The 125,345-nt window shown below is 55.4% G+C and overlaps 23 protein-coding genes across 23 annotated transcripts; 13 read left to right on the top strand and 10 right to left on the bottom strand.

The window, feature by feature from the left end:
* Nucleotides 1-8: 8 nt before the first annotated feature.
* On the top strand, nucleotides 9-918 carry BXZ73DRAFT_100317 (uncharacterized protein; the record flags this gene model as incomplete). The annotated part of the gene is made up of 7 exons (XM_048014546.1): nucleotides 9-172; nucleotides 230-259; nucleotides 308-370; nucleotides 434-484; nucleotides 531-626; nucleotides 685-780; nucleotides 879-918. 7 exons carry the CDS (start codon nucleotides 9-11, stop codon nucleotides 916-918), a joined length of 540 nt encoding a protein of 179 aa, XP_047878859.1.
* Nucleotides 919-7,132: 6,214 nt separating this feature from the next.
* BXZ73DRAFT_100320 (uncharacterized protein) lies at nucleotides 7,133-8,118 on the top strand (the record flags this gene model as incomplete). Its single annotated transcript, XM_048014547.1, has 4 exons — nucleotides 7,133-7,544; nucleotides 7,599-7,619; nucleotides 7,671-7,802; nucleotides 7,859-8,118. 4 exons carry the CDS (start codon nucleotides 7,133-7,135, stop codon nucleotides 8,116-8,118), a joined length of 825 nt encoding a protein of 274 aa, XP_047878860.1.
* A 30,648-nt stretch (nucleotides 8,119-38,766) lies between these two features.
* BXZ73DRAFT_100327 (uncharacterized protein) lies at nucleotides 38,767-39,180 on the bottom strand (the record flags this gene model as incomplete). Its single annotated transcript, XM_048014548.1, has 1 exon — nucleotides 38,767-39,180. One exon carries the CDS (start codon nucleotides 39,178-39,180, stop codon nucleotides 38,767-38,769), a length of 414 nt encoding a protein of 137 aa, XP_047878861.1.
* Nucleotides 39,181-40,794: 1,614 nt separating this feature from the next.
* BXZ73DRAFT_100328 (uncharacterized protein) lies at nucleotides 40,795-41,699 on the bottom strand (the record flags this gene model as incomplete). Its single annotated transcript, XM_048014549.1, has 3 exons — nucleotides 40,795-40,837; nucleotides 41,042-41,481; nucleotides 41,541-41,699. The coding sequence occupies 3 exons, from the start codon at nucleotides 41,697-41,699 to the stop codon at nucleotides 40,795-40,797; spliced, it is 642 nt and encodes a 213-aa protein (XP_047878862.1).
* An 11,269-nt stretch (nucleotides 41,700-52,968) lies between these two features.
* Nucleotides 52,969-54,391, bottom strand: BXZ73DRAFT_76686 (uncharacterized protein; the record flags this gene model as incomplete). The annotated part of the gene is made up of 2 exons (XM_048022494.1): nucleotides 52,969-53,944; nucleotides 53,997-54,391. 2 exons carry the CDS (start codon nucleotides 54,389-54,391, stop codon nucleotides 52,969-52,971), a joined length of 1,371 nt encoding a protein of 456 aa, XP_047878863.1.
* Nucleotides 54,392-54,853: 462 nt separating this feature from the next.
* Nucleotides 54,854-57,758, bottom strand: BXZ73DRAFT_45302 (uncharacterized protein; the record flags this gene model as incomplete). Its single annotated transcript, XM_048019489.1, has 6 exons — nucleotides 54,854-55,020; nucleotides 55,073-55,100; nucleotides 55,154-55,562; nucleotides 55,614-56,144; nucleotides 56,196-57,382; nucleotides 57,447-57,758. 6 exons carry the CDS (start codon nucleotides 57,756-57,758, stop codon nucleotides 54,854-54,856), a joined length of 2,634 nt encoding a protein of 877 aa, XP_047878864.1.
* A 372-nt stretch (nucleotides 57,759-58,130) lies between these two features.
* On the bottom strand, nucleotides 58,131-60,303 carry BXZ73DRAFT_100332 (uncharacterized protein; the record flags this gene model as incomplete). Its single annotated transcript, XM_048014550.1, has 8 exons — nucleotides 58,131-58,289; nucleotides 58,351-58,503; nucleotides 58,559-59,035; nucleotides 59,090-59,223; nucleotides 59,273-59,519; nucleotides 59,580-59,846; nucleotides 59,901-59,969; nucleotides 60,037-60,303. 8 exons carry the CDS (start codon nucleotides 60,301-60,303, stop codon nucleotides 58,131-58,133), a joined length of 1,773 nt encoding a protein of 590 aa, XP_047878865.1.
* Nucleotides 60,304-60,675: 372 nt separating this feature from the next.
* BXZ73DRAFT_45387 (uncharacterized protein) lies at nucleotides 60,676-64,063 on the bottom strand (the record flags this gene model as incomplete). The annotated part of the gene is made up of 13 exons (XM_048019504.1): nucleotides 60,676-61,392; nucleotides 61,446-61,574; nucleotides 61,631-61,836; nucleotides 61,892-62,134; nucleotides 62,191-62,281; nucleotides 62,331-62,422; nucleotides 62,540-62,642; nucleotides 62,698-62,959; nucleotides 63,015-63,247; nucleotides 63,377-63,686; nucleotides 63,739-63,766; nucleotides 63,824-63,900; nucleotides 63,948-64,063. The coding sequence occupies 13 exons, from the start codon at nucleotides 64,061-64,063 to the stop codon at nucleotides 60,676-60,678; spliced, it is 2,607 nt and encodes an 868-aa protein (XP_047878866.1).
* Nucleotides 64,064-64,840: 777 nt separating this feature from the next.
* BXZ73DRAFT_45190 (programmed cell death protein 2) lies at nucleotides 64,841-66,468 on the top strand (the record flags this gene model as incomplete). Its single annotated transcript, XM_048019465.1, has 5 exons — nucleotides 64,841-64,999; nucleotides 65,088-65,254; nucleotides 65,309-65,462; nucleotides 65,516-65,985; nucleotides 66,042-66,468. The coding sequence occupies 5 exons, from the start codon at nucleotides 64,841-64,843 to the stop codon at nucleotides 66,466-66,468; spliced, it is 1,377 nt and encodes a 458-aa protein (XP_047878867.1).
* Nucleotides 66,469-66,794: 326 nt separating this feature from the next.
* On the top strand, nucleotides 66,795-68,121 carry BXZ73DRAFT_89359 (uncharacterized protein; the record flags this gene model as incomplete). The annotated part of the gene is made up of 3 exons (XM_048025244.1): nucleotides 66,795-67,805; nucleotides 67,856-68,020; nucleotides 68,071-68,121. 3 exons carry the CDS (start codon nucleotides 66,795-66,797, stop codon nucleotides 68,119-68,121), a joined length of 1,227 nt encoding a protein of 408 aa, XP_047878868.1.
* Nucleotides 68,122-68,408: 287 nt separating this feature from the next.
* On the top strand, nucleotides 68,409-69,516 carry BXZ73DRAFT_89360 (uncharacterized protein; the record flags this gene model as incomplete). The annotated part of the gene is made up of 8 exons (XM_048025246.1): nucleotides 68,409-68,503; nucleotides 68,555-68,593; nucleotides 68,651-68,744; nucleotides 68,801-68,934; nucleotides 68,995-69,108; nucleotides 69,159-69,233; nucleotides 69,287-69,363; nucleotides 69,419-69,516. 8 exons carry the CDS (start codon nucleotides 68,409-68,411, stop codon nucleotides 69,514-69,516), a joined length of 726 nt encoding a protein of 241 aa, XP_047878869.1.
* A 656-nt stretch (nucleotides 69,517-70,172) lies between these two features.
* BXZ73DRAFT_89361 (clathrin heavy chain) lies at nucleotides 70,173-76,273 on the top strand (the record flags this gene model as incomplete). Its single annotated transcript, XM_048025247.1, has 21 exons — nucleotides 70,173-70,256; nucleotides 70,339-70,504; nucleotides 70,556-71,004; nucleotides 71,067-71,549; nucleotides 71,603-72,082; nucleotides 72,133-72,363; nucleotides 72,418-72,489; nucleotides 72,545-73,291; nucleotides 73,344-73,928; nucleotides 73,961-74,024; nucleotides 74,074-74,449; nucleotides 74,498-74,549; nucleotides 74,605-74,640; nucleotides 74,693-74,791; nucleotides 74,841-74,895; nucleotides 74,950-75,068; nucleotides 75,124-75,218; nucleotides 75,272-75,434; nucleotides 75,489-75,944; nucleotides 75,999-76,190; nucleotides 76,247-76,273. 21 exons carry the CDS (start codon nucleotides 70,173-70,175, stop codon nucleotides 76,271-76,273), a joined length of 5,031 nt encoding a protein of 1,676 aa, XP_047878870.1.
* Nucleotides 76,274-76,657: 384 nt separating this feature from the next.
* BXZ73DRAFT_89362 (ras family-domain-containing protein) lies at nucleotides 76,658-77,829 on the bottom strand (the record flags this gene model as incomplete). Its single annotated transcript, XM_048025248.1, has 9 exons — nucleotides 76,658-76,788; nucleotides 76,855-76,980; nucleotides 77,104-77,158; nucleotides 77,205-77,243; nucleotides 77,305-77,375; nucleotides 77,435-77,517; nucleotides 77,576-77,627; nucleotides 77,676-77,715; nucleotides 77,776-77,829. 9 exons carry the CDS (start codon nucleotides 77,827-77,829, stop codon nucleotides 76,658-76,660), a joined length of 651 nt encoding a protein of 216 aa, XP_047878871.1.
* Nucleotides 77,830-78,529: 700 nt separating this feature from the next.
* On the bottom strand, nucleotides 78,530-81,235 carry BXZ73DRAFT_45296 (uncharacterized protein; the record flags this gene model as incomplete). The annotated part of the gene is made up of 2 exons (XM_048019486.1): nucleotides 78,530-79,279; nucleotides 79,322-81,235. The coding sequence occupies 2 exons, from the start codon at nucleotides 81,233-81,235 to the stop codon at nucleotides 78,530-78,532; spliced, it is 2,664 nt and encodes an 887-aa protein (XP_047878872.1).
* Nucleotides 81,236-81,806: 571 nt separating this feature from the next.
* BXZ73DRAFT_100338 (TRAUB-domain-containing protein) lies at nucleotides 81,807-83,512 on the top strand (the record flags this gene model as incomplete). Its single annotated transcript, XM_048014551.1, has 7 exons — nucleotides 81,807-81,816; nucleotides 81,866-81,916; nucleotides 81,974-82,070; nucleotides 82,130-82,466; nucleotides 82,531-82,605; nucleotides 82,672-82,779; nucleotides 82,835-83,512. 7 exons carry the CDS (start codon nucleotides 81,807-81,809, stop codon nucleotides 83,510-83,512), a joined length of 1,356 nt encoding a protein of 451 aa, XP_047878873.1.
* Nucleotides 83,513-83,612: 100 nt separating this feature from the next.
* BXZ73DRAFT_100339 (8 kDa subunit-domain-containing protein) lies at nucleotides 83,613-84,168 on the top strand (the record flags this gene model as incomplete). Its single annotated transcript, XM_048014552.1, has 4 exons — nucleotides 83,613-83,693; nucleotides 83,755-83,846; nucleotides 83,912-84,006; nucleotides 84,125-84,168. The coding sequence occupies 4 exons, from the start codon at nucleotides 83,613-83,615 to the stop codon at nucleotides 84,166-84,168; spliced, it is 312 nt and encodes a 103-aa protein (XP_047878874.1).
* Nucleotides 84,169-85,793: 1,625 nt separating this feature from the next.
* Nucleotides 85,794-89,433, top strand: BXZ73DRAFT_45273 (uncharacterized protein; the record flags this gene model as incomplete). Its single annotated transcript, XM_048019479.1, has 16 exons — nucleotides 85,794-85,867; nucleotides 85,949-85,960; nucleotides 86,008-86,072; nucleotides 86,136-86,163; nucleotides 86,252-86,485; nucleotides 86,549-86,603; nucleotides 86,667-86,678; nucleotides 86,735-86,937; nucleotides 87,026-87,284; nucleotides 87,406-87,496; nucleotides 87,623-87,714; nucleotides 87,778-87,880; nucleotides 87,936-88,178; nucleotides 88,257-88,462; nucleotides 88,516-88,644; nucleotides 88,699-89,433. The coding sequence occupies 16 exons, from the start codon at nucleotides 85,794-85,796 to the stop codon at nucleotides 89,431-89,433; spliced, it is 2,541 nt and encodes an 846-aa protein (XP_047878875.1).
* Nucleotides 89,434-90,046: 613 nt separating this feature from the next.
* Nucleotides 90,047-93,275, top strand: BXZ73DRAFT_45215 (cation efflux protein; the record flags this gene model as incomplete). The annotated part of the gene is made up of 14 exons (XM_048019468.1): nucleotides 90,047-90,114; nucleotides 90,172-90,358; nucleotides 90,410-90,495; nucleotides 90,552-90,612; nucleotides 90,661-90,912; nucleotides 90,962-91,205; nucleotides 91,259-91,465; nucleotides 91,521-91,614; nucleotides 91,668-91,760; nucleotides 91,810-91,912; nucleotides 91,965-92,043; nucleotides 92,092-92,699; nucleotides 92,755-92,955; nucleotides 93,009-93,275. The coding sequence occupies 14 exons, from the start codon at nucleotides 90,047-90,049 to the stop codon at nucleotides 93,273-93,275; spliced, it is 2,550 nt and encodes an 849-aa protein (XP_047878876.1).
* A 305-nt stretch (nucleotides 93,276-93,580) lies between these two features.
* On the bottom strand, nucleotides 93,581-94,866 carry BXZ73DRAFT_45236 (Rcd1-domain-containing protein; the record flags this gene model as incomplete). Its single annotated transcript, XM_048019471.1, has 6 exons — nucleotides 93,581-93,640; nucleotides 93,692-93,761; nucleotides 93,819-94,108; nucleotides 94,165-94,271; nucleotides 94,334-94,489; nucleotides 94,551-94,866. The coding sequence occupies 6 exons, from the start codon at nucleotides 94,864-94,866 to the stop codon at nucleotides 93,581-93,583; spliced, it is 999 nt and encodes a 332-aa protein (XP_047878877.1).
* A 1,349-nt stretch (nucleotides 94,867-96,215) lies between these two features.
* Nucleotides 96,216-99,609, bottom strand: BXZ73DRAFT_76694 (L-serine ammonia-lyase; the record flags this gene model as incomplete). Its single annotated transcript, XM_048022495.1, has 19 exons — nucleotides 96,216-96,254; nucleotides 96,307-96,315; nucleotides 96,376-96,512; nucleotides 96,582-96,600; nucleotides 96,658-96,716; nucleotides 96,769-96,810; nucleotides 96,868-96,912; nucleotides 96,971-97,043; nucleotides 97,208-97,354; nucleotides 97,433-97,649; nucleotides 97,708-97,835; nucleotides 97,955-98,026; nucleotides 98,111-98,149; nucleotides 98,192-98,426; nucleotides 98,496-98,718; nucleotides 98,942-98,964; nucleotides 99,021-99,043; nucleotides 99,093-99,181; nucleotides 99,273-99,609. The coding sequence occupies 19 exons, from the start codon at nucleotides 99,607-99,609 to the stop codon at nucleotides 96,216-96,218; spliced, it is 1,956 nt and encodes a 651-aa protein (XP_047878878.1).
* Nucleotides 99,610-100,050: 441 nt separating this feature from the next.
* On the top strand, nucleotides 100,051-101,491 carry BXZ73DRAFT_45314 (SET domain-containing protein; the record flags this gene model as incomplete). Its single annotated transcript, XM_048019491.1, has 4 exons — nucleotides 100,051-100,311; nucleotides 100,354-100,917; nucleotides 100,999-101,194; nucleotides 101,262-101,491. Coding segments are annotated over 4 exons (1,251 nt in total), but the record flags the coding sequence as incomplete, so codon positions are not given.
* Nucleotides 101,492-102,674: 1,183 nt separating this feature from the next.
* BXZ73DRAFT_45356 (uncharacterized protein) lies at nucleotides 102,675-107,971 on the top strand (the record flags this gene model as incomplete). The annotated part of the gene is made up of 9 exons (XM_048019502.1): nucleotides 102,675-103,296; nucleotides 103,354-103,868; nucleotides 103,917-105,002; nucleotides 105,309-105,530; nucleotides 105,649-106,582; nucleotides 106,635-106,859; nucleotides 106,923-107,060; nucleotides 107,130-107,522; nucleotides 107,589-107,971. The coding sequence occupies 9 exons, from the start codon at nucleotides 102,675-102,677 to the stop codon at nucleotides 107,969-107,971; spliced, it is 4,518 nt and encodes a 1,505-aa protein (XP_047878880.1).
* Nucleotides 107,972-118,252: 10,281 nt separating this feature from the next.
* On the top strand, nucleotides 118,253-119,242 carry BXZ73DRAFT_45275 (uncharacterized protein; the record flags this gene model as incomplete). The annotated part of the gene is made up of 2 exons (XM_048019480.1): nucleotides 118,253-118,306; nucleotides 118,355-119,242. The coding sequence occupies 2 exons, from the start codon at nucleotides 118,253-118,255 to the stop codon at nucleotides 119,240-119,242; spliced, it is 942 nt and encodes a 313-aa protein (XP_047878881.1).
* Nucleotides 119,243-125,345: the final 6,103 nt, after the last annotated feature.

Consider the following 125,345-nt stretch of genomic DNA (forward strand, 5'->3'; position numbering starts at 1 on the left):
CGCTTATTATGCCCTCTAGCTCGACTCCAACCAAGAAGAGAAACGTCAAGGTGCAAGCTGACAGCCTGGTTGACACTGCCTCCCGTGCTAGTGGTAGTCTTGTATCTGCTTTCAAGGCGGCAGGCAAGCGCTCCAAGTCTTCTGAAGATGAAGGCAGTGATGACGCTCTCAAGTACGCATCTTCTCCCTGTTCTTTGGTACACACTTCTGACATATTTCTATATTCCAGAACGTCTCCCACAAAAAAGGCCCGCTTCTCGTAAGCTTCTCATTTATAGTGCTCAGATCTCTGCTAACATCTGTGTAGAATCAAGTACAAGTCTGCGTCAACCCAGACCACAGACCTGTCGGAAGTGAAAGTTGAACGCCTGTGAGTTACTTTATCTAGCTTACTCCCTAGTGGTGCTCTCACTGACATTGCACTGCTTATCAGGGTGTTGCCTAAGCCTCTCGACATGCAGAAGCTCAAGGACAAGGCCTCAAAGTGAGTCATTTTTAGTTGTAGTAACTTCTACTCACACTTCTTACAGATCGGTACCGCACGAGCTTTGGGGTGTTCAGCAGTCAATCGACAGGAGCACCACGATCGCCAACATTCGCCATGGGCTGCCTGACTTTGAGAATGAGTGAGTCATGTTTTTTTAATTCTAATTAGGACTCTCTTTGCTGACTTTTCTGTTGTAGCGGCAAGACGTACATGGTGAACTACATTCACCCACTGCACGTGAGCCCCACTAGTAGGCTTCTGACCTCGAAGCACTACCCCACGGTGCATCCAACGTATGTGACGCGGGAGCGGGCCGCGAACGCCAATCGGAGGAGAGGGAGGGGTGGATGGGTAGAGATGGAGGTTGGGTGACCTCGATGTAGTGGTGCAGAGGCGTTGCCGGCACTAGGCGCAAAGCAGACGCAAACTAGAGTCACACGAGGGATGTCTAGCCCACAAAGACCAAGTTAACATAGCTCTACATACATACAGGCAATCGAGATACTCACCTAGCCCACAAAGACCAAGAGGTCGAGATGAGGGCTAGGACACGAAGTGCAAGTGCTAAGAGAGTCCGCGATACGGGCGCTTAAGCGCGGGAACAACCTTCCAATATAGTAACAGGCAGAGAAAAGGTGAGGAAAAGGCGAAAAATAATACATAGGGACATCCAGAGTCCGTTCCACGACATTACCCCCCTCCTAAAACCCATCCGTCCCGGATGGACATGATCCTCCCCTCCTGCCAGTCTTCCTTCTCCGTTTCTGCATGCTCAGGGTGCTCAACCCTCCTCCATGGCAGAGCGGCGAATAGAGTTGCAGATATCTTGCGAGGCGCGTTGGGATTGCGCTCGTAGAACTCTGCGACCTTCTCTGGGGCATTGGCGACATTCGCCGCTGGTTCCCACGAGTCATCCCCCTCTCCGTATCCCTTCCACCGCACCTGGAACTGAAGCCGGCGGTTGAAGAACCGACTGTCCAGAATCCTCTCCACCTCGTACTCCTCCTCTCCGTCCACTTCCACTGGCTCTGGCGGTGGTGCTCGTCGCCCGTTCACCTCGTTTCCTCCATACTTGGACACCGATCCACATGTACAACCGGGTGGATCTTGAGCGTGGGTGGGAGTTCGAGACGATAGGCTAGGTCACCCACGCGTTCGACCACCTTGTAGGGTCCCAGCTGCCGGACACCGAGCTTGCGCGTTGCCTGGTGCACACTGATGTCTTTTGCGCTAAGCCAGACCTTGTCTCCGACTTCAAACGCCTTCCGATCACGAGGGTGTTCCTCTGCGAAGTGGACCTTCATCTTCGCCTTGCCTGCGCGCAGCACTGATTCAATGTCCTTCTGTGCTTGGCGCATGCCCTCTAGACGATCCTCGAGATGAGGGAAGCGAGTCTCTGTTCCCACTGGTACCGTGAAGTCTGGCTTGTACCCGTACATGACCTCGAAGGGAGTGTGGTTGTGTGCAGAGTGGATTCGGCTGTTCAGCGCGAACTCGGCTGTTGGCAGATAGCGTACCCAGTCGTCTTGCCGTTTGCGTACGAACAGGCGCAAGTGCTGCTCCACTTCCTGGTTCGTTCGCTCGGTCTGTCCGTTAGACTGAGGGTGGTACGCGGTGGTGAGCGCATGTTCAATGCCGAGCTTGCCGTAGAGTTCGTGCATCACGCGAGCGGCGAACTGGGGACCACGGTCCGACACAATCTTCCGAGGGACACCATGTAGGCGGAAGATCTCGCGGTAGTGCAGGTCTGCAATGCCGGCAGCGTCGACGCTGTCGCGTGTGGGGAGGACGTGACACTGTTTGCTATAGTGGTCGACGTACACCGCGATGGCGTTGAACCCTTCGCACTCTGGGAGCCCAGTGACCAGGTCTACTCCCACCACCTTCCAGGGGGCCTCAGGGACGTCGTGCGGATGCAGGGTGGAGCGTGGATGTGGAGCTGGCTTGTAGCGCTGACAGCGCTCGCAGCCTGCAACGTACTTGGCCACGAAGAGCGCCATCCCAGGCCACCAGTAGTGTCGGCTGACGAGCTCAAGGGTGCTGCTGCGTCCAGGGTGTCCAGCTGTGACTGAGTCGTGGCATCGCCGAAGAACCTCTCGTCTGAGCTCTGGGTCGGCCGGCACGTATAGGCGACCTTCGTGATACACCAGGCCCCCGTGCTCTTCCCACTCGGCTACTCCACTTGCCATCCTGCGAGGCGGCGCTGCAAGCCCGCTTCTAACCTCCACTTCGCGCTTGGTGCACTCACGGATGCGTTGCTCGAGCAGATCGGTGTCGCTGCAGATGGTTGCAGCTAGCTGAGCGAACCGTTCTGGCTTGAGTACGACCTGCTCCTGGTTGTCCTCTGCGTCCGTGACCTGATGAGTGGGGAGACGCGAGAGAGGATCTGCCTGCGTGTTCGTCTTCCCAGGCTTGTGGGTGAGGACGAAGTCGAAGCGTGCCAACCAGATTGACCATCGCGCTTGCCGCCGTGAGAGATGCTGAGCAGTGCGCCAGTACTCGAGGTTCCGATGATCCGTGATGATCTCAAAGGGATCTGGAAGGCCCTCAAGGTAGTGGCGCCAGTCCTCCAGTGCTCTGATGATCCCCAAGAGCTCTCGGTCGTAGATCTCGTAGTTGCGCTCTGCATCCGACATGGACTCTGAGCGGAACGCGATCGGGTGCCATAGGCCGTCGGGGAGCTTCTGGAGCAGAACACCACCCGTTGCGAATCCAGAAGCGTCCACCTCGAGTCTGGTGGGTCGATCTGGTGCCCATGTAGCGAGAACCGGTTCGCTGATGAAGGCGTCCTTGAGCGCGCGGAATGCCTGACGCTGCGCGAACTCCCATGTCCACGCGACGTCCTTCTTCGTCAAGTCGTTCAAGGGACGAGCCAGCCTAGCAAAGTCCTTGATGAAGCGACGATAGAAGTTGGCAAACCCGAGGAAACCGCGCAGATCTCGCAGGTTACGAGGATCTGGCCAGTCGCGCACGGCTTTCACCTTCACCGGGTCCATGCTGACTGAGCCCTGACGGATCACCAGCCCCAGGTACTCCACCTCCTCCCGCTCGAACTCGCACTTCTCAGGGCGCAGGTAGAGGTCGTGCTCCTCCAACCGCTGAAGTACTTCATGAACCAGTCGACGGTGTTCCTCTAGGGTGTCCGTGAAGATGAGGATGTCGTCCAGGTACACCGCTACCTTGCCCTGCGCAATGAGATCCGCGAAGATCGAATTCATCAGCGCTTGGAAGGTGGCCGGCGAATTGGTGAGCCCGAAGAACATAACCTTGGGTTCGAACAACCCTCGGTTAGTGACGAAGGCAGCCTTCCATTCATCACCCTCCTTGATCCGGACGTTGTGGTACCCCCAGCGCACGTCGAACTTGGTGAAGTACTTCGCTTCTCGCAGCCGGTTCACAATGTCTGAGGCGAGAGGAAGCGGATAGCGGTTCTTGACAGTGACGTCGTTCAGCTTCCGGTAGTCCTGTACTAACCGGAGCTTCCCGTCCTTCTTCTTGACAAAGAAGACTGGAGACGCCATGGGGGACTTAGAAGGTGTGATGTATCCCTTGCGCATGTTGTCCTCCAGGAACCGATCCAGCTCATCCTGCTCGTTCAGAGGCATAGGGAAAACCTTGGAGCGGATCGACTCAGGCGCATCAGGCTTGAGGTCGATCGCGTGGTCGTAAGGTTTCGACTCAGGGAGACGCTCTGATTCGACCTCGGAGAACACCTTAGCGTGGCGTCGATACTCCTCCGGGACCATCTCCTCAAACGTCTTCTGAGGTTTCCCCTTGTTGGCAGCCTCTGCCAGCTGCGTCGAATAGGTGTAGCCTGCCGCACACCACACCTCCTCCCTCGCATCTTCCAACACTCCTGCCTTCTGCCACTTCCGTCGCTGTGCCCGGTTCGCGTTGATACGCTCGAACGCAGGCCGTTCCTCCTCCTCCTCGTCCGTCTCAATCCGCATTTCTCCCTTCTCCCAGTCTATCTCCGGATTCACCGTACGTAACCAAGGCAAGCCAAGAATCATGTCCTCTGGTCCCAGATCTGTAACTAAGAAATCGAGACGCTCGCTATAAGTACCCATACCTAACGTAAGCCTTGTAAAATGCGTAATACTGCCTGCTTTGTTCTTTGTACCGTCGATATTGTGCACTGTGATCTCCTTGAACAACGGGTGCACCGAAATACCATGCCTATCTATGAACCTTTTACTAACAAAAAGCGAAGTCGCGCCAGAGTCAATCATTGCTGCGGTCTTAACACTCTTATCGTTTCCTTTTACTATCACGCTAGTGCGAAAGTGCGAACCAGATCGATTTGCTTCAGGTATCGTACAGCTATCTACGGTATCGTATGCGCTAGGTACAGGTTCAGGGAACGAAGAAGAAGAGACCTTTGGTGGGGGCGCCGCTGCCGCAGCTCTTAAGCGGGCCCGTTCGGAAAAGACTTCTGGAGCAGTTCAAGCTCGCCACGGAGGATCTTCTGCTGCTCCGTCATCTGCTGCATCTGCTCGAGGATTGCGTTGATCCCCTGCACATTGGAGTTCGCCGTTGAGGTCGACGCGACCGGGCTGTCCTCGGTGGTAGCTGCAACGCGCTGCTGACCGCCCAAGCGTGGCCTGCCCAGTGCCTTGCTCTGGCAAACGCTCTCGCGATGGCCACGGCCTCCGCACCAGCGACAAGTCTCGTTCGAGTGGTTGCCGTCCTTCTTCTGGTGGTCGGTCGCACCACAGCCCCAGCACCTGCCGTTCATCGACCGCCTGAACTCGCTCAGCTTGGCAGCGTCGATGTCCATCGCGTCGGGGTCACGGGAGGCGCGCATGGTCGAGGGAGTTGCCACAGATGCGAACTGCCCAGTGGCGGTACGAGGGACAGTCGGGGTCGCCACAGACTTGCCCTGTTCGCGCGCACGCTCAGCCTTGCGCGTGCGAATGCGCATGTCGAGGTCCGTAGCGACCTGAACAAGGTCGGGGAGCGCAGAAGTGTTGCGAGCAGTATGCACCAACTCGTCCTTGATCTCTGAGGAGAGGTGCTCGTAGAACCTGTCGCGGAGGTCGGTCTGGCTGTAGCCGGTCCTGTCCGCGAGCTCATTGAACCGCGCGTAGTACTCGACGACGGAGAGGCTACGCTGGTGCAGAGCCTGCAGGGCTGCCTTCGCGTCGACTGCCTCGTCGGCCGTCTCGAATCGCGTTTTGAACGCCGCTCTGAAGGTCGTCCAGTCGTTGTTGAACACCGCCAGCCCGTTACCAATTGTTTCCAGGTAGGGGGTGGCCCAGATCGCAGCATCGTCGGTGAGGAGAGTGAGAGCCGACTTGATCCACTTCGCGTCGTCGCGATCAAAGCCGCCCGTGGCGTTGGCAGTGTTCAGATGGCCGCCCATCTGCATCGCGTAGACTTGGAAGGATGCTACGAAGCGGCGTGCATCCGAACTGGTCTTGCCGTTGTATGGCTGGGGCTTGTTCGCGACCTTGGTCGCGTCCTTCGTGGCTTGGGTGTTGACGTTCGAAGCCACCGTCGCATTCGTCATAGCTTGGGGGAGGGTGGTGGACAGGTTCTGGAACGCGGTTGCCAGATCTGTCACCGCCTGCGTAAGGTTGGCCTGTCCGGCAACCAACTGCTGCTGGTTCGCGGTGAGGGCCTGCATGAGGGCCTGAAACTGTTGGACGTCCATGACGAGTGGTGTGATAGGAGTGTGGGTCTCGTCGTATCTAGCTCTGCGGGTCGTGTAGGTAACAGGGGTACGGATGTGAGGACACGGTTGGTTGTCGCACTCTCGCCAGAGGAGGTCGTTTCGCTCGTTGCGGACGATGTGGACGTGCCGGTTGTCTTCAGTGTCAACCGCGTGCTGATGACCTGCGCAAGCCACCGTGCTCTAGGAACCAGGGTACGCTCCGGGGAAATGAACACCTATTGAGGCTTCCGGGCAGCCAATCAGTCGGGATGACCAACTGCGCGGATAGAGTCGTCGGCCGGGAGCGGGGTAGTGTTCTCAGAGTGTGATACTCGAGCTCAACAGACCCAGGGAGACTGCGATACGCTCAGAGCCTTATAACTCCGGCAGGTATGCAGGGTAGGGGAAGAGCGGGGCGAGTGGCACAGGGTGGGGACGATGCTTGCACGAGTGGGGGCGATCCGATGCTTTGATGCCAGCACTCACTGGTTAGATCTCGACCTAATGACGCGGGAGCGGGCCGCGAACGCCAATCGGAGGAGAGGGAGGGGTGGATGGGTAGAGGTGGAGGTTGGATGACCTCGATGTAGTGGTGCAGAGGCGTTGCCGGCACTAGGCGCAAAGCAGACGCAAACTAGAGTCACACGAGGGATGTCTAGCCCACAAAGACCAAGTTAACATAGCTCTACATACATACAGGCAATCGAGATACTCACCTAGCCCACAAAGACCAAGAGGTCGAGATGAGGGCTAGGACACGAAGTGCAAGTGCTAAGAGAGTCCGCGATACGGGCGCTTAAGCGCGGGAACAACCTTCCAATATAGTAACAGGCAGAGAAAAGGTGAGGAAAAGGCGAAAAATAATACATAGGGCACATCCAGAGTCCGTTCCACGACAGTATGTATAATTCAATCAAATCCTGCAGATTTATACTCATCAGGTGTTCACTAGGATCTTTTACAAGACGTTGGCCAACACTGGCAACGGCATGAAGGTCTTCAATATTGGATGTGCTGACCCTAAGTTCTTCAAGAAGGTCTCCAAGTTCAAGGCTAACTCGTACTATCTGTGTTTCGACAACCTGGCTCTTGGCAACAACATAGCTATTGGCTATGCTGTTGGCATGGTGATCAGAGCGCACACGGAGAACAACGGGGAGTTCCAGTTTGGTGCCACGTCGTTATACGGCAAAGGCATTCACCTTGAGCTGCTTGGCAAGGCTGATAATGCTCGACTGGGTCCTTTTGTTCTTCGTGCAATGGACTACCAGGAAGCAACGATCGCCACTGGTGAAACTGCGCTCTTGAAGAATGATGAGCTTGTTAGCCAGGGTTGCTTCTGGGCACACTCTGCGTTGCACAACCCTGAACGTGCAAGTACCATGACACCTCGGCCTAAAAGTGAGTTGCTTGCTCTATTTGCTCTGCGATACTGAGTCGGTGCTTTTGTCACAGGGTCAATCTCTGGTCCTGTCCGTGAGTGCATATTTTTGTCTGCACTGATGCAGTGACTAATTTAGAGTGCAGCGAAGAGCATCCACCTCAGCTCAGATGAGGACGACGAGGAAGTGGGTTCCTCTAGTCGCTCTGTGCGGCAGTCTGATCCCATCAAGGATCTGAGTGACACGGTGAAGTCGTATCACTCGCCCGATGCCACCTGTAAGTTCTCCATTACACACATTGAAGCGCTTCAAGTGCTTACTCTGTGCTTTCAGACCCAGTTTGGGACGCCACTGCGCACTTCCAGAAGGAAGACAGAGTCGAGAGCTATCTCCTCAACCAGCCTCAGTTGCTCCCTCGCTGCCTTCCTGGTGAGGGTGGTGAACCACTCCAGCCTCACGATCTGGCTGTCGTCTACTTCACCTGCAACTCTTACTCTAGTAAGAGTGGCAGTGACGACAAGCCTTCAATTGGCTTCAACCTCTGCGGTGCAGTGAAGATCGCCTCTCATGTGTCGGTTGAGGAGAGCACCTAGTGCGCTGGTTGTCTTTTGCAGATCGTCATCTCCCTGTGCATGTGCATCATGCTGATACCAGACTTGTGTCGTCTTTGTTCTTGTCTTATACAGATTGTTGTCTCCCTGTGCATGTATGTCGTGCTACACTCATACCCACTACCACTATGCATCTCTTGCTCTCTCCTACCTTGTTTTTCTGGTATCTTGTGGACATCCCTATGTACATATCATGAACCATACTCTCCTGCACTGCCCTCTGCTCACTGATATCTGGACTCTTTTACGATCATCTAATTCTTTCTTTACTTACACACTAATGCTTTGTACTACCACCACGCTCATTACGACCAACTCGATATACACTCTTGCAATCTGATTCATAATTTGTTGCTGAACTTCTGGGTGTGATAATCAAGTGCGCTTCACCGAGTCTTGCTTTCGACTAAGATAAGAACTTGGCGCCTTCCACATGGTCACATGACCATGGGAGTTTGATGGTGGTTGAAGTTGAACTTTGGCTAGGCAGCCTCTGGGCGCCTCTCACTTCTGAACTCGAACCACAATGTTCTCCTACTCTGCACTCAAACCCACCTTACTATTCAGCCTTTTATGGCTGATTCAGTGTGCTTGGCACACCTCTGCACAAGTTAACTCTGCCTCTCTCTCCCAGATCCATTCCAATCTATGTTGTAAGTGCACTTCTCTCCTCTGTTATGGCACAACCTTACTGATACATCTATAGATGATCACTCTCTATATAGCTTAGACTACACTGAGCAGGTTACTCTGGGCACCTTGATTGAAAGCCCCAGGTCCCTTGTGGATGAGGTTTGGACGAGCACCTCTGTTTTAAGCTCTGTCTGTCTGTGCCTTCAGTCAAACATCGAGGTTATCTACCCCTCACCTGTCTGGCATTATTCTGGGTCTATGTATGGCTATATGCAGCCTAGTGTATCACTATACTTGACCTGGAACTCTCCACGGTCTCAAGTGAGGCTTATTAGACTTTTGTTTGTGCGGACTTGCATGCTTAAGCATGACTTCTGGGCTGCTATCAAGAGCAAATATTACTCTATTCAGATAGCAGTTGAAACATCTTCTAAGCCCATTAGCACTCTGATATTGTCACAATTTGGTGGTGCTGTTATTCCCTCTAAGAATACCAGAGGGAAGTGGTGGACAGCAAGTGAACTCCGAAGGTATCCAGTTCAAGGTGAAATAGCAATGAATATGAACTACCGCTATCATAAATGTGTGTTTTCCAATGAGATAGTGAAGACGGAGTGTGCCATATTGGTAAAAATACCATTATCACACTTGATTACCAGACTACAGAAACCTGACCTAGTGCGTTGGCTAAAATACATGCAATAGGTTTCTCTGCTACAATCAGACAGACCAAAGACCATTGGTTAAGTATTCTAATGAACCATATTTGTATTTCATGCCCTGAATATGTAGTGGTGTTTGTGCCCACTGAGCCAGTGCAGACAAATAGTAAAAAACAGAAGACTAAGCGTGCTAAAGCCCTTCTACCTTTGAATGAGCCCCTAGTTTCCAAGTCTGTAAAGCACCAGTTTCCACCTAGTCCACCTGATACTCAGTTATTAGGTGAGATCATCACTGGATTTGCCTCAGACATTCAGCTTAGAAACTTCCAAGAGGGTGCTTGTGCAGTCTGTGGTTTATTGACATACAAGTCAGCACTTCAACCACTCAGCAAGCTTACATGTGATCTCAATATTCTTATTCCAGAAAGGCCAGTTACACGGGTAGAACGCACTTCCCTTTCTGATCCTATCTGTGATGTCCCAGGAAAGGTGCTCCTGCCAAGCTGTGATAATGTCTGCAAATCTTGCGCATCCGATCTACTCTCTGGAAAGCTACCACCAAACAGTCTGGCAAATGGGCTTTGGATAGGTGAGGTACCACATGTTCTTAAAGACTTGAGCTGGACAGAAAAACTCTTGATTGCACGAGTAAAGCACAATATGTGTATAGTAAAAGTCCAGATTTCAGGAATGTCTAAGATGAAGGCAAATGTGGTCAGCCACTCTCTCCCTATGCCTAAAATATATTCTGTGCTGCCTCCACCTAGAGACGAGCTTGATGAAGTGCTTGCATTTATATTTCTGGGTCCTGATGTGCCCACAGCAAAGGAATACAAACGCACACCTATGCTTGTTAGGCAAAAGAAAGTCAGTGCTGCACTCGAGTGGCTTAAGCTCAACCATTCTGACTATGCAGATCTGACCATTTCATACAAAAATCTGGCAGAGTATCCTGAAGATGAGCCTCCAGTGATTGTGAACTATACTCAGACTAAGAGTATGTCTAATATTGATCCAGAGGCAGCTGCAGTCACTGGAATAGAGGAAGAGGAAGGTGTAGATGATGGAAAGTGTCCATTTGTAGTGCATGGATTGACTGGTGAACGTCTTGAACATCTGGGGAAGATCAGACCATATGAAATCAAGGCAAGAGCTGTAGAACACTTCAAATCTGGTGGAAAGGTGCTTGGAATTGGTCAGGAAAAAAATCCAGAAAGCATCTATAACAATCCTCAGCTCTACCCACAAATGTTTCCGTGGCTCTTCCCATATGGCTATGGTGGGCTAAAAAATGTGAAAGGCACTATTAATGTGTCTGAGGAGAAGCGGAAGCAGCAGTTGCTGATGTACCATGATAAACACTTCCAACTTGAGCCATTGTTTCCCTTGGTTGCTTTAAACCATGAGCAAATCAAGCAGTCTACCAGTGCAGGCTATCTTCTTGCTGATAAGAAGCGTTTTGATGAGATTGCACACAGACTGCTGAATATCAGCACAGAAACTGTGACTGAGCTTGCTAATGGGCTGTCTAAGGGAAGTTTTAAACCAGAGACTGAGGAGGAAAAGGCCTGCTTCAGGCTACTCAGTGATTTGGACCATGTGAACTACAAGGTGAAAGGATCTATTACTAGTAAAAAGTATATGCGCAATGAGATCTGGGCAATGGTATCTTATCTTGGTGCACCCTCCTGGTTCATCACATTTGCTCCCACTGATGTCAAACACCCTCTGGCACTATATTTTGCAGACACTGATCAGAAATATATACCAGAGTTCAGACCAAGGGATCAGCGTCTCAATCTGATTGCAAACAATCCAGTTGCAGGTGCCCGCTTCTTCAATGTCATGGTTGACCTGTTCCTGAAACACGTTCTTGGAGTGGGCACTAGTAAACCCGGTTTATATGGAGACACAGCTGGGTACTACGGAACTGTTGAACAGCAGGGCCGTTTGACTCTGCACTTGCATATGCTGCTGTGGATTAAATGTGCACTCACTCCACAAGAGATTAGAGATCGCATTTTAGACCCCACCTCAGACTTTCAGCAGGCTATGGTGCAATATCTAGAGGGCTGCTACAAGGGCGAGTTTTTGAATGGTACTATGGAGACTGTAGACAAGCGTGTGACAGAGATTGCCCAGGCAAATCCTAATCGCGTACCACTCACAGAGACACTACCAGAAGTTCCACCTCCCAGTTGCTCAGAGAAACATGAAACAGACTCAAAATGCACAGCATGCAAGGCTCAAAAAGATTGGTGGGTCAAATATGAGGCAGAGGTGGATGAAATATTATATTTCTCCAATGTGCACAAATGTAGAGACAGAATCACTGGGAAAAAGAAAGCAAACAAGAACCAGCGATCAGAAAATGAGCGACCTAAGCCAGCTTCAACTGAGAAGTCAGAGTTTGATAACCAAGGCTGTCGTGACCCAGTAACCAAGGTGTGCAAGGCCCGCTTCCCTCGAGAGACACATGAGGCTACTGGAGTTGATCCCGAGTCTGGTGCACTAGTTATGAAAAAGGGTGAGCCCATGTTGAACACATTCACACCGGCTCTATCATATCTTTTGCGGTGCAACCACGATGTCACCAGCTTGCTCTCTGGCACTGCCATCAAGTCTGTGATTGCATATGTGGCTGATTATATTACAAAAACACCGCTAAAAACACATGTGATGTTTCGCTCCGTTGAGGAGGTTTTCTCACGTAATACCGAGCTTCTAGGCAGCCAGAAAACCAATCGAGAAAAGGCCCGTGGAATGATCACTAAGATTGTGAATGCACTCACTGCTGCTTCAGAAATTGGGGGACCTATGGCTGCAATGTATTTGTTGAAGCATCCAGACCACTATACAAACCACAAGTTCAGAATATGCTACTGGAGGGGATATGTTTTTGAGGTGATGAAGGCCTGGGAAGACTCTGATGCTATTGACCGTGAGGGAAAGTCAAAAGTGATGCTAGGCATGAAGAAATCTGCCTTGAAGTCAGAAATTGTAGCAGTGTCTCCTGTTTTGGACTACATTTGGCGACCTGAAGAGTATGAGTCTGTGTGTTTGTACGACTGGATTAGGCTGTCAGATAAGCAGCGTCTTCCACGGCCTAAGAAGAAACACAACCAGGTTGAGGATGACATAGATCCTAGCCAGTACTTTACTGACAATGATCGTGAGTTTGAGGATGATTATAATGTAGACCCAGGATTAAAAGAAGAAGAATCAGAGTCAGACAGTGAGGAAGAGAAGCCAGCTCAGATTGGAGCCACACAGCTATAGCAAAAGAGGAGGAAGAGTCTGGATCTGAAGATGAGCTAGCAGGGCCAAGCAAAAAAGAGGAGGAGGAGGAGGAGGAGGAGTCTGATGATGAGCTGCTGCTCACCACTAAATCAAATATGAAACTAGAGAAGGAAATCCAGGCTACTATCCCACAAAAGCACTTCAAGTTCCATGCAAACCACCCACACCATTCTACCCATCATGCTAGACTGATGTCTGAAAATGAAGCCTTTGTTCCCAACTTTGTAGGTGGGTCTCTTCCCCGAAAAGATTCTGGTAGCTGTGAGCAGTATTGCATGACCATGCTTACTTTGTTTAAGCCATGGCGAACTGGAAAGGACCTCCGCCCATCTATTACTACTCTGTGGGATCAATCATTTGAGGCGCACAAGTTCACTGAACGGGATCAACGGACTATGAAGTATTTTCACATCAGGTACGAATGCAATGATGCTCGGGATGACTTTTCTGCTCAGCGGAAGATGCTAGAGAAGAGTGCTAAGCTCTCAGGAATGTACAGCCCAGCAGACTTGGATGAGATGGACACTAGATACTATATTGACATGGATAACTGCCAATCCAGTCTACAGAGGCTGAATACCTTGCATATGGCGATGTAGATTATAAGAAAAGCATCTGGGAAGCACGAGACAGAAAGTTTGCAGAGGCAGAAGAGATGCTGCAGTCATCAGGGTGGGCCCTTCCAAGCCAAATAAGCTCTGAAAATAAACCTTCAACACAGCAACTCAAGTTCAATGAAGATACTTCTGGGCCAGAGTGGAAAAAGCTACTTACAGACAGACGTCAGGCATTGATTGAAGCCAGGGACACACAGGCTGATCAACACAAAAAAGAAGTTGCTGCTGTCTGGCCACCCCCTAACCATGAAGTCAATGAAGTGAAGGTAGTTGGGAAAAAGTATTTCTTGAACAAGAAGTTCCAGGCAGACAATGAAATGACGCAGCAGCTCATTGATGGCACTGTCACAGAGTTCAGTTTGAATCAGGATCAAGAGCGTGCATTCAGAATTGTCGCTAACCATGCAGTCGAACCTAGTGGAGAGCATCTCAAAATGTATCTAGGTGGAATGGCTGGCACAGGAAAGTCCCAAGTGATCAAAGCACTCATTCACTTCTTTGGAAAGCGTGAGGAGGGCTACAGATTCATGTGTATTGCACCTACTGGGGCTGCAGCTGCTCTAATTGGTGGATCTACATATCATTCAATTTTGGGAATAGTTCGAGGAATGGGTTCAAATGGATCAGACCAGGTGGCTAGTTTGGCTCAGGTCCGGGCACGCATTCAGCATGTGGAATACATGTTTTTGGATGAAGTGAGCATGGTGAACTGCATGGATCTCTATTCCATATGCGCTAAAATGTGTGCTTCTCTAAAAAATGATGGCACTCCATTTGGGGGTATTAATATGATTCTTGCTGGTGATTTTGCCCAGCTGCCTCCTGCAGTAGGTGGTGCACCCTTATTTTCAGGTGAAGTTGGACGTGTTATCCATCACACACACTCTCATACCCAGCAACAAATGTCCATTGGGAAAGCATTGTGGCACCAATTCACTACCACAGTAATATTGAGGGAAAATATGCGCCAGAAGTCACAGAGCCCAGAGGATGCAAAGCTTTGTGTTGCCTTGGAAAATCTCAGGTACTATGCCTGTACACAATCTGATTATAAGCTGTTGCAGTCTAGAGTTGCTAGCTGTGCAACAGGCAGACCCTCTCTCAATGATCCAAACTTCAAGTATATCTCCATTATCACCCGATATAATGCTGTGAGGGATGGTATTAATGAAAAGTCTGTGGCTCAGTTTGCAAAGGATCATGGGCAGGAACTAGTCAACTTTTATTCTATGGACAGACTAGGATATAATATGAGTGAAGACATGCCAAAGCATACCCGGAAAAAGGCAACCAATCTGCCTCTACTGAACTTCGAGATCTCTTGTGGAGTTTGGATCCAAAAATGACTGCACATATGCCAGGAAAGCTGTCTTTGTGTGTTGGAATGCCAGTGATGATTAAAAACAATGAGGCCACAGAGTGCAGAGTAACCAATGGTGCTGAAGCAGAGATTGTAGGCTGGAAAGCCAAAGACATTGATGAAGACAAGCAAGCACTGATAGCGCTCTTTGTCAAGCTCAGCTGTCCCCCAAAACCTATTCAGCTACCTGGACTGCCTGTGAATGTAATCCCTATCACTCCAAATGAGCGAAAGATAGTCTGTGCCATGCCAAACAGGACAACACTTGGGATCTATCGCTCTCAGGTCTCTATTCTAGCCAACTTTGTTAAATCCTGGGCTTCTGGCGACTTCTGGAGATCCCCACACACTCTAGAGGCTGTGGTGAGAAGCTGTATCGAATAGGGGACCAGGGATATACAAAGACGAACCTAGAGGCTGTGGTGAGAAGCTAAGGAAAGAGCCCACCCAGCCTCTGGTGAAAAATGTATAGCAAACCCTAGTCTAGGAGCAGGGATCTGTGTAGAGCAGCTGCCTAAAGTGGCTGCTGCAGTGACACAACGTAAAGTAATGAATATCTCGAGAACTCCTGGACATATGAAAACGAACCTTGGAGGGTATGTGCGGATAGTATGCATGTTCGTGTGTGTAGCGTATGAGACGATATCACAGAATAGAAAATGACGAATCATGCGTGGAATTACCAACTTCAACACCCCGTAATTGCACGCATCTGCAACACTCTGAAGCGCAAATGCGCCCAGCTCACTCTAAGCCCATCATGCGACGGAACTGCTCCACCTTCGGCGCAGCCAACGCCTTGGTGAGCAGGTCTGCAGGCATCTCGCCTGTCCGCAGATGCGACGGTGCAATGACGCCATCATTGACCTTGTCGCGCAGCCAGAAGAAGCGCAAGTCGAGATGCTTCATGCGGCCGTGGTGCTCCGGGTTCTTCGCGACAGAGAGCGCAGACTGGTTGTCGATGAACAGAGGTGAAGCGGCGTCCAATGGCATGCGCATCTCCTCGTGCATGTTGCACACCCAGCAGATCTCCTTGCCCGCATCCACAGTGGACACGAACTCGGCCTCTGTGGTCGACAGCGTGACGAGGGGCTGCAGGTTGCTGCTCCAGGAGATCATGCCAGAGCTTAGGACCACGAGATACGCTCCAGTCAACCTTCTAGTGTCCATGTTGTCGCTGTAGTCCGCGTCGGTGTACATCGTGAAGTGGGAGCTCGCAGAAGCGTCAGGACGGTAGTAGCGAACTTAAGATTGACAGTGTCACGCAAGTAGCGAAGGTACTTGACTGCCTGACATGTCCTCGAGCGCAGCGTGAGCGAGGAGTCGCAACGCAGCGAAACGCGGTGTGGGGGCGTAGGTTTCGTCGTACTCGAACCCAGAACGCTGAGAGAAGCCCTTTGCGACGAGCTGCGCCTTGTAGCATTCAATGGAGCCGTCAGCGTTGCGCTTGACACGGAAGACCCACTTGCAGTCGATGGCGCGCTTGCCCTTGGGCAACTGTGCGAGGTTCCAGGTGCCATTGACGTGGTGAGCCTCGATATCCTCGCACATGGCGTCCACCCATTGCGCTGCGTCAGGACGCGACATTGCATTGGTGTAGGTCGTCCGATCGGATGCATGGGCGGAAGCGCAGAACTCCTCGGTGGTCTCCTCTTTCTCAGGCTGCTCGAACACATATGTGACTGTGTAGTCGTTCTAGAAGTCGTACTCGTCTTCGTCCGGGTCGGGGACCGCAGGGGATGGTTCGTACGCATCCCACAAGCCGGGTGTAGGCTCACGCGATGGATGCGGCAAAGGAGACGATGAAGGACTGGAGTAGGAGATGGAGAGGAGGTAGGTATAGGGGTTGCGTGTTCGCTGCGAGGGACAATCCAGTGTGGCTGAGGTGAGCTTGTGCTAGTGGGAGCACGTTTGTGCTGCGCAGAGCCAGGCGCGACAGACGCGATAGGCGGTGCCGAGTCCTCTCACGGCGCAGGGCCAGCGGGCGGAGCGTCGTGCAAATCGACCTCGATCTCAGGCTCTTGCGCATCCTGTGGTGGATCAACAGCAGGCTCCGGAGGAGGCGGCACAACACCCCCCTGATGTGGCAAAGGTGCACAGGCTCAGGCGCGTCGTTGAAGTCGTCGAGCAGCAGCAGAGGAGCGACAGGAGGGGCAGGGAGGGTGGGTCGAGTGGACGACTGTTTGAGGCCAGGGAAGTATCGCTCGTCGAACTCGGCGCGCTCGCTGATGGTGACGCGCTTGCTGAGTGGATCGTAGAATTTCCAGCCCTTGATGCCCTGTGGATAGCCAATGAAGACGCATTTCTCCATGTGAGGAGATAGACCATTGCGTTTGTCCTTCTGGACGTGCACATACGCAGTGCAGCCCCAAACGCGCAGGTGCGATACGTCCGGCTTGCGTCCATGCCACAGCTCGTACGGCGTCGCGTCTGGACACGCAGAGGTGAACGAACGGTTGAGCACGTGAACGAGGGAGAGGACGGCTTCGCCCCAGAACGTCTGGGGCAGCCCAGACTCGGACAGCATCGTGGTGACGCCGTCAGCGAGCAGGCGGTTCGTGCGCTCAGCGACCCCATTCTGTTGAGGCCTGTTGCGCGTCGAGTGCTGTCGCTCGATGCCCCGATCGATGCAGAACGCATTGAAGTCGTTGGACATGTATTCGCCACCTTTGTCGTCGCGCAAACAGCGTCTCGAACCACGCGACGTAGGCTTTGAACGCAGCGAACGTCTCGTCCTTGCGCTTGAGCAGGCGATAGCGCGAGTTGTCGTCAACGAAGATGAGCCAGTACTTGTAGCCCTGGTGCGTCTGCTTGGGCATCGGTCCCTTCAGATTGGTGTGAATGAGGGCACCACACTGCAATGTGTGCGAGGACGACGGAGGGAACAGATTAGCGTGCATCTTGCCGGCGAGACAGGGTTCGCACAGTGGCTCAGGGTGCGCTGACGACTTCAGGGTGAGGCCAGTGGCCAGATCTTGCGCGTGGAGCTTGCGCACGCCGTCGATGTGCGAGTGTGCGAAGCGGCGATGCCACAGCTGCTCGTCGAGAGGCAGAGTGGATGCGATCGCAGCGCATTCAGCTGGTGCGAGAGGGAGGGGCACAGTGGTGCCGGCGAGGTAGGCGATGTTGCTGTCCGCGATAGGGGCAGAGAAGAGCGTCGAGCCGTTGAGAGTGAAGTCCATCCGCGTCGAGCCAATCGTGACGGTGAAACCGCGGCGTCTGGTGAGGAATAGGACAGAGAGGAGGTTGTTTCGTAACGCAGGGACATGTAGGACTCTTGTAAACTCAACATCTCGCGCATCGCGCCCTCCCAGCACCGGCCTGAACACTACCGACCCAACGCCCGACGAGTAGACGACTTGATTGTCCGGTAGGCGGATCGCGACGCGCAGAGGCTCGTAGTTGCGCACCCAGTGGCGATGAGGCGTCATATGAGACGTGGCCCCAGAATCTGTTGAATCCTGGGCCTCTGGCGACTTCTGGAGATCCCAAAAGCACTTTAGAGGCTGTGGTGAAAAGCTGTATCGAATAGGGGACCAGGGATATACAAAGACGAACCTAGAGGCTGTGGTGAGAAGCTAAGGAAAGAGCCCACCCAGCCTCTGGTGAAAAATGTATAGCAAACCCTAGTCTAGGAGCAGGGATCTGCGTAGACGCCTGAGCACCTGCCTAAAGCGGCTGCTGCAGTGCCACAACGTAAACTAGTGAATATCTTGATAACTAATTTGTGTATGACCACTGAACTTGGAGGGTATGTGCGTATAGTATAATCACCATGTGTATGTTGTATCAGAGTGTTTGACTTATTAGATCACAAGCGACACTGTGTGGAATTACCCACTTCAGCAAAGAAAGCAAGAATTACTGATCGACAGCGGTGGCGCCTGCGTTTGCACAGCGCAACCTCACCACACAATGAGCTCATGTACTTGCAGCGAGTGCGCTACTTGTGTTCCTCCTATGGCTGCAGAGCACACAGTGTGCACATGTTAGCACCAGTACTTTTGGCATGCCAATATTTTAATCTCCATACTGTTTGTGTTCTTACAGAACCAGACCACTGGGGACCTGAGGTGATGGAAACATATAGGGGGGCTCAAAGACATGAGCCACACTGTGAAGTTGGCTGAGCATTACCTCAAAGTACCTCTATCTTTTTTTCACCCTTGCAACCCTCCTCACTGATCAAATTCTCCTGAGTGCCTTATCTATAATCCCACCCTCAGTTACACCTGCTTCTGATGAACATTCACATCATGGGCTGACACTCCCCAACTGAGGCAATCACCCACCAATTCAAAACAACTCCAGTACCATAGACACACCCAAAGGTGTGTATTTTCTCTTTCTTTTTTGGTGTGATGCTGACAACACTGTTAGACTTACCATCAGTGATCATGACATCTCTCTGGCGTTCAGATGTCCCTTGGTGAAAACAGGGCCAACGCTGCAACAATAGCCCTCAATAACACCATGATGACATGCCTCAGGGTTGGTGTTATTGAGTTCTTTCAACAAGAAAATGAAGTGCTCCAGAATAGACCATGTCTAGGAGCCCATAACCACCAACAATGCCCACAAACCTCCTCCTCCTCCTCCTTCTTCTTCACAACAATGCCCATACTGGGATAACAGGTAGATATCTATCATCTATCACCAGATTGTATCTAGAAGTCCCTCCCTGTCGACATCTCGAATGGTGAATAGTGAAGATGAAGATCCTGGAGTCACCGGCCCCAATGAAAACCCCCAAACCACTCGAGGAAGGCCAACATTCAGCAACTCAAACATGGATCATGCTTACTATTGAAGTGAGAGAAGGGGGGGTCGCATTGGGGTATGGTCAGTTTCGGCTGGTAAATCATAAGGTTATGAGGTGTCATTAGCACGAAGATATACATCTAGTGCAGGGTCATGTTTGACTTGGTAGGAGTGGGCCATTACTGACAGAAAAAAATTCATGAGATATGGAATATAATGAGAGATCTTAATAAGCTATATTAAACCTTGTGTCCACTACTATCACCGCCGACAGACAAGAAAAGAATATACAGCAAGAGTGCAGACATTGTGGAAGCAAGGACTAAAACGCTTCCTATGCATATCAAAGCCCATATAGTTACAACACCATGTGTCATACCTGCCCTTCTGAATATAGCCAAGATTTGTGCTATATTTAATTTTACAGAGGTAGAATACACACCATTGTTCTACACTGCTAGACCACCTGAAGGGGGAACTATAGAAGACACAGAAGTTTCAGTCATATAGGCCTTCTACATAGCTTTTTGATGCATATAAAATCACCCCTAACAGATAAGAACTAAGGTCACAGGAGCTATTTAAAGTTAGTAGGCACCAGTAATAATATCTATACTGTGCCTTATTTGACGCATATAAAGTATAGCTGTGAGTATATTAGTAACGCACTCTATAGTTTCTGCTCTGCTGATTTTAGACAATTGATTGGATTTTACAAAGTCTGAATACCCATTATTAACACCTGACCTGCATGGCACAGCCACATGTAGAAAAAGCTGTGTCATCAGAGATTGAACCTAAGGCTCCTGGGTTTCCTACCCAGGTGCTAAGGAAGCTGGACTTGGTAGGAGTGGGCCATTATTGGCAGCAAACAATTAATGAGATATGAAAAACAATGAGAAGCTATAAGAAACCTTGATAAACCATCCTATGTTCATCACAATGAAAACATTTATAACCCACTATGTTGTAGCTGCCCATCTGATTAGGTGAGACATTAGGTTATGTATTTGAATTGACAGAAGCAAACCACTTGTAGGGAAACTAGGGTCAACGAAGGGGTTGTAGGCATATAGGCCTTCAGCACAACTTTCCAATGTGTATACAATTATCAAAAACAGATAAGAACTGATATTGTAGGACCCTTCTACAGTTAGTAGGCCCCAGTGATCATATATATACACTGGGCCTTATCTAACCCATCTAAATCCAAGCCATAAGTAGATTAGTAATACACTTTATAGTGCCTTCTTACATAAATATGATTGGGAATTTAGGCAATGTATTGGATTTTACAAAACCTGAATACCCAGATGTGCATAGCACACTCACATGCAGCACTAGCAAGGAGGCTTCTGGGTTTCTTACCCATCTACTAAGGAAGCTGGACTAGCTAAGCCAGACTGAGTTTGAAATGCACTTTCAGCCACTATAGCTGCGGTGTCATAGGCAGAAGGGGGCAATTAGTGACAGATAGTGACCGTATACAGTAGAGAGGCATGGAAGAGCCTGCTGATAAAGGCTGGGGGGAACATTCAAGTAGTACTTAGTTGCATAGCAACCCTTTACCAGAACATTTCATATGAACCACACCAGAGACAACTGAACTGCACCATTGGCTATTATAGTAGTTGTAGTTGTTTACAACTATCCTTACATGTTTTTTGTAGGACTACCATTGTCAATACCCAACATACTAAATCAAAACTGTCACTTTGCAGTGATTGTCTCCCATTATTGCTACTAACTATGTTCTATGTTAACTGTAGTTGCCCACTAGTATCAAAGTTAGCTGCTTGGACAGTACTCACTACATTGTTCAAATTTACTAGACTGGCTTTGCTCACTACTCTGTTCAAAGTTGCCACCATTTTCAAAGCCACTGGTCTATTCAAAGTTACTAGTACAACATACTTACTGCCCTTCAAATTGACTAGTCCAGGCTTATTGACCACTAACTAGTACCCCTTTTATAGCTACTAACCCCTACAAAGTTGCTACCACATTCACAGCCAGTACTCTGGCCTCACTTACTGCTCTATTTAAACATACTAGTCCAGTCTAAGTTACAAGTTGGGCTTTATTTGCTCGCTTATTCGAAGTTGTTACTATGTTCAAACCTACTCATCTGGCTTTACTCACTAGTTCATTCAAACCTTCAAGTCCAGCTTTACTTACTAGGCCTTTAAATGTTCCTACTCCGGATTTTTATTCATCACCTTAATCAAAGTTACTAGTCCAGCTTTACTTACTAAGCTGTTATTGCCGGTCCAGCCTTATTTACTGATCTGTTGATAGTTACTACTAAGTTACTAGTCCAGGCTTAGTTACTAATGTGTTTAAAGTCACTAGTCCGGGTTGACTTACTACCATGTTCAATGTTACCAGCCTGGCCTTACTCACTCCGCTAGGTAGTTCTTACTGTCCCCTCCCTAATGCTATTGAAACCCTATCCAGTCAGTTACTACTACCCTATTGCCCACTTATTAGTTGTTGGAAAAGTTGCTACAATAATATTGCCTTACTCACTGCCCCTATTAAAACTTATTGACCCACCTCACTTACTGTCCCATTCAAAGTTGCTACAGCATTAAAATTTGATAGTATAGCCTTACTTACTAGTATTACTAGTCTGGCTTTACTTACTGCCCTTCAAACTTACTAGTTCAGGCTTACTTGATGCTGTTTTTGAAGCTATTACTCGTCAGTTACCACCCCGTTCAAAGTTACCAGTCATGCCTTACTTACCACATTTTTCAGAGGCACTAGTCTGGGTTTTTACTTACTAGTCCATTCAAAGTCCTAGTCCGGAGTTTTATTTGACACCTTATTCCAAGCTACTAGTCCAGCATTACTTACAGTGGTAAGTACTGTTTAGGTGGACAACTACAGCCTTAGACCACAGCAGTAGTAGGTAACAATAACCACTATTAAGTAATGGCTGCTCTAGTAAAGTGGTAAACATGGTGGTGAGTACTACTGAACTACTAAGCTTTGACAACCTAAACCAGTAACTTTTTGTGTAATAATCAGTCCAAATAGCATAGTAAGCATCTAAATACCTCTCAAGTGTTCAATAGTTGCTAGTGCATTCAAAGGTGGCTAGTGGCTAGTCATATGTATACTTTAGAGCAGGTTGGATCAGTCTGGCTAGTAGATCCTGTCTAGAGTAGTAAGGCTGGATTAGTAGGTTCGAATAGGGCAGTGAGTAAGGCCAGTAATGACCTACTTCTACCAAGCAAAGTTGCACTTTTACCTTTGAATAGACCAGCAAGTAAGGCCAAATTAGTAGATTTCAACATGTCACATTGGACGACTGGACTAGTAACTTCAAACAGAACAATATGTAAGACCAGATTAGTGACTTTGAACGCCGTAGCAACTTAGAATAGGGCAGTAAGTAAGGCCGGACTAGCAAAAATAGTAACTACTGCCCAGGCAAGCAACTTTGATACTAGTGGGTAACTATAGCTATTATAGAACATAAACAGCATCAGTAGCAGGCAACAATAAGTACTATGGAGTGCCTATCTTAGTCCAGCATACAAGACATTGACATAGTAAGCAACTCTGGTCTAGAGGTAATAGTAGTACTATAGAGCACAGGTACACTCACTATAGAGCATAGATAATAACACTAGTAGGTAACTAGAACTACTATACAGCATAGGTACTATCAATAGTAGATAATAACATTGGCCTCAGAGTGTACAGACCGAGACTCACAGGCCAGAGGTGGCAGTGCAAACCCAGTGGCTATTGGAACCCTAGAGAGCAACCCTAACCCTGGAGCAGGGTGATGGCAGTAAGTAAAAATGCTATGCGTGGGAGGTGGCTGTGCTAATCAGAGGTAAGCAGAATCCGAAAAATACTCCCACAACTAGCATTTTAAGGGTGTTGCGCGTCGCAGCCAGAGCCCACCCCATAAAGAACAATTCATTCATACCTCATTAATCGTAATTGACCTGATTTACTAGTAGGCAGGCATAGGTGCAATGGGCAGGGGCAGGGCACTACAGCCACTGGGTGTCAAATAACTTGCAGAAGCCTCACTTTTCTGAAAGCAGCCCTTCAAAAATTGAATCAATTCCGATACATCTTGAGTATATTCATAGTAGTAGTTCACATAGAGTCTGACTGAAGCCCCCAAAGAGTGCCCATCTCAGTCTAGTTGAATAGGTGTGGACACTAACAGGTACTACAAAGTATAGAATGGAGTGAAGCGCTAAGCCCAGGTGGCAGTGCAAACCCAGTGCTAGTGGAACCCTACAGGGGGACCCTAACCCGGAGCTAGGGTGATGGGAGTAAGTAGCAAACCTATGTGTGGGAAGTGGCTGTGCTAGTGAAGAGTAATAGGAGTCTGAAATTTTATTCCCACGGGTCGCACTAAGGGTGTCACACGTTGCAGCCAAAGCCCACCCCGTAAAGAACGATTCATTCGTACCTCATTAATTGTAATTGTGCAGATGTTTTGTGCCAGAACGTGGTGATGGTGATGATGGTGAGTCGTTTGGTGGTGCTGGTTCAAAGGACGCCTCTGTGTAAGCATAAGGCTGGAACCAGTCAGTTTCAATGGTTGCCTGTGGTGAAGTGGGTGAAATCAGAGTGGGTGGCAAGGATATTAAAGCGTGTGAGGTAGAAGAGGAAGAGCAGGTTGCAAGGCTGAGGACCTGCGAACATGGTCACAGAGCTCAGATGTGTAGGTCACTTGGCTGTTGTAGTTTTCATATGCTACCACAGTAGGCACATACAGAATCTCCACCTTGTTGAGTTGCTGAAGCAGTTTGCCCTCGTTACCAGCATCAGTGTAGAATGGACACCAGCAGTCCTTGAGCCAGACAAATTTTTGGGTGTGCCACTCCAAAGTGATGAAGCCTTAGGTACCACAACCAATCATGCCATCTGGTGCAAAGTAAGCAAATCCCACAAGATAAAACTTGCTATTCACGATGAGAAGGTACAGGTGACCCTTGGCCAGTGAGGCCTTGAACCGTTCACAGATGTAAGTGAAGGTTCGAAGGTTGAAGTTGAAGTTGTTCCATATAATAGATAGTGATTCCTTGTTGGGATGGGCATCTGTGTCATCAGACTGGGTGTACATGTCTTCATACTAGGAATGCACGTTGTCAAACTGGGTGTTTATATCATTAGACATGGGGCCCTCCACCCAAGGGGGTCTCAGAGTTATTAGCGCCCAAAGAGGGTTAAATAGATAGTCCCCCTGGTTGGCTGACTGGGAAGAGACTTGGATGTCAGGTGCTTAGCATACATTGAGAGATTACTAGAACATTTGTTCACAATGATGGCGCTCCTCAGTCACTGACACTTTGTGTGTTCTTGTGCTGCACCTTGTGCCAGATTGTGCCGACCCCAGCGAGCACGTAGCAACGGCACACGCCTTGGCAGCGCCGCAGTTGCAGTAGCCACCCTGGAGCGCACATGCTAGTGCATGTTGAACTTGAGGTCACACGTGGGTAGGTGAGCACTGCGTTCCTGCCAGGAGAGCAGATGAGCGGGGGCTGGAGGGTTACGAGAATACAAGGGGAGGAGGGAGAAAGAAAGGAAGTAAAACTGTTGCGGACACACTTGACGTCCGTCGAGGCCAAGGTGGCGAGGTTGCCAATGGGCACCTAGGTGGCCATGAGGTGGAGGGCAGCGAATTGGGCCTCACAGACCACGAGCAGTGGTGGTCGGAAAGAGGAAGGGAGGGAAGGGGTGAGCGTGCTTGCAGGAACAAGGAAGGAAGAATAGGCGGATGTACAGGGATCTTGGTTGAGTACGGGGCGTCGAGCTTGAGGTCTGTTGGTGGCATCTGAATTTGTGTTAGAGACAACAGGTCTGGGGGAAGCAGGTGAGCGAGGGCATTGCATGGGGATTGTGGACTAGGAGATGTACGAGAGATAGGGTCCCAGTTGCTCTCCGCACTGCAATGTCGACATTGACGGCCCTCTTCTTGCTGTTCCCCCATGACGAGCTCGAGTCAGTGCACCTGACACTCCCAATGCTCCCCATCTTCTGCAGCCCATGCGGCGGGCCCATCAGCGCTGAGACATCCATCCCATGGTACGCGGTGTGTGCTGCCGTGCATGGAGTCTGGGGCAGAAAGGAGCTTGTCCAGTGCTAGCACATGCAGCAAAGTGGACTCACCAAAATCAGGTCGAACAGTGCACTTATAAGCTTCCCCAATGAGCTCCATGCACACCGTGCAGACCACATTGAGGGTGGGTCCTAGTTGCTGGTGGTCAGATGCACAGACATTGTCCTGGTCTAATACAAAGGCCTGCCAGATGATGTCAACGCCGAAGATGCTCTTGAGGCTTCGCCTGTATACAGCACAGTGTGGAGGAATAACAGTGCAGAATGGCACACAGAGGGGATGTTGATGAAGAGTGAAGAGCAGAAGTGAACTTAGAAGGCCATGAGGAAGCTGAGACTGGGTCTGCACTTTTGAGATGACATCATTGCAGTACCAAATATAGTTAGCCATCTGGCTTACGTAGGGAGATAGTCCCCACCCTACCCTCGCATCAGTCATATATCGACCCCGTTCACATGGTACAATCCTGAGACCCCCTTGCCTCCACCTTGTTGTAACCTCTGCCCTCAGATCGCCACATTTGCCTCTAGAACAGAAGGGTAGCTGAGTTGTAGGAGTGGACTTGATGTCTCTGAGAGAGAGTTAGAGATATTTGGGATACTCAGTCCTGTCAGGGCGTGGGGACGTCAAATTCCTAGAGTCGAGGTCAGGTTGTGTGGGGGATAGATTGGCTAGATAGTGCATGCAATTCCAGCCATATGAGTTTAGGTAGAGTCAGATAGCTTCAGGATTGTATCCAGCTTGGTGATCATTCATCTGTGAAAGGAAAAAGAGGACCCTGAGGAGCCCCTTCATGTTGTCTAAAGTTGTCACGTAGTCTATCAGTTGCGTTACCACAGCACCAGACCAGTCCCAGTGTAGTAGATGGTATTCGGGGCCGTTGACGAAAAGCATGTAAAGTAACCGTTGGTGTTGGTACTTGAAAACAAGGTTTGCATAAGAAAGGAGCTGACCCCATACAGTTTGTCTACTGGCCACGCCAGACTCAAGAGCGATGGCCTCATCGTTGAAGGGGTCATATGCGACACCAGTGCCCTCCCCTCACTTGAACTCGAGTGTGAACCTTTGAAAGGCCCAGTTAGGATCCTTGGACTTGAACTGGTCCCTATCGGATTCTAGGGCGAAATACCCATCACATTTGGATCTGGTTAACTCGCCCAGTTCTGGCTTATTTTCTGAGAGCCTGAAGACATTTCTAGAGCAGAGGGTATGTGCGACATTCATATCCTTCTGGAGATTGACAACGGCAAATGAGTACTAGGGCTCACAGATGGTGAATACAGAGACTCACCTAGGCCTTAGTCACATCCTTCTCCTTGTATTGTAGCTTTTCAAAGACTTCCAAAAACGGAACATCACATGAGTGTTAAGAGGTGTTTTTGTGATATAATCAGCCACATATGCAATCACAGACTTGATGGCAGTGCCTGAGAGCAAGCTGGTAACATCATGGTTGCACCTTAAAACATATGATAGAGCAGGTGTAAATGTGTTCAACATGGGCTCACCCTTTTTCATGACTGGTGCACCAGACTCGGGATCAACTCCAGTAGCCTCATGTGTCTCTCGAGGGAAGCAGGCCTTGCACACTTTGGTTACTGGGTCACGGCAGCCTCGGTTATCAAACTCTGACTTCTCAGTTGAAGCTGGCTTAGGTGGCTCATTTTCTGATAGCTGGTTCTAGTTTGCTTTCTTTTTCCCAGTGATTCTGTCTCTACATTTGCGCACATTGGAGAAATATAATATTTCATCCACCTCTGCCTCGTATTTGATCCACCAATCTTTTTGAGCCTTGCATGTGGTGCATTTTGAGTCTGTTTCATGTTTCCCTGAGCAACTGGGAGGTGGAACTTCTGGTAGTGTCTCTATGAGTGGCACTCGAGTAGGATTTGCCTAGGCAATCTCTGTCACACGCTTGTCTACAGTCTCCAGAGTACTATTCAAAAACTCGCCCTTGTAGCAGCCCTCTAGATACTGCACCATAGCCTGCTGAAAGTCTGAGGTGGGGTCTAAAATGCGATCTCTAATCTCTTGTGGAGTGAGTGCACATTTAATCCACAGCAGCATATGCAAGTGCAGAGTCAAACGGCCCTGCTGTTCAACAGTTCCGTAGTACCCAGCTGTGTCACCATATAAACCGGGTTTACTAGTGCCCACACCAAGAACGTGTTTCAGGAACAGGTCAACCATGACATTGAAGAAGCAGGCACCTGCAACTGGGTTGTCTGCAATCAGATTGAGACGTTGATCCCTTGGTCTGAACTCTGGCATATATTTCTGATCAGTGTCTGCAAAATCCCGTGCCAGAGGGTGTTTGACATCTGTGGGAGCAAATGTGATGAACCAGGAGGGTGCACCTAGATAAGATACCATTGCCCAGATCTCATTGCACATATACTTCTTACTAGTAATAGATCCTTTCACCTTGTAGTTCACAGGCCTTTTCCTTCTCAGTCTCTGGTTTAAAACTTCCCTTAGACAGCCTATTTGCAAGCTCAGTCACAGTTTCTGTGCTGATATTCAGCAGTCTGTGTGCAATCTCATCAAAACGCTTCTTATCAGCAAGAAGATAGCCTGCACTGGTAGACTGCTTGATTTGCTCATGGTTCAAAGCAACCAAGGGAAACAATGGCTCAAGTTGGAAGTGTTTATCATGGTACATCAGCAACTGCTGCTTCCGCTTCTCTTCAGATACACAAATAGCACCTTTCACATTTTTCAGCCCACCATAGCCATACGGAAACAGCAACGGAAACATTTGTGGATAGAGCTGAGGATTGTTATAGATGCTCTCTGGATTTTTTTCCTGACCAATTCCAAGCACCTTTCCACCAGATTTGAAGTGTTCTACAGCTCTTGCCTTGATTTCATATGGTCTGATCTTCCCCAGATGTTCAAGACGCTCACCAGTCAATCCATGCACTACAAATGGGCACTTTCCATCATCTACACCCTCTTCTTCCTCTATTCCAGTCACTGCAGCTGCCTCTGGATCAATATTAGACATACTCTTAGTCTGAGTATAGTTCACAATCACTGGAGGCTCATCTTCAGGATACTCTGCCAGATTTTTGTACAAAATGGTCAGATCTGCATAGTCAGAATGGTTGAGCTTAAGCCACTCAAGTGCAGCACTGACTTTCTTTTGTCTAACAAGCATAGGTGTGCATTTGTATTCCTTTGCTGTGGGCACAAGCACTTCATCAAGCTCATCTCTAGGTGGAGGCAGTACAGAATATATTTTAGGCATGGGGAGAGAGTGACTGACCACATTTGCCTTCATCTTAGACATTTCTGAAATCTGGACTTTTACTATACACATATTGTGCTTTGCTCGTGTGAAGTTTTCCTGTCCAGCTCAAGTCTTTCAGAGCATCTGGTACCTCACCTATCCAAAGCCCATTTGCCAGACTGTTTGGAGGTAGCTTTCCAGAAAGTAAATCAGTAGCACATGACTGGCAGACAGCATCACAGCTTGGCAGGAGCACCTTTCCTGGGACATCACAGATAGGATCTGCAATAGAAGTGCGCTCTACCCGTGTAACTGGCCTTTCTGGAATGAGAATGTTTAGATCACATGTAAGCTTGCTGAGTGGTTGAAGTACTGACTTGTATGTTAATAAACCACAGAATGCACAAGCACTCTCTTAGAAGTTTCTAAGCTGAATGTCTGAGGCAAATCCAGTGATGATCTCACCTAACAACTGAGTATCAGGTGGACTAGGTGGAAACTGGTGCTTTACAGACTTGAAAACTAGAGGTTCATTCAAAGGTAGAAGGGCTTAGCACACTTAGTCTTCTGTTTTTTACTATTTGTCTGCACTGGCTTGGTGGGCACAAACACCACTACATATTCAGGGCATGAAATACAAATGTGGTTCATTAGAATACTTAACAAATGGTCTTTGGTCTGTCTGATTGTAGCAGAGAAACCTATTGCATGTATTTTAGCCAACTACACTAGGTCAGGTTTCTGTAGTCTGGTAACTAAGTGTGATAAAGGAATTTTTACAATTACAGCACACTCTGTATTCACTATGGGTGGAGACACTACACATTTATGATAGTGGTAGTTCATATTTATTGCTATTTCACCTTGAACTGGATACCTTCGGAGTTCACTTGCTGTCCACCACTTCCCTCTGGTATTCTTGTAGGGAATAACAGCACCACCAAGTTGCAACAATATCAGAGTACTAATTGGCTTAGAAGATGTTTGAACTGATATCTGAATAGAGTAATATTTGCTCTTAATAGCAGCCCAGAAGTCATGTTTAAGCATGCAAGTCCGCATAAACAAAAGTCTGATAAGCCTCACTTGAGACCGTGGAGAGTTCCAGGTCAAGTATTGTGATGCACTAGGCTGCATATAGCCATACATAGACTCAGAATAATGCCAGACAGGAGAGGGGTAGATAACCTCAATGTTTGACTGAAGGCACAGACAGACAGAGCTTAAAACAGAGGTGCTCGTCCAAACCTCATCCACAAGGGACCTGGGGCATTCAATCAAGGTGCCCAGAGTAACCTGCTCAGTGTAGTCTAAGCTATATAGAGGGTGATCATCTATAGATGTATCAGTAAGGTTGGGCTGTAACAGAGGATAGAAGTGCACTTACAACATAGATTGGAATGGGTTTGGGAGAGAGAGGTAGAGTTAACTTGTGCAGAGGTGTGCCAAGCACCTTGAATCAGCCATAAAAGGCTGAATAGTAAGGCGGGTTTGAGTGCAGAGTAGGAGAACATTGTGGTTCGAGTTCAGAAGTGAGAGGTGCCCAGAAGTGTGTAAGTAAAGGAAGAATTAGACGATTGTAAAAGAGTCCAGATATCAATGAGTGGAAGGCAGAGCAGGAGAGTATGGTTCATGATATGTACATAGAGATGTCCACAAGATACCAGAGAAACAACACAGGAGAGGGTGAGAGGTGCGTAGTGGTAGTAGGTATAAGTGTAGCATGACATACATGCACAGGGAGACGACAACCTGTATAAGACAAGAACAAAGACGACACAAGTCTGGTATCAGCATGATGCATATGCACTGGGAGATGACGATCTGCAAAAGACAACCAGTGCACTAGGTGCTCTCCTTGACTGACACATGAGAGGCGATTTTCACAGCACCACAGAAGTTGAAGCCAATTGAAGGCTTCTCGTCACTGCCACTCTTACTAGAGTTACAATTAATGAGGTACAAATGAATCATTTTTATGGGGTGGGCTCTGGCTGCAACGTGCAACACCCTTAACTCAACACCATGGGAATTTGCTTCAGACTCCGATTACTTTTGACTAGCACTGCCACTGATGGGACTACAACTTTTACTTACTGCCATCACCCAAGCTCTGGGTTAGGGTTGTTGAACATTGGATATTGAACATAGGTACATACAGATAGTTCTATGTACACATGGACATTGTGAGATAGTTCCTATAGTTCTACATGTCTATTCACTGCCTTGTAGTCCCTTCTCTCTTCCATTACGTTCTTATATGCTTCTCTCTTTGTTCCCTTGTTCTACTTTCGGACTCTCTTTTGTCTTGAGCGCACAGCCCATACAGCCTCGTATCCATCTTCTGTCCGGTCTGTTCTTTGCGCCATCTATGTCCTCCATCATTCACTTACATATGCAGCTCCTGAGATAGATATAAGGAGGACTCTGGCTCGCACTGCTCTTCAGTTGTTCTATCACTGACTAAGGAGTAAGTACCTACACTCTTATGCGCTCCTTACACATATGCTTACTCTATCTGTAGTCGCTCCTCTTCGTGTGTGCTACAGGTACTTATGCTCTCAATATAGTTGTTCTATCACTGGCTGAGGATCACTCCTCTTCGTGTGTGCTTACAGTCAGTGTCTGCCTTACTCAGAGTTCATCAGGTTATGAGCCTTGCGCTCTAGCTTGCTTACGTTGAGCAATGTGTGCTTCACCTTTTACCAACGATTCAAGCTCTCCCCATCAACTACTCGTGGACGGTTTCGGTCGGACATAGCTTTGGGTTTTACCCTCACAGTCCTCTTCCTCTGTCTTCACCTCTACCCTCCACAAGGCCTTCCGACAGGCTTTCGTAGTGAGGTTGCCCCAACGGGTGCTCATTCTCCACGAGTAGGGGATATCGTTCTCAACATCACGCTTCTCTGTACTTTCAACCAACTTCGCCATGGCATCGGATCACTCTGACGACTCCTCCGCTGAGTCTGTATACGACGAGAACACTCCTGCAAGTGATCTCCCTTGCTACCACAACTTTCACACTTTCGACACACGAGATCAGGAAGATTGTCATTGGGACAAAGAAGATAAAGAGCTTTACTCCTGCAGTGTACAACCTTGTCCTAACTGCTATCAGGACATCAACACGCCAGGAAACTTTGGTCTTAGACCCACTCGTCTGCGCACACCAGGACAACTTGTTGCTCCTGACTATCTGCAGCATCCTTCGCATCTTTTTTCGCTCCCTGCACTTCCTGCGTCAACTTCGGTCACTGCGCCAGGCTCTCCACTTATCTCGGCCGTAGCAACCAGACCTCCTCCCTCTCCTATCTCCTCACACCACTCTTTGCTCAAAGTCGAGCAAGTCCTTGAAGCAGACATCACTCCAGAAGCTCTGCTCTATGGTTCCTACGTCTACGGTCCCCTCAACTTTTATCCCATCATTGTTCATACTCCCTCTCCACCTTCACCCACACTCGTCCCTCTAGATGATACCCTCGAGATCCTCTACACGCTACCACTCATGGACACTGTCCCTGTTGCAAAGGGTTCGGTGCTCAAGGGTCATGATAGGTACAAACAGTGGGCGCATGACATGGAAGGGATGTTCCTCATGCTCTCTTGCTGGGAGATTGCTGCCACTCCTTTACTCAACCCTCAACCTGCCGCCGCAGATCCACTCACGCTTCTAGCCTGGAAGCAGCGTGAATCCAAGGCACGAGGCCTGATCGTCAAACAGGTCTCAATTGAGGTCAAGGAGGCGCATCTCAGTGGCAAGACCACCATGAACGCAATGTGGGAGGCTCTCAAAGCGGCTTACAACAAGTCAGACACTGCATTGAGCTTCACCCTCTTCGAGGACCTCATTAACCAGGACCGTTTTGATGAGAACAAGGACCTCGCCGATCAAATCTCCACCTACAATGCCAAATTCAATCACATCAACTCTGCCATCATGAAGTACGGTGATGGTCAATGCACCTTCATGTGCATGGGCAAGCTTCTAGTCTCCTATCGCACCATTGTCATGACCATCCTCACGACATATGAGTCTAGTAAGATCACTGTCGACAACGTCATCTCACAGGTTCACTTTGAGCAGACCTTGTGCAAGACATCAATTGGCAACAGTGAGGAGTCCGTGAGCAAGGTCACCAAGACCAAGCCCAAGCCCCGTGGTCCCTGTGCTCACTGCAAAGGAAAGAACCACAATGAATCTCACTGCTGGCAGAAGCATCCTGAGCTCAAGCCACAGAGAAAGCGTCAAGGCAATGGCAAAGGCAAAGGCAGAGATATTGGTGGTGGTGGAAATTCCAGACATTCGCGTAATGTTTCAGCTCAGACTGTCAATGTACTTGTAGCGTCGGACACCTCGTCCGCGTCAAATGAGATCTCTGCTGCTTGGTACAACACAGGTAACACCACTAAGCGTGATTCTCACTTCCCAGTCTGGTGCATGGATTCGGGTGCTTCGCATCATGTATCAGCATACAAACATGATTTCTCCTCGTACACTCAATATTGTGAGCCTAAAGTCTTCCATACGGCTTAGGAAGAAGATGCTGGTATCGTTCGTGCACTCGGTGAAGGAACGGTTATTGCACAAGACGATCTCAATGGCAACCACGTCAAAGTTGAGTTTAAGAACATCATGTACATCCCCAACACGGGTACTCGTCTCTTCTCAACTGGTGCCATTGAGAATGCCAGAAATCTCATCATTCAGGGGAATGGGAAAATGGTCATTTTCGATCCTCGCGTCCCAGATGCATCCTTCTCACACGCTGGCTTGACTTTCCCTGGTGCTATGCGTCTTGAGGCTCTGTTTAATCCTATGAACAACCTCTATCAGCTGCCCACGGATATAATTAATGGCAAAGTTGTCCAACCTGTCCAACCCTCAGAACCTCAACCCGCAGCTCAGTCGTCGTCATCTACCGTCGACTGGGAACTCATCCACAACCGCTGGGGTCACTGTTCTAAGGAAGTGATCAAAAAGCTCTCTAAGGCAGTCAAAGGTGTTGACGACCCTCTACTGTTTGTGATAGTTGCACCAAAGGCAAAATGACGCGCAAACCACACCCTCTATTACCGAAGCATGCAGAAGCTCCAGGCGACATGATCCACACTGATCTAGTCGGCCCACTGCCCACTTCTATCGGTGGATATACGTACTTTGTAACATACCTTGATGACTTCTCTGGTGCTGGTTGTATCTACTACCTTAAGGCGAAATTGGAACAGACGAAAGCTTTCCGAGAGTACTACGCCTGGGTATCGACATAGACTGGTCGCAAAATCAAGAAGGTACAATCCAATTGAGGGGGTGAATATACCGCAACAGGGTTCCAAGAACTTCTTTGCGAACTTGGGATTGAGCACGACATGACCATGCCAGGAACACCACAGCAAAATGGTCATGCCGAACGCTGGAACCGAACCATCATGGACAAGGCCCTGTGTATGCTTCACTTTGCAGGTCTGTCTCACGGTTTTGGCAATGTGTGGTCGACACTGCAGTGCATATCTACAACCGTCAGCCAATGTGTCGTCTAAAATGGATGTGCCCGATCACGGCATGGAATGGAGTCATCCCAGACTGTTCCCACTTCCGCGTTTTTTGGCTGCAAAGCAGTCGTACATGTGCAAAGGGACAAACACGACAACAAACTCGAGCCTAAGGCACTCGAAGTTGTGTTTGTTGGTTACAAGGGTTCCAAGGGTTATCGTTTCTGGAACCGCTCTACCCGATCCATCATGGTCTCTAGTGATGTGGACTTTGATGAGAATGTCTTCCCTACACGTGAAAACCTCACCGGCCGTCGTTGTGTAACCTCCGATGATTCACCATTTCTGGACATCCCTGAGGGAGAGCCTGACAATGAACCAGTCAAGCTCATACCTCCTCCTCCAACCCCTCCTCCAGAACCTGCTATGGTCCCACACCCTCCTCAAGCTCCACCCAATGCTGAGCCTGAACCAAAGCACGAAGCTCCACCTCTGCCTCCTGTCGTACCAGGTGCACCGCCACGTGCTTCTAACCACTGTCGTAATTGTCATCCTACTGTCGAAGAAGTTCCTGACATTGATGCTGGTCCCCCACCACAACCTCCTCCACACCCTCAGCATCATGGTGCTGGACAGAATCCGCGTCATAACAGGGACAACTTCTATGGTGACGAAGCGCCTGCACGTGTCGACGCCAGGACACGATGAGACAGACAGCTACGTACAGCTGAAAAGTGCGAGTACTTTGATCTGCTCAATACCATCATTAACCAGGCTGCGCGCAAGAAAGGCATCCCTCAGTCCTATCGCGAAGCGCACAACTCTCTTATGAGTGATGAGTGGTTCAAGGCTGAAGCTTCGGAGTACAATTCGTTGATGGAAAATCGAACCTGGGTGCTCGTACCTTGCCCCAAGGGTCGTAACGTCATCGGATGTTGTTGGGTGTACAAGCACAATGGTTGAGTCAAGGCTCGTCTCGTAGCTAAGGGCTATACGCAGAACTGGGGAGAAGATTACTTCGAGATTTTTTCACCTGTATCAAGGAACAAGTCGACCTGCTTCGCATTTGCGCACGCCGTGCTCAAAGACTGGGATATCGACGCCATGGATGTCAAAACTGCATTCCTCAATGGCGATCTCGATGAGGAGACCTATATGGAGCAGCCGGAAGGATGGGTTGAAGCTGGCAAAAAGGACTACGTCTGTCTGCTCAAGAAGGCCATCTATGGTCTGAAGCAAGCCTCTCGCCAGTGGAACCTCAAAATCCACAACTCGCCCTTCAAATTGGGATTTTTCTGCATGTACTCAGATGCCGGAGTCTACGTTTATCGTCGACAAGGGGGTGTTCCAGGCGAAGTCACACTGATTGTTCTGTATGTCGACGATCTACTCATTATGGGCAATTCATGCACGCGCATCAACTTTGTCAAGGACTCACTCAGCAAGCAGTACAAGATGACTGATCTAGGACCAGTGCAACAATTCCTCGGTACTCGCATTCATTGTGATCACGTCAAACACATCCTCGACATCGACCAGGAAGAGTACATCGACGCCGTCCTCGAAAGTTCAACATGTCTGACTGCAATGCTGTATCCACTCCTCTCTCCACTGGTTGCGTCCCAGTCGCTCGACAGGATGAAGCACCTGCAACTCTTCGTCAGGAGTATCAGAGCCTCATTGGCAGCCTTCTTTACGCCATGCTCGGTACTCGTCCAGACATCTCCTATGCCGTCACGTGTCTCTCCAAGTACAATGCCAATCCGTCTGAAGATCACATGCGTTACGCCCGCTACATCCTTCGCTATCTCTGTGGTACCTCACACTATCGTCTTTGTTACGATGGAAAGGATGGCGCCAGCATGATTGCGTACTCAGACTTGGACTGGGGTGAAGACCGCGATGATAAGAAGTCGACAACCGGCTTCGTTTTCCTGATAGCAGGAGGTGCACTCTCCTGGGTCTCTCGCCAACAACGCACAGTATCCCTCTCTTCCACTGAAGGGGAATACATGTCAGCGTCAGACGCTTACCGTCAGATGAGGTGGCTTCGCACTTTTGGCTGTGAAGTTGGTGACGATATGTCGAGTCCTACGCCGCTCTGTATGAACAACCAGGGATCGATTTTCCTCTCTGAAAACCCTGCTGTTAACCGTCGCATGAAGCACATCGACATCCGCTACCACTTCATTCGCGAATACATCAAGGAAGGCGAAGTTACTCTCTTTCACGTTCCTTCTGTGGAGCAGCTTGCGGACTCGCTGACGAAGTCAGTTCCTCTTTCAATACTCAAGTACTTCTGCAAGCACGTTGGTTTAGTTTCATCTGCGTCTTGAACGAAGGGGTGTGTTGAACATTGGATATTGAACATAGGTACATACAGACAGTTCTATGTACACATGGATATTGTGAGATAGTTCCCATACAGATGGAAAGTTCATAATGCATACGGTTTGTCAAGACTTTTGGGTATGCACTATGAACTCGTATGCACAACAAGAGTACGTATATTAGCGCGCGATCACGTAAGGTACTACAGGCGTTAAAATTATGACAAGGCGCTAGTCGACTTCCAGCACGCCCGCAGTGTGGGTTGGCGCATACTCTGCGTAGCTTTGTACTGGAGAGCCCCGTGGAGACGACGAAGGTCCCACTGTAGAGAAATGAGACAGTGGGAATCTGGAATCGGAATGTCCATACAGATGTTCTCCAGCTTCTCAACAAGCTCGAAGGCTTCGTGGGCAGAGACCTAGGGACGAGTTGGCTCCTCATCGTTGGACTCGACGTCTATCAGAGTGGGCGGTTCCATCCCAACCATGCGACGAGCCTCACTGATGATCTCCATGTCTCCCCCTGGAAATGGGAACCCAGACTCGCCAATGATGCACTCGGACTGGGGGTTGATGACGTCGTCGATAGTTGGCAAGTGCCGGATGTGACGACGTCGATGAAGCTCGGACAAGATGTCAGCTAGCACACCTTCTGAATGGGTGAGCTTGAGAAGCGGTGTGCAAGACCTTGTTGATGGAGGACCAGAGTTGATAGAGGCTGATGACGATGCTGCGAGGCTGACTGCTTGGGAGGCGAAACACTTTGACTCATGCTCTGTAATGGCTGTGAGTGCAACGGCGATGTCGCCCTCTGCGCAGTCGATAGCATGGAATACATCCCGCCAGTCATCAAACTTGTACAGTGCTTCTCCAACGATCTTGCGGAGAGTGTCTTCGACCTGGGAAAAGGTGATTGACTCCGTGCTTACATAAGCTCTGATTGCGGCCCAAGCCCCACAATGATGAGTCGGAGTCTGGGATGCTGTTGACATGGCTGAAGCTGCCACATCAGCTGAAGGAGTGACTGGGGGCTGGGCACTGTGGGAGATGTAAGTTACACAGGCAGCGGGAAGCAAAACAGTGTCGGAAGATGAACCCTTCAGTCCGAATGGTGTGCTCCCAGCATGCGGCAATGGTTTGAGCGGTGACTTTACTCCATGCTTCTTTTGCAAGTGTCATGACCTCTAGCTGGTTGACCTTGAAGAGGTCTTGGACCGTATTGGGGTTGGCGTCGTCGAGTTCGACGGCTCGAAGGCAAAGTTTGCGCCTGTAGTGTGCTTTGAAACATCATATGATGCCGCCATCCAGAGGTTGTACAAACGACGTCATATTGGGCTCAAGGAACCCGACTTTGATGTTTGTAGGGTTGTATGAGACGTAATGGCCAGAGAAATTGTCAAGCAGGAAGATGACGTGCCGACGCTGGCGTTGGAAATGTAGATCTTGTCTTTTTAGCCACCTGTGTGATGTCAGAGATGCAACGTCAGGTTAACAGGCAGTGTACTGGAAGACGGCTCACATACCCTTCAAAGAGCACTGCGGTCATCCATGCCTTCGTGTTGTTATCATAGTCAAAGCCACGCCTTTCGAGCGAGATCCCACTGCAGCACTGAGGCATCTTGGGCTTCCCGATGAAGAATGGCTCCAGCTTTTTGCTACCATCGGCATTGACAGCGAATGCGATGGTGAGCCGTTTCTTGTTGTACTTCTTGCCTGGCATCGCCTTCGTTGCCATGCCCCTCTCGGGAGATTGCTGTCATGCCACAATGTTGAACAAGTGCACTTTCAAGCCGCAGAAACAAATGGCTTGCTCACCTTCCATACAATCCCATCTCGTCCATGTTGAAGTGGTCTCGTTTAGCGTAAGGTGCAAGAACTGCAACAAGGCGTCCACCCTCTTTCTTCACAGCCTCCAAATTGACAGATCTGGCCTCTCTATGGCGTCGCTGTTCACCAAGACCGTGACTAACCCACCGCTTCAACAATCCCGAACTGCAGGTGCCACAAAGAGTGCTAAAGAAGTGCTCACCGTTTACAGAACCCTTGTATCCAACCATCTCTTGTCAACCACTCCTGCAAAGGGATACCCATCAGCTCCTCAAGCTGGCCCCGCTTCGTGAGCAGCATCTGGGAGCTAACAAGCTCCCCTCATTCGTCTTCCATGTGTCGGACCCAAAGGTACAGTGCTTTATCGACGTCGGGACGCATGACAATAAGCTCGCGTTTTGATGAGAGACCATTTGGAATGCTGTTCGCGATTTTGAGGTGCTTCTCCTGCCATTCCAGGGTGAGATGATGTGAGAGTGAGGCCTGGTCGAAGAGGAGAGGGTTTGGAAGGCCGGCAAAGTGTTGAACAGTGTTGATCTGCTTGCGTGTGTGCTCATCATGCCAGGAAATGACCCCGAGCCAGTTGTTCTGTGTGAGGTTTTGATGGCCAGACGTCCGTGTCTGAGCTGACGTTTTGGGCGCATTTTCAGTCTTCTTTGGTTTCGTCCGTGGGTACGGTTTTGGCACGTTGCGTGGTTTTCGTTTCTTGAGCTCAGAGTCGGCAGGGCTAGACATGGCGGACACGAGACAGTGTGGAGAGTAGAGCCCAGCACAACGTTTTCATAACTGGATAGAGAGTGTTCATTGTTCTGAGTGAGGGTGCAAAGCGCTGGCACTATGCACACTCCATAGGTCACACATGGCGGTGTCTGCCTGTTGGTCTGCAGCTCCGACCATCCTGGATAATATGCAAAATCTACACATGGGCATATGCATTATGCACTACTAGCATCTATGCATAAATGGCGGGTGACATATGCGGTTTGAGACCCGATGTATGCATAATCAGCATTTATGCATAAGGAACTTATGCATTATGAACTTTCCATCTGTAGTTCCACATGTCTATTCACTGCCTTGTAGTCCCTTCTCTCTTCTATTACGTTCTTATATGCTTCTCTCTTTTTCCCTTGTTCTACTTTCGGACTCTCTTTTGTCTTGAGCGCACAGCCCATACAGCCTCGTATCCATCTTCTGTCCGGTCTGTTCTCTGCGCCATCTATGTCCTCCATCATTCACTTACGTATGTAGCTCCTGAGATAGATATAAGGAGGACTCTGGCTCGCACTGCTCTTCAGTTGTTCTATCACTGACTGAGGAGTAAGTACCTACACTCTTATGCGCTCCTTACACATATGCTTACTCTATCTGTAGTCGCTCCTCTTCGTGTGTGCTACAGGTACTTATGCTCTCAATATAGTTGTTCTATCACTAACTGAGGATCATTCCTCTTCATGTGTGCTTACAGTCGGTCCCTGCCTTACTCAGAGTTCATCAAGGGTCCCCCTGTAGGGTTCCACTAGCGCTGGGTTTGCACTGCCACCTGGGCTCAGCGCTTCACTCCTTTCTACACTTTGTAGTGCCTGTTAGTGTCTACACCTATTCAACTAGACTGAGATGGGCGCTCCTTAGGGGCTCCAGTCAGAGTCTATGTGGACTACTACTATAAATATACTCAAGATTTATCGGAATTGATTCAATTTTTGAAGGGCTACTTTCAGAAAAGTGAGGCTTCCACAAGTTATTAGAGTGAACCTAGTCCACATAGTAGCCAGTGTAGATGTGAACAGAGCGCTCATATCAATGCAGTGCTAAAAGGACTACAAGGTCTATGACATATGGTTCATATGTTGTAACTGTTTGTATGAGCTCAGATGATGTCGGTTTTGGATGCTCTTGAGTGTGTTTGATGCGCATTGATGAGAGGGATCTAATAGTTTATGTCACGTGATTCTGTAAGCAGATACGATGGAATGGTTTGAGTAACACTGCTGCAGCACTATATGTACTTTATACGGCTGATTATAGGCTTGTTTCTGAGCCAATTACTATATATGTAGGTGTATTAGAACACCTCTTTGAAGGGCTACAAGACAGTATATGTTATGTTATGTATTGTGCATTGCAGCTGCTATACTGAAGCAACTACTGCTTAGCATTGTTGACTGGGTTATAGCACTGGGACTGGGAATACGCTTACATAACATATACCATCCGAAAGCCACTTCAAAGACGTACTTGGCATAGTTTAAATCATAAGAAACAGACAAGGAATGAGGTGTGTGAGAAAACTGTTACATAAGCGCAAGCAGCGCACTCCCATCCCTGCTGCCACTTAGGCTCAATCATCTAGCCGATCGGTGCCCGCTGCAAGCGTCGGTTTACCGACGGGCTGGTCAAACTGGTCAGCCTTTTTGGGGGGCGTCCCAAAAAGGACCGTGGGTGCGTTGGACTTAGCGAAATTTCGCGTTCGACACTGGGAGAATGCATGGGCTGCACCCTCCGTCCGTCCTGCGTACCACCACAATCCTCAACCATTGTGGTTCCAGCCTCCAGCGGCGTATTTCCTGCCTCCTCAACAGCTGCATCAACTAACATGGAGGAGGGAGGCTCTTGGCTGCCAGGCGAGAGAATGGGTGGTGCGGGACGCCGTGGTAAGTCGCCTTCATCATCACTCGGCTCGTCACTGTGCGAGATCATGGACAGGCCATCGCATTCATCAATATCGGCCTCTGAGCAGTCTGTCTCGGTCCCGGATGCCACTGAGGCTTCCGAGACCGGGGTGGAGGGCACGTAGTCTGAGTCGGATGAGTCTTCATCTTGGTCTTCAGTACCTGGTATGGCGGAGATACAGCCCAGGCTCTTGCTGCTTCCGGCAACAGTTGGGTAACTGCTGGTGATGCCTAGTGCTGAGAGAATGGCGATGACTTGTCGTTGGACATCTGTGGTGTACAAGTACAGCCCGATGATGTGCTCAATCAGGCTGTTGTTCTGACTACGTTCGCCTAGCAGGTCACATAGTGCGGTTCCAATGCGCTGCAAGTCAGATGAGCTCGAGCCTTGGGGCATGGATTATGTGGTATGAACAATCACACCGTGTCCTTACATCGCTGACAATGTGTCTTCTCATCCGGCAGGTCTTCGTCCGACGCGTCCTCGGCTGTGACACGCGAAGATAGCGTCTCTTCCACCGAGACTTTCTTCGCAGCAGCCTCGGCTGCTCCCTTCTTGCGCCATATCTCCAGGGCTTGCATGGTGCGCTACTCTAACATGCCCCAGTGCTGTCACGACCACCCTCCCGATTGATTTTACCATCCCATCTGCCTCCACCACCATCACCACGTCCACTCCAGCATCCGCAAAGGCTGCCTAGCACGCCCTTGTACCACCCACCATACGCGCCCAGCGCACCCTCATACCTGCCCGGCACTCTCTCGTACCCACCTACCACTCTTGGCTCATACCTGCCACCTACCACACCTAGGCATTCGACTACCACGCCCTTGTACTATCCACCTACCACGCCGGCTCGCTTCCAGAGCGCAACACCGACGGTCTCACATCGTGATCTCAGCACGCCGATGAACCCTTGCGGACTCACGATCTCAAGCCTCTTGCTGCTGGGGCCACAGCCACCCAAGTCGCTGTATGGGCCTTCACAGCGCACCCCGTTCTTCAACCAGATGGGGCCTGCAGCGATGCCCTCGTGCCAACCCCCCGTGAGATCTCAGCGACGCACTGAGCTGTCCTCACAGCGGACGGACATGGGTCCACCTTCGACACCATTGGCGCCCCATCAGTCGTCAATTTGGCCGTCACAAGCACCTGAAGCCACGTTCAGGCTCATACGCTATGACCCCAACGGTCCTCCGGCACGCAAGGCCGGAAACGAGGCGCTTGCAATCCAACTGCACCAGCTATAAGCACGCTCGTCGCAGCCTCATCAACTTCCGTCTTCAGATTTTGTGCCTGACGACCCTCATTTCACTCACTACTAGTTGCATTAGAGTCCCGCATATCCCCTTACATGTACTACATAGTTTTAGACCACAACGAGCCCGCTGATGGGACGGGACGGAGGGCACAGGCCGCGTATTCTCCCAGTGTTGAATGCGAAATTTCGCTAAGTCCAACGCACCCACGGTCCTTTTTGGGACACCACCCAAAAGGGCTGCCCAGTTGGACCAGCCCGTCGGTGAACCGACGCTTGTGGCAGGCACCGACTCATCCACCCTTCACCTCTGTAGCCTGGCTTTTGGCCAAAGTCAGTGCTTATGAGTGGAAGGATGCCCCCCCACAGTCCCTGTGCTCCTGCACCATGCCTACTTGGTGCACCAATTTAGAGCAGTGGTTTTGAGCCTGAGATGCCTGCAACATTGCCATTTTGGATGGCTGGGTTGTTGGAGCACAGACCGAGTTCTGTGTGAGATGGATTCAGCATTTTCTTCAACTCTCTGGTAAGTGTGCCTTTGTTGATCTGCTCATTCCCATGGTACTTTGATGTTGCTGTACCTTGTTCCATGCCCCATTACCTCCAGAACACTGCCAGATTGTTCCCAGGGGCGTGCTCTTTCTGTAGACCCCCTATTCATCCCCCACTTCGCATTTTTGGCCCCTTTGCACATACTGATAGTGTGGGTTGGCACAGCGCTCACAGCATCTATTTCAGAGGCGCCCATGGCACTGCTACATTCATAAGGCCTGCATGCCATCCATCCCCTTCCCATGGTTGGATCTGCTTCATTTTTGGTAGGTAGACACTAGTAGCACTGCCCACATGATCTATGTACTTTGTTTTATCATTTTGTATGCTTTGAGCCCATAACAGCATGTTTAGAGCCTGGGACTGGCCATCTAGCCCATCCACTACCAGCTACTGCAAGCCACACCCAGCCACCTAAAATTGTCATCCACAAGCCCTGGCTACAATCTACCCTCTTTTAGTGGGGCTGTGCTGCCCAATCTTTGTCAGCAGCCCTTCTCATGCCTCTTCACCATATATGGACACTGTTTGGCACTGTTTGCCCCCTCCTGCCTCTGCCACAGCTGCCACAGTGGCTGAAAGTGCAGCTAGGTGCCTATTTTGAACGCTTTTTCAAACTCAGCTCAACTCAGCTAGAGCTGCTGCTGGGTGGTGGACCTCACAGCCTTGGGTTCAATCCCTGCCAGTGCCGCCTTTTTTTCTGCATGTGGCTGTGCTATTTAGGCCTGGTTGTAACAAGAGGTATTCAGGCTTTGTAAAATCCAATCAATTGCCTAAATTCCTGATTATATTCATGAAAGCAGCTACTATAGAGTGTGTTACTAATATGCTTACAGCTTGGCTTTAAACACATTAGATGAGAGACAGTGTAGATATAATCACTGGTGCCTACTAACTTTAGAGAGCTCATGTGACCTCAGTTGTTGTCTGTTTGGGGTGATTGTATATGCATTAGAAAGCTATGTAGAAGGCCTATATAACTGCCACTTCTTTGTCTTCTGTTGTTTCCCCTTTAGGTGGTCTAGCACTGTAGAATGATAGTGTGTATTCTGCCTCTATAAAATCAAATACAGCACATAAAATCTTGACTATATCCAGAAGGGCAGCTATAACACAGGGTGTTGTAATTGTATTGGCTTTTATATGCATAGTAAGCAATTCAGTACCAGCTTCCACAATGTTTTCACAACTGCTATATATTCTGTTCTTGGTGATAAGGTTTAATATAGCTTATTAAGGTCTCTCATATCTTCTCATTATATCCCATATCTCATTAATCGTTTTCTGCCAGTAATGGCCCACTCCTACCAAGTGAGGAATAGAAGTTCTGGTATGAACAGAGTGATATGGTAAGAAATGGGACCAGATATACTTTTCTCTAGGGCATTCTGTATTCCTCTTCCTCTAGAACAATCTAGAAAGTTCTGGGAACACTCTAGGATAAACACATGACTAGTCGGGTTGACTAAGAAACATGGCTAGAAAATCCTGGGGCAGTGTAGAATATTCTGGAGAGTTCTGGCAATATCTAGAGAATAGATGAGTCATCCTCTGATTCAGAATGACTCACCAAAGAAACAATCCAGAGAGTTCCATAGGCACTGTATACACTGGTAGAATGTAAGACTGGGGTCATGCACAAACAGCAATCAGCTGTGGAAGGTGTCTGTGGATTTGTCATTTGGGTTAAATACTCGCCTGAGCGCTCTGAGGGAGGATAACAGAGCAGAATTAACATGATTATCACATTTGAACACCCTTGACGTTCCATGCCCAAAACCTGACAGGGCCGCAAGTGCATCAACGCAGGTTGGTGGTCGCTTCAGTTGGGATTTGGGGGAAGAGTGAATGAGAGGAATGCGTGTTGAGGCTACCAGCCCATGCGATCCTAACAACATGTCAGGTTCTTCGGGTGATGTGTTAGACTGGAAGGTCTCTGTGAGAAGGTGTCACGCACAGTCCTCTGTCTCGTGCACCTGCTTGTTCAATGCTGGTTTCGATACATGCAAAGCTAACTGCAATATAACAGGCGGTGCAGGAATGGGGGGGGCGGGGGGGTGATTCTAACATCAGCTTTATGCACACTGCAGATGAAAGTCCCGTTTAGCGCTTGTTTTTCTCTTCTTAAGGTGTTCTCCCAGGTTCTGTCTAGAAATCTGAGGTCTTTTCGTAGATGGGGCTATGATAGGAGTTCAAAGGGTGTGTTATATGGCACTTATGCTTGCTGCCAGCTCACTCTGAGTGTATCAGAGACTCGCCTCCTCCCAAATCGAAAAATGTGCTTTCTGAGAATCATGCGGATATCATATATCCATAACTTCTAGAAAAACTTCCAGGTGTTCTATGGACACAACATTCTCTGATAGATTTGCAATGAGTAGCGCCTTCAATTCTCTGCGAACTCACACCTAAGCATGCATACCATGTTGGGTGTCTATTACATGAGATAGCTGTTTGTGCATAACCCCAGTCTTACTAGAACATTATTTGTACTTAGTCATCCTCCAGCACAGCCCTTTCTGAAACAGCATAAATACTGGCCAGAAAACTGAGCTGAGAGGCATCTTCTCTTACTCAATCATCTTCTACTTGAATATGCCACAGCTTGCTTGTATTTGGGAAGATCCCAGGGCCTGTGCTTTTACCAAGAGGGTATTTTGTAAGCCTTGGCAGCTGAGTATCTGCATTGTTCACTCTGAGGTAGACTGATCATTTGCATTTATTCAGTGCTAGAAATTGAGACAGGGTCTTGATTAGCTAGCAAACAGATTGTGTGAGGGGACAACAGACTTTCTGAGGAATCAGGTGATTGTGCAGGTGCTGAGGCAGGTGTTCCATGCCACGCTGCTCACGCCGTATCGAACGACAAAAGAACACGGCCCAGACCTGCCCAGACCACCACCTGACCTCATAGAAGGTCAAGAAGAACACGAGGTGGAAGCCATCCTCAAGCACCAACTGCGGGGAAGCAGATCGAAGCCGAAGCTCTATTATCTTGTCGCATGGAAGGGCTGGGAACCAGCAGAAAACTCATAGGAACCAGAACACCACCTGACTAATGCACCAGACATTCTCCATACATATAAGAAGAAGCATTGACTATGAACCAACCCCCATCCCCCACTCACCACACCTGACTCGCTCGCACAAACTCGCACCACCGCAATCATGCCTCGCACTCGTAACCCCAACTCCAACCCATGCTCTACTCGCTCACGGGCGACCTCCACTACCCCCTCCTCCGGCTCAACCACTGGACGTACCGTTCCGCGGTTTATCACCGATAGACCCCTCATCTCATACCAACATCTCCCCGTCACGTTCCTCCGCAATGACGCCCCAGCCCCGTTCGGCCTCCGAATCGGATGGGTGATCGCGCACCCTGATCTTCACGACCAAGTACGAATCCGGACCGAACACATCCCGGGGTCCACCTACTGCATTGAAACCTACCGAACCTTCGCCGACGCCTTCCAGACTCACCAAGAGGCCAATACGTTCGTACACCGGGCGGCCGGACCAGCACGAGTCAAGGAGAACGCGCAACGAGCTGCATGTGCCACTATGCATCTCCTCATCTGAGGAGCTGAGCTCGCAGTCTGCCAACTTGCCACTTACCAAGTTGGACGCGCCCTCGCCGATCTTCTCCCCCGTCGCAAGCAGCACACAGACTATACGCGACACGGACAAGCATCACCCACCCCCGCCGAAGCCGAACGTAACAGAGCCACATGGGAAGAAGAGGAATACCGGACGCGCACCGTCGCAGGAGGGTGGATGGGCATGGAGAGCTCGGCCGTGGAATGGGGGTCACCCGTGGAAGAAGAAGACAACAACGAAGAACCTGCCACCCCCACGCCAGGTCTCACCTTGTCCGACATGATCGCCGCCTCGGACCTCGCGGATCCCAGACCCCACCTCCTCGCCCTCCCACCCCGACGCCATCCACACCATCCCCGGACACACGAGCAGTCCACCACTACGCAGACGATGAAGTACACTACGAACTCGCCGTCCCAGTCCAGGCCCCACCCCCGTACGACGACGACGACGACATGGGCAACGACGCGGATTCAGAAGGGGGAGAAGCCTCCTCCAGCGACCATGAGGATGAGAGCAACGCCCCGCGCATGGAACTCCTATGCGCCTACAACCCCGTGGCCCGACCGTTCCGCCTCGAGGGAGCTACCAGCCGCTACGCCCTCCGCGGGTACCTATCCGCCAACCACTTCATCGGGGTGTACACCCTCGACTGGCCAGTACATTACTCGCCCGAGAACATCGAGTTGAGGATTGCCGCCACTGGCTCCAGGAATTCGCCTCAGCCTCGAACTCCATGTCCTCAACATCGTGGCGCAATGGTGCAACGCCCACTGCGAAGAAGTCGTCGACGACCATGTAATCGACGTGGGACACTGGCGACGATTCCTCACATACTACAGCCAGTACCGACGTGCGGGTATCCCCCTACATGGCGAACCCGAAATGTCGCTCGAAGGGATGGTCCACGAAGTGATCGTCAACCTGATCGTGCGACTACGCCAGATCGGGTACCGTCCTCGTGAAGACCCCGACCTCGACGCCAACGACATCTTCGGTAACTAAGGGTTGGGACAACCCTCACGAGAGGGGGAGCTGATGTTATGGACACCGTGCGTACGCCTACTTCCCCCCTCGTCATCTCCGTCACGGACTATGCCTCGTGCCCTCAGGGGCTACTGTAACACCACCCCTATCCTTTGCCTCATGCTGCTGTGCAGCCTCGTTTCAGACATGCACGTGCCTCATGGTAACCTCGCGGCACGACACCCCCTCACACACCGTTACCATGACTCGTACTGACTCATACGGACTTGTTGTACATGTACCGCTACCTCACCCCTCGCACACCGTGGCCTCATGGCCTTTGTACTTATAAGAGGGACGACGCAGCATAGCGCTCCCCATCTTTCGACCTCCTGTATAGCTACGTCCCCTCAGGCCTAGTGCCAATTGACTCTCTTGCTTGCCTTCTACCTCGCTCGCTCGCCGGTCCACTCGATAGTGCACCGTGCTCACTTGCGTCGGCATCAAGAGACTTCTCACGGACATAACCACTCGGCGTCTAGGCCTCGTTCCCGACGGAACTTGGACTTCGACGTAACACTTATCAGAGGATATTGGGGGGGTGGCTATTGGGGGATCAAAAGTGCTGTGGCTGAAGGGTAAACAGCAATCTAATCCAGAACCAGATGGTGGTTCTCCGATCGGACTTCAATCCCACTCATTGGAAGGCTATCCACACGTTATAAAACAAGAACCAGGGAATTCCATCCACAATTCCCAATTCTAGCCAATGTCCCCATCGGCCAAAACAGGGGTACATCCATATCTCCACCAATACTGCTCTGATCAGCATGATCTTGGGTTCTCTAGAAAGCTGTTTTATGCCCCTTTTGATTGATACATAGTGCCTGATGATATTCCTGCCCTGTGCTGCACCCCAGGCTGGCCATTTACAGGTAAATACTAGCTATTGCCCCCCATTCCAGCTGCCCAGACCAGCCCAAATACACCATTCCAGCTATAGTCACCTTCAGCTACCTATTTACCCCAATTCCAGCCCATTATACCAGCCAAAATGCCCACCCGTAGCACTACCTGCACCAGGCTATTTATAGCTAGGTAGGTCCCAGTGGGTCCCTGGCATTGGTTATTACAGCGTAGAGGAGATTCTGTCATTACAAACATCACTTTTAACAGCCCAAAAGGGCTCTGTAATAACTCCACATCACTTTTAACAGCCTAGAGGAGTTTCTGTCATTAAGAACGTCACTTTTAACAGTGCAGCAGAGGTTCTGTCATTAAGAATTCTGTTTTTAACAGTCCAGGGGAGGCTCTGTCATTAGATATTTCGCTTTTGACAGCCCAGAGTGTGTGCTGTCATTAGATATATGCCTATAACAACCCAGAGGGTGTTCTGTCATTAGAGAGTTCGCTTTTAACAACCCAAAGGGTGTCCTGTCATTAGATATGTTGGTTATAACAGCATAGAAGAAGTGCTGTGATTAGATATTTCACTTTTGACAGCCAGGGGATGCAGCTGTAATAATAACAGACACATACATAGTATTACAGGCCTTTGCAGGCCTGTTATTGTTATTGCTTCACCAGGGTTTTCTACAATGAAAACGTGGTGGGCCTCAGCATAATGGACTTCCCAGGTACCTGGGGGATTGTATTACATCTGTGGTGACCACAGGTGCATTTCGTCTGCATCACCCACCTCTCCCGCATCCACGTCGCCTACCTCGCCTACGTCAACACCGCACACGCTTGCATCGTCCACGTCCGAGTCGCCCACATCGCTCGGCCGCATCCGCGTCGTCCCCGCACCCATATTACCGCATTGCTGATCTCACCCACATCCGTGTCGTCCACCTCCCGTATCGCCCACTTCGCCGCACCACCCACCTTGTCCGCTTGTCGCCTGCCTGCTCATCCGTGTCACCACCTTGCCTGCATCGTCATTGCGTCACCTGCGCCGTCTTATCCCGCGCCGCCCGCATGGCCCATGTCAATGGTCGCTTGCTATAGGAGCTTGTTGGAGCAAACAAGGGTGTGGTAATAGACACACCTTTGTTGGCGGTGTAGTTAGACTACGTTAGTTACCAATATATTTCGTCCTTCCTGCACCTCTATATGTGAATCAGTCTGCTGAGTGATGTTAAGCTTCTCACCTGGTTGCAATTGCTGTCCTCGATAGCAAGTGTTTAGTATCAAATTGCAGGAGTTAGAGTGCTAGTATCACACACCTTCAACATCTCCTAATGGGTGTAAATATGCGACCCATTAGACACATTAGTAAGATGTGAGGCCTAATGTGTTTGCTGTTAGGTGTGCTGGTTCTCATGTGGTCTAAATATCGGGTGATTAGACACATTAGACCACATTAGAGCTTAAAGTCTGGTGATTAGATGTGTTAGAGCATAGTAGGACTAATTAGCAATTTGTGTTTTTCCTGATGTCACAAGGGCATCCAAAAGTTCGAAATTTCGGGGGTAGTCACACCTCACATAGTCACACCTCACAAGGGCGAAGTTCGAAAGCATCTCACCTGTACCTCACATCAATCAGGCCGGCTTAGCCCGTGGCACCGGGGGGGGTGGCCCGGGTCAAGTAGACCTGAAACCGTGCTCCCCCGCACGTTTGAAGATTTCGTCCAATAAACCCGAGCTATTTCCCAACAGGGAAGTGCTCGGACGCCCTCCCTCCCAAGTCCCCCAGCCCATCACATGTCCCCATCCTCCAGATCTCCCATCAGTCCGCGTTATCTCTCCCGCCCCCGCCCGCGTTATCTCCCGCGCCCACGCCCACATTATCTCCCGCGTCGGCGCCGCGCGCCTCCCTGCCCCGCCACCTGTGCTCGCTGTGCCCGACAGTGAGCTTGCTGTCCCTGCACCTTGCCTCCCCCTCCTCTCCGTTTCCCTCCGTTCTTTTTGTAATCTACTTGTATTCACAATGCGCACCTAATGGTACACAATTCAATGGCTACACTTGCCTGGGTGTGCCTGCACTGAGCCCTCAAACCTCCCAAAATGCGTGCAATACAGGAACATATACAAGCACTCAACTGACCGGCCAATCTCTGCATCAGATAGTCGTAGATGAGAGCTGCTCTATTATAAAATCGCAGGTGGATAGCTAGAGGGGTGCAGGTATGATGTCACATGTTATTTCAGAATGACATACCCCACAGTGATATGGTATATACATATATCGTCCTATGTACACCCATAATCGTACATAGAGATCATTCAGAGTGTATTGCAAGAAGAAGCAAGTGAATAGACGATGTTGTGGTGAAGATATGACATATGCTCAGAAGGGGGAGTTGGCTTGAAAATGCGGCCTTCATATGTTTTTGTGCAGACCTCTGATCACTTCGAATCTTGTTGCATTACGTTTAAGTGTATGTGGAGAGCTCAGATCGTCGGTTTGGTGCTTATCGGTGAAGGATTGGATACAGGCCATGGTATGTCATTATTCTATGACATAGAGTATAGCGATATGACATGTGCTCCGATTATTATTCTGAAAAGCGGAATAGAACGGGGTGTTTTTCTGCTAAACGATGCAGAAGGAATCTCGAGAAACGATTGAGTAGTCGCCGAGATATGCCATATGAGCTTGAAGTGTGCAAAGTGGTGTAGGTTGTTCAAGGGTGTCCTTTGCGCAACCTGCCATTCTAGACCCATATGGCATATCTCGGCGACTACTCAATCGTTTCTCGAGATTCCTTCTGCATCGTTTAGCAGAAAAACACCCCGTTCTATTCCGCTTTTCAGAATAATAATCGGAGCACATGTCATATCGCTATACTCTATGTCATAGAATAATGACATACCATGGCCTGTATCCAATCCTTCACCGATAAGCACCAAACCGACGATCTGAGCTCTCCACATACACTTAAACGTAATGCAACAAGATTCGAAGTGATCAGAGGTCTGCACAAAAACATATGAAGGCCGCATTTTCAAGCCAACTCCCCCTTCTGAGCATATGTCATATCTTCACCACAACATCGTCTATTCACTTGCTTCTTCTTGCAATACACTCTGAATGATCTCTATGTACGATTATGGGTGTACATAGGACGATATATGTATATACCATATCACTGTGGGGTATGTCATTCTGAAATAACATGTGACATCATACCTGCACCCCTCTAGCTATCCACCTGCGATTTTATAATAGAGCAGCTCTCATCTACGACTATCTGATGCAGAGATTGGCCGGTCAGTTGAGTGCTTGTATATGTTCCTGTATTGCACGCATTTTGGGAGGTTTGAGGGCTCAGTGCAGGCACACCCAGGAAGTGTAGCTATTGTATTGTGTGTCATTAGGTGCGCATTTTGAATACAAGCGATTACAAAAAGAACGGAGGGGAACGGAGGGGAGGGGGAGGCAGGGCGCAGGGACAGCGAGCTCGCTGTCAGGCACAGCGAGCACGGGCACAGGCGGGGAAGGCGCCGGTGGGAGCGCGGCGCTCGGAGATGTCGGGGCAGCGGGGGACACACGTGATGATGGGAGCAGACAGACGTGGGCTCGGCCTAGCTCGGGGCTTGCCGGGCGGGGACTTGTAGAGAGGGGAGGGGACTTGTGTATATGGGGGAAGCGGGCTGTTTCCTTGCAAGGGAATTGGCCGCGATATTCGTAGCGTATCTAGTAGTGGTGGGCATATGGACATTACAGCGATACTATCTATGGTAGGGGGGTGGGATTATCCGGGATCACTGATCTATCAAAACGTGAGGTACAGGTGGACTTGGGAGGGAGGGCGTCCGAGCACTTCCCTGTTGGGAAACAGCTCGGGTTTATTGGACGAATTATTCAAACGTGCGGGGGAGCACGGTTTCAGGTCTACTTGACCCGGGCCACCCCCCCCGGTGCCACGGGCTAAGCCGGCCTGATTGATGTGAGGTACAGGTGAAGCATCTCGTGGGCGCTTGCTAGCACCCACTCGGTTTGGGTGTAAAAGTGCCCAAAACTTGATGATGGGTTCGAAATTTCTGGGCTGTCACGGACAGCCCAGTCAAAGTTCGAATCCACCTGACCAAACTTGCTGTCACGCTCCAAACGGCGGTTCGATCAATTCGAAATGGTACAGTATGCCCTCAATATTAGTTGTTCTATCACTGACTGAGGATCACTCCTCTTTGTGTGCTTACAGTCGGTCCCTGCCTTACTCAGAGTTCATCAGAAGGCACAACAAGCCCAAATGAGACAAATGCCTCATTAAGATGAATATATTATAATAGGTAAGATCACCCAAGTGTGCAACCCACATGTATGGCTGCTCAAGCCCAACTCATATACACTTGTTTCACCTGATCCTTGACTGTGTGTTGTGTCAGACAGCACAGATGAGCAAAAAGGGGCTTGCTTGCTCTAACACACATCCTGCTCGGATATGGTATGACCATTTATACCAGTACAGATGTGACAAAACAAGTATCCGCTCACAAATCCAGATAAGAATGCTAAGGAGAGGCTCAAACAGTAACCCCTGGGACTGAGACCTCCTGTCCTTCCATCACGCCGTCAACAGCTTTATCGTTTGTGGGGAGTACAACATGGGCACGAGACTCCGAAGTGGGGCTGATCGGACCCGTAGACTCGTCGAGCGACGATGTGTCCGATCCGTTGGACAACGGCTCTTGAGGCACGTGTTCCTCTGACGGACGCGTCGAGCCACTGGACGACACGCTGGTCGTGCGTCCGCCGAAGAACCCACCGAACTTACGCGGCATCGGCTGACTCGGCGAGGGTATCGCACCGATGTCTGCCGGAGGGAGCGGGGCGACGGGAGTCGAGGACGGCGTGTTTGGCTTGCTCGCCCCCGCCTCCGCGGTCGTCGTCCACAACTTGAACCCCCAGCGCGAAGCGGTACTGGGCTGCTTCGAGTGCGATGGGGAGGACGCAGAGGGCGCGACCACGGCAGCGCTCTTGACAGTGGAGGGAACACCGACGTTGTTGTCGGATATGAACGTGCGGAGGGCGCGCACACAGAGCTCCGATGCTTCGTGGGCCTCTTGGGACTCGGTGAGATCGCGCTTGAGGTTGTCCAGTTGTTGCTGCAACGTACGGCACTGTTTTCGCAACGACTCGACCTCGAAGGGGCTTGCTGACGGCTCGGGCTGTGGGGAGGGACCGCGACCAAACAGCAGCGACATGCGCTTGTTTGGCCGCTCAACCGGAGTTGCTTCCGGGTCTTCGGGTATGAGGGGAGAGCGAGGAGAAGGCGGGGGCCATGTTGAGGGTTCACCAAGGAGGCTGGCATCGGACACAGACGATATCCGACGGTGTGCGCGCCCTGCGGCAGAGCCGGTGAGGGGTGCGAAGGAGGCTCGTTTGGACGACGGGGGGCCGTTAAAGGTGAGGTGTGGAGGGGGCGACCTAGAGAGGTCGAGAGACAGGTTGGACACCTGGCTCATCCTCTTCTCCGTCTGAAGTCTCATGAGAGCGCGTCTGGAGGCATCGTCAGAGAAGACGCAGAGGTCAGAAACACGGGAGAACGCACCGGCTTTCCTCTACTTTTGACCGCAACATCGCTATCGTCTCCTCATCATCCTTATGCTGGGCAGTCGCACTCTCCAGGTCGTTCTCCATTTGCAAGCATTTGTCGGCGACATGGTCGAGGGTCTCCCGCATGCCCTGCTCTCTTGTCTGGGCTTCGGTGAGCTTCTCCATGAGGACATCGCGCTCTCTGGAGGTGCCAGCCAAGGACTCGCGGAGCTGGGTGACGATAGAGGCGAGGACGTTGACATCGAGGGACTGGGGCCGGAGGGGATTAGGCGAGCTGGGGAGAGATTCTGCCTCGAGCTGCCGTTCGAGTTCGAGGCTGAAGTCTATGGAGGTGGGGCGGTTCGAGTCGTTGAGGAGTATCTGGGGCGAGTCGGGGAAGGAGTCTGACATGGCGGAAGGTGAGAGAGCGGAAAAGAGTAGTCGTGAATGGTCGTTAAGAGGCTCGGCGGGGGTGTAGGCGTGAATGGTGGCGGGCACAGGACGGCTGCGGGCGGTGGGACGCGGCGAGAGGGAGGGGGCTCAGAGGAGCATCGCAGTGCGGTTGAAACACCGGACGGGCTCTCGAGCCCCACTCGTCTAACCGGGTTGCCCTCGCCCTGGTTGCACGTCTCGCTCCCACCCCGGCTCCCGTTTTCCCTCAGCCGAGCGATTCCCTGATGGCCATCCGCAGCAACGCCACGCGTAGGCTTGGTGGCCAACAAGCAGAACTCAATAAACCGATTGTACTCTACCACATACATATCCAAACCACTTTCGTTTGTTCCTTTATCCGTGTTCCAACATATCTGCTCAGCAGTATCGTACACTCGACCCCTTCCACGGCGTCCGTCGGCCATTGTCCATCGTCTAACCTCACTGGTGCGTCAACGGATCGACGCAGACCACCCCGTCGCGCTCGCTCCAGGGGTATCCCCACATGTGCAGCCACTCGCGCACGCCCGTCGCGAGCCTCATCCGAGATGCACCCCGAGCAGGATCTTGAGTCCCCGTGTGCTTTTCTTCGCCGACAACGATGTAACCTGTGTATCTCTGTCAGCCCCATCCGTTTCCGCGATAAAGCCCGGTACTCACTGAGACCATAAAATAGCTCTCTCTCCAGCTGCAGATGCCATGTCAGCCATTTGCAATCGCCCGAAAATGCGTCTCTCGTACCGCAAGCAGGAACTCCTCCAGCACCTCCGTGGCCTCCGCGGCATGCAAGCCATGCAGGTCGAGGAGAACTTCGGTGCGTTCTTCCGGAGTCATCTTAGTATCGCCGCTGGACGATTGACTGGCAATGCCGAGACAGACCCCGAGGCCCGCTCCGTAGATGCGTCCACGAGCCGTCCGATCGCCTGGGTCATCCGACCAGCTCGCATCCCGGCCCCGCACAGCTTGCTCCGCCAGTCTAGCACGCTCTCTAACGAGCTTGCCTGCGGCTTCGACCATCTCCGCCGCCATTTTCGCGTTCAAGTCGTGACCTTCCCTGCTGAAACGCTTTGCAGCCGCTCCATCGCCACGTCGCCAAGCATCTGCGGCGCGAGACAGGCATGCGTTGCGGGCAGCACCGAGACGCAGAGCCCTACATCTGGTCAGCGAAGCATATTGACAGAGAGCGGGGCATCGCGCTCACCTCTGACGATAGGCCATGTACAGGTTGTTCACAGACTCGCCGGTCGGGAGCGTCGGCAGCAGCGTAGGAGAATGGAGTTTGAGTCGTGGAGACGGTTTGGGCGCGACAATGGCTGTGTTGGGATGCAACGGCTCTGCCGAAGCACCCATCGCTTCTCTGCGAGCGGCAAGAGTAGCCGGGTCCTTGGGAGTTTGAAGTTGCGGGTTCGGTGGAGCCTTCTTGACAGCCGCTGCAAACCTGGTGCGGCTTGGATCGTAACTGGAAGCATCTCCTCGGCCATATCCGTAGCCGCCGCGCCTGTTATCGTTCTGCTGCCCTGCCGCGGTCGAGTGGCCAAGAGTTGGAAATTCTTCGAGGGAGGTACTTTGAGCTTGCTCTTGAGAGCCGTTATGAATATCGACTCTAGCCATGGCATGACCCAAGCCATTGACATCTATCTCCTGAGGAAGGTGATGCAAGAATTCGCAGTTCTCACCCTTGGCACAAGTGCCCCGAAGCCAGAAGCGACACAGCGCTCTTTCGAGATCATGGCTACTCAATGGGTCAGGAGTGGACTATGAGGGGAAAGCGAGGGATGCCGACCTGAACCTGCAATCCGCGCGCAGACACTCGCCGGCAAGGAAGTACCTGCAAACGCGATTGCCGCCTTGAGCTGGACGCCCATTGACAAATCGACCTCCGTTGCGACCCTGGGGACCGTTGAACGACGCTCTCCCTCCGCGCACTCCGTTTCCATCGCGTTGGACAAGTGTAACCCGATTGCCGACGGACTGCATGCGGGGCTGCGACGGATTGGGGTGACTGGCCATGGAACGGTCCACAAGCCAAGACATCGCGCGTTCAAAATCGTAACCGTTGGCGGCCAGGGCTTCTTCCAGTTCCGATGGTGCGAGCGTTGCACCAAAGACAGAGCTGAGTACGTCAAACGGCGTCATACCGTCCGTAAGCATCGCCGTAAACTCGGGGTCGACATCCTCTTGCTGGTTCTGGCGAGGGGCTTCCTGCGAGCGGGCATTGTGGTCCATGCTCCCGAAGACTTGAGGGAAGAGAGAGTCGTCTGCTGATAGAGACGACCCCGCAATAGGAGAGTTGCCCCACATCATGTCCTCGGAACTACTAGGATGGAAAGACCGAGGGAGGTCCCGAGTCGCGAACGGGTCAAATGGATCGTCGTCTTCGTCATCAATGCGCATGGACGAACGAAGCGAGGAGTTCGGGGTAGCGGAGCGTTGAAGGAGAGAAATATCCGGCGTGAGAGGGGCGGCGATCGCCAACTTGGAGGTTGGGCGAGAGGGAGGAGCCCAGAGGTCCGGAGACGGGGTGTCGCCACGCAAGGCAGCGAACGAGCTAGGGTTCGACGACGCGGCAGAGAGGGGCCGGGGTATGGGCCGGAACTCGTGGGCCTTTGCATTGAGGAGTCGAGGAGAAGAAAGTGGAGAAGACGGAAGACTGACGGCGAATTGAGCGTGCGTCATGATGGGAGACACGCCAGGGGACTCGCTGCGGGCAGTAATGTATGAAGAAGATTGTCCCAAGGTACCAAGAGGCGAAGTAAGGGGCGTGTGTGGCCTGCGGAAAATCATGGCGAGCGGAGAGCTTGGGGCCGAGTTGGGTGTATCGGGGCGATTGGGAATAAGCCGGGCAGAATGGGTGGAAGCGCGAGAGGAAGGGCGGGAAATCGGGCGGCGAGTGGGAGTCAAGAAAAGAAAGGGGACGTTGTCTATGTCATCTCTATGTTTGTGCATGAGGTCGAGTACGTGCTGCTCAAGCTGGGGGGGGGGGGGGGTGACGTGAGTGAAAAGAGGAAGGCGAAGAGAGGGGACTGGAACTAACATCTTCGTCGCCGATGGGGCCGAACATGTCCTTGAGAAGGACCTTGAGCTCATCCTCACACTCGCCATCGAGGAGGCCGACGACGCGTCCGATGAGGGACGAGCTAAGAAACGAATCCGGGTCGTTGTCTGGGAACGCATCAGGCTTGTAGAGACGGGCGATGGCGGCAAGCTGGGCGCGGGTGTGCGGGAAACGGGGCGGAAGGGCATGGTCGTGGTCGTGGTGGATGGCAGTGACCGAGTCGGAGAGGGAGCTGAGGCTGGAGGCGGGGCGGAGGAACGCGATCGAGTGGGGGCCCAGGGTAGCGGCCATGGTGATCTGACACGGCGGGGGCAGGCCCGGGACTAGCACGCGGAGAGAGGAGCGGCAAGCGAGGGCGCAACGGCGGACGCAAGGATCATCGAGTGCGCTGGTGGTGTGAAGCCGTGGGCGGAGCCAGCGAGGAGGACGGGGACGGAGACGATGCGGGGAGAGCGACGGCTCGCTCGATGGTCGCTAGCTCGCTGCTGAATACAGCCCCGCACGGCTGCATGGGCGCCCGTCGCCGGGGGCCCGACATGCCTTTTCCCTCCTAGCCCCGCATGCTCCCTCGCTCGCCAAGCAGCCTAACCGCTCACCCACATCCAGTGGCATCAAAACCTCCAATCCACTGCCTGGCTACATACATACACACATGCTGTCCGTCTACTCTCCAGCTCGCCTCCCATTCAACGTCGCCATCGAGTCCCGTCGCAAGTGCAGACCACCGTTCGGGGCAGGCACCCCGTCCCCGTCCGGCGCCCGGTTCGGGTGGTCAGGGATCTCGGAGATCTCTGCCTTGGCCTCCTCCCATGCTTCCAGGTTCTGCCATCCGTCGTCAGCCATCCGTACCGGTCGGGCTTATTCCACCGCAGCTGCTGCTCACCTTCTGGCACCAGTCCCGGTGGCTCCGAGCCATACTAATAGCCATCTCTCGCAGATCCGCCACCTTCTGCCGCTGGAACCGATCCAGGTCCGCTTGGATCGTCGAGCTCGCATATTTGAGGTCCTGTGCAGACAGGTGCAGCGCGTCCTCAAGCTGTCGCGAGAGACACGTTCACTTCGGTTGTCACGGGCCCCTTCGCATCACTCACCTGCGAAATCGTCTCCCTCGTCTTCGTGATTGAATTCCGGCGAGCCGTCTCCGGGTCCACGTCCATCATCCCGTGTAGCGTGTAGCTCAGTGCACTCAAGAATCCCATCCCTGGTGCTCTCCGCCGCACTGGGTTTGGTCCAGGGTGAGGAGGTAGGTACGCCGACGCCGACTCGTCTTGCCGCCTAGCCTCGTTCTCGTTGACCTCATTTCCCTCTTGTGGGGCGTTTCCCTCAGCTGGAGGCGTCGTCCGTGATGTGCTCGACCGTCCCGAGTTGAGAGCCTCCTCCAACCGTCGCGCCTCCCGTTCATTCTTGTCCAGTTCTTCGAGCTGCTCTCGCCGAGCCTCCAGTGCTTCCTGAGTCATTTCGTTCTGAACGTGTTTCTGGTGCCGGTACTGCAACAACTTCTTGATAATAGACGCAAACTGCGCGTATTCGTGCAGTGGTTCTGCCCAGTTCTGCTCGAACTCCTGTAACTGTGAAGGGATCGCGTCAGAGCAGCACAACATCTCGTCTACGACGGAACAAACCAGCTTCATTGTCGAAAGGTGGTTCGCGTCGATCGCCTGTCCAGTCTTCTCGATCGCGGTCGAAAGCTGGCCGGTCTCGTTCAAGCTAAAGCCGTTTAGTGTAGCACCGAGCTCCGTATGGTCTTGAGCAAGGTCTATAAACATGTCAGCAAAGAACATCTTCAGAATACCGTCAACACTGACCGGACCAGCGCTTCATCGTCCGTCTCGTCACCTTCTCCATTGGCCCGCTCATGTGCACCGCAAACTTGTTTGTGAATCCCTCCGACTCCAGGAACCTCTGATCGGGTCTTCGCAAAGGATGGGCTGCCGAAGGGTTAGAGAGTGCAGCATACGCGGGAGCGGCATTCTGGTCAGTGGGGTTGTGCGAAGGTGCCTTCAGGATGTTCTTCGGTAGCAGGGAGATTGGCGGCGAGTTGAGCACTTCCGTCTAGAGCAATGAATTTGAACTCAGCGACGGATCATATTGAACTAGGACTGAGATGCGTACCCATGAAACTTCACCATCAAGGAACCTGTGGAAGACATGCTCGTTGGAGAGGATAGGGTGGCGAGCGATGCGGTTGAGGAACGTCTGGAGCATGCGCTTCCTCCTGGAAATCATGGCCGCGTCCTCCTTCGCCTTGGCTTGTTTCACAGCATAATCCCCGATCGTCTGCTTGGAGGGTATGGGAGGGATGATGAGCGTGGGGTAAAGCTTGACGAGGTTGGTGCGCAGAGACTCGAATTCCGAGTATCTATGGTGCGATTCCGCATTCTACTTGAATCTCAGCCTTATGCGCACACACTGAATGAATCCCACTGTACTCACGCCGGCACGTATGACGTAGGTGATGTACGGCGAAGTTGAGTTGACTGAGGTCTTGAGCGCATCAGGAATCTGTTTCCCGGTGCGGCAGAGCGGTTGTTGAGTATAGGAATGAATACCAGAAGGATTTGGGACGTACCAGAATCTCAACGTCCTCGCCAGAATGCAGCCAATGATCTCGTCCGCAGCAGAAGTCACTCTTGTATGCTTGGGGCTGCCTGTGCGTCCCAGCCGAGGGGAACGTACCGCGCCCCGTGGGCGAAGTTGGAGGTGACGGCGTGCGCACTATTGGCTCCACGAAGGGGGGAGATGGGACGGTGGGGATGTCGACCCGGGAGGAGGAACCGTCGGACTGGAGCCGCTCGGGTTCACTTTCGAACGGGTTCTCGTCCTCGAAGACCTCCATGGTGGCATAAGATGCGGTTCGCGACTCGAGAGGGTGTATGTGAGGACAGCCAAAGGAGACGGGAAGGGATGCTCAGGCTGGGCAGTGACAGAAGGCAGGAAGGAGCCGCAGTAAGCGAGCCGCGACCACCACCGTACCTGGGCGCCTCCTCGGACGTCCCTTCATAATAATATCCGACAAAGCCCGCGGAGTGCGCGACTCCCTAGAACGCGAGAAAAAGCAGTGTCATTACAGTAGACAGCGTATATCATGACAGGTATGTCCTGGGTGCAAAACAGACAAAGCGACGAAGACGACCAGACCACTGACATACATACTCCATACAAATACAATGCAACACCGGTTGTACCAAAGTGTACACTCTACATTAACTCACTGCATCCCCATCTGTGCAACAAAGTCCTGCCAAGCTGCTTGCATGTTCGTCTCGGGAGAATATGATCTGCCTCCGGCAGAGTATTCGCCGCTGTCCATAGGAACCGGCGATGGGATGAACATTTCTGTTTGCGGGCCTCCGCTGCCGACATGTCCGTAGTCGAAGACAGGGAAATACTGCGGGAACATGGGATTCAGACCTTCCACTTGAAGACCAGGCAGCTGTGGTGGGTGCTGTGATGCCTGCTGGTATGCATCCGGCCCTGGGAACTGCGCCGACATAGGCTGCAAGGAATGCAAGTTCTGAGGCTGTTGCGGCTGATAGTGCGTGGGGGAGACTGGTCCACCGTTCATCCGTGCTGGCTGTGACGGCCCTGCTTGATTGGACATCGCTCCAGAGGGTACATTCGGCGGTGAGGGGACGAAGGTTCGAAGGTATTGCAGCACGTAGGGGTGAACCTGTTGCTCTTCCGGTTGCTTCAGCGGCAGAGGCACGATGGGGTTCAGCGACGTCGGGGAGCGATCCGTGATTTGGGGAGACATGGACTTTTCCTTCTGCTCAACCAGTCGTGTCCGCCCTCCGAGAATGTTCAGCTCGTCGTTATCGTCAGCAGGAGTCGTGGGCTCGGAGACCGCGCCGACTCGAGACGGGGGAGTATTCCTGTATTGCGCCAAGCTTGCGTGCGCCCTTTCACGCAGATTGAGCATGATGTGCTGCAGCAGTTGTGAGAATTGGGTAGCACAGGTGACCGAGCATAGTAACGTACCAAGACCTTCTCCGCATGGAAGGACTTTGCGGTCTTCGAAAAGAGATCGCATGCTGAATCGAGCTGAACCAAAGCTGAAGGCGCCAGACTCATGGAAGGACAACGAGTGACGATGGAGCCCAGGATGATCTAGGAGCGCACATGGCATCAGCCAGCAAACACAAACATGATATCGTGAGACCTACCGAACAAGAGAACAAGTGCGTCCACAAAAACCACATACGCTCCGTGAGCTCCTTCAACTGCGAGTGTATGTTGCGAACCAAGGCAACTAACGAGCCGGCGCTACGGTAGGCAGCAATAAACGAGCCACCGTAAGGACTGCCAAGTGGATCTTTAGGATGATCGCTGATAGCGCGGGCAAAGAACCCCCGGTGCATGTAGAGTAAGTCTGGAGGACACGACGAGTCAACAAGGGTGGGGTTGTGCGCTGAGAAGCTACTCACTGGACTCTCGAATCGCCAGGACCAAGTGACGCTGCAAGATCAAGGGAACACTCTCATAGAAATTCCCGACTCTAGACTCCGAGTTGCCGAAGCCGGCAATCTGCAGAGAAGCCGGGACAGGGAACCCTCGCAACTTGCGATCGAGCTGTAAAACAGTGCTGTACGTCGGCGTTTTTGCCCCGAATGCCTGGTCGTACACAACATTCATGCATTCCGAAGTAAACCGATGCTTCCACCAGTGGACTGACAGATGATAGCGATTAAGCCAGGAGTTGTGAATACCGAAACGTATAACTTACACGTTTCTTCGCTGCAAGGATCATCCTGGTGCGGCTTCTTACAGTCGACGTGCGTGAGGGTAAATGACGGGGGTCGGCCTAGAGTGTAGGACTAGCCACGAATTCAACTACAAGGAAAGTTTTATGGGAAGATGCCATACCTGGAGGAGATCGTACGAATATAGCTCCCAGAAGCTTTCCCGTCGCCGTTGGATTTCAGCCTGGTCGACCTTCCATTTACCTGCGTCACGGTCTGGCAGGGCCGTCAATCAACAAAATTCCCTTGAAGCGCTATAAATCACTCACGAAGCCCCATCTAGCAACACAAATCCTGTGTTCAGTGGGACGAAATTAGCGTGTAGGAAATCACTCACGCTAACACCCAGTTTGACCGCCAGACCCATAAACGCCCACCTCGAGCCGACACCTGAACCATGACGTTCGCTCAAGAACAGGTAGAATGCCATCAAGTACTGAGCAAATAGAAGTTACAAACCAAACTATGTTCCAACACAAGCATTTACGCACGAGGGTCTGAACCGCAGCCAGTGTTGGCTCTTCAAAGATTGGACTTTGGAACAATGCAGCCCGAGCCAGCTGGTGGTACTTCTCAGCCTCGATGTTGTATGCCGGGCGAGTGATGTCCATTAAACTGCCGATGGCGAGGACCATAAACATGAGGGCCAGTTGATGTGACATGAGTGGATCGTCCATCGATGGGGTGGTGTTGGGATTGTAGAACTGATTGAAAGCGGCCTCGTTAAACTGAGCCATCGAAACCGGATTGTACCTAAGCAAATGGATGAGATCAGACCCGAGATGCGACACAGTTACAAGGTGCGTACATCCACGCTGCATGCTGAAAATAGTTGTTGCGAAGTTCGTTTGCCTCGTCCATAGGGGGAAGATACCAGAATAGACTCCGAAGGCGTTCGATCTTCATAGTTTCCGCATCCACAGTGAGAGGAAGACTGGGAGCGACAGGGAAAAGACCGCTGAGAGCAAGGACTTCTGCAGATAGCAGCTTGCGCAGGTTGATCAGGCGTTGGTCCCTATCATCATCCTTATTGTCTTCGTTCTAGTTGGCGTAATGGATGATGAGTTACAACGCGCAGCAAGGGCGGGAGATACTGACTGTCAAATAGTACTATGAAAAGGGGGGCCATCAGACAGAGGTCTGGCGAATGTGTCCGGAGAGGAGACGTACCCACGAGCTGGTCGCTTGGCCGAAGTAATTGGTGCGGCCAGTGTCGCTGATAGACAAGGAGCCGAAGGAATCGACAACGTCAGCCCCAGGCTCTTCTGGGGAGCCATTTTGAATGCCGGTGCTGATGAGGTTTTCTCGCTGGATGGGGGCTTTGATGCGGAGGAGCTCTTCGGAGAGAAGAGGATGAGAGTCGGTGGAGTGGAGGGTATGGGAGGCGCGAAGAGCGTCTTCCAGCTCGCGGACACGGTTTGCGAGCTGGTTTATTTTCTCGTGGAGATCTTGGGTGGAGGCAAGGACGAATCTAGGTGCGCTGAGTGAGAAGTGAAGTAAGAGGGTGGACGGATGAGAGGGGGCAGACTGACCGATTGCCCTTGCCGGTGGTAAGGGAGCCTAGGGGACGAGGAAAAGGATAAAGCAAGCTCTGACCGAGAGGGAGAGAGGGCGTACCGTCGGGGCAGATAGCAGCGCACCCTCGCTTGACGCAGGAGCCACAGGGGATGCAGCGATCGCAGCGCAGCTTAAGCCTGAAGCAGGGGTGAGGGCGGATCGCAAGAGGCCGGGAAGGACGGACCTGCGGCACTCTGCGCAGGAGAGGCGGGTCGCGCCGCGCTTGCGCTTCTTCTCGCCGCCGGCGGGGTCGCGGGGCGAGGAGTCGGGGGCGAGGAGGGAGAGGTCCTGGGAGGACATGGAGGCGGGAGGAAAGGAAGGCGCGGGTGGCGGATGTACGAAGGCGTATAAGAGCCCCATCCGAAGCTCGTCTGGCTGTCAGCCGCCGCCAGGGCTCCCCGCGGCTGGTGCCCGCCTCCTCTGCCCGCCCGCGCCCTGCGCACCTCCGGGCCCTCTTCGCTCGAGCACACGCACATACGCCGCGCCCGCGGACGAGCGTCGCCCCAGCCGCGCTCGCGCCCTTCGCTGCAGATAACCGAAGCGCCCGTGCTCGATCGCACCCATCGCGCGGGCGCCCACATCGTTGCCCCCTGCGCAGAAGCGCGCGTCGTCGCCCAGGCAGACACGGTCGTCTGTGCGAGCAGCGTACTGGTAAGTGTGCTGCTCTGCCATCATCGCGCACGCCGTCATCTCCGTCCGCCGACTGTCTGGAGTGCGCCCGTTGAGAGCCGGCCCCAGTGGCACCGGCCTTGTCCACACCGCCGTCCCCCGCCCCGAATTCCCGGCGCCGGCTCCCGGCCCGCCCAGGCGCCCTCCTCTCCAATTTTTCACCCTGAGCAGCCCCGTTCTCTTTCTCCCACCCAACATCCACTCGCTCCCCCCCCCTTGCTGGTGAGTGCATACTTCCTATCGCCTCCTTTTTCGGGATGAACTCTTAGATGACGAGTCCGAAGTGTTGCGAACGAGCTTCTCCGCCGCGACAGTCCTTGACGACACCTTCTCAATACCATTCATGCTTTTCTGACTCTCTTTCCGTACCCGCTCCTCCAGTCGCTCATTCGTTTCTTTCCAGCATCCATGCCTCCACCTGCTACTGTCGATGACTCCTGGTCGGACTCGGACGATGGGCTCGATGCCGACGTCGAGACCGCCGTCCAACTCGGCGTTCCTGACGGGCCCCTCGAGTCGACGGCCGATATCGTAGACCCCGCTGTATCGCGAATAGGTGGTCATCCCGTACGATGCCCCTTCGCTCCTCCATGTACCACCCCCGTATTGATGAATCGTCAATCCATCCATCCCGTCGCGCCCTCTGCCCGCACAGGCCTTCCTGTCTGCCCCGCCCCCCATCGATCTCAGCCACTGCAAGGTGTGCTCCGCTCCGATGCCACTCGCCATCCAAATCTGGTGCCCGCTCGAGGACAGCCCCCACGACCGCGTCCTCTTCGTCTGGGCCTGTCCGGACGGCCCCTGCCAACGTAAGGAGGGAAGGTGAGTGATTCGCCCGCGATGCGCGGAGAAATCCCCATTGATCGCTACGATCAGCGTCCGAGCCTGGCGCGAGCTCAGGTTCAACGCGACGTACGCAGCCAAGCTCGAGAAAAAAGCGGCGCGGCAGAAGGAAGTGGAAGCCCAAAAGGCAAAAGTCGCCGCCGAGGTCAGCGCGAACCACGCGACGCCCAAGACCAACCCCTTCGCAGTCAGTCTCCCACGACAGCGCCGGCGGACACCAGCTCACGTCTCGTCGTTCAGCTCGGGGCCAGTTCTGCTCCGAATCCCTTCGGACTTGGTTCCGCCGTCTTCGGCAGCCCTGCTCCTGAAGAAGACTCCGATGCGCCCGGGACAACCTCCGCATCCGCTGATGCGTCGAGTGATGATGTAAGGGACGACAGCGAGGACGACGACGAAGATTCAAGCGACAGTGATAGCGACGACGACAGGCTCGCTGCCACCCTCCAGGCAGCTTCTCTGGACGATTCTCCGTGGAAGACCGCGCCAGCGTTTCCGCCGCTCTACCTCTCAACAACTTCAGAGTACCTCCCTCCGCCACCCAAAACCAAACAGATCGCAGACGCGATGCTTGACACCAACGGAGACGCTGATTCCAAAAGCAAAGGCGCGAGCGCGTGGGCCCCGGAAGGTTACGAGAACTCCATGGACGTCGACCAAGCGTTTGAACGGTTCAGCAAACGCGTTTCCTATGAAGGCGAACAGTGTCTACGGTATGTTTACCTTGGTGTTCACGTTCAGCCTCCAACACATGCTCACATCTTCCCAGGTACGAACTGGGTGGAACCCCATTGCCGTATGCGAGCGACAAGGTATTCAATGCACTCTTCCCTGTGCCCCCTTCGCCCCCGTTGCCTGTTACGAAACCGGGTTTCATGATCACCACCGCTCGAAAACGGATGTATGTCCCCGAAACACTGCCGGTGTGCACAAGCTGCAAATCGCGCCGGGTATTCGAGTGTCAGTTGATGCCAAATCTGATCAACACGCTCAAGCTGCCTTCAAAGGGGGTTCAAAAGCCCCAGTCTAGCGAGGAACGCCGTGCGGAGGTCCTCAGGGCGCTCAAGGGTGGGGGAGAGGGAAGTGGGATGGAGTGGGGAACGTGTATGATTTTCTCTTGCCAGAAGGATTGCACTGATGTCAAGGGCGCGGATACGTGGCGAGAGGAGCATGTACTTGTGCAGTGGGAGGAATGAGCCCGTTGAGGCAGTAGGCAATCTGTCGTTGTATCACCACCAGCCATCGTATGCGAAATCAGTTGTGTCAGCTGCGAGTTGCGGCAAGCGGCGACCAGGGGTTCACAGTCCGAAGTACGACAACATACATGAATAACATAGGTTACCATTGTGCAAGCCGGCGTTTGGAGCGGAAAGAGGACAATAGAGATGACGTTGTATGCTAAACAAGTTGCGCGCTGAACCGCGAGATGGCAACAGCACCGCCATCTCGACGTCCGAGCTCTCCTCCGCTACTCTCCCCTGTCGTCCATCTTGAACACTACGCTCACCATTCACACCCAGCCATGTCTGCGAAAAAACTCAGGTCCAAACTCGACATCAAGTTCATGCTTCCTCTTGGGCGGGGGAACGCAGCTTCACGCACCCCTCCGCCTGGCATCTCCGCAGACTTCAGCGAGAAGATGTTCCGCCAAAAGCCCCAGGAACCGCTGCCTCCTCCTCCTCCTCCTCCTCCCAAGGACATATCCACGCGCCATTACTCCCTCTACAACCCTACCGGCAGCAACTGGGATGACGTCCGGTACGCAGTCATGGCGTCCCCGATCTCCGAAGACTCGCCCTCCCCAGGCCTCGACGACAGCACCAACGTCTTCATGCGCCGCCAAGCCACCGCGCCCCCTTCCTCTCTCCCTCCCACTCCCACCCCAGCCAAGGCGGCCCACACCCGCTCTGCGACGTCCCGCATCCCCGTGGCATCCACCCGGGTCGGCACGTACTCCCGGCGCACGGTCTCTAGCCCGGAAGAGAACGATCTCCGCCGGCGCGAGGCCCAACGGCGCAAGGAGCTCGAGGAGAAGGAGGCCATGCGAGAGGAGGCCGAGCGCCAGGCCCGGCTGAAGCGCGAGAAGGAGCAGATGCTGCAGCAGGCGGCGCGCGAGGACGAGGCGCGCAAGGTTGCGCTCGAGCAGGAGCTGCGCAGGGCGGCGGAGGAGCGGCGGAAGCGTGAAGCGATCGAGAAGGAGGCGGAGGCTCTGACGGCGATGGTTGCGGCAGAGAGGAAGCGGCAGGAGCGGGAGAAGCGGAAGCAGGAGACACAGAAGCTGCAGCGCATGCGCCAGGACCTGGAGGAGCAGCGGCTCGCGGAGCAGCGGGAGCGGATGGGCTGGCGCGAACGGATCGCGAAGGAGCGGAGCGCCTTGGCTTCTCGTCTGGAGAAGCAGAAGACCAAGAACAGTCGCGGTCTTACTGTTCTCTTGACTGGCTGGTTCACCGTTCAAAGCGAAGACCTGCTCTCCTACAAACGGCGATATTTCCAACTGCGCGAAGACGCTCTGATCCTGTACAAAGACGCGGAGGTGAGCGATAACTCAGAGCTCGTACACCGGTTGTTGACGAAGGAATCCAGGACGATTCAAAGGCGTTGGAGACGATTCAACTGTCTCGCATACGTCGTATCCGAGAAGCGCAAGACGGGTTTGAGGATTTGCAGGCGATTCCCTACTCGTTCGCGCTCGAAATTCAAGGCCACCATGACGCGTGGAGCATGTTCACAGATTCGAACGAGGACAAGGTGAGTAGCCCTTTGGGGTGTCGCTGGTGGCTCGCTCATTTGTTATGCAGGAGAATGTGCTCGCGCTTCTGAGTAGCCGCCTTGCCTCGCGCTCGCGATGAGAGTACTCGCATGCGTTCAGTCCCGTGTATTCAGTCCCGATGCCTGGTGTTATGTGTATGTAATTATGTAGCCCATACCCTCTATTACGGATACCTTGTAGACTGTATGCCATATTTTCTATCACCGGAGATTCTCTAGAGACCACTGGTATGCGAAGCCATCGTCCAACAACTCGTGTGAATGCGGCCGTGCCAAGCGCTTTGGTCGCTTGAGTAGTGAACCCGTCTTACGCTTGACCTCCATTCTACTCTCTCAACTACACATTTCTTGACTGTCTTTCAACCAAATGGCGGGCTGGCTATCAATCGTTGCTTCCGTTGGTATGGCCGTCGGGCCGCCGCTGGTATATGCGGACCAAGCGTACTCGATTGTCAAGAAACAGTGCGCAACTCCACGCTTATTCCCGCTGCTTCGTCGGCTGAGCATGCCCAGAGACTCTACAGGCTTCTCGCGTGATGTATGCGCAATACTGTGAGATAAACCCGCTTGCCCACGTCACAAGTTGATTTACGGGTATGGTCACACAAGTCTCCTGGCCAACATTACACGCTGTTTCTTCTGGCTGGGAAGCCGCTTCGAGATGGCATTGCTTGTACAGTCTCTGTTGATGATATTGGCTCAAGTAAGTCCATTCACATCGTCATGAACATATTCCCAACACGCGGTGGTGCACTCCAGCTCGTCCTCCTGTATATCTGTATCCGCTTCCGCCCCAAACTGAGCCCCGAGAATTTGGGGGTGTCAATCCGCCCACTCTCTTTCTGGCAATGGTCGAACTACACCCAATATCTCGAATTTCTGGTCGCGTTCGTGTAAGTCGAGTTCCTTCCATTCAGCGCGTACTCGACCACGAACTGACTCGCTCTGTACAGTCTCTGTCAAGCTATTCTTTTCCTCATACTGGGCCGGTCCTCGACATATGTCTCAGCCCTTGGATTCGTGGCTCTGGGGCTCGAGAGCACACTGCCAATTCCTCAACTTATCAGGTCAGGGTTTTACCAGCCACTAAACATTGTAATGCTGAATCTTGATACAGTAACTACAAGCAACGTTCGTTGTATGGCTTCCGTATGTCCACATTGGTTGGCTGGTTTGGAGGAGATGCTTTCAAGTGAGTGCAGCAGCCAAGACCCTGATCTGACTGGACCGACGGGCCTCGTTCAGGACGGTGTACTTTTTCCTCCAGGAGTTACCGCTGCAGTTCAAAGTATGCGCTATATTCCAGCTTTCGATCGACTGTGGTATGTGTATCTCTCCCCTCGACTGTATTCATCATTGCTGACGCCTCTTGCGCAGCGATTGTAATCCAGCGATTGATGTACGGGAACGCGCCGCCGCCGACGGTGCTCATGGACGATGACGACGTTGAGCAGGCGTTGGCTCTGGAGGAGTAGGAACGAGGGTCCTGGGCGTGTAGCAGTGTTATTCATTGGTATATAGAGCAGCTAATTGATCATGGAAGTGCGCACATAGTAGGAGAACGGCGGGCCGGGTGTCCGAGAAGAACGCTCTACACGCATCTTATATAGCAAAGATTTAGGCTCCAGCACTAGACTGGGTGCCAAGCAGCGGGGTTTTAATGGGTACACGGAGGACAGTCAGAAGACCCTCCGATTAAAAGAGTCCCACCCTCAGTGCGTAATAGCATTTTTTCGTGTGTATACAGTAAGGGCACTGAGGGCGGAGCTTCCTACTAGCCCTTCCTGAGTGAGCCACCTAAAAAGCAAGCCGGTTGTTTCGTTACAATCTGGACTGGCCTGAAACGCCTGCAGGGGCGAAACATCGGTTTACGGTAGTCGCCCCACCAAAAACGTGTGCGCACATGTAGGCACACCGGGTAGACCCAACGGCCCAGACGGACGAGCGCGCGTGAGGCGGGGGAGCACAGCCAAAAGAGGAAAGCACACACGTCAACTGGCTCAGCCTCCCTCAGCCCGTCTTTCCTCTCATCTTCATCCCCCCATCCCCTCCTTCCCAACGCCCACCGCCCTGCTGCAGGACAGATCTGCGACGGGTACGACACCTCCCTTTCACGACCTAAGCTCCCGCCATGGATATCTCCAAGCCCATCGCGTTCTGCGAACACCTCCAGCTCTCTGCTATTGGTATCCAACCCGCGTCCATTTCCTTCCAGGTCCGTGTCGCACTTTCCATTCCTGTCCCCCTTCTCTCGCACCCGTGGACACGCGTCGCTTACACCCTCACGCATTCTACAGACCCTCACACTCGAGTCCGACCACTTCATCTGTGTACGCGAAAAGGTCAACGAGGCCAACCAGGTTGTTATAGTCGACCTTGCGGACGCCAACAATGTCCTCCGGAGACCTATCACGGCCGATACGGCCATTATGCATCCTCATCAGAAGATCCTCGCCTTGAGGGGTGAGTACACGGTCTCTCTAGATGCTCCCCTTGCTAAGCTCGAGCGTCTAGCCGGTCGCACATTACAGGTCTTCAACATTGAGACGAAGCAGAAGGTCAAGTCTCATGTCAGCAACGAGGACATTGTCTTCTGGAAGTGGATATCGGACTCGACTCTTGGTCTCGTCACCGAGACTTCGGTACACCACTGGTCCATCACCGACCCGACCTCTGCTCCCCAGAAGATCTTCGACCGTCATCCTACCCTCGTCGGCTCTCAAATAATCAACTACCGCACCACCTCGGACGAGAAATGGCTTGTTCTCGTTGGTATATCTGGCAACACTACCAACCCGGCTGCGTTCAAGGTCAAGGGTAACATCCAGCTCTACAGTCGGGAACGTGGAGTTAGCCAGCCCATCGAGGGCCATGCCGCGGCGTTTGCTGAGCTCAAGCTTGACGGATGTCAGAACATGACCAAGGTTTTCACCTTTGCCGTCCGCACAGCAACAGGCGCAAAGGTGTGTTCCGCCTCCTGTACCGTTGTCTGAATGAGGGACCGACCTCTGTCTGCGCCTACTAGCTGCACATCGTCGAGATCGACCACCAAGCACCTGATCCTCCCTTCACTAAGAAGGCTGTTGATGTCTACTTTCCGCCCGAGGCCACGAACGATTTCCCTGTCGCCATGCAGGTCTCCAAAAAGCACGGCATCGTCTACCTCGTCACGAAGTACGGTTTCATCCACCTCTACGACCTTGAATCTGGTGCTTGCATCTACATGAACCGGATATCCGGCGAGACCATTTTCGTCACTGCGGAACACGAGGGCTCCAACGGTATCATTGGTGTCAACAAGAAGGGCCAAGTTTTGAGCGTGTCCGTGGACGAACAGACCGTCATCCCTTACATTCTCGCAACTCTTAACAACACGGAGCTTGCGTTCAAGCTGGCCAGTCGCGCGAATCTCCCGGGCGCTGATGATATGTACATCAAGCAATACCAGCAGCTCTTCCAGAGCGGCCAGTACAGCGAAGCAGCCAAAATTGCGGCCAATTCCCCTCGCGTACGTAGTCATTCTTCTGACGGGTTTGATGTCAGCTCAACCCCTCATCACAGGGCATACTCCGGACGGCGCAAGTCATCGAGTCTTTCAAGCAGGCACCCTCTCCTCCCGGTGGCCTGTCACCCATTCTGCAGTACTTCGGCATTCTCCTGGAGAAGGGGGAACTGAACCAGCTCGAGTCTCTTGAACTTGCTCGCCCTGTGCTCCAGCAAGGTCGCAAGCAGCTTTTGGAGAAGTGGTTGAAGGAGAACAAGCTTACTTGCAGCGAAGAACTGGGAGACGTCGTTAGGCCGTACGACATGACCCTTGCTCTCTCGGTCTACCTGCGCGCGAGTGTTCCCCATAAGGTCATTGCTTGCTTTGCGGAGACTGGCCAGACGGAGAAAATCGTACTCTACGCCAAGAAGACTGGCTACACTCCGGACTACGTCGGCCTCCTCCAGTCCATCATGAGAGTCAACCCCGAGAAGGGCGCCGAGTTCGCCGCTCAGTTGGTGAAGGATGATGCTGGCCCCATGGTTGATGTTGAGCGGGTACGAACGCTATGTGACTATCGAATATTCTGTTCTGATTCCCCTTTCAGGTCGTCGACATCTTCATGTCGCAGAATATGATCCAGCCCGCGACATCATTCCTGCTCGAGGCTTTGAAGGACAACAAGCCGGAGCAAGCCCACTTGCAGACTCGTCTACTCGAGATGAACTTGATGCACGCACCACAAGTAGCAGACGCAATTCTGGTGAACCAGATTCTGACCTACTTCGATCGTTCTCGCGTCGCCAACCTTTGCGAGAAGGCTGGACTTCTTCAACGTGTACGTTACATCGGTGGCGCTGAACGTGCTTTCTATTGACCTATCACATTTTAGGCTCTGGAGCTCTACGAAGACCTAGCGGATATCAAGCGTGTGATCGTCCATATCAATGTTTTCCCTGCCGAGGTACGTCTCATTATTTTCGGCATATGTTGGCTAGTCTGATATAACATGGGGCCAGTGGCTTGTCGACTACTTCAGCCGCCTCACGACCGAGCAGTCTTTCACCTGTATGCAGGAGATGCTCAAGGTTAACATCCGCCAGACCTTGCAGATCGTTGTCCAGATCGCCACGAAGTACTCCGATATCCTCGGTCCCGTCAAGATCATCGAGATGTTCGAGTCGTTCAAGACCTACGAGGGCTTGTACTACTACCTCGGTTCCATCGTCAACCTGTCCACCGACTCCGAAGTCCACTTCAAGTACATTCAAGCGGCGACCCGAACCGGCCAGATCCGTGAAGTTGAGCGCATTTGCAGGGAGAGCAACCACTACAACCCTGAGAAGGTCAAGAACTTCCTCAAGGAGGCCAAGCTGTCCGACCAGTTGCCTCTGATCATTGTCTGCGATCGCTTCGACTTCGTCCATGACCTCGTGCTCTACCTCTACCAGCGCGGCCTCACCAACTTCATCGAGGTGTATGTGACTCGTGTCAACTCTGTCCGCACTCCCCAAGTCATCGGTGGTCTTCTTGACGTGGACTGCGACGAGGCTACCATCAAGTCGCTGCTGGCTTCTGTTCCTGGTAACTTCCCCATCGACGAGCTCGTCCACGAGGTGGAGACTAGGAACCGGCTCAAGCTCATCCTTCCTTGGCTCGAGACCCGTGTGCAACAAGGCAGTCAAGACGCGGCGGTTTTCAACGCGGTGGCGAAGATCTACATTGACTCTAACAGCAACCCCGAGCAGTTCCTCAAGGAGAACAACGTAAGTTTGTCCACATGGATGATGCTCAGGAGCTGACTTGCATCGCCTCCAGCTGTACGAGCCATTGGTGGTCGGCAAGTTCTGCGAGGCGCGAGACCCATACCTCGCGTACATCGCATATGCGAAGGGCTTCTGCGACGAGGAGCTCATCCATATCACCAATGATAACGCCATGTTCAAGCAGCAGGCGCGGTACCTCGTTCGCAGGCGTCAACTTGACCTCTGGCTGCAAGTTCTCCGTTCTGACAACATGCACCGGCGTCAGCTCATCGACCAGATTGTTGCGACCGCTCTTCCCGAGAGCACGGATCCGGCCGATGTTGCTGTCGCAGTTGACGCGTTCTTGAAGGCGGATCTTCCTCTAGAGCTCCTGGAGTTGCTCGAGAAGATAATTTTGGAGCCTTCGCCCTTCAGTGACCACAAGAGTTTGCAGAACCTGCTCATGCTCACCGCCATCCGCGCAGACAAGGGCAAAGTTGTTGGGTATATCGACAAGATCCAGAACTATGACACAGAAGAAATTGCAAGGTTAGCTATCGAGCACGGTTTGTATGAGGAAGCCTTCCTTATCCACAAGAAATATGAGCAACACGCGGCCGCCATCAACGTCCTCGTCGAGCACTCGTATCTCTTGACCGTGGGCAAGATTACGCGAACAAAGTCAACCAGCCTGCAGTGTGGAGTCGCCTCGCCAAGGCCCAGCTGGATGGTCTTCGCATCAAAGATGCGATCGGTATGTACCTCATCTACAACTCACTACGACCTGACTAAACTCCTTCTAGACTCTTACATCAAGGCGGGTGACCCGTCGAACTTCGGCGAAGTCATCGAGATCGCCAGCCGTGCGGGCAAGTTCGACGACCTCGTTCGCTTCCTCCAGATGGCCCGCAAGACACTCCGCGAGCCCAAGATCGACACTGAGCTTGCCTACGCGTACGCGAAGACCGATCGTCTCCATGACATGGAGGACTTCTTGAGTATGACCAACGTGGCAGATGTGCTCGAGGTTGGCGAGAAGTGCTTCGAGGACGAGCTGTACCAGGCGGCGAAGATTCTCTTCACGAGCATCTCTAACTGGGCGCGTCTCGCCACCACGCTCATTTACCTCGGCGAAAGCCAGGGTGCGGTTGAGAGTGCGCGCAAGGCGGGCAATACCCAGTGAGGTCACCCTCATTTCATTCACACCAGTAACTAATACTATTGCAGGGTCTGGAAGCAGGTTCACGCCGCATGTGTGGAAAAGTCCGAATTCCGCCTGGTGCGTGTATATTGTGGATCCCAGAGCCGTCGACTATGCTTACAGTATTGCCCAGGCTCAAATTTGTGGTCTGAACATCATTGTTCATGCGGTGAGTGTCGTTGTTCAAACAAGCTCCGTATGTTTCTCATTGTGATACACAGGAGGAACTGCCAGCTCTGGTCCAGTCATACGAGCGCCGTGGTTTCTTCGACGAGGTTCTGGCTCTTCTCGAGGCTGGTCTGAGCTTGGAGCGTGCACACGTAAGGGTGGCCGTTCAATCGCTGTACACGATGGCTCACGTTACGATAGATGGGTATCTTCACCGAGCTGGCCATCTTGTACAGCAAATACAGGCCTGACAAGCGTAAGTGCTCACCGCTCACCGTCTCCAACGGCATTTTAGCTGAGTAATCGACAGTCATGGAGCACCTCAAGCTCTTCGTCTCCCGAATCAACATTCCCAAGGTCATCAAGGCCGCTGAGCGTGCCCACCTTTGGCCTGAGCTTGTATTCCTGTACATCAAGTACGACGAATTCGTAAGTATACGGCGTTGCAGCTATTACCGACCTTCCATCCTCACACAACTCCCAGGACAACGCCGCCCTCGCCATGATCGAGCGTTCCGCAGATGCTTGGGAGCATAATCAGTTCAAGGATGTCATTGTTCGCGTTGCGAACGTCGAGATGTGGGCGTGTCCGCATCGCTGCACTCGAACTGACACTGACATGCATCATTCAGCTACTACAAGAGCTTGACGTTCTACCTCCAAGAGCAACCTACGCTGCTTACGGACCTGCTCACTGTTCTGATCCCCAGGATTGACCATGCTCGTGTCGTGCGAATGTTCCAGCAGATAGACCACATCCCGTTGATCCGGTCATACCTGATTGCCGTCCAGCATGTAAGGCATTTCGTCGCAACCGTGGTATAAGGTCCTGACGCCATACTCGCACAGCTCAACCTCGAGGCGGTCAACGACGCCTACAACAACCTGCTCATTGAGGAGGAAGACTATAAGACGTTGCGGGATTCCATCGACAGCTTCGACAACTTCAACAACGTCAAGCTCGCGCGCGAGCTGGAGAAGCACGAACTGCTCGAGTTCCGCCGTCTCGCGGCTCACCTCTACAAGAAAAACAGCAAGTGGGAGGAGTCCATTGCTCTGTCGAAGCAAGACAAGCTCTACAAGGACACAATCGTCACTGCTGCCGCCTCCGTGTCGTCTGAAATCGCAGAGGAGCTTCTTTCATACTTCGTCGACATCGGAAACAAGGAGTGCTTCGCGGCGACCCTGTACTGCTGCTTCGACCTGCTACGCGCCGACATCGTCGAGGAGATGTCATGGCAGCACGGCCTCAACGACTTCTACATGCCGTACAAGATCCAGCGGACAAGGTCTCTGGTCGACAAGGTTGGTAGGCTTTGCGTACTTGGTCAATGATGATCACTGAGCCATCTGGTCTAGCTTGCCGCGCTGGAGAAGGAGGTGAAGGAGCGGTCGAAGAAAGACACCGAGAAGGAGAAGCAGGAGGCTGAGCAACCTCTCATCGAGCCCGGCTTCGGCGGCAGGTTGATGCTCACTCAAGGGAACGGCTTCCCCGCTCAGGCGCCGCCGTCCATGATGATGCCCAACGGCACTGGATTCGGCATGCCTCCTGTGAGTACAAATCAGTGTTGCATGACTTAATAGCAATCCTCATTAAGAGTTCACAGGCGATGACGGGTTTCGGCGGTTTCTGATCTGGTCGAGGTCGGTATAGTCGTATATTTGGAGGACTCCATGTAATTCGCACTCATCATGTTCTAGCTATCGTTAATTCTTTATATCTTCTCATCTGTTCGACGTGACCAATGAGGGGATCGTGCTCGAAATTTTGAATCACAACATAAATCGTATCCCCGTAGAGGAAAACAGCGAGAATCAAAATACAAGATGACTCAGTACATGGATAGCAAGGTGCTCAGCAAGACGACTGATTATCCGAAGGTAGGGTATATCTCAAACGGTGTGTGGGATGTGCAATAGTGAAGATGGTATGAGGATGCGACGAACAGGTATAGGTGTAGTGACACGTAACAATAGTCTGTCCAGACAGACGCGAGGTAGCTCAAACGAACGAGAAGCTAGACGATAATGCACCCGCCCTTGCTGCCACCGCCGTAGCCCCCCGCGCCCTTAGATCGTGTGCTCAAAGACACTCGAGCGGCCTCATAGAAGACCTCATTGACCCCACGGTTGTGCTTGGAGCTACATTCTACATGCATGCGCAGATGATGAGACGCAACGCGAAGACGGGAGAGGGTCGTGGCAGAGAACGCACCAAGGTAACGGGACGCCCGTATCCGTCTTGCGACCGTCAACCCCTCCTCATATTGCACTGTGTGCGTGCCGTGGCGAGCTAACTTGATCGCGGTCTCCTGGTCTTCTCGAAGATCGCATTTGAGAGCTGTGGAGACCCGAACGCCCATTGTTGTGACGCGAAGGCATGGTGCGATCGAACACGCACCGACAAGAACCAGCTGTGAGCGAAAGACATGTCAGATTGTACAGTTCGGACACCAAGGAGAACACCGGGCCCAGCGTACCTTCACTCCCGGGCAGTACTCCAGTATCTCCGGGATCCACTAGGAAAAGGTAAGAGGATGGCCCGGCGCACGCGTACTAGCGTACCTTGATCTCCACATTCTCCATTGACGTGGGGTTGTCCACCTGCGGCGGGCGGGCACTGAGAACAGGGTGCAGTAGGCGCAGTGAATGAGGTATTGCTCACTGAGAAGCAGAGCATGATGACATGAGTCTCTGCGTAGCTGAGCGACCTTAAGCGGTCAAACTCCTCCTGTCCTGTGGGCCGAGCAGGGCGTGAGAGGTGCAGGGTAGTGCGTAGAGTGCAGCGGACGGACCAGCGGTATCCCAGAGACTGAGCTCGATGAGCTGCTCGTCGACGTAGATGTCGTGTACAAAGTTTTCAAACACGGTTGGTTCGCTGTTCATTCCGAGGCGCGTCAGACATCTGGGCGGGGGGAGTCGAGCCAGGAACTGACTAGACGTCGGAGAACCATCCGCGGGTGAAAACGTTCAGCAGTGATGTCTTGCCTGTGTCTTTGTTCAGAGCGAGCGCTGAATATAGAAACAGGCACGTACCACAAGCACCGTCTCCGCATACAACCACTTTGCGCTGCATCTAGAGCAGCATACGAGCGTGAGGAATGTGGTGGATATGCTGAGTGACATGCGTGCGTACTGGGCGAGAACGCCCGAAAGGCGGGGCCATGGATGACTTCCTGTATTTTGCCATATTATCTCTTCAGGGGGGAGATGACAGGGGCGGGAAGGATGGGGTAGAACCGGTGCGACGGGTGGAGAGGAAGGGAGGGAGGACGGGAGGGAGAGTGGTGCGGGGCGGGCCGCCGGCTTCAAGCTTCAACGTCAACCCCGCGTCAATTCGCTGGCGCACGCCGTAAACCAGTACTCCAGTACACCAGTACTCGCGTTCATCACTTCTGCCTTCGCCTGCCGCGCCTGCCTACCACCAAGGGCGAACACAAACACCACATGCCTACATGGATTCGTACAAGAGGTTTCATTCTTTGGAGACGTTATGTACATCGGAGACAGAGACTGCCAATACCGGCGATCAACAGTGCTCTTGCACCACTCGACAGACCGGGACAAGATGCAGGGTGGTTCATAAACAGATTGCGCGGGGGTGACGACGGAAATGAAGAACAGAGACAAAGGAACGGGGGGCAGGGGATGTACAACCTGAAGCGGCAAAAAGAGCGAAGATGCACAGTTGCGATCAAACATGGAAATGAGGGAGACGGGATGCTCGCCCTCAGGACGACGTGATATGGGACTTATGAAGGATTAAATTAGGTGCAACAACGAAAACGAGTGGAGATGGACAGCGGACAAACTCACGCCTTCGGCAACATCGTGAAGAACAGCAAAAGAAAGACGGCGCGTCCGACGGAACGCAAAGAGATAGCAAGCAACTAAATCGAAAGCGAAGGGATCGACGAGCCTGCACCGGACGAAAAACCAGTACGCTGAACAGCGTTCGTCGCTCTGCTTTTGTGGTTTGGGTGGTGGTTGTGCCCACGCTGGGGCTGGCACCTATGCTGCGATGACTTGGGGGCCATCTTCTTCTTCATCATGGCCTTCTCCCGCTTCATATCCTTCTTCGACCGACTGCTCTGACCGTTGTGCGACGAACTCGACCCAGAAGCGGGTACGAATGGCGAGCCAAGAACACCATCTCGTGTGGGAAGGAGCGTCGGGGACGATCCGTGCGAGTGACGACCTTTCTTCTTCCGCGCTGACGCGCGAGACATCTTGTCCAGCCCGAGCGGTCGAGGTGGAGTGAAGAGAGACATCCCGCCCATCATTGACCCTATCCCGCGATATGGGAATGCGCCCATGCCGGCATCAGAAGTCCCACCGTCGACCCCGGAAGCGGTAGCACTCTCGCGGGTCCGACGGAAAGTCGCCAGAGGAATACGGTCCCATCTGGACAAGTTGTGCATATGCGGACTGTCTGTGGACTTGACGGGGCTTGACGGTGACGTAACATCGCCGATGTCTGTGTCCTCCTGGAAGGATGGTTCCGAGTCGAGGAGCGACGAATCGAGCACGTCGTCGAGTTCGATAGCCTCGGTCGAAGCATCAGAGGCATACGATTGCTGAGATGGCTCGTGAACCTCTTCGGATGATTCTGTGGGCTGGGGAGGGCCCATGGTAGACATCTGAAGGAGTCCGATGATAAGTGGCCACGCGCAAGAGGAAACTGTGAGACAAATGCTCACTTCTGACGGAGGGATTTGTGCTGAACTGGGCTCGGTAGGTCGCGCAATCCGGATCGGACGAGGGTAAAAACTTGGGACCTCGTTGCCTGGGCTGACGATCGCGGTGCGGACAGTGGCATGAACGTCGTCGACTACAAAGTTGCCCATGACCGGAACGTAGCTCCCTCGTCTCCTCCTCACGCGGACCACAGTCTTCTTCTCCGCCTTCTCCATCTCTATGTCTTCCAGGTCGTCCATGGAAACCCTACCCGCGAGAATGTCTGCAGGACGCGGGGTTGCCGGTGGATGAGATTGGGCTTGGGATGATATGGAAGCAAGGGCAATGCGTGTGCTTGGTGATGCGTGTGTGGGAGGGTCATCAGACGGACTGACAGTGGACATGGGATTGATGGCGGAAATTGTGCTCGGCCACTGGAACAGCATCATCGCGCGGGGATTCGGCAGGCCGTCTGAGTCCACGAGCTCGTCCTCAGTAGTATCTCCGTCACTGTCCAGCATGACAACGGTGCCCGTGTTGGATGAAGTTGCTTCCGAACCAGAGACAGAGGCCATGTCTTCATCTTGATCCGCGGCCTGCATACCAACAGCAAGTCCAAAGGAGTCACCTGAGCGATGGCTAGAGAAGAAGAGCGGGCCATCCCATCCGAACAGGTTGTCCAAATCAACACCGATTTCGAACTCGCCTTCCCCGCGGCGGAGTTGCACGGACGGATCGAGATCCATGAGCAGTAGTGCATCCTCTTCATCGGCAGAGAAATTGGTGATATGCTCGGCACTGTCACCAGGAAAAGCCCGCAGATCGGCATAGTGCGCCTCAGGTGAGGACGCACCAGAGTCAGAGTCCAAGTTGGCAAAGAAGAGATCCGCGTCGAAGGAGGATTCCTCGTCGTCGTCGCTCCAGCCCGTCCCAGGGAACGAGATCCCAATACGACCATCGGCTTCGTCGTCGTCCAGATCGGCATCCACCATCCCACCACCCTCAACGTCGGCCTCCGCATCCGCATCCACGTCATCGTCGTCGTCGTCCTCTTCATCGTCACCATCCTCGGAAGAAGCATCGGACTCACCGCTGTCGGTCGAGTCCTCATCATCCTCTTCATCTGCTCCGACCGACTTTTTACGCGGTTTGATCTCCCACTTTCCTCCTCCTTTTAGCGGCTTTTTGTGGCCAACATGGCTAGGTAAAAGTTTTGTAGAGTGCCGTACGTCGTCCTTGTGTGCGAAGAACTGGTCGTCCGGCTCAGAGTCAGAGTCGATCGAAGAATCGGGGGACTCGGACGAGCTAGATCGAGCAGAGTTACTAGCGGCAGGGACAAATGTCGGGTAGTCCGAAAGCGTGCTGTCGCTTAAATCAGCGAGAGACGAGCTTGGGGCCGGAGCAGGAGGCTGGTGGGGTTTGCGAACGAGGTGCGAGATTCCTGTCGTGCCTCTGGCCTTGTACTCCGAATCGTCCGCAGCCGCTTTCTTCTTCGTGCCGTTTTTTGCGGACAGGGCTTTCGGCGGGCGACCACGCCGCTTGGATTGGGGCCCGACGGTGCCGACGAGTTTTGCGGTGGAGGGACCGGCATCGTGAGGGACGGGACCGAGACGGGCGCCTGAGTGGGTAGGAGTCGTGGGCGGCTTGGGACGCGACTTGAGATTGGGAGGCACTGTGAATTTGATCTTGAGCGGACGCTTGCCTGCGGCGGGTGTATGGGCTGCCGAGGGCGTAAAAGAAGTCGTAGAGGGCGCAGAAGGAAGGGGAGCGGCGGGGACGGTCGCCTTTTTGGGGCACGTGCACTCGCTCTCGCACACCGGGCAGATGTCGTCGAGGTCGTCGTCGTCGTCCTGGAGAAGACTGTGGACCGGGGGCGCGAGGGCACCGGCATTCACGATATGGGCATGAGGAAGCGACATTGGAGGAACTTGCTTTTTCTGGGGATCTGCAGGAGGGGCGGGGCACGTTGTCGTCAGGAAGCAGATCAGGGAGGGAGAGGGTTGAGACGGAGGGAGGAATAGCAATCACAGAACTGGATGGACAAGAAAGCGGGAAGAGATGAAAGGAGCGCGCCAGGGCGTGGCGGGATGCGGGCCGTGGCTGAGACCAGTCAACGGCACAGAGCATGAGGAGGACGGGGACGGTGTTTCGGAAGAGGGCTGGCGACGAGCCGGGCGGTGGATGGTGAACATTGAGCCAGACAACGGGACTCACGTTGAGAAAGAAACTTTTTGGGCATTGTGCGCAAGAGGGCATCTGTCCGTGGGATATATATCCAGGATGGCGGCGTGCGGGCGAGCGTGCGGGGTCGAAGCTGGTGAGCTTCGGAGAGTGAGGCAAAGAGAGCAGCCTCCCAAATCTCCCCGGCGCCTGCGCCCTCCCCGGCCCATCAGCGGCTCCCGCATCCTGCCTTTCTCCGCCCATCACCTCCTCGGCCTCGCATTCTCCCTCTCGTCCTCCCAACTGTCTGCACGCCCGCCGCGTTCGTTCATGACCACCCGTCCGTCGTATTTTCGCGTAGCAAGCTCACCTCTCACGGGCGCCTCCAGGTCTTTCTCTCAAGCAGCAGCTTGCCGAGCTCTCTCAGCCCGCGCCTGTTGGTTCGTCCATCGCCCCCCATCCTCATGTGAGTCGCGCCTAACTTCGTCGATCACCAGACCTCGACCCTGAAGACGCCCTTGCTGCAATCGACGACGCTGAGCATCGATTGTCCATCGATCGTCGCGCCGCCACCGACCACTACATTCCTGTCGCGTGAGTGCTCTTGCGTAGCCTGTCTACTATTCGACATCCCGGTGTTGACCTCCCCCAAGGTCGTCTTCCCTACGTAAATTCCACGACAGCGTCAGCGACCCCAAATACGATGGCATCCGCACGTCGCGCAAGCAACTTTACGACAACGACGACGAAGCAGAGTCTGGTGAAGGGTTTGCGGATGATCTAGAAAGCGATCAAGACGCGCAGGATATCGGTATTATTGAGACTGGAGACGGATATGCGTCCCCGCGTCCGAACACGGAGGGCCCTGCTGTCTCACGCCCGGACACGCGGAAGCATGCTGAGACTGAAGCAGAGGGAGACCTGACATCGAACCTTCGCAAGACCCATGAGGCAGACAAGAAAAAGGGTCTTGCCGTATCGCGTCAAATAGTAAGTCCGTCTTCCAGTGCACCCCGTCCCACGAGAGCGGGGGTTCCTGAACGGCATGCTCTAGGCCATGTGGGATATGCTTCTCGATACGCGCATACAGCTTCAAAAGGCCGTTACGGCGGCCAATTGCTTACCTCAGGTCGGTATTCCTATGTTCAGTGCAACATCCACCATTAGGCATGATACTGACGCGTGATTTTGATAGCCTGACGAGCTGAAAGAGCATCTTTCACATCCTCTTGTTCGTGAAGCACTGGAACACATGCTTGATGTGGCAGAAAACTTCACGGACGAATTGGCTCTATTACAACAAGTGCGTCAGACGGACTGCATGTTCGGCCCCGCTCTCCGCTCATCACATGCTACAGAACCTCCTTCGGGCGAACGAGTCGATAGATCCACCTCCGAGCAAACGACGCAAGGTGGAAGGCGCGCCTGACACGATATCCGAACATGGGGAGGCGATGACGAAGCTCTCAGAGGGCGTGTCAGCACTGGAAGCTTGTTATCACCCATGGGCGGTCGACACACTCTCGAAGTGGTCGGCAAAAGTGCAGGCCGTGGCGCCGAACGTGCTTCTGCCGGACAACAGAGGGTCCTTCCTCCGAGATGGAAAGAGCTCTCGTGTCGGCGTCGTCGGGCTCGTGGACCAGATGTTGGGTGCAGAGCGTACGAAGTTGCTGGATCGCACGCGCAGACGACGAGACGGGAAAACGCGCATCGGACAAACAGCGAGCGAGGGAGGCGACGAAGAACAGGGTATGGATAGAGAGGTGTTCGACGACACGGATTACTACCAGCAGCTGCTCCGGGACGTGATCGTCGCGCGGGAAGGAGACGAGGGGGAGCCACAATGGCAGCAGCAGCAGCGAGAGCGGAAGGCACGGCGGAAGAGGACGGTGGACACGAAGGCGAGCAAGGGGCGCAAGCTGAGGTACGAGGTGCACGCGAAACTGCAGAATTTCATGGTCCCTGTCCCCGTCGCGGGCGGGGAGTGGCACGAAGAGCAGATCGACGGCCTCTTTTCTTCGCTGTTGCAGACATGAACCCTGCTTCTGTATCGTCTCGTATGTAGCATGTCTACCCACATGTACATTCTATCATTACCGTAAAAGCTGACGTGAAGATTTCAAATTCATGTGCTCGATGGTTTCGTATTTTGGTGATGCCCTCAACCTAGGGTTAGGGCTCTGCTCTTCCATCTGCTCGTTGTCTTCTGCCACCATGGTGCACTCCCTCCCCCCCTCCTGCTGGTCCGACTCGCTCACATATTCTTAAAAACGCGCAGATCATTCCTGTGAGGTGTTTCTCGTGTGGGAAGGTGATCGGAGACAAGTGGGTGGCGTACATGAAGCTGCTTATGGATGAGGTCCCGGAGGGGTGAGTCTCGGTTCTTTCCTGTCCTCTCCGACTCTGCGGTCTAATAATGAGTGCTGCGTCTGTAGTGAAGCGATGGATGCGCTGCAGCTGAAGCGGTATTGCTGCCGTCGCATGGTGCTCACGCACGTCGACCTCATCGAAAAGCTCCTGCAGTACAACCGTAAGTCTCTCCGCCTTTATTTTGTCATAACATTTTCTGCCCTCTTTCCCGTCCCTTCTTTTTGCCACCCAGGGGGGAATGCTCTCAATGTCTTTACTGACTGCATCTGTGTTCGCAGCCAACGAGAGGGAAGCCATCACGAAGGAGAGGTTGCAAGGATGAGCAAGCTAGTGTAGAACGCGCAGTCCGTTAGCCGTGCGTGTGTAGACTATCTTGTGTGTAATTATCTCTCTTTCTTTTCTCGCTCGACACTTTGCCCAAAGAGAAGCCCTTCCTGCATGCTATGTACCCACACCTCAACATCGCACAGTCACGTAAGCAGGGCGCAAATGCGGGGTTCGACATTGTGTGGGCAAGTTTCGTGGTGCCGGGGTCTTCGGACTGCCTCCAGGAGCGGGCCGCGGGTGAGAGTGCATTTGTCACAAATGAGCGAGCTCCAGGTTTCTGCTTGGGACATGAACAAATATGCAGGGGGACGTTGACAATGGAGATAATGATGAACGGGAAGTCTGCTGAGACACCATGGGAGTACGATTAGATTAGATGAGATCGAGATCCCGCCCGCGCAGTCCCGCTCTCGCTTCACCTTGCACGTTAACCACTTCCATCTCCCTAGCCCACAATTTGCTCTTATGGCGGGTGCGCAAGAGGCCCTTATTCCAAACCCCCTCACGCCGCTTTCGGTGCTCCACTGCAAAGGTCCACCGTCCTTTCTCCCAGCAGTTTGCTCCCGTACTGCGAGTTTGGCGCGAGATGTTACATAAAGGAATGACTGAAGGAGGAGCACTCACCTCTGTTCGATAAGCACTACTCCGAAGGTGCGTGGGTGGAGTAGCAGGAGGCGCTAGAACGACGATGTGGCCTACACAGCAGGAGATTTCGCAATCGGAGGGCAGTCAGCTCACGGAGTGACTTAGAGGCGCTTCGGAACGCTGAGCCCAGAAGCGCTTCGAAACGTTGGAGAAGGATACTCAGACTGCGAAGAAGGAGGCCAAAGCTGAGGTCAAGGCGAACGCTGCTCCCAAAAAGAAGAAGGTTGCTCGTTCCACAGCACCCATCCCCCTTCCAAGTGGATTGAGCAGAACAAGGGGAAGCACGTCGCTGCTATCCACGGACTCCCACACATCAACTCAGTGGTGTGTAACTCAGTTGGTGTTCGCATCCATTAGATGTCCATTTGAAGAAGGCTGCCAAAATTCTGTGCAGAAGTTTGCGACCGGAGTGTCCGCAACGAAAAACCCTCGAGGCCAGCCACGAGATTGTGGAGATGACTGAGCTGGGGCTGGGGCGTCCCGAAAGGAATGTAGTGGAAATAGAGGCTGCTCTCATTCAGCAGTGCGTATTGGAACGACACCGACGTCACCAAATGCTGGAATCCGAGTGACCAGACGCAGAATTTGGCATACAAGGCGCCTGGGCTCAGAGAGCTCTAGCCTCTGTGCCGAGAGCTTATGTAATTCTGAGGAGGCAAACTGGGCGCGGCCAGTCGACCGCGGCGGGCAGGGAATCGACTTCCCTGGGTTCTGGGGGCAGTGGGCGGCGTGTGCAGGACAGGCAGCGTCCCCGCCCGAACGGGGCTCGGTCGGCGGTGCCAATGCCAGCGAGGCCGTCGTCGGCGGAGAGATTGGCGGGCCTGGCGCGGGGACAGGCGTGAGTAGCCGGCCTCATGCAGAGCCCATCGCGGCTCATTTGGCGCGCCGCTTCCATCCTCCCTCGCCTCTCGCCTCCCTCCCCGTCCTCCATCCCCATATACCCTTTGTGCTCCACCCCCGCGGCAGGAGCCACCAATGTCCTCTTCAAGTCAGCTCGTCGCGAAGCCCAAGCGTCGCAATGCCACTCTCTCCTGCGCAGAGTGCAGAAGGTCGGTCTCAGGCCACCCCCGATTCGAGCTCCGCACCATCCTCATCTCCCGCTCTCTCTGCTTTCCTTCGCCTTCTCGCAGGCTCAAGCTGAGGTCCGCTTCACTTTCTTCGACCAATTCCTTGTTCTTACCTCCCCCAGATGTTCCCGTGTCTTCCCCTGCGCGAGTTGCGTCAAGAAAGGCTGTGCCGCGATCTGCCCTGACGGTGTGTCCCTCTGTCCCATCTTCGTTTACTTTTAGTAAACTGAGCCACGGACGCCACTGGCAGGCTCTTTGACCACGGGTAAAGGCAATCGGTATGTCTTTCTGTCATCTCCGTTCTCTCCGGCCAATCCCACTTTTGGACCCCGCCGCCATCATCCAACGCTGATCTCGTCATCCTAGTTTCGTCCTAGCCAACACCGAAGTCCTCCATGATAAAATCACTAGTCTTGCAAACCGAGTCCGCACTCTTGAAGACGCCCTGTACGATGCCAATTCCCACCTCTCGACCGAACCCCACCCTCTGCTCAGTGATGAGCTCCGCGCGCTCAAACGCCCGCTGGAGAGAGAGTCGCAAGAAGAGCAGGAGCAGGAGCCGGAACCAGAAGTTGTCGAATCCATAAATGTCGGCTCCCTGTGAGTTCTCGCCTTCTCCTCATCTTCTGCACTGCTCTCGCTAACCTAATTTCCGCCGTCCAGATCGATTACCGAGTCCGGTCACACGAAGTTCTATGGGGGCATGGCTAACGCCTGGGTGCGTCGATTTCACCTCCCACGCGGCCCGGTCCTGTCGCCAATGCTCACCCTTCTTCTTTAGTATTTACTGCAGGTATGCGACCCCGCCCATGCTGTAGTTACTTTACCGTCGCTTAGCCACCTATATAGAATGAAGCAGGCAGCGAGGAGGAGGACGATAGCCCCCAGATGCAACTACCGACAGAGATCCCGTGGCTCAGCCATTCATTCCCCTTCTACGCGGCCGTGAGCGAAACAGCTCCCGGCATCCGTACCTCTGTCCTGGGGGCCCTTCCCGACCACGCGAGAGCCCGCGAGCTTGTCAACCTCTATTACAAACATGCTGCGTGGATGTACGTCGCACCGATCCATCTCGACTGCCGGCTCCTTCCACCATACCACCCGTGATTGTCTCACTCACCGATCCCATTTGCCGCACAGGTACCACCCGATCCGTGAGGCCGAGTTCGAGGAGGTCGTCTTCGCGCCCCTATACGATCAGCGCATGGACGGCGACTGCTCTCCAATGGCCTCCCATCGCATCGCCGTCTTGTGTTTCGTCCTCGCGCTCGGCGCACTCCTGGACCTCGACAAGCCCCCACTCTCGGCCGAGGCTGCCCGCTACTTTCAGCTAGGTCGCGCCGCTCTCAGCATCGACTCCATCCTGGAGTCGCAGTCCATCCCGGCCATCCAAGCTCTGGTGCGTGATCCCCCGAGCCTCTTATAAAGGGGGCCGGCTGGGCGGCAGCGCGGTAACCCTCGCACCGTTGCCACGCCTTCGCACCGATGTCCACGGATCGTTGCTCATCCCACGTGGACAGATACTCATGTGCCAATACATGTTCTATTCTTTTGTCGATGGCCCTCGCTGGGCTCTCATGGGCGTCGCGGTCAAATTAGCCCAGAGCGTGAGTGTTGAGAAATTGTCTCGGGCAACTTTCACGGCTAATCTTTCCCTGTCCGCCAGCTCGGGTTGCGTGCGTTTTCGTTAACAACCCTCTTTCGTCTCGCCATCATCTAACCGATAACTCTCCCCAGATCGCGATAGCGGGCGGTGGAATCTAGATCCGAAAGAAACTAATAGACGGCGCTCGCTTTTCTACGAGCTTTATACGTATGATTCATGGCAGGTTCGTGCCAAGTCTCCTGATGCCCGAGCGGTACTAATGACCCCTCAAAAACGATGTGATCAGAGTTTAACTTATGGTCGACCCCCCTCCTTTGCCAACTCGTTTATTGATTGCCAAATGCCCGACGAGATTACCAAAAATGACGGAGGAGAGGTAGAAATGACCTGTAAGTCTCATTTCCGTTTACACCCACCTCAGATCGGCTAAGAAAGCTTGTGCAGTTGACGCGTGGAAACACCGATATTCATTCAAGTGCTTGAGCGTGGTGCACGAGCAGTGCTTTGGTGCAAAAGTCCCCCGCTATCACGGCGTCACCGAACTCGACAAGAAGGTCCGCGACTTTTACGTCCCGCCTTCTCTCCGCGTACCGGGTTTCGGAGGCGCGTCCCATGAGGGCCCACATATGCAACCGTCTGTGCAGCTCACCATGCAACGTTGCTGTGCATTCTGTATTCGAGAGATCTGTGCGTACAGCGCTCATCCAGGGTCGATGGCCAGTGTGAACTCTCACTGACCTGGGAATTCGCCTCGCAAACTCTTAGCGGTGTTCTACATGCATCGGGGCTTCTTCGCGAAGGCGTTGGAAGATAGCCCGGGCGACCCGCTCGGCAGCAAGTACGCGCCCTCAGTCCTTGCCGCTTACAACAGCGCGTGTTCGTTTGTCGGCCTAGTCCATACCCTCTATGCTCAGCATCCGGCTTTGACGGAGCGCATGTGGTTTTTCTTCACTCACGTCTTCTCATGCGCTGTACGTCACATCATCATATATCTTCCCTAGGCGTTTCTGATGATTGCCGGTAGATTGTCCTCGGATCTATCGCCACCAAATGTCCCTCTATGGCCCTTGCGCCGTCTGCTCTCTCTAACCTTGACGCTGCCCTCAACTTGTTCAACAATGTCTCGTCCAACCCAGGGGCTGCCAAAGTTTTGGTGAGTGCGTTATTGATGTCGTTCCTGCATTGAGTGACATTCCACATCTCGTAGCCTGTACTACGGAAGCTCAAGGCTCGCGCGGTTGCCGCAAAACAGTCGATAGGGACAGCGCCGTCTCAAATGAGCCCGCATAGCGTCTCATCGAGCGACAGCGTCATCAAAGAGGAAGATGACGAGCTAGCCGCGCTCGGTGGGAAGACCCGGCTTGTCTCGAGGAAGTCTCCGGGGCCCGTCCCGTCGACGCCCTCCCCTCAAGGGTCCTCGCAGCAGTCGATGAGCCCCGTGGAGCACAACCCACAGCTCTACAACATGTCCCCCGAGATGGAAGTGCAGCCGATGTTGCCGGCGGCCGACGCCTCATCGCCCGTGAGCGTCGAGAGCGGTGGCAGGCACGCGCAGTGGAACGGTGGCTACGCGCAGGCCTCGGAGGTGTACGGCTACCCGTACCCGCCGCACGACCTCAACCAGTGGTCCCAGCAGCCGCAGCACCACCCTCAGGCGCACATGGAACCCCAACACGTACACCAGCCGCCGCCGCATCCACACGCGCACTCTCACTCGCATCAGCACATGCACGGACAGATGAACTCCCACCCTTTGACCGTCGACATGGGCTACGGTGTATACCAGCAGATGGGGCACGGAGGGCAGATGAACGGGCACCCGCAACACCCGCAGTACGTACCACATTCGCCGGTGCAGCATATGGGCGGACAGCAGATGCACCACCCGTCCGACCCCACGACATCGTGGCACTATTTACTCGCTCAGTTCAATCAGGATTAGGTGGCATGGTTTGTACTTGGATTGGGTTTTTGGGGCGCCTGTACATTGGTTTAGCTGCCGTCGTTGTATTTGGTATTTGTGAGCATGAGACGTGTAGGATACAGGGCGCTGTAATAGTATTCTCCCTCTCATTTTATCTCGCAGCTCTTTCCCCATGTCCGATAATGCCACGTCGCGTGTACTCTGCTGCAGACACGTCGTTGCTCTGGGCAATGGAGTGTGGTTACGTTCTCCGATAGCCATGGTACTGGTACTTACCTAGTGCGAGCCGCTTGACACCAGATGATCCATATGCATCCCACGAGATGAGGAGAATTTCGAGGGCGAAGACACCGCGATGTGATTTGTCTTGTACAAAGTGGAGAGTTTGTGAGATGCTGCAGACCAAGTGAAGCTTAGGAAGTGCCCAAGGTTGAACAGGCACTCGTAGCGCTCGTGGCTGCGCGCCACGCGGGGGGCGACAGCGCGCCATCCGCTCGTCCTCGACGGCTTCCAGTGCGTCCCCGACGTCTCCCAGCTCTGGGCGACAGCGCCCAAACTCTTCTTCACAGTTCTTATATTCGACATCACCTGACGCCGCGGAGTAGTTCTACAACCCTTCGCCTGCGCCGGTATGGACACTGTCGACTCGCGCACGCGAGGCAAGATCTCTCTTCACTCCACTGGGACTCCCAATTCTTCGTACGTTCCCGCCACTCTCATCCTTGTCGTGCTTGCTGTACTTAAACTCTGCTCTAGCGCTGCCCTTTCCAACCGGCTTCTAGCCGACGTACTCCTCGTCCTTGCGCTCAACGCAGGCAAAGACTACCTCCTCGCTGATGTAGGCGTATTCTGGGTCCTTGTCCGTGTTCTGGCGTGTGGTGGGTTTGTCGCGATCATATGGTTCTTGACGTCGGGGGGTTTACACACGAAGCGGGCCACCGAGGTATGTGATCCCTGCGCTCGACGGATTGCTTGTCTCTCATGACATACCAAGTGGTCCGTTGTCGGCATGTCCTCCTTGCTGCTATTCCTTCGATACGCGGGGCTGTTCACCGCGCTCTATCGTCTGCCTTCCACTCGGTGCGTCCCAATTGCCATGTGTTTATCTCCTCTCTGAAAACGCGCACGACCTTCAGTGCCATCCTGTTCACCCATTTCTCCCCCATGTGGTTGAAGCAGTTGATGTCCTTCACCTCGGTGCGCCTCCCCAAAGCTTTCGTCTGATATTATCTGACGTACGTACAGGTCAAACGCACGACTGCTGTGATTCTCTCCCTTCTAGCCTCATTCCTCTGGGATTCCCGCTTTTCCCCGGGTGAATTCGGAGCCGTGCTCCCTGCTTATGGTGCAATTGCCGTCGAAGCAATCGCGCGGACGGCATATGCGCACACCGAAAGCGTTTTGTCTCCCTCACTGGGCCAGTCGGCGTCGGCGATCATCAGCATGCTCGGCGCATGCGTGTTCAGTCTCCCACTGTACATGCTCAGACATCTACTGGTGAGCAAGCATCCCCCATATTGGCATCCCAAGCTCATTTGGTCGCAAGCTCTCCGACTACAGTCACCCAATGCCCACTTTGTCTGCACTGGCAGTCCTCCCCTTTCTTGCTTACGTCGTCCTTTATCATGACCCTCGAGCGTCCATCAGCACTTCCACCGCGATCACCTCACCCCGCTATGTCGTGCTTTCGTATGTAACCACCTACGCATCTGCCGTTGTCCTCGGCTTCTTGGCATTCGGTCATTCGCCTAGATTCGTCGACATCATGATACCCGCCATGCTGTTGTATGGTATGTGTGGATTCTCTTGCGCTGTGTTGGGAGCTCACTCTACTGTGACATAGGTCTGTATCCAATACCCGCTGAACCCTCAGCCAAGGCCGGAAACTATTACGCATCTACGACAAAACTGATGCGAGCCTACCTGAAGGACATCCTCTCTAACCCTGAGTCACGCAAGATATTCTACTTCCTGATGCTTAATATGTGCTATATGTTGGTGCAGATGCTTTACGGCATCTGGACAAACAGCCTTGGTCTCATCTCAGACGGTATGTCGGTGCTACCTGTCTGCCATATCACTATTCTAACATCGTCAACGAATAGCGATCCACATGGCGTTCGACTGCATGGCAATTGGCGTGGGCTTGATTGCCTCCGTTATGGCGCGCTGGCCACCTAATGAGAGGTTCACATATGGGTACGCTCTGCGTTTGGCTGACAATTTCCTGAGGTACTGACTCCGTGTTACAGTTATGGGCGCATTGAAACCCTTTCTGGGTTCGCCAATGGTATCTTTCTCGTCCTTATTTCAGTATTCATTGTGTTCGAAGCCATTCAGCGCTTGTGCGTTTCTTCATCTATGCATCCGTGTAGCTTCACTGACATCTGGCAGACTGGACCCTCCGGAGATGAACACCAGCCAATTGTTGCTGGTCAGTTCTCTGGGATTGGGTGTCAATCTATTCGGCATGTTCGCGATGGGCGGGCATCACCACGTCAGCTACTACCATGGTGCTCGTCCCACAGTGTCACTGATTTACACTTTAGGGAGGACATTCACACTCGCACTCGCATGGCCATGGGCACAGTCATGCTCCCTCCCTTCAACCTCCCATAAATTCACCGAGTCATAGTCATGTACATGATCATGCACATGACCACGGACACGGGCAAGAGCATGGGCACGACGACCACGGGAATGACCACAGGCACGATCATGGTCCTGTTCATAGTCACAATCATGATCACGACCATGAACATGGTCCTGGGCACGAGCACAGCCATACACACGACAACAGTCACTCGCATTCGCACTCTCACTCCCCCGATGCTCATTGCGACGACCATTCTCATCCGGGCGAGCCATCCCACATCCAATCTCATACTATCCCTCATTCACACTCCGAACCACATTCCCACTCCCATTCATCGGGGCACAGTCACTCGCACTCGCACTCATTCTCACCCAGCTTCACCGAAGATCCCCCTTCACCCATTACCCCATCTAGCTCGCGCCCAGGCCTGCACTCTCGTCACCAGTCCCTGGAGATCAAAGTCGAGCCCGTTCCGCACCTCCTCCACCCCGCTCACGGGCGACTGCAGAGCGAAGCGGCCCTGCCCTCGCCCATCACTCCGAACTACAAGTTCGGCCACGACGACCACTTCGAGACGCACCACTCGTCCGGATCTGCGCCGAATCTTCACGATCACAGCCATGCCCATGGCCACGCCCACGAAGGGCATAGCGACAATATGCGCGGCGTGTTCCTCCACGTCATGGCGGTACGCGCATTCGCTTTCTGCGCATCGCGCCTTCGTTGACCACAGCGGCTTCCAGGACACGCTCGGGTCTGTCGGTGTCATCATCTCGACGCTTCTCATCCAGTATTACGGCTGGACGGGTTTCGACCCGATCGCCTCGCTCTTCATCGCGATCCTCATTGCTGCCAGCGTCATTCCTTTGGTGATCGACACCGGTAAAGTGCTTGCTTTGGACCTAGACTCCAAGGATTCTTCCGTCCGCGCCGCACTGACCGAGGTAAGCTCGGCTGTCCACCTCCTTACACGTCGTGCCCTAACCACGCCCGTCAGCTTGGGACTACCGAAGGCCTCGTGTCGTACTCCGCGCCCCGCTTCTGGCCCAAGGACTCTGCAAGCGTGATCGGCACGATCCACGTCCAGCTCGGGCCCTCCGCCTCCTCGCTGGACCCCGGCGGTCCCCACTCTTCCGTCCGCCCCTCGTTCGCAAACGTCGAGCGCGTCGTCGAGCGCGTCGACAAGCTGCTCCGGAGCCGCATCCCAGGGCTCGAGGAGCTCACGATCCAGGTCGAGGACCCGGCGTCGGCCTACCGAGACTGACAGCAAGCTGTTCATATATAGACGTGTACTATACTACATTGTGGTAACGTCGGTGCGACCAACTGCGAGATAAACCCACGCGCGAATTCTATCTACGGGCGACAAGACTGCGAGCGATTAGGTACAATTCGTAGTGTGAGACAGTCCCTGGGCTCCCTGACCCTCTGCCACCAACGACGACCGTAGGTGTCTGGGTTCCACGGCCGCGTGTAACGGACGCCGAGAGCGTGCATCCTAGAACGTAGTAAAACAAAACAAAATACAAGCAACCTGGGCCAATGTCCGTGAATCCACTTGCGTGATCGTTACTGCTCGTTGAGGTTGTTAAGCAACGTAGTGAGGCACCTCTTCGTGACCATGTCGCCCTGCGAGCACATATGAGTATTGTGAGCGTGTAGAATGTGACTACTTCGTACCTTGAGGAGAGCGTTGAAGGTGTTGTCACGAAGAGGCTCCGGCAAACAAGCCCTGAGCGCCTCGCGAGCCCTAGGTGGCGTTAATATCCGGGACGATGGGATCTAGGCCAAAATTACTATGACGTACCTCAGGTTGTCGCTCAGGCGGAGGTAGCAGCGGACGACGTGCTTGAGGAGGCGCACCGCCTGCGTCTCGACGAGCTGGTTGACCATGTTGCTGAGCACGGTGCCGACGGCGTAGAACCGCTCGTAAGTGTGGCAGATGTACGTGAGCCCGGTTTCGTCGAGGAGGATCTTCTGGACGATGAAGATGGCGACCGTCTTCGACAGCTCCGAGCCGGTCTCCATGATCCGCAGGCAGAGCGGGATGATCTCCGTGGAAAGCAGGAAGTGAATCACGGGCGTGTTGTCGTTTTGCTGCGGTGGCGACCGGGCTCAGCGGGTGAGAGGAGGGGGTCAGGGCAAAGGCGTACCTTGACCAAGGCTCCGATGACTCCAAGAGAAGTGAGGCGCAGGTATTCGAAGGGGCGCGTTTTTGAGGTGGTGTTCAGGAATGGGTATAAGAAAAGGGGGATATGAGCTAGGCAGGTGAGGTTAGACTCCACATGCTCGCCAAATGAACACTGGGGCGAGAGAACGCACCGTTGAGGAATAATTGACGGGTCTCCGGGTGAGAAGCTACACATTGCAAGAGAGCGAGAGCGTTGCAGACACGATTTGATACATGGGCCGTTAGATTAGGAGGCGACAGGAGCGGATAGACGGATACGATTTCTTGCAAAAGAGCGGGCATGATACCTAGCCGAACATGAGTCTCCGCGTTACCGCCGCGTGCGAGATAAGATGGGGAAGGGCGTACCGAAGGAGTGCCACAAAACGAGAGCGAGGTCGTCATACTGCTCCCTCTTCTTGCTCAACTCCAGGAGTGCGCTCTCGCGGGTTTGAGAGTCGAGGAGATCGATCACGAGGCTGTAGATCTTGCCCTCCTCGTTCACGCCGAGCGGGTGGGTGGCGATCCCACCGAGGAAGACCCCTTGGTGTGGGGTGGGCTGAGAGAGTGGCGGGAGGGAGGTGGCGGAGGAATCGGCGTAAGACGGGACCCCGCGCCCGTACGGGTTGTACTGCAGGTTGTGTTGCATGTAGGAAACGGGCTTGGGAGAGATAAGCCCCGCCATGGGGAGAGCCTGTGTGGTCTGCACGTTGGACGTGGGGAGGAGGATGGCGTTGTGGAGGTCGAGGGGGAGGACGGGGCGCACTGCCGTCGCCGCCGAGTCCGCCAGGACCAACTAGACGCCTGCCTCTGCCTCGCTTAGTCAGCGCCTGTGGCACCGGCAGGCACAACTCGAAGGAAGCATATCCAAGAGAGCGCATCTATTCGAAAGTGCAAACTATCTAAGGTATGCCCAGCACAGACTCGACTACGTGTGATTCGTGTGACGCATCACGTGCAAGTGACCAATAAGTCCTGGACAAGTCTGGCGTCAATGCTGACATTAGCGCGCATTGTGCGCGACAGTCTACATCAAGTCTACATACGCAGTCTCCAAACTGTACAGTAGAGGAATAGTGCTATAAACGGCTGTGTTGCAGACTGGCTGACTCGGGAGGTGCTGGAGCAGTGGAAATGAACTGCGAAACGGGAGCTAAACATACCGTGCACTGAGGAAAGCGCTGCACGAGCGACAGGACGACGGTGACACAGGACTGGTTTGACCATGTGGGAGTCGTGATAGAAGCAAAGGTAAGCTACGGGCGAAGAGAACGGCGGCACGGAACTTCTGTTCGCATGCAGGTCCTAGTCACTGCCAGGTTAGGTGAGCAGGCTATGACAACATACGTGCCACATGCCATATCCTCATCCACCACAGATCTAGCGCGGTGCTCGCCGTACATGGCGCAGTGCCATCGGACTCGTCCAACGTGTCTTCGAGGGGAGCCGAGCTGAGAGCATCATCAAGCCCTTCTTGCAGGCCCGGGCTCTTGCTGCGCTCTCAACGCACTTATAAGCCCCGGCTTTCCGTTTCGACTCCAGCCCCTCGCACCCCACGACCGTTGACGGTCCACAGAACAGGCAAGACTACCATCGACATGGGCACGTCATAATATTTCGTGTACTTATTTACCTCTTGCCGGGCAGGATATTCAATAAAACGCTATCTACACTGTGGATACGTCGTCTGTGTACAATCTAGCTTGATAGAAGTGTGCAGGGACACGATGACAACAGAAATATCAAGAGACATTGAGTGTACGGGGGGAGCTCTAGTATCCTATCGATTTACTCTCGCGGGCCCTGCAGAACTGGCGGAAGCGTGACACTTCCAGGTCATGTGACGTAGTCGAGTCTGTGCTGGGCATACCTTATGCCCTACGGTCTATAGCGGTCATCAAAATCTGTGTCTATCCTGTTTGAAAAGTATCCAGCGGGGTTCGCGAATGCCCTGTAAACCGACTGCGCCTGTGTCGATGCCGCTTGCGCGACAATCCACCACTGGTGGCTCTTTCCCCTGTTTATGTTGCGTTTTCAGCAGGCTGGAACCGTGAGCGGGATCTTGACCGTGCGCTGTAAAAGGTCAGCAAAATTTCCCACTTCATCATATTCAAGAGGGACGTACTGCAAGACCCTACAAATATGGAAGACGGACGATCAGAACAGCCGTCCGGAAGCACGGCGCGAAACATACCGAGAGACTCGTTTCCTTGTACTTGAAACTCATGTCGGATGCGGTTAGCCTCATGGCCTCGATGGCCTCGTCGAGCGTGACGCTGTAGACGTTCTGGCTCGCCATGGCCAGCTGCGCGGCTGTGATGGCTTTCACGGCTGGGATGCAAGAAACGTCATCAGCGTCCACGCTCAAGCCAACCATGGAAGCAGAATCGCCGCCCGCACCTCCTAGACTGTTTCGTTCCTGTGTGGCACACACGTTAGTCTCGAGAACACAGGTCCGTGCGGCGGCAGAACGCACGATGCAAGGGACTTGCACTAGTCCGTCGATGGGATCGCACGTCAGACCCAGGTTGTGCTCTGGAACATTAGATGGATACGACTGTATGAGGAAGAGAGGGAGAGCCCTTACCAATGCCGATCTCCGCTGCTTGCAAGATTGTTTCAGGCGACGCTGTGATTTGACGTGAGCACAGAAGGTTCGCAGCGAATGCGAGCCGATAGCACGGACCTCCCATACAGGCCGCGAACCCAGCACTAGCCATCGAACATGCGACTGGGAGCACCGGAGTCAGGAAGACCGGAGGTTGAATAGATCAGGGCCGACCACACACCACCAACTTCGGCCTGACAACCCCCCTCTGCGGCCGAGATGGTGCTTCCCCGCTTGAAGAGCATGCCGACAGCCTAGCACAGCCAATTTAGTCGAGAGCGTTAATCATAGCCGGGAAGAAACAAACCGCTGCTGTCAACAGGAATGTGACCACCGATCGCTCAGGGTCGTCGCTCACAAACTGAATCAGAGTTAGCAAGACGCCTCCACCCAAACGCGCGAAGAACACTCCGCTTACCTCGACAATATACTTGAGTACCGCGGGAATGACACCCGCGGCGCCGTTCGTCGGAGACGTAACGATACGCCCACCGCTGGCGTTGACCTCGTTGACCGCGATGGCGTAGCAGGATAAGAAATCCATCGCGGGGATCATTGTCTTGCGCTACCCAAGTCAGCACCGACCACGTTCCGATCAGCTTCTAAGTTCGCCAACTCCATTGAACGCCACGTAAACACGTACTACGGGCATAGGGGTCACTGGGTGATCAAGAACTCCGACGACTCGCATCGGCCGGGGGCCAGCTGTGCTACTCCCATTGCTGCTGGCCGCATGCAGACCCTTCGTTGGAGCCACCGGAGGTTCATCCACGCCAAAACCTTCAGGTGCGCCGATATTCCCAACGGGGGCACCACCTCCAATTGCGGGAAGGGTGGGTGCTGCAAGACCGGGGTAGAACCTGGGCATAATTAGATGACCCATTACAGAGGGAACGACAACGAGATACTGTCGCATACCCTCTCATGAGGCGGCGATAGAGGAGAGGGGCACGCCGGCGAAGGCCCAGTCTCCCGGGGAGCTTCTCATCCGCGGCGGACACTCCCATGCGAATACAGTCATCCATGACACTCCATATACGCAGCAGCTTAGAAATGGGACTCATTAGTCGACTGCTATCGGGGACACATTTCCGAAACCGCCAGAACGACCCCGAGAAGGCGACCGCTCCACGGACTGGGGGGTGAAGAGACAAGAAAAGGGTACCTTCTCGTGGATTTCCTCATGGGAGTATCCGAAATGAAGCTCGTTGTCGTATACAACTTGCGCAATAGTCATCTAGGCCCGACGGACAGAATATAGAAGCGTGAGTCGCTATGGGGATAGATGGAGAATAGCGGCGCTATGAAGGAAGTAACGTACATTATGCCTCTTGGTCAGAGCAAGAAGACTGTCGCCGGACTGTAACAACTTTCGTCAAACTGTGCATTTCAACTGACACACGAAGGCACGGACGGTGAACGGATATGGGGGCTGGATGGGATCGGAAGGCTGCGCGACTTCGCCCGCCACGGGCTCCGTGTTCGTCTGATGCAGTCGTGCGCCGTGGACTGCGCTCTTGTCGACGCCTTTGTAAAACAGGTTTTCGTCGACTGTGGGCCATGGTGGTTGAACACGCATGCCCCCAGAGACCCCCACATGCACTCGCCTTTGGTTTTCTCGTTCACCACGAATCCACCTCCGACGCTGATCGGCAGACGGCAGATCTGTATTAATTACGGCCAGCAGAAGCGGGTTTACCACGCACCTAAAGTACTCGTTTGTGGCAAGCAAGTCCCCGTCCTCGCCGAAGACGGAGAAGCGCATACCGTTTGGATGGGTCTTGAGAACCTGATCCCAGCGCCAGACCATGTCTCGGTCCATGTCGTACACGATCCGATGGCGACCGCCGAGCATGAGCGTCTTGTTCTCAAGGATGCCCGCATACCGCGACGGGATCGTGCCGGTGGCGATGGTCTCCGGGTCAGAGCCTGGGCCGCGCGGGTCAGCTGGGCGGAACCATGCAAGAAAGCAACCGAGTCACCCTCAAGTCCGAGCAGGATCGCCTGCGGGGTGTGATGTCTGGGCGAGAGGAAAGGATCAGGACAAGGAATGGAGCGACGGAATAGGACAGAGTGCGGACCCTTTGCCTGCAAACGACCATGTCTGCAGTCAGCCAGGGAGACGAGTTTCGTTATTGGCTGCGAGACGGACCTGTGGCTGCAAGGGAACCATAGCTGCGCAGAGGTCAGCATCTGCGAATCAATCGCGGCACTGATCGAGCAGCACTGACAGAGTGATTTTGACCGTCTTGACCTGCGGTAAGAGGTGAGCGGAGGAAGAGAGAAGAGGACAACGATCCTACCTTGTCGAGCAAGCCGACCTCCTCGAGGTCGCCAATGAAGATCTTCCCAGCACGCATGGGGCCGACGGTGTGCGACGAGCTCGGTCCGACTGCAGCAGCAGGACGCGCCGCAACGCGGATCAGAGTCTGCTCCGCCCCGCCGTGCTGCTCGCCAAGAGCATGAGATTGGGGCAGACGTACCGCCAATGCTAAACAGGTCAAACGCAGAAATGACCGCATGCTCGTGCTCCTTCTCGTGTGCGCCCACGGACATCATGTCCTCCGCAGGGATCGCGTCGCTCTCGTCCGTCGCGTCCGACTCCTTTGGCGGCCGAGCTGCCGAGTTCGGTCCATCAGTCCTTCGCTGGGCGCTGGTCGCGAAGGCACGCAGCGCCGTGGGCCGTGTTGGAAATCTGGCAGCTTTGACGGGCTGGTGGCGGGACGGGAAGGCGCGAAGGGGAGGGCAGGTGGCCGAGGCTTGTACCGCCACCGCAAGACGCGTCGGGGCAGCCTGTTTCCGGGCGACGGCGGCGAGCATGGCACGAGCGAGCGCGGCCACGGAAAAGGCAGAGAGCAAGGATGCGGCCGCGGGCTGGCGGGTGGACGAGGGAGACAGCGAGCTCGTCGGCTGTGTCCACCGCCTCCGAGTCTTCCACGGCGGTCCTAACATGAATCCTTCCGCCCGATCACGGACCCTAACCCCGTCCGCAGGCGGCAGTCATGTGATCGCGATTTGCGCGTCGCAGCGTTTTTGACGCGTCCGTCGACGCTCGCCCGATCTGTCCAATCCCCCTGCAGCGGACCATCCACCTCCGATTGGTCCATCAGGTTCACCGCGCCCATGTCTACATCCTGAATATCAAACGCGCACAGCAAACCCGGCCGCATCACGCCCCCCGCACCAGTCCATCTCGTCCCATCGATAGTTCTCCGCCCACATCACGCTCCCAATGTCGACCCAACAGCCATCTGTCGTCCGCCTATCCCTTCCATCCGTCTCACCCCAATTCGTCCAGCCGCCCTCCACATTCGCACCGATCCTCACTGCGGGCGCAGATACCACGCGTCGAAGGCGCTCTCCGAGAACACCGACCTCCTCGGGAAGTGCGCCCCTTACTCCGCCACGATCTGGAAGCGTTTCCGGAACGAAGTCTGCGCCGAGTGCTGGCGCTACGACCGCGGTCGAAAGACCTTCCTCACCCGCAAGGACGACGAAGGCTTCCAGCGGCCCGACGCCCCGGTCCAAACCTTTTCTCTCAGCCTCCGCACGACCGCGTCCAAGGGATCTGGAGCCAGCGGTGTGACCGGAGCCGGGCTCTCGTTCTGCGACGCGCAGTGCCAGCGCAGCTGGATCGACCGCGAGGGGCTCGACGCCGTCGCTGCGCTCAGGCGCCTCGAAGCTGCCCGCCAGAAGAAACCCGCCAAACCGGCCCCCGACTCGCCCCAAGGCGCACCGTCCGGGCAGCCCACGGACGTCACCCAAGCGGCCGCAGACGCCGCCTGGGCCGCCCTGTCCGCGCAGGAGAGCTCGCCGAAAGCGGTCCGGCGCTGGGCCACCCTCCAGCTGGACGACTACGAGGCGGACATGGCCCGATACGTCCTGCTAGCTCTCCTCCGCTACCTCCGCGAGCTCCCGCCGCCGCCGCATCCTCGACCGCATCCGGCCGGGGCTGCGATGGGCGCATCCTCCCAGGCAGAAGGACCGCAGGAGCATTGGTCGAACGACAGATGGGCGACGTTCGCGTCGCTGCAGACCAATGAGCTCGCGCTTCTACGGGCGTGCCCCGGGATCTTGGAACACCAAACCCTAGTCTACAGCGTCCTTCGCGCGCGCTTTCGCCCGAACGTTTCCGGCGCGGAAGCAAAGACTTCGCGAAGTTTGTTGCGCGCCGGAGGTGGGAAGGAGGGAGCACTCAACGCCGATAAGCCTCAGACAAGGTTCCCAGGCGGGACAGATGTGGGAGGGCAGTCTTCGCTGGCAGATCTTGTGACCGTAGAAAACATCCGGACGATATTTGGCGTAGACCCAGGAAACGCGTTTGGGATCTGGGAGACGCCGCTGATGGAAGAAAGCGAGTGTCTCGGGTTCGCGGTGTACCCAATGGCGTCTTTCTTTAATCATAGTGAGTCGTACAATCGACCGAATTGACCTCCGAAGTGGGCGAGCAAGCGCTGACATGAAGGCTGCAGGTTGCTCACCGAATGTGCGAAAAGAAAGACAAGGTCGAGTACTACGCTTCGTCACTACCTCTGGAGCAGACGACGGAGAGGAGCTGTGCATCAGCTACGGTCCAAATGTGGAAGGCATGGGATGGGAGACTCGTCAAAAGGAGCTTTTAGAGGGATGGTACTTTGCGTGCCGGTGTGCGCGTTGCGTCTCCGAAATGGTGAGGAGCGGGAACGAAGGGATTGGGCGATAAAGCGCACCGAAATGCGTATGTGGTGGAGTGATGGGCGCAAGGAGTGGCCCGGTGGATGGCCTGAAATGAAATGGGAAATGTGCTGTTGTGGACCGTTGTTGTAACACCGTATCTAGCTGAAGGCGCCAAGGAGAGGCTAGGTGGCCCTCGAACGCCAAGCGCGGTTGTCATTGGCAGGACCTGGGACCTGGAGGGTGCGCGGGTGGCGACGGAGGATCCTGTGGAAAGTGGGTGGGGCGAAGTTGGGTGCAACGGATGCTTAGCGGGTAAGGACTTTGCCGAGCGGTGCCGACTCCCGAGCGGTGCGATGCAGCTGGGTCGTACAGGTAGCAGGTAGACGGGACAACGTGGTTCAAAGGGACGATGGGTCGAAATGGATTGAGAGGCACGAGGAGCTCGTGGGGCGCTCTACGAGAGCTGAAGATCGCGTGGGTCCCGGAGAGAGATGAGCGGAGAGCAGAACGAGCGCCTGCTGGGGACCCGTGTTCCGATGGAGGAGACGGAGTTCGCGGATGTTTCCAAGCGAACTTGGATCCCTGCGTGCTAACGAAAGCCAGACTGAATGCACCGGCTCTCACGACTACAGAGCGAGCGGCCTGCGCTGGTGCCGCCTTGGGCGCGTGGCCACCCGAGCGAGATGGATCAGCCCTTGACGGACGTTATCGCGGACGGAGTGCCAGTGGGGAGGAGAGCTGGCATGAGGCGGCCGACTCCAAGGCACGGGTCCGAGTCGACCGATGCCGGCGGGCGAGTCTGGTGATGGGCGCGGACGACGGCCGTCGCCAGTCCCGACGCCGACCGACGCATGGAGGGCGAGGGAGGGGATTGCTGAGAAGAGAGATCCAGGATCGCGCGCGGTGCACGGGTGACCAGCAGTCGGGCGACCGCGCACAGGCGACCGCCTCAGATCCCAACACTTGCCACAGGCGCCCGTTCCTCGTCTCGCCCTCACCTCCGTCTTCCCGCCAGACACGTCCTTGGCTCACGCCTCCTCCCTCCTCCCGCCGAGCCTCCCGCCTCCGTGCCCCCTCCCGCCCGCGCCCTCTCGCCTGCCTTCCCTCGGCGGCGCGCGCGCTGCATCCCTCTCCCTCCGGCCACTCCCCGCCGACTATACCACTCGTTCCCCTGCCCTCTTGATCTCCTTTCCTTTCCACAACCCCCCCACAGGGCTTCTTGCCCGATGATGGCCAGCCCTCAGCCCCCGAAAATTATCACCAGTATGGTCCCGAACGGCACCCCTTCTCGCGACCGCTCCTACCGCAACGACTACCCGCCCTCGGTCACCTCCTCTCCCGCCGTCATACGCTCCGCCGCATCCTTCGCCAACACTCCTAATCCCAGTTTATCTGCCCTCGGGGCCAATGGATCCGCTGTGCCTACAAACCAGCCTCTCGCGGTCGAGGGTTTACTCGCCACCTACGAGGGTTCCCCGAACCCCGCCCTTGCCGCTCTCGACGCCGCCGTCAATGAGCGTAACCAGCTCTCGGCGCAAAACACCCAGCTCTGGAAGCTCATCGAGAAGCAGCGGTCGGGGTACAACCATGTCATGAAGGAGCTCGAGCGTCTTCGCGGTGAGCGTGATCTCTATAAGCATCGTCTCCAGGACAAGGGCGAAGACACCGACAAGCTCCTCCGCGCCCACCGCGTACGAGAGAAGAACGAGGGCAAAGACGTCTCCCTTCGTTCTGCCTCCTCCGCCTCCCAGCTCAAGCCGAGCGACAGCCACAGTTCATCAAGCTCGTCCAAGGCGACCAACGCTCTCGATCCCCGGCAACCTGTGCACAGAGCCCATTCGGACGAGTCGCGTCAGTGCTTCCTACCGTTCGCCTTCTGCCGTCGTGTGCTGACGATCCCACCGCCAGCTCGCGCCCAGCCACAGCTGTCGTCCTCTCGATCCTTTGATCCCAGTCAGTCGACCTCTTCCGCTTCGCGGATGACGCCCGAGCGCAAGGGCTCGTCGGGCACAGTGAACACGGTCAGCTCCACCCGCTCAGAGTCTCCGGTCCTCAACGTCCAGACGAATGGCTTCCTTTCCGCCACCCCCGCGGGGCCTTCTGGACACATACCATCGCCGCTGTCGATTGCCAGCCCCGCGCCAGAAGGGTCGTTGACGATGAGCCCTACGGAGGACTCGTTCTCACAACCCGCTCCCACGCCGGTGCCGTTGCGCTCGGATTCTCTGTCGGCCACATCAACGCCCGCCCCCTCGCCCTCGACAGCGACACAATCAGCCAAAGTCACATCACCGAGAGAGCCCACTGATCCTGTGCTCGGCGCCTGGGCTTCCCCACAAGCAGCCTCCCAGCCCAAGCCCCAATCCCAGACGTCGTTACCGCCCCAGCAGTCGCCTGCTCACGGCCCTCCACTCCAGCTGCAAGTTCAGCCTCCGCAGGCGCTGGCACAGTTGCAGCCTGGTCCCGTACAGAATGGCGTCGTGCTCACGCCGGCGTCGCCGGAGGGCGCGGCGAGCATCTCACGTGGACAGCCCCCACCGCTGAAACCTGCAGAATTGGGCTACGGTCCGGTGACAAACGGGAAGGCAGGCGCGGGCGAGCAGAACCTGACGGTGCGTGCGCACGCGTTGTCGCGCGAGTCGCAGATCTCGCTGCCGGAGGAGACGAAGCGGTGGTACGCGTCGATCGCGTCGCCTGCGGACAGCCCGAACCCGGGCAGGGAGTCGTTCTCGGAGACGAGCTCGCCGGCGCCGAACGGGCGTGGGCTCGGGATCCCGACGGAGAACGGGGACGGGCGCGGGCGGGCGGACGGGGGGCGGTCACCCGACTCGCGACGGGCAGGATCTGTCACGACCGAGGAAGGCGGCGAGTTTCTCGATATGGACGACGACGACAGCGTCAACGACCACTCCGGCGCTAACGGCCTTGCATACACCGACCTCCCGCGCTCGTCCTCCGACGCTCCCCAACGCTCGTCCCCCGACGCCCCTCAGCGCCGCGACAAGTCCCGCCCCGCCGTCGAGGACTTCCCCCTCCCGCCCGGCACCCCCACCAGCCCGGCCCAGTTCACCCCGCCGCCCCCGCTTCAGATGCACCCTCCGTCGCGCCAGGGCAGCATGGACTACCCTCAACCTCCACAGCTCCGCCGATCCATGTCGTCTCCCGACTCCCAGCCGTCCTCATTTTCCGCCTCCCAGTCCGCCCCTGCAGAGCCCCCACTCTCTCCTTTCCCCCTCCCGCGCCCCGCCAACCCGCCGCAGATGAAGTTCCGCCAGCTTCCGCTGCTCGCAGAGGACCTGCCGCACACGGAGATCACCGTCCTCAACTCCAACATCCGTCCCAACGACAAGGGCAAGGACACCCTCTCTTTCATCATCCTTGTCGACCCGGGCCGTGGCAAGGACCCGTGGAAGATCGAGAAGGCGTACAGCGATGTCCTCCTGCTCGACACGCGCATCCGCTCCTCCGTCGGCCGCACCGCATCCAAGAGGCTCATGAGCCTTCCCGAGGGTCGTTTATGGCGTGATCATGCACCCGCCAAGGTTGATCAGCGCAAAGTAAGTCTTCTATAACGCTCGCACGGCTGCTGCGCTTCGCCCATACTCCTTCGGGCGTTCTCTGCTCTCCAACTTTCTCCTCCCGGGTATATACTGTTGACCCCGCGCGCTATTGTGCAGTCCCGGCCACACGCAATATGGCCCAGGGTCCTCGTTACCATGCAAAGCGCTTGTGAAACCCCGCTTCTGGACGCGCGAACGTATTCCGATCTCATGCTGCCGGGATTTCTTGTCTTCTCGAAACCTTCCCCCGCTCACTTCCGTCTGCTCCGTCATTCTCGACACTGACGATCCCCATTTGTCTAGGTCACTCTGGAAGCTTACCTCCGTTCCTTGATCGCCCTTCCCGTCAAGGAAAAGGTTGAAATCGTCGCATTCTTCACATGCGACGTCGTCCGTGAGGCCCAGAAGCCCGTAGCACAAGTCGGATACAAGGAGGGCTACCTCACCAAGCGCGGGAAGAACTTCGGTGGTTGGAAGACGAGGTACTTCGTACTTCAGGGTCCGTCTCTGGAGTATTATGAGAGCGTGAGTACTCGGTTCATTATTCATGCGGCATGTCGGCTTGTACTTCGGCCGGCGGGAGCTCACCTCGATTTTTATCCCTCGCTGACCATCGTTACCGTTTCTGGGGTTTGGCACACAGCGGGGCGGCACGCACCTTGGGTCAATTGTCATCACCGGCGCCCAGATTGGCCGACAGCAGCGCACACCAGAGAAGCGCGAGGGAGACGAAGACAACGAATACCGACATGCGTTCCTCGTCATCGAGGCGAAGAAGGGACCGACTGGTACTACCGCGCGGCATGTCCTTTGTGCCGAAAGCGACGAGGAGCGAGATTCTTGGGTCGAGGAGCTCGTGCGGTACGTCACTGGCACGTACAACGATGAGCAGTTGCCCCTCGCCGTGACGGCCAGTCCAGTCACGCAACTCAATGCCGCTCTGCCCCGTTCGAGTACTTCTTCCAACCCTCCAACGGACCTCCAGAGCACACCCGTGCGTCGCTTACCCAAAGATGTCCTCATCGCCAAGGGCCCAGCAATGCCCCTCTCCGAACTCCCACAAGATCCAAACAACGCGAAGCTCTTCCAGGCACCTCAGTTCCCCGAGGAGACCACTTCAAGCAGTCCCGCAAAGACGTCTCTCGAAGTCGAAGGGCTAACCTCGAGCTCGCTGCCCGCCACGTCTCCGCTCGCTGAAGAGCCGGAGCTTGTGTCCGCCCTGAACCCAAGAGCAAATTCCGAGCTCGGTCACTATCCCGACATGGCCAACGCCGCGGCAGCACGCACGCCAGAGCAGCAGAAACGGATGAAGAAGAACCGGATGTCCATGAAGCCCTCTCCGATGCTGGAGCGTCCGCCGTCGCCACCGTCGGACCCGAATACCCCGCGCGTCGATGCCCACGGGAAGGTCAAGATCTCCGGGCCCATGAACGGGGTTCCCATCCCCGCCGGGTACAAGTTCGGCGGACCCAATCAGCCGGCCCAGCCTGAGCAGCCTCCTATGTCCACATCCGATCGGAGGGAGAAGACAAAGTCAAGAACATTCAAGGGCTGGAACTTCGGACGCGGCGGAGGTGGTAAGTGTTGTCACCTTCCGTCGTCCGCACGAGTCTGACAGCACGCGATCAGCCGAGAAACCTGCCGCAGTCGCGGTACCTACGTACATCCCGAGGGCGGTGTTTGGTATTGCATTGGAGGAGTCGCTCGACGTCGCCCAGATTGCCAGCTTGCCGGCGATCGTCTTCAGGTGTATACAGTATCTTGAGGCAAAGAAGGCGGAGACAGAAGAGGGTATCTATCGCCTGAGCGGTAGTTCTGCAGTTATCAAGAGCCTCAAGGACCGTTTCAACCAAGGTGCGACATCCGCATGGATGATCACGTAAAGCATTTGTATTGACATACCCCATCCTCGGGCAGAGGGTGACGTCGACCTGCTCGCTTCAGACGAATACTGGGATCCGCATGCCATCGCGGGTCTGCTCAAGACATTCCTGCGCGAGCTCCCTGCGAGCATCCTGACGCGCGATCTGCACTTGCGCTTCCTTTCGGTCATCGGTCAGTCTTCTGTCACGCCCCGCGTGTGGCCTGACCACAAGAGCCCCCGCTGACCTAGTCCGTATCCAGACTTCGTTGATCCCCAGGAGCGGATCCGAGAACTCTCGCATCTTATTTCCTCGCTCCCGGTCGCGAACTACAGCCTGCTCCGTGCGCTGACCGCACACCTGATCCTCATCGTGCAGAACGCGAACATCAACAAGATGACGATGCGCAACGTCGGGATCGTCTTCAGCCCCACGCTGGGCATCCCGGCGGGCGTGTTCAGCCTCATGCTGGGGGAGTTCAACCGCGTGTTCAATGTCGACGGTACCCTCGAGGACGAGGAACAGGAGGAGGAGCAAGCCCCCGCCGACCACGGGGAGCGTGCGCCCAGCCAGAGCTCCGCGCGGCGAAACAGCCAGCACTATTCAGACGCCGCGGCGGATCAGCTGTTGGGGCATAGTGGCCGGGCCCTTTCCAGTACGTATGGCGACGATCGTTCGCCCTGCCGCTTGCTGACCGGTTCGCCATTGTTCTCTTCTGCAGCGCAACGAGAACAGGAAGACAGTGACGACGAGGAGGACATCGTCGAAGAAAGCGGCACGGAGGCCACGACGGAGAACGACGGCGAGTCCGTCGCCGAGTCCGCCAGCTCCGCGTCCCGTCACAGCCCATCCCTCACGCAAGCCCAAGCCCAGGCGCAGGCGCAGGCGCAGCGCTCGCGTGCTGCCCAGCTCGCTGCGACGCGCGGGCTGAGCGTGACGACAAGCGACAAGCAGAGCCGGCGACACAGTCGCATGGTGGGTGTACCAGCGGGGCTGCCCGCGTCCCCGCGACCGCCGCAGCAGTCTGGGGGCGCGCCGTCGATCCCAGAGGGGGCGGAGCCCGTCTCGCCGTCGTCCGGGAATTTGCCGCATCGACCGACATAGGGCTGGGCTGGGATGCCTTTGATGATCACGATGACGACGACGACGTTCAGACGCCACCCGCATCGACCTCGACCGAGGACGGACATGGTTCCCGGAGGGAGCGGGCTGAGGACCGATGCATGGGTGCCGGCCGCGCGAGCACCGACAAGGATGCTTTCGCATTTATGGATTGTCTAGTATACAGCTGCACGTCCCAACGATACCCTCACGCGGTGTATATCCCCTTCTGTTTTTGCTCAGATGTAATTTATAATTCGCTCTCTGGGCATTGTGGACCGACTCTTGACCGCTTGACCGGCATAAAGAGTGAAACGGCGAGCGAGTACTATCTAGGCGGAGAGGCGCCCATGCCAGGAACGCCTTGGCAGCGCAGACGACGTTGCAAGGACGCCAGCGCGCGACAAATCGTCCTCGCTCCTCGCTCCTCCTCGCTCGCCCGCCAACATGGGCTACCGCCAGGCCGCCGTCCTTGTCTCGGTTTCCTTCTTTCTTGGTCAGTCTCTCTTCCGTCACGCTCGCCCTGCCGCTCACCTTCTCGCGTTGCTGCTCCGTACTCCGGCGTGCCGACTTCCGTCCGCTGCTCGTGCACACGCTCGTCCTCGCCTGCCCCATCCTTTCCCCGCGCCCTTACCTGTGCGGCGGGCTGCTCCCAGGGGTGCTCGCCGTCTGCCTGAACGTCGACTACCGGGTGCTCTTCACGCCGCTCAACGATGCCATCGTCCGGGATGGGTTCGAGTTCTACACCACCTTCTACAACTCCCCGCCCGCGATCAAGGTCCGTCTGGGTCGCTTGTGTCTCTCCGTCCGTCCGTCCGGGTGCTGATGCGCGCTGGTCGTATTCCACGTCGTCCTTTCACCCTCCGAACACGCACACGGACAGGCGTTGCTGCACGGGGTGATGGGCGTCGGGCTCGTGGGCCTCATCGGCAAGCTGCACAAGTGGGACGACAGCGCCGTGTTCTTCGACGGCTCGTCCATCGGTGCGTCCCCTCCCCCTGCCCGGTCATCTGAACGTGTCCGCACACACGCCTGCCGTCCCGCGCACGCACGCACGTGCCCGCTGGGCCGTTCCCCCGTCTTCCGCCGCGCGCCGCGCACCGGGGCCCTCACCCTCGTCCTCGGCTCGCCCGTACGCTCGGACGCGGGCGCTGATGCTCCTCGCCCCCCTCCCAGCGGCGTTCGTGTTCGCCATCGCGGTGTACATGACCGTGAACATCCCCGCGTGCCGCACGGTCGTGAACCCGATCGCAGACGTCGACACGCACGCGGACCGGGTCGAGGCGCTCCGCCTGCTCTCCGCCGGGAACACGATCATCATCGTCCTCCTCATCGGCGTCGTCGTCCTCCAGGTGAGTGTGCCTCCTTCCGACTTCCGACTTCCTCCCTTCCCCACCCCCACCGCACGGGTTCGCGACGCGTCCACCCCGGATTTACGTCCGCGTTCGCACTCCGTCTTCTGATACCCGACTGTGACGAGCCGCCGCTGACGTTCTCCCGCTCTCCCTCCCTCCTGCTTCTCGCGCGAACCCTCGGTCCGGTGGCCCACCCCCGCAGGCCGGCGAGCAGTGGGCGCGCCGCCTGGAAAGCAAGATGATCGAAGAAAACGTGGCGGCGGACAAGGCGGAGGCGGCGCAAAAGGCCAACGAGAGGGACGGCGCGCCCGCGGAGAGCAAGAAGGACAAGTAGCACCCCGACTCTGACTCTGAGCCCGCCGCACCGAGATCTGTGCGCACGCGCACACCTGTACGCCTACGCCTACGCGTCCGCGCCGAATGCACCACGTCTATTACGTCCCCGGCCGTGATCTCATCCGTTGCCTGCCCAAAGCGTGTGGGCGGTCGTGGGGGCCTCCCGTTCGCCTACAGAGATCGGGCCCCTCGAGTGGCGACCGGCCGGTAAAGAGAGCGCGCGCCGAGGCACGCCCCCCGAACGATGCGCCCGCGTTCGCGACGCGTAGGTCTGATCGCCCGCCGCGGCTGGGCGAGGGGGGGCAGGAGCGCCCGCTCCCGGGGCGGGCGCGCGATAGGACACCGGGCGAGTATGGCGCACCCGCGCCCGGGGGACCGTCCTGCCTCGCCTGAGCACCTCGCGTCTCGCACCCGCCCTCTGCGTCCGCGGAGGGCGTGGGCACTGGGCGTGCGGGCGCGCGGCGAGGCGGGTCCAGCTCGCGCGTCGCGGCCGCGGCGGGCGATCCGCGACTTCTGCGGCTTCTGCGCTGCGCTCGCGCCGGTCTGGCCACTCGAGCACGCTCGGCCACCGGCGCACTCCGTGTGAGTGAGCATGAGGCGGTTTCGTCACGCAGGCACGAACGAGCCCCCTCCCGTGCGTGAGAGATGTGCGGCGGTCGCTGACGTCTTCAGTGTGGGGACAAGGGGGGCGCAGGAAAGAAGGCGCTCGGGCAGGGCAGGGCAACAGACGTCCCGCGTTCGCGTTCTCGAACCTCTCTCTCGAAGGCCCTATCGCCGGCGCACAGACTCGGCGGGGCGGCAGGGGCTGCGGACGGGCGATGGCACGCGGCTGTGGGATCCGGGAAGGGCAGCTGGGACGAGATCAGAGAGAAGAGAGCCGGAAGAGCGCGAGGGATCTGCGCACTGCACGACACGAAAGCGGGTTGGGACGAGACGCGGCGGGGCTCGCGCTGGGCGGGGCTCGCTGAGGAACGCAGGGGCGACCGTTCGCGCATCAGAGGAGGGCGTTCTCAGCCGTTGTCGCGGAGGCAGTTGGGTGTATGGGAGCCGTGTGGGTTCTGGAAGTGAGAGCTGCCCTCCAGGCCTCTTGTTCTCCCGTCTCGAGGCGTGACGGGTGGAGCGGGAGCGGGAGGAGGGGGCGGGCGAGGGACGGCGAGGGCAAGGTTCGCGGGAAGGATGCCGTCGGCAAGTCCGCATCCACCCGCGCGGGTCGCCGCCCTCCGTACCGCAGACGACTGCTGATTGCCGCGGCGGACTTACGGACGAGAGGCAGGCACTGGGAGAGGCACTCGTCGGCCGCGGCGGCCTGCGTTCGTTCTGATCGTCTGAGCCCTCAAGCGAGGCGTTGAGTCCCGCTTTTGGCAACTCTTGCGCTCGGCTCGTCGCTCTCCGTGGTCCGCCACGGCTGTCGGCCATCATGACGGGAGATGGGCGACCTGCACGCATCTCTCACTCTCGCCCTCGCCTGCCCTCGCCCTCCTCGGACCCACGAATAATTCACCAGCCTCTGCTGCGCCCGGGCACGCCCACGGGTGCTTCCCAATCTACGTTCCCAAGCTGTCGCTGGACCATCGTACCCTCGACGTCGTCCTCGGCACACCGTCCACCCACGAAACGCATCTCATCCCGCGGCCGCCATCAGTGCTTGCCATCAGCGCCGGTTCTCCTCCTCCGCCGCGGGCGCCTCCCGTTCGTGCATCGCATTCGCGGGAGCAACGCTGGCAGGAACCGTCGGCTGCAGGAAATCATCCCGCGCGCCCACGAAGCACCCCGTTGTCTGCGAACACTATCGAAGGTGGTACGAGAGGCTGCTCACAGATCTCTACCCCCACCAGACATCTGCCACAGAACACTAGTGTCACGCCGAACCGCCGCTCGTGTGCACTGTGCCCTCCCATCCATCTTCCGTGCATCCCCAGCCCGCTCGGTTCCCGCCATCTCGCACCTCGTCTGGTGCTCATCATTTCCTGCCGTACGCTCCCTGTCACGCCCCACTTTAATAAACTTACGTCTCCTGCCCACGCGAACGGTGGCCGTCTTCGTTGGACCGCCACGAGCGCGCGGCGGCTGCGTGGCTGCGTCCACGGCGAGTGTTCGCCTGCTGCACGCTTTGCGCTCTCCTTGGCTCCTTCATCACTCCCTCTTCTCCATCCAGCCCGTTCCAAGCCCGCATTTGCCGCCACCGATCGGCCACGCCCAATTTCCGACTTGCTCCCTCGAGTCGTATCTCTTTCCCACATCCCTCAAACTGGACCCCATCACGCCGCCGTCCGTACTCGCAGGGCCCACGACAATCCATCCTCGCTTGATGGTCACTCCTCCGCCTCTCTCGCCTCACTCCAGTCACCGCGCCTCCTGCTCCCATGCCCGTCCGCCCGCATGCTTCTCGGCCGCGCTATCCCCTTGTCTGGGATCTTCGCCCCCGCCAAACGGAACCTCGGACAGGACCGTGACTCAAACTTGCGCCTTCTCCCGGTGCCCCCGACCCCTCTCGTTCCCATCCACGCTCATTCTCCCCCCCCAGATCACGCGCCCACACCCACGGCTCGCCTTCCAGGCTGTCGCGGGCATATACCTCAGTACGCCTATATATATACCGATACCTATTAGGTGTCGGGTCAATGGGCATGTACCAATTCCTGGGGCATACGGGTAGGCGCGGGCCATGCGCGCACAGCGGACGCCTAGAAAAGACTTGCGTCTGCCGAGATTAGAACCCCGGCCTAGCATAAACAAAGCGCAGCTCAGCTTTACAGCTGAGCTACGCGTCCTTACAAGGTTCCCCATATACGTTGCTATGGATTTACTGCACCCATGGACATATTATCAGATCTCCCATCAGTTTGTGTTATCTCTAGATCTCCCGCTTGCACCCACGTTATCTCCCACGCCCACGTCGTGCGCTTCCGACCCGCCCCCCGTGCTCGTTGTCCCCGACAGCGAGCTCGCTGTCCCGCCGCCCCGCTCTCCCTCTCCTCCGTCTCCCTCCATTCTTTTTTGTATCCGCTTGTATTTAAAATGCGCACCTAATGGTATATAATGCAATACCCTCACTCAGTTGGGTGAGCCTGCATTGAGCCCTTATACCCCAAAAATGCGTGCAACATAGGAACTTATACAACTGATCAATCGTCTGGCTATTATCTGCATCGGATAGGATTATGAGAACTCGTTTTTCATCTGAAATCGCAGGTGGATAGCTGGAAGGGTGCAGGTATGATGTCATATGTCATTTCAGGATGACATATTCCACAGTGATATGGTATATACATTTATCGTCATATGGACACCTAGAATCATACATAGAGATCAATCAGAGCGCATATCACAAAGAAGCAGATGAAACGACGATGTTTTGGCGATGATATGACATGTGCTCAGAAGGGAGGACTACATTGAAAATGCGGCCTTCATATGTTCTTGTGCAGACGTCCAATCATTGTACCATTTGCTTCATTGCGTTCCCACACATTTATAGAGCTCAGATCGTCAGTTTCATGCTTATCGGTGGAGGATTGAAGATAAGGTATGGTATGTCATTATTCTATGACATAGTGTATAGCAAGATGACATGTGCTCCGATTACTTTTCTGAAAAGCGGAATAGAACATGGTAGTCTTCTTCTACACGATGCAGAAGTAATCTCGAAAAACGGCCGAGAAACGGCGGAGACATGCATAGGAGCTCAGAGTGTGCCAAGTGGTGGGGTGGTTCAAGAGCGTCCTCTGCACAACCTGCCATACTAGGCTCCTCTAACATATCTCCGCCGTTTCTCGGCCGTTTTTCGAGATTACTTCTGCATCGTGTAGGAGAAGACTACCATGTTCTATTCCGCTTTTCAGAAAAGTAATCGGAGCACATGTCATCTTGCTATACACTATGTCATAGAATAATGACATACCATACCTTATCTTCAATCCTCCACCGATAAGCATGAAACTGACGATCTGAGCTCTATAAATGTGTGGGAACGCAATGAAGCAAATGGTACAATGATTGGACGTCTGCACAAGAACATATGAAGGCCGCATTTTCAATGTAGTCCTCCCTTCTGAGCACATGTCATATCATCGCCAAAACATCGTCGTTTCATCTGCTTCTTTGTGATATGCGCTCTGATTGATCTCTATGTATGATTCTAGGTGTCCATATGACGATAAATGTATATACCATATCACTGTGGAATATGTCATCCTGAAATGACATATGACATCATACCTGCACCCTTCCAGCTATCCACCTGCGATTTCAGATAAAAAACGAGTTCTCATAATCCTATCGATGCAGATAATAGCCAGACGATTGATCATTGTATAAGTTCCTATGTTGCACGCATTTTTGGGGTATAAGGGCTCAATGCAGGCTCACCCACTGAGTGAGGGTATTGCATTATATACCATTAGGTGCGCATTTTAAATACAAGCGGATACAAAAAAGAATGGAGGGAGACGGAGGAGAGGGAGAGCGGGGCGGCGGGACAGCGAGCTCGCTGTCGGGACACGAGCACGGGGGGCGGAGCGGGGTGGCGCCGGCGAAGACGCGGCGGCGTGGAGCGTCCGGAGATATCGGGGCCATCAAGGCGGCACAGCGGGCGGGGGAAGGCGCTGACTGGCGCGGCTATCAGAGATAGGCGCTGGTGTTTGCCACACGGCGTAATTGGCAGATGCACAATCAGTACCAAGATAAGCGCCATCCAGGAGCGTTTTGTGCAAGTGCGAAAAACAAGCCCTCTGTGAGGACTTACAAGTGTTCATACCTACCATTTGATGAGGCTATAGCACATCAAGTTTGAGCACTATGAACAGTCTGATGGTGCAGTTGGTGGAGTGGCAAGTACATCCCGGATGCCCGTGTTCGAAACAGATTAAATGCAGTTTGAGTTTTGCCGGGCGCTTCGCGCGTGGCGGCCTGCGGCCTATCTCGTCACGTGGTGGTTTCTTTGCGCGCGGATATATGGCACATGCCAATTGATCTGACACCTAATAGGTGTCATTATATACTCTAGCGTACTGAGGTCCCTCGTCGCGGGCGTGGTCCAGGCCCTGCGCACGCACGCGTACGCCCGCCCCGTCACGGCCCACGCTGGCGATCTTCACCAGCTGCACCCCATACAAACCGCCCACGCCCGCGTTCGCGGTCGGGCGCGCCCTCGTGCATCACGCCCTTCCGTCCGGGATGGCCGTTCGCGTTCGGCGGGCTTCGATCCCAGCCGCCTTCGGATTGCGCACGGGTGGCACGAAGCTCAAGCTTTCCTTCACTCCCCCAAGCTCTCGACGGCCGCTCCGAGGCTGCGCTGCCAACTCCGCCTTCTTAGGGTTTCTTGTATTACGACACCACCCTATCGCTGGCCGTGCGCTCCTTGTTCCGCCGGCACCACCTCCCACCCTGCTCACACCACCGCTCCGGACGGGCAAGGGTGAAGAACGCGCGCGGTTCTTGCGCCGCGGCCGACGTTCAGCCGCGTGCACCCTCGTTCAGCGTCCCAGCGTCCCAGCACTCGCACCCCCGGAACCCGCTCGCACGCGGCTCGTATTCAAGTATCATCCGCTTCTCCAGTCTCGAGCCGCGGGGTCTGCACCATGTTTATCCTGTTTTCACCGACCGTCCAGAGGCTCATCAGCGTCCACGTACGCAGCGCGGGGCATCAGCCTCACGCGGCGCGCTCACGTACGACGATTTGAATTCGATAGGCCCCCGACCGGACGGAGCGGGGAGGTGCGCAGAGCTTGCTTCGCTCTGGTGCCTGTGCTCTCCCTGAGCTGAACCGAAGCCGGGGCCGTGCACGCCCCCAAACCTAAACATTCACCCGTGCCCGTGTTCCGTTGGACGAGCGGCGATCCCCAGCCATGACACGGACGAAGGAAATGAAGACGAACGTCCGCTGCACGTGAACACGCCCGCGCATCCTCCCAGCCCCAGTCCCCCAACGGCCCCATCACCCACCAGTCGACTTTATCCGCGCCGGCGAGGGGAGGGCACGCCCGCTGTGCGTGTTTTTGGAGCAGTGAGCCCTGAAGGGCTGGCCATGCGAGCACCGCGGCGGACTTTGCCCCGGCTCTCGCCCGTGCGCTTTCCTGTCACGGCCCACGAGCGAGCCACGCTACCCACCCTCCTTCTCGCACTTTCTCGATCCTGTCCCCCAGTGCACGAGGGGACGCATAGCACAAGCCCGTCCACACCCAATCGAGCCCGCTGCCTCTCCCAGCACGCACCGCGTGTGTACGATACCGTCCGGTTGCAGTAGTACGATTACACTTTGGACGGACGTGTGGGCTGTCCACCGCCCACAACCTGCCTAGCCCGGTCTCGCATCGCTTCGCGCGCACCGAGGCCGGTAAGGCTCACCGAAGCCCCCGTGCGCGCCGTGCACCTGTCGTACTTACTTGCCTTGCACGCGCACGCCGATTTGATGCCCATGTTGCGTCCGTCTGAGCAAATACATACGTGGACATAGATCCATCCAATGAATCCCATTCCTCCCATCACACCGCGCGGACATAGCTCGCCCGACCCCAGCCGCCGCCGCCGCCGCCCCCGCCCGCCCGCCTTGGCCGTGACGATCCCGCCGCGCCCCCATTGGCGCGCCCACGGCTAATTATACGCCACCGTCATCTCCTTCTTCGCCTTCTCCTTCTGCCCTCTTCAGTCCGCCGCACTGCGCGACTCTATGGGCCCGATAACGCTCCTCTTCTTTCCTCCACACACCCACCCCGTCGCCAAGCGCGTCGAGCACGGTCCAGAGCACCCCGCGCGTCGCCAGGGCTCCCGCCGCCGCGCTCGATCGCTTCCCTGTCGTCGTCGTCGTCGTCGACCGAGCGCACGCGCGACGGCGCGCACGCTGCCACGTCCCGAAGCCGCCGCGGGCGCGGTAGGGCCCGTGCGCACCCTGGATCGCGAAGGCCACCTAGGTGGGACGGCATCATCGTCGACGACCGAAACGCAATAAACAGAGAAGAAGGGTCGCCGTGTGGACATTGAGCGGACGGAGAAACGGGGGCGACCGAGCGACGCCCAACTTCCACCGCGTGCCGGCGGTGGCGACGGTGGCGGCGCGCCATCATTCTCTGCGGGTGTGTGGGTGTGCGGGCGCGCGGGGAGGGCCCACTGCGAAGCCGCGGCGGCGAGCAGCACGCGTCCAGCACGGCCGCTGCCGTGAGCCTCGCACTTGGCGCCCGCGACGGCACGCAGGTTCGCGTCGCGTCGTTCGTCGCCGTTCGTTCGTCTCGCGAGCGTGCTGTAAGCAAGTACTATGTAGCGAGCGGTGTTCGCGCCCCGGTCTCCCAGCAGCGTGAAGCGGCCTCTCTGCATGCCGCGACTGCCCGGAGCCCGACAGCGAGGGACATCACCAAAGTATCAGTCGAGCCCGAGCGCCTCCGCACCGTCGTGCGCGCGGTGGGCGCCGCCCGCCCCGCCGGGCCCGGGCACACACGACCACGGCGGGAGGCGGAGCGTCCCCGCCGCGGCGCACCGAGCGAGGGGGCGGGGTGGGCTCGTCCACGGCGGGGCGCGCGCACCCGCGGGCTCTGAGACCTGAGCGTGGGCAGCGGGCCCGCGCAGGGGAAGAAAATAGCGTCGGCGCGCCGTCGTCGACGCACCGAACCCAGGGCGAACTTCGCGTCCGGCCTCTCACACGCACACGTCTCGCGTTGCTGGAGCTCGGGCTGGGAACGGCGGCGGAGGGCTGGGCTGATGGCGCGAAATTTTAATGTTTCTGAACGTCTGAATGTTGGGGGCGAGGATCCCCGGAGGCGGGCGTGGGCATGAGGCGGAGCTGGGAGGCTAACGGGATGCGCGACCTCGAACGCTAACTGGTCCTCAGGGTCTGCTGGTGTGGCCCTCGATGTGTTCTGGGCGTACAATGGGGGGTTGTGTAGCGCGGTCGAGGGGCGGACAATAGTCGTGATAGGCGGTGGTCGTGATATCATCGGGGGGAGGGCGCGCGTAAAGGGCGGCGCCCACAGATTCGTCGTCGCACGGTCGCTAGGCGAATCTGAATCTGACGGAGAAGGAGGATGAGCGCGAGCAGGATGGAGACGAAGGTTGGAGGGCGCCCGCCGGACTCTGTGGCCAGCGCGACGAACGCGGTCTGGCCCGGCCCAGGCAGCGGCGGATCGGAGGGCGGCTGGCAGATGGGACGCGCCCCGACGCGGGCTGCCTGTTTGGGAGATGAGTCGGCGTGGGTGCGGGGCGCGTGACGGGCGAGTCAAGGCGAGCGAATGCGGCTGTGGCGCGAGGGCAGCGGGCGGCGGTGGCGGGCGTCGGGCGTCGGGCGAGCTGCGGCTGGGGGCTGCGGCCTGCCCCGCCGCGCTCTCGGGCACCCTCCAGACGCCGGCGGCCAGGGTCTTCAGATCCCCATCGGCCGTCCCGCTGTGACTCTCTGTGACGGGCCAGATTGGGCTAGGCGCAGGACGGGAATATGTAATGAAAGGGGCAAGATCTGCTCGACCGATCGGCTGCTCACCTCGTCGTCCATGTGCTTATAAGAATCTCTCGCCTGCCCCGCTCCTCGTCCACCGCCTGCCCAGGCTCCCCTCCTCCTCCTCCTCCTCCTCCTCCTCCTCAACGCCTCCGTCCCCTCCCGCCCTTCACGATGATGGATGCTGTAGATGTCAACTGGTGCTTGTCGTGCGGCTGCCGCATCGATGTCGTACGTCCTCGCCCTTGTCTGCCTCGTCATGCCGTAACACCCTCCCAGGAGGGCCCGTCTCCCTACTGCTCCCAAACCTGCATGAACTCGGATGTCCCCTCCGCCGCCGTCTGGCCATCCCAACTCACACTCTCCTCCCTCGAACGCGACTCCATCCTCGACGATGACGACGATGACATCCTCCAAGACGTCCTTCCCCCGCCTCCCACCCCATCCTCCCCTCCACGAAACTCGTGGGTCGGGCGCGGCGAAGCCGGTATCCGCCAGTGGGCCTCCTCCATCCCCCGCGGCGCACCAAACGATCACGACGACGTCCCCACCGCCACTCTCCGCCCAAAGCTCCTCCTCCAGTCCTCGTCCCCCGTAAAGCCCTCCCTCGCCATGTCCCGCGCGCAGCCGGCACCCGCGGAGCCATCGCGCCCCATCCTCACCCCCCAGCAATCACTGCCGTCTTTGTCGAGGGACTCGACGTCCGCGCTGTCGGCGAGCGTCCTCTCTTTGGCCACCGGTTCATCGTCCTCCTCCGTCGTCACACCCGCGACCGGCTCCGAAGTCGGCTCGCTCTACGACTCCTCCCGCCTACGCTCCTTCGCCGGCCCGGGCTCCTTTCTCGGCGGGTTTCGCGCCCAGCTCAAGGCTCTCGTTGCGCCTCCATCTCCTAAGAAGGACGCTCAGCGGCCAACAACCCTGACCCGAGTACACGAAGTCCACGTCGTCGACGGCTCCGACACGGACTCGATCGTCGACTACCCCACCTTCAAGGTCCGGCGAACGGCTTCGCCCGTCTCCCTCTACTACACCCCCGAAATGGCGGCTCGCAAAGGGCTCAGTTCCAAGTCGAAGGAAAACCAGCCGCTGTCCAGCCGGCGACCCGCGACGGGAGACCACCCCGCATACCGAGCGCGCGGCCGAAAGGCGTTGCGCGTTCCGTCATGATCCCCATCCTCGCGCTCGCCCTTCGCTTTCCGCTGCTTGGCATAGACGACGTACGCTTGTCGCGCGTCTTGTACAGTATTTATCCCGCCCGCCGCCACTCCGCCGGACTCGCATGATTTTTTCCTTTGCTCTCTCGCCACTGGGATTGGCAAAATAAGAACCCAATCCCGCCCGCGTCGTCGCCGTGCGCGACTGCGCCGAGGTCCTACCCCTCTCAGCCCCCCACTCCACTTCCCCGGCATGGACCTCAAAAAGATGACGTCTGCCCCCTCGATTCTGTACACGGACTTAACCCCCATGACCACACGTTGGCGTCGTCTCATTCCCCTCGACCTCCATCTTGACCCGCTCCGCTCGGTCGTCCCTCCCCTCTCCCTCGTCTCGGCCATGCTTCTACCACGCTCCCCCACTCGCTTGTTTGATCACCGCGCAGCCTGCCGCGCGCATACCATGACTTTCCTTTCTTCACATCGTGTCACCCGAGTCGTGCAGGATCGGTGCGGTTACGGCCGCTGGATCGGACTCGATTCGCCGGAGCGCGTTGTTTGTCTCGCTTGCTCTGTCCAGTCGCATATGCTCATATACTCGATCACACTCGCCCCATATTCCCCCCTCTCGCATCATATCCCATTCAGGCATATCCACATCTCTGATATTTCCCGCGGCGCCCGCCGTGGATGTACGCTATCCACATGTACCCCAGTACTTCTAGATGCGCAGCAATGCATAGACCCCTAGTTGCCGATGACGGAACGAGTGAGAAAGAGAGATGTCCGCCATCTTGGCTACAAAATACGGCCCTGGTCGCGGAGGTGGTTGAGTGCGCGGGCGAGATTCTCCCGCGCCGAGGGTGAGCGATCGTGCCCGTGTGCTCCCACGTGGCCGCTGGTGGCTGGCAAGCGCTGGGACGATCGCTGGCCGTCGCATCCTCCGTGAACGTCGTCGATCGCGTTCGGTGCTCGCCTCCGTGTCCGTCGTGGCTTTGCTCCCCTCGGCGGTGGATGTGCGTCGCCCGCGCACTGATTCCGACGACTGTGCACCCCATCGCCGTACCCACCGCCAAGGGCACGCCAAGCGGGGGCCAGAACCCGCGTCGACGTCACCGTGGGCCCGTTCTCGCGCGCGCGCACCCCGAGCCCTCGCAGAAAGGCGAGGAAGCACGGCGGATGCTGCGCAGCACACATCGCGACATCCAAACAGGGTCCGCCTCCCCTTCGCGCGCGATTGACTTGTGGCGGAACGGGGGAGTCCTCCTCCTCCTCCGCCCCTGGGCGGGCCACGTTCGTCGACGTCGTCCGAGCACACGCTCGTTCTCGCCTCCGTTTCCAGCATCGCCACAGTGCAGCCTCGCACGGCGGGTGGAGCGTCGACTGGGTTCGCGCCCCGGAATATTGAATCGTCGCCAGCTCCGCGTCCGAGTCCGCCGCTGGAGAGCTAGGGCACGCGCCCGGTGCCGTCATCCTCGCCGACCTGCGCTGCTCCCCCGCAGCCCCGCTGGGCGACCGCGCCCGCGCCCACGCCCTTCCCACCGCCGCCGCCTTCGGAGCCCAGGCGGCCCCAGCCCCAGACATCATCCCTCCGACCCCGTGCGCGCCCTCTCCCGGAACGCGCTCCCGACGCCGGACAGGCCGGTCGCCGCGCCTTGCCCGCTCGGGCGACGGGCGTGCGCACGCGCCTTCTCCTGACGTCCGCCCTCCGCGGCTGGCCACACCGCCCCGCCTTCCCGCCCCTACCCCACACCTTCTCCCGCGCGCACGCCCGCGCCCCCACGTCTCCCCACGTCCTCAGCCGGTGCGGGCCTCCGAGCGCGTCGCAGCCACGCCCGCTTCTGGCCTCGGATCGGCGCGCGCGCGAACTCCGTCCTTCTCTTGCCACACCCACACCCGACTGGCCGTGCCAGGCCCCGCGACCCTGGCAAGTACTCCCCTGGCCACGCACACATCGCTCGCCGCTGCGTCATCCCCATCTTGCAAATAAGCCTGTAGCGCACGCCGACAGCCGCAGACACACAGCCCGCGCAAACGGCAGAGCTTGAGCTAGAGCTAAGAGCCCGCTGCGATTGCAACTTCCGCTCTAGCTACCACCCGAGCACGCGACCCATCTCCCGGCGCCCAACGTTGGCGTCCTACTCACCTCACACACTCCGACCGCCCCGAGTTTCACCGTCGTCGCCCTAGCCCCAGCCCTAGCCCTCCTCCTCCGGTCGGGGCGGGGTGAGGTGGTTCGAGGTACCCGCCGCTTCCGGGGCCATCTGGGGGCGGCGTCGCTGCTAGCCTACCCGATGCCCGATGCATGCCAAACTCCCAACGAGCCCGCGCGTGTGGACGCAGAGTGACGCGCGCTCACGCCCGCCCTGGATCCTCGTCTGGTCGTTGATCCTCGGCCGACCGAAGGTGGCTCGCGGTGGCCACGACGGTGCCCGCGGCGCTCCTGCGCGGGCGAGGCGCGAGGTCCCATTCCGTGCACGGCGGCGGCGCCGAGTCGGAAGTACGGGACGGACGGCAGGCGCGGAGGACATGTTCAGCCGCGCGCCTTCGATTCGACCTCGAATCCGACAGTCGTTGCCGTCGACCGTGCGGACGTCCTCTAGAGCCTCGCCCCGCCGCGGGACGGTACGAAGGTGGCGCGCGGGGCGCGTGGCCGGGCCACACAGCGACGAACGACGGTCGCGGGTGGCCGCGTGCCCGCCTCGAGCGCCCGAGTTCATTATCCGCGCCCTGCCTCGAGTGACGGGTCGGGCGCGCGTCCTGCACGTCGCCCAGCGGCCTCGACGCGGCCTGTCACGCCTCCCAAGCCAGCCAGCGTGGGGCTCGCAAGCTCCGCCCGCGCGCCCTGTGCTGCCATCACGCGCCCGGTACCCCCGCCATGCCCAAGCCGGCGCGCGTCCCGCCCCCCCGCCCCCGCCAAGCCCCCAGTCCACGCTTGGGCCGCGTATGGCTATATGAACGGCGCGTCACCGCTGCGCGAGTCACGCCCACCGATGCCGATTCGATCTGGGCTCAGAAACTTTGACTAGCGTGGCCGATGTCCGAGTTGTCCTAGGTTGTCCTCCTGCTCGTCCTCTTCGAGCGCGTCGACGTGGTGCACGGGCTCACACAGAGCCACCCCGGTCGATTCGGTCTCTTGGCCTCCCGATGTTTGAAAATGTACACACCCGGTCTCTCGTGCTACCATGCGCCCGGCGGTCCCTCAACCCACGACGAACTCTTCCAGGGAGCACCCATCTCGAGCATATGTTTCGCCGCTGCGTCCCTCGATGGGCGTATCTGAAGTCGGACGAACAGCCCGCGATCCTCGTGCCTCAGTCTAGGGCAGCGGGTCTCGTTGCCAAACAAACTCAAGCTCGCCCGCATCACCAGACGTGCAGCTGATGCACGCGACCTGCCCTGCGTCACCCACGACACAGCCATCTCGCTCGCCCTCCGCGCCGTTGCCTACGACCGCGATAGCGGCTGGCGATCCTCCAGGACACGGACTAAACTGGCGCTCTGGCCGCAATGAAATGCCTTCGCGCTCTCCGCCCCCCAAGCCCCGGATGCTGTACATCGCAGCCCTCGTCGCGACACTCTGTACCCACCAGTGCCGGTCCATCGCCGCCTGCAGCTCAGGTGCCCGCCTCGTCTCAGATCCCAGTCGACGCTCGGTCCCGCCGCGCGCTGGCACTAACCCCCTCCCGTCGTCCGCCCAGGGCTGATCAATCCAGCTCGCCAGGCCAGCCGCCGCCTCCCGAGGCCCCGATCCGCCTTGGCGCGGTGCGGCCGCTGCAGCCTGCGCGCGCGCGCGCGTTAGCGTGTCCGGAAAGATCGGGAACGCCACCAGCCGTCGCGGGACCCTGCGCTCGCTCCAGCCCTGGCCGACGTCCCGGCGCTCCCGAGGCGGGCTCGGGAGGCTCGCGCGCGCGCGCCGGCGGCGGCTTCGGTGGCGGGCCCGCCCTGGTCGACGGTCGACGGTCGTGCCCTTCGCCTTCCAATTTCAGTTTTCCAGCAGCCGTGTTCGTTCCTCCTCCCTCGGTTTTTTCTTCCGCCCCGCGCTCGACGCCCGACGCTCGTTCTTCGGTGCGCTCGCACGTTCGACTCGCGGTCTGCCCCAGCGCCGACACTAGCCTGAATCGTGCCCAGCCGCGACAGCCCGCGCCATCGCGCTCGTGCCAGGCCCGGGGCCGCACATCATTGCCTTTATTAATGTGGCGTCTCCGGCCAACGCTCGGGCCAATTGCCTCCGAGTCACGCCCACAGCGGCCGACAGAGTGCCCACGGCCCCACACGCACACCGTCGTCGGTCTCGCCCGCCGTGCAAGTCTGGGACCGAAGGGGGTGCGCGGAACGAATGAACGTGGTCAGGCGCGCGAGTCCTACAGGCCAGCGGCCAGCGCCGCGGCCGCGCGGCGATTGCGTGCTTCCGCTTGAGTTTTTGCCTGGCTCGCGGAGGTGGAAGGCGCTGGGCGCACGTGCGCAGTACAGCAGCCCTGCAGCTTCCTCCGCGCTTCCGTACGTGCAGCGACCCTGCACAGTCGGGTACGCGACGCGCTCGTCGTACTGTACTGTACCATTTCGACCCAAAGTTCATCGATTTTGGGCGTGACCATGAACTTTTCCAGCCGAAAAAGTTCATGGCCCTGCGTGACCGCGGACATCAAAGTTCGCCCTGTTCATGGGCCCCTGTGACACCATGAATGTTCATAGCGCCGGTCGACCCCCTAGCCGCCCGCGACTATTTGATGATGACAAACGCGCAATATTGTGAATATCAGCGGCTTGTCTAGCGGTGTCATTGCTCTCGCTGAAATGATTATAATGTGTAGGCTATAATGGTAGTGAAATTCAATCGCCAGGCAGACAGCAGCCTGCATCTGTCGCATCGCCTTCGTCCAGACCTTTTGAGCCCGATACCCGCGCCAGGCATCCCTCCATCTGCACGGATCCTGTCACGGGCGACCTCGAAACGCATGATTCGACCAATGGTCTTGCCATCGACGAGGGCAGCCGTCGCAAGTCGACGACGAAGAGCACGAGAGGATGGTCGATGTCAACAGTGGTGGGTCGGGATATCCGCTGGGAGCGTGCTGGCACGGATCTAAGCGCCTTGTGAGCACCTAATCCGGAAGGCGGCTTCTTCCCACGCAGCCCAGAGAAGAGGACGAAGCTGGAGTGGGTATCCATCATTATATTTCCAGTCTGACTATCTCAGTAGACATGTAATGCCTCCCCTGTGCATAATCCGTCGTTTTTTCGTCGCTCAGACTGCTGGAACGGCGGCAATTTAGACGCCGTGACCTTCCGTGGGTGGAAAGTTCATGGCCCTCCGTGACACTTTGATCGAAAGTTCATGAGCCTCCGTGACGCATGACATGAACTTTGGGTCGAAATGGTACAGTATGTGGGTTCATAGCACGCCCTCGGACGCGAACTCTCGCGACCGAGCCGCGTACGCCCGAATGGAAATAGACTCGAGGCCCACCCCCTCCTCCGACCGACTGACCGACCGACCGACCGACGGCCATGATAAATGTCTTCGTACCCGTACCCTTATCACGCCAATTCCGGCGCTGACTCACCCCCTCGGGGCCCACCCGGGCGATCCCACCCAAGTCAGCCCGCCCGTCGGCAAGGGTGTCCCACGCAGCACGCCGCTCGCCCAGAACGGGCGCGTGCGGGGCCGCTCGACTGACCATGCGCGCCGTAGCCTCGTGCGCCCCGCCCTCCGCTCTCGCCGCGGCCCAAAGCCACTGCCAGGTCGATGAATCTGAGACCCGCGAGTGCTGGGCGTGCCCCGTTCGAGCCCGTTCGAGCCCGTCCGGTTGAACGGTGCACGCAGGCTGCCCGAAGGGTCTAGATTGAGCTTCACCTGTGGACTCTGATCTCCCCGCGCCCGTTGAACGTTCGACGTCGAAGCTGGGGGAGGGGCCAACGTGCAGCGAGACCCGCCGCGACCGCCGTGCCTGTGGCCGACGCGGCGCGCAGGACGGAATCAACTGCACGACGCCACGACCACCGCACGGCGGGCGAGGTTCGGGCAGCGAGCGCCGGGGGCGGTCAGCTGGAGTGCGTGGGTCCCCGGATCCAAAACGCGCCTTACCAACCTCTGAGCGGTAAGCCGCCGGCGA

This window comes from Epithele typhae, assembly GCF_022376455.1.
Source record: "Epithele typhae strain CBS 203.58 chromosome Unknown BXZ73scaffold_17, whole genome shotgun sequence".
Classification (NCBI taxonomy): Eukaryota; Fungi; Basidiomycota; class Agaricomycetes; order Polyporales; family Epitheliaceae; genus Epithele; species Epithele typhae.